Genomic DNA, 142,231 nt, shown 5'->3' with positions numbered 1-142,231 from the left:
ACAGGCATGCCCCAATGTGCCCGGTTTAATGTACTTCTAGTCTCTGCACCTCAGTGTTTTCATCTGAAAATGGGACCAATATCAGGAACCTTTCATGGAGTTTGAGAGGATTAAATGAACTGATGTATGTGGAAGTATTTAGAGTGCTTTCATATAGCAATTCCTGTTACAAGTGGCTCTTTTTCAACTTTCTTTGCTGCTTCTTCCTCTTCTTAGCTTTTAGACCTCTTCTCTTTTTTTTTATTCACACTCATTATCTTAATGATCTCATCCAGTCTCATAGCTTTAAATATCATTTTTATTTGTTAACTCCCAAATTTATATCTCTAGTCTAGACCTCTCCTCTGAACTCCAGACTCATATATCCAGCTGTATCCACATAGATGTCTAAAAAGTATTTCAAACTTAGAATGCCAGCTCCTGGTGTTTTCCCTTATCTGCTTCTTCCAACAGTCTTCTCAGTCCTTGAAATGACAGTTCTCATCTCAGTTGCTCAAATAACTATTAATTAAATTGTTTTACTCATACCCATATCCATCACATCTAAATCCTTTAAGAAATCTTGATAGCTTAGTTTCTAAAATATATCTAACTGATTCCTGCCAGTTACAAGTCTGGTACAAATCATCATCATCACTTATAGTGACCCTCTTATTGTTCCTCTAAAACATTTTCTTCACATATTCTCCACACAGGAGCCACAGTGATCCTGTGAAAATATATGACAAGTCATGATATTTCTCTACTCTGAATCTTCTAATAGCTTCCTTTTCACCACATGATCTGTGCCTCACTCCTTTCCCCTCCATTTCAGACTTCATCTCCTCACTGCTGTTCCAGCTGTATCAGCCTCCTTTTTATTTATTGAACACAGGAGACATTTCCCAGCATAAGAACATTCAAAATTATTTCTTCTGCCCAGAACCAACTTTCCCAAATATCTACATGACTCTCATCATATATTAACATTTTGATTTAGATGTCATATTTTTGGTGAGACTTTCCTTGGCCACCTTATTTTAAATTGAAATTCACTATCCAATAATACCTAGCCCTGTACTCACTCTCATTAGTACTATATCACTATTTGTTATATATATTTTTTATTTGTTTTGCTTATTGTTCTCTTCTCCCACTAGAAGGAAAATACAAATGTCATAAGAAAAGGCTATTGTCATTTTGTTCATTTTTGTATTCCTAGCTACTGTAATACTACCTACTATATATTAGATAAATAAATGAAGAAAAGAAGAGATGAATAAATGGACAATCTGATATATAAAAATACAGATATAGATACCTATTTTTTCCTAGTAGTTGAAACTTGCTCATTGAACAAACAATTATTGAGTACCTACTGCATGCCAGGTAATAGGTTGGGTGATGGAACTTAAATGCCACTATAAACTTGATCCCTGCCTCACAAAATTGGAACAGTATACTGGGGGCTGCAAATAAATAAGCAAGCAGTTTGATAATTGTGGTGCTATTACTAAATAGCAAAGGTGACTGTGGAATGCAGAGGGCCCTAACTTGGACTTTCAGGACCAGGGAGTGGTCATATGATGAAGTGATACCTGAACTGAGACCTTGCAAAGAATCAAAAGAAGAGTGCTTCAGACAGTTGGAACAGTACATACAAAATTCTTGAGGTAACAAATAGCATAGAGCTTTAAATTTTTTTATCATAAGAATTTTCAACACTGGAAATGGAGTGTAGCTTAGTATTAGAGCACATGCCCAGCATGCAAAACCCTAGATTCAATTCCTAGCACCAAAACAAACAAACAAACAAACAAAAAACAGCATACATAAAAGTAGAAAGAGGGGCTGAGGGTATAGCTCAGTTGGTAGAGTGCTTGCCTTGCATGCACAAGGCCCTGGGTTCAATCCCTAGCACTGCAAACAAATAAAAAAGTAGAAAAAATTTGTAATGAATGTCCTTTTTCCTCTTATCCAGTTTTAACAATTACCAAATTAGGGCCACTCTTTTTTCATTTAAAACATGCTCCAACCCCTCTCATTCTTTATTTTGAATAGTCAGACACTATATAATTTAATCCATAATTAATATAATTTAATACATAGATACTTTAATTAACTTTTTTGAAAGGTACCTTTTTTCTTTTAATATAACCACAATACAGGGCTGCGGTTGTGGTTCAGCGGTAGAGTGCTCACCTAGCATGTGCAGGAGCCCTGGATTCGATCCTCAGCACCACATAAAAATTAATAAATAAAGGTATTGTGTCCACTTACAACTAAAGAATAAATATTTTAAAAAATATATAACCACAATACCAAAATCACACCTAAAAATTAACAAAGACTCTTAAATATCCATTATTCAATAATTCTAATTGCCTTGTAATTTTAATTAAAATCATTTTTATTATTATGGATATTTCATAAATTCAAAAGAATGTGATATATATACACACACACACACACACACACACACACACACAACAGTTCTACTCAGCCATAAATAAGAATGAAATAATGTCATTTTCAGGTAAATGGATAGAACCAGGGGACATCATGCTAAGTGGGATAAACCAGATTTGAAAAGTCAAGGTTGAAAGTTTTCTCTCCTATGGGGAAGACAAAAAGAAAAAAAGAAATTTTTAAAGAAGGCAATATCATGAAAATAGAAGGGAGATCAGTAGAGTAGAGGTAGAAGATGTAGGGGCAGGCACTCAGTAAGGAGAAGCGGGGAAGGAAAATGAAATGTACTAGAGAATGTACTGGAGCATATGTGAATATGTCACAATGAAATCTACCACTATGTATAGTTATAATGCATAATAAATATATAAAATAATAAATACATATTATAAAATCTTGTATTATTATGAATATTTTTGTGCATATGTAAAACCCAAAAGAATAGTATAATAAATATCTATGTACCTTTTACCCAGTTTCAACAATTATCAAATCATGGCCACTCTAGTTTCATCTGCTGCCCTCCTCCCAAACATTGAACTTTTTCTTTTCTTTGTAGTTCCAGGGATTAAACTCAGGACCACAACCAAAGCTAGGCCAGGGCTCTAAGACAGAGTTACACCCCTGGCCCCTGCAGTTTTTTTTTTTTAAGGGGACATTCAATATGAAAACCAAAGACTGTTTTTATTGACTCATCAATAAACCAACTCACAATTAAGAGGGATAATAACATTGATATAATAACCATCATTAAAGCAAATTAAAATACAAAGTATCTGAAATGATTTTACAGTGACATAGTTCTTTCATAGATTAAGGAAATAGAGTGTTTATTAATTGCTTTCTCATTTCAAGTTTTTTCTATTTTTTTTTCCTTTTTAAAAAATGTTCTTTTCTTAGTTGTTAATAGAAGTTTATTTTATTTATTTATACATGGTGCTGAGAATCAAACCCAGTGCCTCACACATAACAGTGCTACTGCTGAGCCCCAGCCTCAGCCCCATTTTTTTTTCCTTTCTTTATTTGTTTGGTTTTGTTTTGGGTGGGGACTTGCCCTGGGGATTGAGCCCGGCACCTTGAGCATGCTAAGCAAGCACTCTACCATTGAGATACACCCCCAATCCAAATACTATTATTTTTATGAGTGCTAGGGAAATAGATCTAAGAGATGTAATGGAAATTATTGATTAAAAAAATAGGAGGTTGTGGTGAGTAAATAACATTTTTCTGTTTTTTTCTCCTCACTTTATTTTAACTATTATTTTAATTGTATAAATTTATGAGATACAATGTGATAATTTAACACATGTATACAGTCTGACAGTCTGTCATAAGTAAGATTCTCCCCCCCACCCCGCCCCCTCGTCCCCCCACCCCTTTGGTGCTATGAATCAAACCCAGGGCCTTAGGCATGTTAAGCAGGCACTGAGCTACATCCCCAGCCCATGAATAAGATTTTGTTTTCTTTTGGTATTAGGGATTTAACCCTAGGGTGCTTTACCACTGAGCTTCATCCTCAGCCTTCTTTCTGCCTTATTCTGAGACAGGGTATTGCTAAATTACTTAGGGCCTCACTAAATTGCTGACTCTGGCTTCAAACTTGCATTCCTCCTGTCTCACCCTCTCAAAATTCCTGGGGTAACAGGCATATGCCACTGAACCCAGCTAAAATTTCTGAATTCATAATTTCAAAGGTAAGATAGTTATTACTCCATATTGGATATTTGTGTTTATTTCTCACCATCCCTAATGGACTAGAGCAGAGGTCTGCTACCTATATCCCTGAAGCTAAAATCCAGCCTATAATCTGTACAGCTCCTGAGGTAAGAATGGTTTATAAATTTTTAAAGAGTTGTAAAACTGAATACTATGTAATAGAAACTTTATGTGACCTGCAAAGCCTAAACTATTTCCTGTCTGACTTTTTACAGAAATATTTTATGAAATTCTTGGCTGGAGCTATTATGATCAATAAGGTTTCCCATAGCCTTATGTGATTATTTAAATTTAAATTAATCAGACAGGCATTGTGACCTGTAATCCCAACTACTCAAGGAGGCTGAGGCTGAAAGATCACAAAATCAAGGTAGTCTGGGTAATTTAGCAATACCCTCTCTCAAAATAAAAAGAGATGATGGTATAGCTCAGTGATAGAACACCCCTGATTTCAATCCCCAGTAATACAAACAATAAATTTAAGTGTTGAGAGTGATGGCACTTACCTGTAATCTCAGCAACTCTGGAGGTTGAGGCAAGAGGATCACATGTTCAAGGCCAGCCTCAGCAATTTAGCAAAGCCCTAAGCAATTTTGTGAGATCCTGTCTCAAAATTTAAAAAAAAAAGAACTGGGTATGTTGCTCAATGGCTAAGCATCACTGGGTTCAATCCCCAGTGTCAAAAAATAAATTTAATGAGTGAATTATAAGTAATAATAAATGTTTGGTTTCTCAGTTTTACATACCACATTTCAAGTGCTCAAAAGCCATACATTGCTACTGGCTATTGTACTGCACAGCATCGGATTACAAGCTGTTTGCCAATAGGCAGGATGTATTTTTAATTTATCCCTCACCAGAATTGTGCTTTTGCAAATGGATTCTCTTTCAGTATAGGTGGCTGGATGACCACAACACAGTTTTAGTACTGAGCATTTTGTTATGTTAGCGTACATAAAGTGCTTAGAATTGCCCCCTGGAACATCCTAAATGTTTATTACAGGTTAAGAACTATTATAAATATGAAAAAATTAAGAAAAAAAGAACTATTATTATTGTTATAATTATTACTATTGTTATTATTTGAAAGGTGTGGTAAGCAATGGGGCCTATTGGAAGAAATTAATAACATCTTTCTCAAGGCACTAAAATTGAAGTGAAGAACTGAAGGTCAGTTGTCCAACTGGCTTCCTGTGGTTGAGGGTAACTCGTGACCCAAGTATACTCTTAAGGATAAAGGAGACCATTGCTGGATACAAATTTTGCTTCTGTTGGGAAGAATTTTCTGACACTGAGCATGTTGGTGCACTCCTGTGATCCTAGCAATTCAGGAGGCTCAGTCAGGAGGATTTCAAGTTTGAGGCCTGCCTCAATAACTTAGTAAGATTCTGTTTCAAAAAATAAAAAAGGGTAGGGCTGTAGCTCAGGGGTAAAATACCCCTGGGTTCAGTCCCCAGTACCACAAACTGATTGTTTGGTTTAACAAAAATTAGTAATTTGTTTATTATCTAAACTGGAACTAATGAAAACCTCTAAAATCTAATTTAGAGCTACTTGTTGTTGGTACTGAAACCAGGAAAGGAAAATTGTCTATTTAGAGCATTTTTACTTATTTTTCTGTGATCAAAGCCAAATGCTAATATGATTATGATTATGATATCTGAAAATAGCTGATATTTTTGATATGATATTTTTATGTCATTTAATGGTCCTATGAGGTATATATTAGTATTAGATGAAACAACTGAAGAACAGAGAAGATAAATAATTTGACCAAAGGTCAACAGCTAATTAGTAGAAGCATCAGTCTTTAAACCCAACCCATATTCCACAACCCATATTCTTAGCCACTTCACCATAATGCTATATACTATAAATATGTCTGCCTTAGTTAAAATCAGTAGTGTCCCCTTGAATAAATGATAATGAACTTGAATTTTCATAGTTCATTTAAAAAACATGTATTGAAAACCTTCTATGTAATAAGTACTAGTCTCAGCCCAAAAGATAACAGCAGCATAAGGCTTGCCTCCTGCTTCTAAAAAGATTATAAATGAGAAAAGAGATGTAAATGTACAAACTTACAAAACAATGAAATGAGATAAGTGCTAAAAGGCAAGTGTGACAAAGGGCATTAAAATATTTGCAGGGACACAGCAGTGCAAATGCCAATTGATTACATGAGCTGAATCAGAGAGAGTCTCAGATTTACATTTCAGCTAGTTCTTGAAGGATGTTCAGGCTTGGAGAAATACGTAAATTGCATTCCAGGCAAAAGGCATGAGAGAAGCAAAAGTGTAGAAGGATGGCTTGGTGAAGGAGAATGGGTGAGTGAAAAGAAATGAGGCTGAGAATGTATGAAATGATCTCATTTTTCACCCTTTTTCATGTGAGGAAAAGGGAAGAAAATGGTCTTTACAAAACAAAAGCCGCTTTTACCAGATTGAGACCTTGATCTTGGACTTCCCAGTCTCTGGAATCCTAACAAATAAATGTTTGATGTTAAACCACACAGTGTATCTATTTTGTTATAGCAGCATGAGACAAGAAGCAAGAAATGAGGCTGATAATATGAATATGTCTAACTAGGCCATCTTCATTAGTTTGTCAACTATTACTTATTAGAAATTGATTGTGTTCTTCTTTTTTAATAAGAAGTTCATGATCTTGGTCAATAGTTCAGAAAGATAGAAAGTTGAAAGAAAGGTTCTCTCCCTCCCAAACCAAGTCCCTATTAACTCTAGTAAATTTTAAACTATATCTTATGTTTACTTCTGTATATTTTTCTGTTTGTTAAAACATATGTGCCTGAGTCTGTGCATAGATGTGTTTGGGTGAACCTGGGTATTTTAAACAAAAATTAGATCATACTAAATATAAGCTCTTCAAGTTATTTTCCTCACTTAGTAAGTTCTATAAACTTTCTAAGGCTCAGGATATAGCTCAGTAATACAGTGCTTGATTTGCATGCTCAAAGACCTGGCTTCCATCCTTAGCACCACTGCATAGGTATGTGTGTGTGTGTGTGTGTGTGTGTACACACACACACACACACAAGCATAATTATATAATTATTTTTAAAATATATATTTTTTAGAGATGGACACAATGCCTTTATTTTATTTATTTGTTTTTATATGGTACTAAGGATCAAGCCCAATGCCTCACAGGTGCTAGGCAAGTGCTCTACCACGGAGCCATATTATTAATAGATATTTGGTTGTTAGTTCTTCTAGTGATTACTAACTATGCAATGATTATGTTATGTGTGTTTCTATACATATTCATATTTGTGGGAATATTTACAGGATAAAGTGGAATTGATGGGTTATTGAGTTCATGTATTTAAGTTTTAATAGATAATTATAAATTTTCTCTGAAAATTTGTACAAGTTTCTACTTACATCAGTCCATTTTTTTGAGAATGAATGTTTTCTAATACTCTTGTTAACATTAACAATCTTTTTAATCTTTGTCAATCTTATAGATGAAATATATTCCCCGTATATCACTTCTTTATTTTGTGTTCATTAGTCATTTATTGCTTTTTTATGTGAATTGCCTGTTTATGTCCTTTGCAATACTTTCCTATTAGAATTGTTTCTCTTGGGCTGGGGTTGTGGCTCAGTGGTAGAGTACTTGCCTAGTATGCATGAGGCACTGGGTTTTATCCTCAGCACCACATAAAAGTAAAATAAAATAAAGATATTGTGTCCACCTAGAACTAAAAAATAAATATTTTTAAAAATATTTTTTTTCTTTTTTTCTTGTGGCGATATAAAAATCATTTTATATAAAATGTATTAAAATTCCTTTGTGGTTTCTAGATTTTCTCTTCCCCAAGAATTCTTGAACATTTCACATGTTTTCTTTTTGTATCCTGATTTGCATTCATTTTTTAAAAACTGATCCAAAAAATAAAATAAAATAAATAAACAAACAAACAAACAAACAAACTGATTCTTTGGTCCATAAAAAATCTACTTTAGCTTAAGTACAGAGGTAGGAATTTAATTTAATGTTTTATATATTTTTGTCAAAATTGTTAATAAGTTGTCACAACAACTTTTTTATTGTTTGGTTTTATTTGTTTGTTTCTTCTTGTTTTTTTGTGGTGTTAGGGATCAGATCCATGGCACATGCTAGGTAAATATCCAATAAATGACATTTGATGAATAATTTATAATTTTCCTATATGTTAGGTCTATTTCTGGGTCCTGTTCTATTGATTTTTGTCTAATTCCTGACAGCTACAAATTTTCTGTAACTGCTGCAAATTTATAACATATTATAATGTCTGCTTTAATCAGTATCTCATCAATACTTTTATTTTTCAAAACTTTTCTGCCTCTTCTCATGTTTCATTTTCCAAGAGAACTTTAGAATAATTTTGTTAAGTTCTTTTTAAAAAATTATGTCTTTTGAGCTTGCTTCAGCAGAGCATATATTAAAATTGGAATGAAACAGAGAAGATTAGCATGGCCCCTGCACAAGAATAACACACAAATTTATGAAGTGTACCATATTTTTTAAAAATCATGTCTTTTAACTCAAAAAACATAACAGCAAAAACATGGGCAAATGAATTAAATAAACACTTTTCAAAAGAAGAAATATAAATGGCAAACGAATATATGAAAAAAATGTTCAACATCTCTGGTAATCCAGGAAATGAAAATCAAAACATCACTGAAATTTCACCTCACACCTGTCAGAATGGTGGTTATCAAGAACATAAACAATAATAAATGCTGGGGGGGGGATGTGGAAAAAAAGGAACACTTTTACACTCTTGGTTGGATTGTAAATTAGTACAACCACTACGGAAATTAGTATGGAAGTTCTTATAAAGACTAGGCATGGAACCACCATAGGACCCAGCTGTACCACTCTTGGTATTTATCCTAAGAATTTAAGTCATCTTACTACAGTGATACATGCATATTCATGTTAATAGCAGCAGAATTCACAGTAGCCAAACTATGGAACCAGCCTAGGCATTCATCAACAGATGAAAGGATAAAGAAAATGTGAATTTTTATTCAACTGTAAAGAAAAATGAAATTGTGTCATTTACAGGAAAATGTATGGGATTTAAGACCATTTTGTTAAGGGAAATAAGTCAAACTCAGAAAATTATGGGGTGTATGTTTTATCTCATATGTGAAAGCTGAAGAGGAAAAAGGAAAAGAAAGAGGGGGCAAGGATCTCATGAAAGGCAAAAGGAGATCAGTAGAGGAAATGGATTAAGGGATGATGAGTGGTAAGGGAGGGGGGAAGTGCTGGGATGTGATATAGGCCAGATTACATTGTTATGTTGTGTGCATGTATTAATATTTAACAACAAATTCCTTCATTACCTACAAACATAATACACCAATAAAGATGTGGAAGAAAAAAAATCACATCTTTTTAGAGAATAATATCAATGAATATACAGAAGAGTTTAGCAAGAAATACAATTCTGAGACTTGTATCTTAGGATAAGTTGTGTCTTTTCAATTTTTCAAGTCTTCATTTCTACTCCCTTGCTTGATTTTAAAAGTTTTCTTCATATAGGTACAAATGTTTATCTTTATATATCATAGAAAAAAGATATGTAAAGAGGCTCAAATCCTGAAATCTTTAATTATTCTTATCTGGTCCAGACAGCTCTGTCATAAGCTGTCTGTAACAGTGATACCATCCTTGTGTGACTGAAATAAATGACTAGTGTGTGATGAAATTTTTTTCTAGGTTACATACACATAAAGACTTGCCTTTGGTTTGCAGCTACAATTATTTGAAGAGGCTGTTGTTATTCATACCTTTTCTTATTAGTTTCACATTCTGTCATTCTTTCCTGTTATCCATGTTTGCATGGACCCATTCCTAACATGATATACGGATAAAGCATTTATTAACAGTGGGCTTTGGGGGAAATCTCTCGGGGCTCTAGCTTCTTCATCCATAAAGTGTTCTGTTTTATATCTAGGGATGTTGTGAAGATCCCATGAGTTAATATGGATAAGTGAATTTGATAAACAAAAGCATGATATCAAATTCCAGGAATTCTAATAAATTAAATTAACTGCATGCATGCATGCTCTCTCTGTAGCTGTCAATTTCCAGAAATTCATAACTATTCTGAGTCATTTGAAGTTATACTTCAATGTGTCTTTGAAATGTTTTCTTCTTTTCAAACTGTTCTCATCACTCCCACTTCCCCTCGGCACTCTGCTGCTGATTGCTCCACTTGCTTCCACCCACTGTTTCAACACCTACTCACAGTTTAACCCCTGCATCCAGATTTTATTTCTTCCATTTCGTGGAAATGGCTCTCTCTGGGCTCACCACTGGCATGCTAATAACCAAATCCAACCTCCTCTTTTGTTGTCTTCATTTTGCTTGCTATCTGTTGCATCTGATTTTTCTGATCAACCCCTCCCTCTTCAAACTTTCTTCTGCCTGGCTTCATGATGCTGAAACTTTGTAGCTCTACCACTTTCCTTAGTGCTCTGTATCTCCTTCTCTGAGACAGGTGTGTTTGCTATTTTGTTTTTTTTCCCCCATGATTCTTGACACCCCATCATTACTTAAAATTCAGCCTATGATCAGTCCCACAGCACTATCTGGACTGTCTCACTTAGTAACTTTATTCTTTGGATAACCAATTACTCAGATTTATAATTTTTCTTAGGGGAGTATGGGGGATTGAACTCAGGGGCACTCGACTTCTAAGCCACATCCCCAGTCCTGTTTTGTATGTTTTTAAAAAATATTAATTTTTTTTGTTTTAGGTGAACACAATATCTTTATTTTGTTTCAATATGCTGCTGAGAATCAAACCCAGTGCCTCATGCATGCTAGGCAAGCATGCTACCACTTGAGCCACATCCCCAGCCCCTCTATTTTGTATTTCATTTAGAGACAGAATCTCACTGAATTGCTTAGCACCTCACTTTTGCTGAGGCTAGCTTTGAATTCTTGAACTTCCTCCCTCAGCCTCCAGAGCTGCTGGAATTACAGGTGTGCACCACCACACCCACTTCAGATTTGTAATTTTGAAGTTAAACCCTCCTTTCTTTTCCAATCATTTAGCTCTGTCAATTGTTTCTTTCTTTTTTTATTTACATATGACAGCAGAATGCATTACAATTCTTATTACACATATAGAGCACAATTTTTCATATCTTTGGTTGTATACAGAGTATATCCACAACAATTCGTGTCTTCATACATGTACCTTGGATAATAATGATCACCACATTCCACCATCATTCAAAACCCCATGTCCCCTCCCTTCCCCTCTAACCCCTCTGCCCTATCTAGAGTTCCTCTATTCCTTCCATGCTCCCTCTCCTTATCTCACTGTGAATCGGCCTCCTTATATCAAAGAAAACATTCTGCATTTGGTTTTTTGGGATTGGGTAATTTCACTTAGCATTATCTTCTCTAACTCCATCCATTTACCTGCAAATGCCATGATTTTATTCTCTTTTTAGTGCTGAGTAATATTCCATTGTGTATATATGCCACATTTTTTTTATCCATTCATCTATTGAAGGGCATCTAGGTTGGTTCCACAGTTTCACTATTGTAAATTGTGCTGCTATAAACTGTCAATTGTTTCTTTAAAATATTTTTTCTTAAAAAATTTTGTTACATGGGGCTGGGAGTGTGACTCAGTGCCAAAGCACTTGCCTAGCATTGGGAGACCATGGGTTTGATCCCCAGCAAAGAAAAAAAATGTATTATATGATCTGTACAATATACAAAGAAGTACCAAGAACAGCTGGACATAGTGGAGCACACCTGTAATCCCAGCAGTTTGGGAGGCTGAGGCAGGAGGATTGTGAGTTCCAACCCAGCCTTAGCGCTAATCAACTCAATGAGACCCTGTGTCCAAATAAAATACAGAATAGTGTTGGGGATGTGGCTCTGTGGTCAAGTGCACCTGAGTTCAATCCTTGGTACTCCCAGCAAAAAGTTCCAAAAACAATCAAGGAACACTTACCTCCCAGTTTAAGAAGTGTAACATAACTAGAACTGTTAAAAATAGCTAAAATTTAAAAAAATCATTCTGATTTTATCTCTTTTCCTCACTAGAGGCAAATGTTATCCAGAATTTGATGCATATCATCTCCATGAGTTTATTTATTCCTTTACTATCTAGAAATATGTGTGTAGTATTGCCTTACATGTCAGTAAATTTTAAATAAGTGATATCATACTATATGAATTCTTCTTCAACTTGCTTTAAATAAACAAAATATCATGTTTTTAAAGTTTCATTTATATTGATATGATTATATATGTATATAAATACAAATAAAATTATAATTATTTCATTTCATTAATATATGAGATTCCATTATGCTGTTCCATAGTCTAGTCTCCTATTCGTAGTAATTTGGGTTGTCTCTATTTTTTGCTATTACAACATTGCTTGTATATGGGCAAGAGATTCTTTGGAGTCTATATCTAATAACTGAATTGCCAGATTGTACAATATGTGCACATGCAACCTGACTAGAATTTGCCAAACATTCTACAATGTTTATGCCAATTATCATACCACCAGCAGTGAAGAAGAGTTTTCTATTGTTTTGCATACTTGCCAATACTTATTATCGTCTGTTTTTTATTGTTTCCTTTTGACTTTAAAAAATATACAAAAGTGTATATGTAACATCGTGTTAAACTTCTATGTAGAAATTACACTATTTTAGGGCTGGGGTTGTGGCTCAGTGGCAGAGCACTCATCTAGCACATTTGAGGCACTGGGTTCGATCCTCAGCACCACATGAAAATAAACAAATAAAATAAAGTTAAAAAAAGAAATTATACTATTTTACCAATTATCAATACATCTATATGCCTTACCTACCACACCAGTGACATTTATTTGTTTGTTTGTTTGTTTATTTATTTGTATTGCTGTGGATTGAACCCAGAACCTTATGCATGCCTGGCAAGCACTCTACTACTCAGACAGTCACATGTATTTAAAAGCAAATCTTAGATGTCATATCAATTCATCTATAAATATTTCTATAAGCATCTTTAAATAATAAGGAATTTTATCTATTTATATAGAATTTTTTAAAAAATATTATTATAGTTTCTTAAAATAAGCAGCACCCAGCCACTGAGCCCCCTCTCCAGCACTATTCTTCATTTTATTTAGAGACAGGGTCTCACTGACTTGCTTAGTGCCTCACTGTTGTTGAGGCTGGCTTTGAACTCAAAATCCTCCTGCTTCAGACTCCTGAGCCGCTGGGATTACAGACATGCACCACCGCACCTCATACAACATTTTAATTATAATTTTTATATCACAAAATATCTAGTCAGTATTCAGAATTCTGGATTTTTCAATTTTAAAGTACATTTTATGATCAAATCAAAGTCAAAACAAAGTACAGTAGGTTGAATTGTCCCCTTTTAGTCTTAAATCTATAACCTCCTTTCTGTATTCCTTTTCCAGTAATATATTTTTTGAGTCTAGGTCTCACTATATATTAGGCAGGTTGGTCTTCAACTCTTGGTGATTCTTCAACTTCAGTCTCTCTATGACTCTTGCTACCATCAGGATTGTTTTTGTTGTTGTTGTTGGTTGTTTTTCTGTACTGGGGATTGAATCCAGACTTTACCACCAAGCTACATCCCTGGCCTTTTTTAAAATTTTGAGACAGGGTCTCCTTAATTTGCTTAGGGCTTCCCATAGTTGCTGAGGCTGAAGTCAAACTTGAAATCCTGTCTCAGCCTCTCAAGTCATTTCGATTACAAGTGTGAGCCACCATGCCAGGTTCCACGATGTTTTTAAAAACCGAGTCTTGTAAAATTTTACATATCATGTATTTTATCATTTGCAGTGTGTGTGTGTGTGTGTGTGTGTGTGTGTGTGTGTGTGTTGCTGGGGAATGAACCCAGGGGCCTGCCACTTGCTAGGCAAATACTCTACTACTGAGTTATACCACCATCCCCTACTTAATGCTATTTTACATATTCATTTTTCTTCTGCCTTGCCACTGAACTGATTATTTAGGTCTAGAGGCTTATCTTTTTGAAACAAACAAGTCATACAATATTTGATTGCTTTTCTTTTGGTGATTAGAAGGTTCTTGTGTTTTGACAGACTTGAATATTTTTGCCAGACTGCTGGGTGTGAAATAAAATATCATTGTGTTCTTTTTTTTTAATGGTGCTGGGGGATGGAATCCAGGGATCTGTGCATGCTAAGCACATACTTTACCACTCAGCTACATCCCTAGGCCACCTCAGTCTTTTTTTCTCTTTTCTAAGTGTACTTTTAAATGCAATATTTCTTGAATCCTTTTTGTCCATAATCACCTCTCATTAGATTTATAATTTTAATATTAGTCTGTGGCTGTGGCATTATAAATCATTGTAAGACATCCAATATATCTGATTAAAATTATGTGATTATGACATAAAAATATTAAAGGTTACCACATGCAATGGCACATGCCTGCAATCCCAGATATTCAGGAGACTGAGAAGTTTAAGGCCAATCTTGGCAATTTAGGGAGAACCTCTCTCAAAAAATAAAAAGGGCAGGGGATGTAGCTCAGTGCTAGAGCAATCCCCAGTAGCACAAAAGTAAATAAAGACATGCTAAAGATATAGCAATTATATACTTTTTAAACTAAAAGTAAATTTTATTATATTTATTTTCTGCTATAATATTTAGAGACTCACAACTTTGAACCAACTGACAAAGTTGAAATATTTAATATTTAATATATTTTAATATTCAAAGCCATTCAAAATTGTCCTCAATCTCACATGTCAAACTCACTTTCCGTCTTCTCCACCAAATCCCTTGGCCATTGGAATTCTCTGCATGTGTTAATTTCATCTCCTAATGCCTTCCTTCCCTTCACCATTTCCTTTACTAAACCCTAGTCCAAAATTTAGCCATAGTTTTTGTTGTTGTTGTTTTACAGTACTGAAAATGGAACCTAGGGGCACTTTACAACTAAGTCATGTTCCCAGTTCTTTTTATTACTATTATTATTTTGGTAGTAGGGATTGAATTGAGGGGCTTTCAACACCGGAGCCACATCTCCAGGCATTTTTATTTATTTATTTTTTGTTTTGAGGCAGAGTGACCCTAAATTTCTGAAGATCATGCTATATTGCTGAATTTGACGTTGAACTTGTGATCTGCCTGTCTCAGCCTCTCAAGTCTCTGGGATTAGAGGCATATGACATCATGCCAGTCCTTACCACATATTTTAAACGTTCTCTAACAGTGATATACCACAGTCTTCTGATTCACTTATGTGGTCCCTGTTTACTAATTTTAGTCAGGAAATGTTCATGAAACTGGGTGTGAGTTCCCACTGTCTTTCTTTTTTTTTTAATATTTATTTTTCAGTTTGCGGTGAACACAACATCTTTATTTTATGTGGTGCTGAGGATTGAACCCAGCGCCCCGCGCATGTCAGGCGAGCGCATTACGGCTTGAGCCACATCCCCAGCCCCACTGTCTTTCCTTTTAGAGGATTTTTTGTTAATTATTTGTTAAACAAGGTATTTTTTACTAAACCATCACCATTTTTCAAAGGATATGCTTAAGTCTTAGTTAACAATCAATATAAAAGGCAATTTATTAGGTCATTATAAAACATTTGGTGAGTGTTTTGAAAACGAATGTAACCCATCAATGAATCATAACCAGAGCATAAACTTGGGGAATCTATAAAGATGAGAGAATCCCATGAACTCTCATATAAGGGCCAACAATTTTTAATGTGATATGAAGTTTATAGCAACTCAATTCACAATAGTTAAACTATGGAACCAACCTAGATGCCCTTCAACAGATGAATGAATAAAGAAAATGTGGTATATGTACACAATGGAATATTACTCAGCCTTAAAGAAGAATGAAATTATGGCATTTGCTGGTAAATGGATAAAGTTGGAGAATATCATGCTAAGTGAAATAAGCCAATCCCCAAAAAACAAAGACTGAATGTTTTCTCTTATATGCAGATGCTAATCCATAATGGGGAAGTGGCTAGTGAAGAATGGAGGAATTTTGGATTGGGCAGAGGGTAGAAAGGGGAGGGGAGGGGTATGGGGGTGGGAAAGATCGTGGAATGAGTGGGACATTATTACCCTATGAACATATATGATTGCATGACTGGTGTGATTGTGAATCATATACATCCAGAGGAATGAGAAGTTGTGGTCCATTTGTGTACAATATGTCAAAATGTATTTTGCTGGCAGATATAACTAATTAGAACAAAATTTTTAAAAAAAGAATAAAAAACAACAAATTTTAGTGTGAGAAGCTTAGGGATTGGTGTTAGACCAGGACACAAGAAAAGACTACTGACTCCAATCAAAATCAAATTAAAGCAAGCTTATTATTTTGACCGGCCAGGCTGCCTCTCCCACCCAAAACCGCGGGAAACAAGACAGCAGCAGCAGCTTTCCTGCAGCCCAGCTTTAGAGCCCAGAAAGTTACACAAAGGGGGGTTACAGATAACAGAACTCTCACAAGCATCACACTAATGGTAGCTTACATTTTTTGCTGGCCCCAACATCAGAATTTATGAGGACCATTAGAGCCTCAGAGAGGGTCATTATCTGGCCAGGGAAGGCCAAGATTTGTGAGGCATCACAAAAGTTTCAGAGAGGGCTGCTATCTGGTCAGAGAGCCAGGCATGGGTGAGTTCAAGGCACGGGCAGGCATTCCAAGCAGGTTCAGAATTTGCAGTAATTTATAGTAAAGCCAAAATCAGCTTTTCATGGCTTTGAGGCAAGACGGCTCCCAATTTTAAGAAAAGATCAGGTTGAGTCTATCAATTGGAATTAGCCTAGGACTTTTATCCTGGCTGACTCCTTCTGAGCTGTATGACTTTGGGAAAGTCACTTGACTTTTCTGTCCCTAGTTCCTCAGCTCTTTAACTGGAGCATTAATACATGCATGACTGGAATCTTCTGAGGATTCAAAATGCTGGCAATTGTGTGAGCTCTTGGCACAGGGTTCAGCATGTTGGGGACCCTCAAGAAATATTCTTTCCTTTCTCACCTTCCTTGCAGGGAAATTGTGTGACAGTATCAGGCATATGGTGTAAAGCAAAAAAGTCAGAGGCAGTGCCCTGGCATAGCTGGTGCCCTGCTTTATCTCAGGACCCTTGGATGAGCTTGTGCTTAGCAGATCTTGAAAAGAAGGCCTCTGGGGAAAGGTGGAGGGGCATGGGGAAGGGGCTGTGCCCCAGAAACCTCACCTCAGACTCCACTTGTCTGAAGCCACAGCCCTCCCTTTTCACTCCCCACCACCACTCCTGGCCAGCAACTCCACCACACTCTGAAGAGGTTGCTCTCCATGGCTGTGATGTGTGACTCTCCTGGGCTCCTCTGGGGACCCTGGGAACACTGTGTGGTGCTTGAATTCCACTTGCAGCTTCCTCCAGACCTCTAAGGCAGTGGGTCTCAAACTTGAGGGTGCATCAGATTCCCTCCAGGCTTGTGAACTCTCCATGCTCTGCTTCAGTGGATCCTGGGTGGGGCCAAGAAATTGCATTCCTCACAAATTCCCAGGGGCTGCCTCAGCTGCTGTCTGAGGACCTTGCTTGAAAGGCCACTGCTCTAAGGGCCCCTGGCTCTCAAGCTGCTCACTGCATCTGCAGACTGACCCTTGAGCTCCACTCTTCTGGCCTTCAGGTGTCCGTTCTTTGGGCTTGGGTCAAAAACACATTTTCTTCAGTCTCCTGGTTCTTCATTCATGTGGAGTCTCCCTGAGACTCCCCAGGAGTCCTCCCTACCCCCGTTGGCCCAGCCCTTCCAGCCTGCCTGGGTGAACCCCCCTTCGCCCTGCCTGTTCAGTGGCCATGTCTTCCTTCCCAGCTGCCTGCCTCTGGCAGCTCTCTGAATCCCTTCAGCTCCTCTTTCCAGCTCGCCTCTGCTTTTTTATTTGGCTTTCTGATGGTGGGTTCTGGCCATGGCAAGCCTGCTTTGGAACTTGGCTCTGCCTCCCCCCAAAATGTGTGAAGTAGGGTTCTCTGAGCTTCTGTTTTGTCATCTGTTGAATCCAGCTGTGAACATAAAATGGAAGAATGTCTGTAAATGGCCTGGTATGGCACATGTCACACAGTATGTGCTCAACAAGTGCTGGTGGTTTTTTTTCTCTTCTTCCTCTAGTTCCCTTCCACCTGCCTACCCTCTGTCTGCCACACCACTGAAGAGTTCACAGCATGCAAACATGATAAACAATGCACATTACAGGGTTTAATTAGTATATGTAGACATGGAGGAAGAAGTCATTTAAAATGTATGTTAGAATAAGTTTTTGGATGACTGAATAACATCAATATCACTCTAACTCCCATTTCAGAAACCTGTTACCTGAGATTACTGCCTTCTCTCACTCTCTCTCCATTTTATTGGCAAATCCTATCATATTTTATTCTAAATATCTTTTGAATCTACCTACTTCTCTCTGTCTCTGCTGCCATACCTTTGTTCCATCCACCATCATCTGTTAATTGGAGCTCCATAATAACCTCTTCACAGTTCTTTGTGAATCTACCCTTATTTCCTCCCATAATGTCTTTTTTTTTTTTTTTTAAATAATGACCAAAGCTATTTTCCCCAAAACACAGATGTAGTTGCAAATCCTTCTGGCTGAAATTCTCCAGCAGGACTTACCTTATTGACTGGAACTACAGTAACATTTTCTAGCAGGGTCCTTGGGTTAAGATAACATTCAAATTGGTAAGATATTCCTTTTGTGTGTACATGAGCACAAACATGGTAATATCAAGAAGTATTAATAAATGGGGGTGTTGCTCAGTGATAGAGAACTTTTGCCTTACATGCTTAATGCCCTTGGTTCTGTTACTGACAGCCTAACCCAGGGACCCTTCCTGAATTCACCCTAGTTGTTATTTTGTTTTCCACTGGCATAGCAAATAGATAATGTATGGTAAAAAGAAAAATGAATATTTCTGCATATTTCATTGGTGAATTATAATTGTACCCAATGGTGGGATTTATTGTTAAAATTTGTACATGTACACATATATCAATAGCATTTGGCCCATTTCATTCCTCAGTATTTCCCCTTTCCCTACCCTTCCTCCTCCCTCAGGTGTGTTTCTCCTACTTTACTGATCTGCCTTTGATGAGAAACAGTTAGGTTTTTTCTGTATAGGTTCCATAAAATTTATCAAAACAAAAGTCAGGTGATATACATATGCAGATTTAACTAAACTGGGCTACCCACCCTGGCACAGAGCAACATGCACAGCCCTCCCCTAGGGGATGGGGGTGGAGGTTGGGGGGAGGGGGTGCAGAGAGGGCTTTTGTTCTTTACTCTGAGAAAGTTGCTCTCAATTTCAGAGGGGTTCTTAATTCCTGCCTGTTTGAGTTCCATCCCTAACCCTATAAATAAATAAATACATACATACATACATACATAAAGGCTTGTCATTTCGCTAAAATAAAGATCAAACTTCTTAACATGATGTACATAACCCATTGTGACCCTGTCCCTTCTGTTTTTCTAGATTTCTACTTGCCCTTTGCCCCACACTCTAATTTTTGCTCATACTAGAGGGTTGTCAATTTATTGGTTTCCAATGTGCTATGTGCTTTCTCTTACCACTACACCTTCTTACGTGTTCTTCCTTCTGGCCCATTTATTCCCTAGTCCTCTTTCCACTCAGCTAATAGGTGTCAGTTTAGAAATCTCTTCTTCCATATTCCCTGATTTCCTGTGCTTCTGAGGTAGGTACTCTTTCTCTGTGCTCCTGAGGCACTCTATATCTAGAACCACAATTTTTAAAACTTGCTTTTTAGCTACCTCTAGCCATAAATTCTAATCAAAGCTCTGTGGGATCAGAGGTCATGACTTTCTTGCTTCCCACTGTAACCTCAGAACCTATCACAGCATTTGATACAGAGATGTGCTCGTTAAGTATTTATCTGATGAATGAGTACATGCATGATGCATGAAAAAAATGAATCAGACTTTGAGCTGGGCTTCATGATTTGAAAAATCATACTAGAAAAGAAGCTGCATTTTTAGCTGTCACCTTTGTAAAGATGGCTTAGGTGAGGTTTTTTTTGTTTTTGTTTTTGTTTTCATTTTCAAGATTCACTTCATTGTAACTGATAGTTTTACTATTTTACCAAGTCCATTTCTAAAAAGCCACTATGTATGTTACAAGGAGCCCCTGAATTGTTGAAATCAATCCATTATAACTGACCCAGTCTCTTTCTCTAAGCATCTAATCCCTGAAATCTTGTAGGCCATGTTGTTTAGAAGAATAGAGAGCAAGACTAGCCATGAGCATGGAGGCATTTCCTTTTAGATTAAGTTGCCTCACAGAGGCTGGATTTACCCATATTGCATTCTGGGTCAGGCAACCATGTAGTAAATTTTCATGTGAAGAAAGAGTTATTAACAAAGAAAATCTAAAAACTACCAAATGTAGGGCGCTGGTGTAGCTCAGTGGAAGCATACTTTCTTAGCATACAGGAGGCCCCGATTTGTTCCCCTAAAATAGAAATGACATTAATTTTCATGTACCTACATTGTTATAGTTACTGTTGTTGTCCCTGAGGCACTGGGGATTGAGCCCACTGAATTACATTCCAGGCCTTCTTAAAATTTTGAGATGGTCTTGCTAAATTGCCCAGGCTGGTCTTAAAATTATAATCCTCCTCACATTACAGCATTTTCAAATGACTCTACAAATTCTGCTTGTATATCTCTAGTAACTGAGACTTAATTATCTCCCAAAGCAACTCATTTCACTTTCAGATGATTTTTCCTTATAGTAAGTATCCTAACATATGCCTTCTCTTACATTTTGTTCATTATACCTCCCTTTTTTTCAAGTTAACACTCCTCTGCAAAAATGCCAAGCAGTGTCACCTCACTCCTCCCTATTTCTTTTTCTTTTGGTATCAGGGATTGAACCCAGAGTACTTTTCCACTGAGCCACATTCCCAGCCCTTTTTATTTTGACACAGGTTTGCTTAGGCCCTTGCTAAATTGCTGAGGCTGGTCTTGAACTTTTGATCCTCCTGCCTCAGCCTGAGTTGCTGGGATTACAGGTGTGCACCACCATGAGATTTTTTAAAATTGTTCTTTTTTATTTGTTTTAATTAGTTATACATGACAGTACAATGACCTTGACATATCATACATTTGAATCAGATGGGATATAATTTTTCATTTTTCTGAGTACAAAGGTTGCAGAATCACATTGGTCATGCAGTCACATATATACACACAGCAATAATAATGTCTGTTTCATTCTACTATCCTTCCTATCTCCCCAACCCGTCCCATCACTTCTCTCTACCTAATCTAACACTATTCTTTCTGTTCTTTTTTTCTCACATGTTCATAAATGTATTTTGTATAACAATAAGGGTCTCCTTCCACCATCCATGCAATTCCCCTTCTCCCTCCCTTTCCCGCCCACCTCTCTTCCCTATCTAGAGGTAAGATTTTTAACAGCAAAAGGAACAACTCTTTTGAGAAGTGTGTGTCTTCTTTGGGGCACCTACATTTTAGTGCTGGTTCCCAAACTTTTATCGGTAACCAAGCCCAGGAACCCTGCTAGGATCCCAGCTGGCTGGATCCAGACATCTGCCTGCATAAAAAATAAGCAAAAGATGGAAAAAGTAAAAAAAGGAATTTTACAGTTTAACCAAAATGGAGAGAAGCAGCTAGATTGCCCCCCCCCCCCCCCCCCCCCGCCCCAGCATTCTCAATTTACAGAAACAAAAGCCAGGTTATGTACATATGTAGATGGAGTTAGCCAGTGTCAGACAGGCCTGCCAAGGGCTGTTTCCGTTCTCATCTTCCCTGTTGTTCCCCAGGCCATGGGGGTAGGTCTTTAGCCTTTGCTCTCAGCATGAGGTGGTTGTCTTCAATTTCAGAGGGGTGCTTAATTTCAGTCTGTTTCAAAGCCTCTTCATTGTTTTGTGTTCAAGCCCAATTCTTTTTTCATTCCCAGAGAGATGTAGTAGAAAACACCATTATAGTGGCTAGCCTAACCACAGCATGGAGGAAGTGGTCATAGAGGAAGTGGCTATGATTTAAGAGGCAAACAACAACATCAAAAACCCCACAAACACACACCCACTTTCCTGCCAAACTGATAGTTTGCTTTGATAAAATTGGATCCAGTAGTGAGAAATTCATTCCAGTCAAACTTCTGGCACAAATCCATGTGTGACCTGAGGTGGGCTGTATCTTTTTTTTTGGGGGGGGGGGGGGCATGGGTCAGTCTTCCCACTGGTGAAATGAGATCCTTATATTAGCAGATCTTTGAGGCCCCTTCTAGCTCTACCACCCCATGATTCTATGACTCAGGCTTTTGGATTAGAGCCCACAAACATCCAGAAGGCATAGGCAGGTGTCTGAACAGAATTACAGGCTTCCTATATTGCATGAGTGAATTTATGGCATGTTTACCATTTGAGAAATGAATTGTGCTGGATTTCAAACTCTGACTTTCTTTTTCATGTGCAGAAAACAGATAGTCTTACAACTGCTCTTCCATGAAATGTGAATACAATGAAAGCTCAGGACATGCCCCAGGCAGTGGAAGGTGTGTATCTTCTTAGCTTTATTTTCCAAACCAATTGATCTTAACTCTACTACTACTCTGGTAATTAGTCTGTTAAATGGAAAAAGAGAATGGGTTGGAGAGTTAACTAGGCAGAATAATGCCTCCCCCAAAGATTTTATGTCCTAATATCTGAAAGCTTTGAATATATTACATTACATGGCAAGGGAGAATTAAGACACAGATGGAATCAAGATTGTTAATTAGCTGGCAGTAAAACAGGGAGAATACCCTAGATTAAATGGGAGAGTCCAATGCCATCACAAGGGTCCTTTAAAGTGGAAGAGGGACACATGGGAGAAAATCAGTGAGGAATTGAGAAGGAATCAACCGAATATTGCTGCTTTTAAGATAAAGGAAGGGGCTGTGGTCGTGGTTCAGTGGTAGAGCACTTGCCTAGCACGTGTGAAGCACTGGGTTAGATCTCAGCACCACGTAAAAATACAAATAAAGTAAAAGTATTGTGTTCATCTATAACTAAAAATATTTTTTAAAGAAGGTAAAGGAGAAGGGCTATGAACCAGAGAATTTAGATCTCCAAATTGCAAACAAACAAATAAATAAATAATTTTCTAGAGCTTCTAGAAGAAATAGACCCCTAATGACACATTGACATTAGACTGGTGAGACTCATTTAGATTTCTAACCTATTAAAATTGTAAAATGAGTGGGGGGGGGCTGTGGTGCACCCCTGTAATCCTAGCTGCTCAGTAGGCTAAAGTGGGAGGATCCTGAGTTCAAAGCCAGCTTCAGCAAAATCAAGGCATTAAGTAACTGAGTGAGAACCTGTCTACATAAAATACAAAATACAGCTGGGGATGTGGCTCAGTGGTCTAGTACCCCTGAGTTCAATCCCAGTAACCCCCCCCCCCCGAAATAGTAAGATGATAAATATGTGTTTTTTAAATTACTAAATTTTTTGCTAATTTGTGATAGCAGCAATAAGAAAATAATCAGGGTCAATAGCCCTGATTCTACCTGCTGTGTGTGTGTGTGTGTGTGTGTTTCTACCCAATAGGTTTCTTTACCTTTCTTAGATTTAGAGTCCTAATCTGTAAAATGGGCATAAAACCACCTTGTTTGCCAATATTACAGGTAGCTGGGAGGATTAACTAAAATAAAAGTGCCATATAAATGCAATATGGAATAGTTATCTATGACAAACATAACTAAAGTGGAAGAGTAGCAATAGACCAGGAAAACTATCTCCCATATAAATTACAGACAAGGAACTGGCTCTGGTGGCACACACATGTAATCTCAATGACTTGGAGACTTAAACAGGAGGTTTGCAAGTTTGAGCTCAGCATTGTAGCAATATCTTGTCACAAAATAAAAAAAAAAGAGCTAAAAAGAGACAGAGCTGGGAATATAACTCAGTGGTAAAATACCGTTGGAGGTCAAACCCCAGTACAAAAAAAAAAAAAAACAAAAAAACAAACCAAAACAAAACAAAAAACATCATTATGAAGTCTTAGAATAATGAGGGGGGTGATGACATAGTCTATACCAATGGAAAATATTCAATATAAAATATTTTTGCTCTTTGCATTTGATGGTAGGTTTAGAATAAAACTTTAACCTGTTGAAGGTAAAATTTTAACACTTCACAGATATCATGTGAAGAAAATTCGGACAGATCTACTAAATGCCTTCCGTTTTCCAGAGCTTGACACAGTATTGCGATTTTTGCCTTGTTGCCACTAACTCGATAAATTCCCTTGAAGAGAAAAGAAAAACAGAATGCAATATTTTACTTTAGTACAAAGGGCTAAATGCAGACATCTAGACAGAGTTGATGTATCTACTTCAATTTTTATTAGTATTTAAAAAATACAAGTTGAAGTCAAATAAATTAACATTTTCCAAATAAATGTGAATAAATTTAGTTATTACAAAAAAAAAAAACAATATTATGGGTTGGGTGCCATGGCGCATGCCTGTAATCCCAGTGGCTCTGGAGGCAGAGGCAGGAGGATCATGAGTTAAGAGCCATCCTTAGCAATTTAGCTAGGCGCTAAGCAACTCAGTGAGACCCTGTCTCTAACAAAATAACAAAATAGGGCTATGGGGATGTGGCTCAGTGGTTGAGTGCTCCTGAATTCAATCCCTGCTACCCCAAAACAAAAATTTTTTAAAAACCAAAATTATGCATTTTCTTTAAGCAAAACATATATACATACTTGTTCAATTACAAAATAATAACTAAAACTGTATAATTACATATTCTATCACAAAAGACAAATTGTTTATGTAATACACACAAGCACACAGAGACAATGTAATAAAATCATAACAAGACCCTAAAGGGTATGGGACAGTGTATATATACTAGGATTGAGGTGGTAGTCAAAGAGGACATTGTCTCATCTGCAATGCTTTGATATTTTTTTTTTCCAAAAATAATGTTGTCAGAGATTACTTTAAAATAAAAATTAAAGGCTGGAGATGTATTCAGTGGTAGAGTGCTCACTTAGCATACAGGAAACCATGAGTTCTATCCCCTATACTACAAATAAATTAAATGAATTAAATAAAAATTTAAAATATATTAAAATTATATTTATAAACATCATTCTCCCCTTTAAGAACCCACACTATCTGTGGCTGGTGTAATCTATGAATACTTGTTGCTCCCTAACACTGAGCCTTCCCTCAAGTATCCCTCTCCTTCTGAAGCCTAACACATGGTCTCTAGCCCTTAAAGATGAAACCTATGTGCCTTGGTTAAGAGACACCAACCTGGAACTGAATCTTTTAATTTCACTTTGATGTTCTGCCACTTCCTAGGTGTGGACTTTATACAGGTTTTTTACACCTCATTTTGTGCTTCAGTTTCTTCATCTATAAAATGGACATAATAGTATTACCTATCTCAGAGGATTGTTGTGAGGATTACATGAAGAAATACTTAGAAGGGACATGTAATGTGTGCTAGCACACAGAAATTTCTCAACAATGTTAGCTGACATTATCTGTGAAATCTGCCATAATTTTGACTACTAGTTCTGACTGCTGTGTTTTAGTCAAAAGAAGCCATTGTTATTCATATGATTCATTTTAGTTTTATGAGAAATTTTAGCCAGGTGAGGTAGCACATGCCTGTACTCCTAGTGGCTTGGGAGGCTGAGGTAGGAGGACTGAAAGTTCAGGGCCAGCCTCAGCAACTTGAGGAGGCCCTAAAAGACTTAGTGAGAACCTGTCTCAAAAAAAAAAAAAAAAAAAAAAAAAAAATTAAAAAGGGCTGGGAATGTGACATAGAGGTTAAGCGCCCCCTAGGTTTAATCCCAGGAACCGAAGGAAGGAAGGAAGGAAGGAAGGAAGGAAGGAAGGAAGGAAAAAAGGAAGGAAATTTTAGAACACTTTCTTTCTTAGACAATGTTTATACATAAAAATAGTGTAAGTGGTTCTGGGTGTAGCTCCGTGGTAGAGTGCTTCCCCTGCATATGTGAGGCCTTGGGTTTAATTCCTAGTATCAAACACATATTAAAAAGTATAAGAGGGGTGGGGATGTGGCTCAAGCGGTAGCGCGCTCGCCTGGCATGTGTGCGGCCCAGGTTTGATCCTCAGCACCACATACAAACAAAGATGTTGTGTCTGCCAAAAACTAATAAATAAATAAATAAATAAATAAATAAATAAATATTTTTTAAAAAGTATAAGAAAATTTTATATATAAAATATAATTTTAATACCCAGATCTTAACTTAGTGGTGTAAATATCTTTGCCCTACTATATCCATCCCACCTGAAATGCTTTTCCCCTCAATTTCTACTAATCCAAATCCTTCTTTTTTTTCAAGAATAAATTGAAGTCCCACTTTTGTTCAGAAAATCTGATTCCAGTTTTCATTACATGTTTCCTTTGCCAAATTCCTAGAACATTGTGTTTTGTTTTGTTTTGATATGGGGTCTCACTATGTTGCCCATTCTGGTCTCGAACTTCTGGGGTCCTCTGACTTTGACTCCCAAGTAACTGGTACTACAGGTCCAGGCCACTGGTCGCTTCCTAGAGTATATTTATTTATTTATCTATCTTTTGGGTGCTGGGGATGAAACCCCAGGTCTTGAATGCAAGGCAAGTGCTCTACCTCTGAGCCACATACTTAAACCTTTTTATTTTTATTTTGAGACAGGGTCTTGCTAAGTTGCTGAGACTGGTTTCAACTTGGAATCCTCATGCCTCAGTACATGTCTCTGTGATTACAGACATGTACTCCTGTGCCTGGTGCTTCAAGTCTTTAAAATAACAACTTTTTAGTAGGGCATGGTGGTGCACACCTATAATCCCAGCAGCTGGGGAGACTGAGGTGGGAGGAGTGAGAGTTCAAAGCCAGCTTCAGCAACATAGTGAGGTCCTAAGCAAAAGACCCTGTCTCTAAATAAAATACAAAAAAAGGGCTGGGGATGTTGCTTAGTGGTTAGGTGTCCCTGGGTCCAACCCCTGGTACTAAAAAAGCAAACAAACCACCACCAACAACAACACCAACAAAAATACTTTTTAGTAAATAAATATTTATATAGAGAAGTTTTTGATCGATAGAGTGAAATTTCTACAAGTAAGGCTGAATCTCTGCTATGTTATAGTTTTGATCAACACAAGGAACTTTCTGGAATGAAAGGACTTTTATATGAAATAGGAAGGATTATCAGTGTAAAATAGAGAATCCAAATTCTCATCATACACAGAAATGAAAATACTTAACGAAACAGTTCATTTCATTAGAAGACTGGAGAGAAAAACACTGATGTAATGTTTAAATACATATAACAATGACTTGCATTTTTATACTAGTTTTCTTACAAATCCTCTGTGAATTCACTTTTTCTTTAAGAGCTTTCAACTGAAAATAACAAAAGGAAAAGGTTATAAACTCTCGGCACTTGAAGTAAGTAATTTCTATGAGATAATGTGTTTGCGGGACTTTGTAAATTTAAAAGTGATAACTTATAGTGATATATAGACTCAAGGGACTTTTGTTAGTATTTTTCCACTGTTCACTACCCCTAGTCACCTATATGTCCTTTTGTGGCCATGGTTATAAAACAATAATTCAGTGCCTGATTACATAGCTCTATGTCTGAAATGCATTAAAAGATAAAAATAAAAAGGACCAAGATGACCTCCTTTTTAGTGTTTCATTTAATTAAAAAAAAAACTAGTAAGTAGTTCTCTTACTTAAAAAAATATTTTCTTTTTTGGTACTGGAGATTGAACCCAGGGTCACTCACTTAACCACTGAGCCATACCCCTAACACTTTTTATTTTTTATTTCGAGACAGTGTCTCCCTAAGTTGCTTAGGGTCTCGCTAAGTTGCTGAGGCTGGCTTTGAACCTGTGATCCTCCTGCCTTAGCCTCCCAAATCACTGGGATTATAGGTGTGTGCCATCACACCTGTCCCCATCTTCCTCTCTGTTTCCCCCCACTCATTCCTCTTTCTTACTTTTATTCCCTACACCATTTTCTTTCTTTATTTGCTTTGGTACTGCAGATTACCAGTACAAAACCCTGGGGCATTTTACCACTGAGCTACATCCCCAATCCTTTTTGTTTATTTATTTTTTTAATTTTGAGGCAGTCTTTCTAAGTTACTAAGGCCAGCCTTGAATTTATAATCTTCCTATCTCATTGTCCTGAGTTGCTGAAATTGCAGGCATTTGCTACTGTGCCTATATCCCTGTACCACTTTCTATGTACTTTTTCTTTTTTCTCTGTTTTCTCTTTCTTTTCTCCCTGGATTCTTTTTGTGTGTATGTGTGTGGGGGGGTGGGGATACAGGGGATTGAACTCAGGGGCAGTCAACCACTGAGCCACATCCCCAGCCCTATTTTGTATTTTACTTAGAGACAAAGTCTCCCTGAGTTGCTCAGGGCCTCGCTAAATTGCTGAGACTGGCTTTGAATTAGAGATCCTCCTTTCTCAGCCTCCCAAGATGCTGGGAATACAGGCATGTGCCACTGCAACTGGATCTCCCCAGACTCTTTTTTAAAAATATTTATTCTTAACTTTTAGATGGACACAATATTTTTATTTTACATTTATGTGGTGCTGAGGATCAAACCCAGTGCCTTGTGCATGCTAAGCGAGCACTCTACCATTGAGCCACAACCCCAGCCCCTCCCCGGACTCTTAATTCTCATTTTCTCTTTCTTCAACCTTGTTTGCTATCTCATTTCACGCTATTCTGTCATCACACAACTCTCTTCTTTTTCTGTCAATTTCTCTTTAACCAAACCAGTATTAATATCTCAAATACTAGAATACTTACTATGAAGTATGTACTGTTCAAGACTTTTAAAATTGTAAATTTTTTTCTAATATTCCACAGCAATGTCCACACCTTAGTAGCCTACTTACTTTTACTTATGGTGATTTCAAAAGGATTTCTCTCTAAAAAATTAGCTCTATATTTTTGCAAAGTTTGTGACACTAAATGGACTTGCTCTGGGCGTTGACATGGGAGGAAAACAAATAGCTGCCCAAGATGCAACAAATCATTCGGGAAGGCTGCTTCAGGTGACTAAGCAAACTTGTTTCAGTGGTGCAAGCCTGTAATTCCAGTGACTCTGGAGGCTGAGGCAGGAGGATTGCAAGTTCAAGGCCAGCCTCAGCAAGTTGATGAGACCCTGTATCAAAATTAAAAGGGCTGGGCATATAGCTCAGTGGTAAAGCACCCCTATGCTCAATCCCCAGTACTCTATCCCCCGCCCCCCCCCCCCCCCCCGCCAAGAACAAACACAACGAAACAATGATTTAAGGCATTTCTGCTTCATTTTCCATCTTTTGTGACATCACACTGAAGTAGAATGTTGTGGGTCTGTATTCACTTCCTGACTTTGGCATTCTTTTTTCTCTTTCATTTATTTATTTTTTTTAGTGGTGCTGGGGTTTGAACCCAGTGCCTTGTGCTGCAAGACAAGCACTCTACCAACTGAGTTATGTCCCCAGCCCATGACTTTAGATTTGAATAGCAAGAGCCAATGAGGAATAACAAACCCTGGCTACCAGACACACATTCTAGGATGTCTTAAAGTCAAATGAAATGATGGATATGAAAGCCTTATGAGAAAACAGACTTTTATATAAAATTTCAAGATTCTTGTGAACTCGAACAATTTATAAAACTTAGAAAGTTCCTAGGATTCTTACCTAAAAACTTGAAGTTTAGAATGGAAATTTAGCTCAATGGTAGAGTGCTTGTCAGGCATGCGTGAGGCACTGGGTTTGATTCTCAGCACCACAAAAATAGAAAAGAAAAAATGAATGTTCACCATCTGTGAGACTATATGAAAGAATTTTGAAATAGAGAGAATGGTGAACTCTGAGCTGAGCATATTTCCAATCCTGAATCCACACCCAAGGCTGGAATGCTGAAAGTCTCCCTGGTGACTGTGACTTTGATGAATTGGCTGATGGTTAGCAAATGGCTTTCTTAAATAGATACTTGGAAAGTAAATAAGCCTTTGCTCTTTTTCCTTCATTTCCCTGAATGTGTGTCACCATCATCATCATTTAAAGGTAGCAATTGTATTACCTTGTTCTTCCTGGTGCTATATCAAGCCTGGTACAAATGAAAGTGTCCTTTGATTACTTATAACCTAAGAAAAAATGAGTTTTTGAAATTAATATATTTGCATTTTGAGATAATAAAGGGCAAAGATGAGAGAGGCAGAATATTAGTGTAAAAGGGCTAGGAGTTCAAATGCCTGGGTTCTAATCACAGGGATTGGGGAGGCAGCTCAGTACCACTCCTCTGGCATAGACAAGAGATTGATCCCCAGCACTGAAAAAAAAAACAAAGAAATAATAATAATAATAGAAGGGATCTCTGGAGAGTAGAGCAAATGAGCATATGTGGATCACAGGGATAGAAGACAGGAGAGAAAGGCATGGTATATTGGCAATGAGATTGAGCAATTATGTTATATACATGTATGAATATGGCATAATGAATATCACTATTATTTATACTTTTAATGTACCAATAAAAATTAATGGCTTGATATTCTTTTTTTTTACAATACTGGGGACTGAACCTAGGAGAATTTATTACTGAGCAACATTCACAACTTTTTTAAAAATATATATAGCTGTCAATGAACATTTATTTATTTATTTATATGTGGTGCTGAGAATCAAACCCAATGCCAAGCAAGTGCTCTACCACTGAGCCACAACCCCAGCCCTCCACAACTGTTTTTAATTTTTATTTTGAGAAAGGATCACACTAAATTCCCCAGGCTGGCCTTGAACTTGCCATATCAGGCCTCAGCCTCCAAAGTCTCTGGAAATTTGGGCCTTTTGTGGAGGGGAATCTGGGGATTGAATCCAGGGTCACTTCACCACTGAGCCACATCCTCAGTCTTTTCTATTTATTTATATTTTAAAATTTCAGACAAGGTCTGGCTAAGTTGCTTAGGGCCCCACTAAAATTGCGGAGGCTGGTTTCAAACCTGAATTCTTCTTACCTCATGTTCCTAAGTCTCTGGAATTATGAGGGTGCACTACCACATCAGGGTAGTTTATTATTCTTTAAAAAAAAAGGAAAGGGAGATCTTGAGTCAGACCTTGACCCAGATAAAGGATATTAATGAGACAGTTGACAAAATTTGAATATGATCTATTTATAGAATTATATCATTGTTAATTCCTGGTTGGATAACTGTACTATGGTTATGCAAGATAATACCCTTAGGGAAAACTGGGTGGAAGGTACAGGTACATAGAAACTTCACTTAGTATTTTTGCAAATCTAAAAGTATTCTAAAATTAAAATAAAAAAGAAGAAAAAACAATTGAAGAGATGAGGCATCTATGAGCCAAACAATACCAAAGACTGCCAGCAACCACCTGAAGCTTAAACACACAAAGGAGGATTATTCCCTGGAGCCTTCAGAGACTATATGGCCCTGTTAACACTTTATTTTCAGGTATCTAGCCTCCAGAACTGTGAAAAATATATTTATATTATCTTAGGTCAACGATTTTGTGATACTTTGTTATGACATCCCTAGAAAACTAATATACTCCACTTTCTCAACCAACAACAGCGTGGAAAACAAATTTACTTAGTGTCCTTGGTAGTCTTTGTGTTGACAATGATTTACTTCTTCACAATAGAATATTCAGTCAATTTTTCTTGCACTGGAAAGAGAGAGAGAGAGAGAGAGAGAGAGAGAGAGAGAGAGAGAGAGAGAGAGAACACACATTTGTGTGGCTGTTTGTTACCTCAATCACTATTATGAAGAAATATTTGAAAAATGATGATTAAATGCCTGAGAAATATTTTTGTGGTACTGGGGTTGAATGTAGGGCCTCCCACATAGTAGTCAATTGCTCTAGCACTAAGTCATATCCCCAGCTTAAGTACCTGAAAAAAATTCAGACTATTATAAAAATGATTCTTAATTTTTGTCGTTATAGATGGACAGATAGCATACCTTTTAAAAAAAATATTTTTGTTTAATGTGGTGCTAAGGATCAGACCCAGTGCCTCACATGTTCTGCCAAGTGCTCTGCCACTGAGCAAGTGCTCTGCCACTGAGCCACATCCCCAACCCATAAAAGTGATTCTTAAAAGATTTTTTTTAATATTTTTTTTAGTTGTAGACAGACACAGTACCTTTATTTATTTATCTGTTTTATGTGGTGCTGAGGAAAGAACCCAGTTCCTCCCACATGCAAGACAAATGCTCTACCAACTGAGCTACAAGCCCAGCCCTATAAAAGTGATTCTTGATCATTACAGATGATCTGTATGAATGGTTCTACACATGTTCATGGGCTGAAATTTTATTGTTTAGCTATTCATTGCTTTTGCCAATAAAAATTAGGAAAACACGAATATTACAGGTGAAATTTGGGAAACTTTAGGCCAAATCTGAATGAAAGCTATTAGTTCATCTTGTTCCTCCTCCTCCACTTGCAAGTCCTGCTCTGACTTAAATCAGGGATGAAAGAAAGGACTGAGGGCCTCCTGGGACAGCTCTATGGTAGATGAGTTATTGTAAGAAATATCCAACTAAGGGACTCAATGATGACAAGTCAATTAAAATACTGATATAAAGACTTATTTATGTTTACTCTACAATAAATGTAAAAGGGAAGATCTCTAGACAAAAAGCAGGATGAGGAAAATAAAGTGAGAAAAAACACCCTGTAATGTAAAGTTAGAGGAACTGTATCTAGCATACAGGAGGTCCTGGGTTAAAACCCCAGTAGGGGGTAGGGGAAGGAAGTGGAATTTTGTTTAGTTTTTGTGTTTGCAAGGAATTGAACCCAGGGATTTATGTATGCAAGGAAAGCACTCTACCAACTGAGCTATATCCCCCACCAGACAGTGGAATTTTTAAATCTTTGTTTTTGTTTTCAGTGCTGCTGATGAAACTCAGTGCTTGAGGCATGTGAAGCAAGTGCTCTACCACTAAGCACTACCCCCATCCAGAAGTGGGATTAACATAAATAGAATGGGACACTTCTTTACTAAGGACCCAACAATAGGCAGTTGGCTTATCTGGAAATCAAAATATTTAGACATTAAAAGGACTTTTCTGAGAACTAAATACTGATAGATATTTGCAAATAGCAAATATATATACTGAATGTGTAAGATGAATGGATGGAAGGGTTATTGTACTAAAAGTGAATGAAAAAGTTCACTGGAGAATTTTATGAGGAAACAGGAGGAGCACCTATGAAATGATTACATAAAGCTTACTAAAAAAGAGGAATGGAGGTGTAGCTCAGTGGTACAGGACCAGACTAGTGCTCAAGCATGCCCTGGGTTTGATCTCCAGCAATAAACAAACAAAAAATGGATCCCTGGCTGGGTGATGTGGCACAGGCCTGTAATCCCAGCAACTCAGGTGGCTAAGGCAGAAAGATCACAAATTCCAGGCCAGCCTCTGCAATTTAGTGAGACCCTGTCTCAAAACAATAATAAAAAGCGCTAGGGATGTAGTTCAGTGGTAAAACACCCCTGGGTTCCATCCCCAGTAGTGGAGTTTGTGTGTGGCAGGGAATCTATAGGGAGAGTCCTTAACAGATTAGCCAATCTGGGATCCAGGCTCTATGCCTGTAATTTCAGGGGACACAGGTGCCTAAGGCAGGAAAATCACAAGTTCCAAGCCAGCTTCATCAGTTTAGCTAGGCCCCTAAACAATGTAGTGAGTCAGGAGACCCTGTCTCAAAATAGAATATAAAAAAGGATACGCCAGGTATGGTGCTGCATGCCTGTAATTCCAGAGGCTCTGGAGGCTGAGGCAGGAGGATAAAGAGTTCAAAACCAGCCTCAGCAATTTAGCAAGGTCCTAAGAAATTTAGCAAGACTCTCTCTCTAAATAAAATCCAAAAATGGTCTGAGGATGTGGGTCAGTGGCTAAGCACCCCTGGTTCAATCCCTGTTACCAAAAAAAAAAAAAAAAAAAAAAAAAAAAAAAAGTATCAGGGAGCTCAGTGGTAAAATGCCCCGGGTTTAATCTCTAATACCAAAACAAAACAATACAACCAAAACCATCTAAATGTAGGTTACCTATTGATCACAAACTCTTTGTACTTGGAAAAAAAAACAAGCCCCCACCAAAGGAAAAGAAGTTGATCTCTATAGAATGAGAAGTAACCATAGGCTCTGGGTTTCCCATCCACTCTTTTTCACTCTGTATTCTGCCTCTCTCTGAAAAAAGTAATTGCCAAATCAAGTTGTTCTTATTTAAAAAGTCTTTTAATATGTCACATCTGTATTAAAGCATCCATTTAAAAATCAATTACCTACTTTTCTTTTTTATTTTTACAATTTTTATTGGTACATTATAATTATACATACCAGTGGGATTCATTATGCCTTATTTGTACATTCATATATTTTTGTTTCTTTTTAGTTATACATAACATTAGGATTCATTTTTACATACTTAAAAACATGAAAAATAATTTGATCAAATTCAGTCCCCTAGCCACACATGGTGGCACAAGTCTATAATCCAAGCAACTTGGTAGGCTGAGGCAGGAGGATCCCAAGTTCAAAACCAGCCTCAGCAACCTAGTGAGTTCCTAAGTAACTCAGCTAGACCCTGTCCCAAAATAAAAATAAAAAGCGTTGGGGATGTGGCTCAGTGGTTATGTGCCCTGGGTTTCATCCCTGGTACCCTCCCCCCAAAATTTAGTTCCCAGTACTTCCCCTTTCCTACTCCTCTCCCTCTGTCTGTTCCCTTTCCTCTATTCTACTGATCTTTCTGCTATTTGCTTTAAGATTTTTTTGTTTAGTGTCTTGTGTATGTACATGATGGTAAGATTAACTGTGGTATATTCATATATGTATACAAGAAAGTTAGATCAGATTCATTCCTCTGTTCTTTCCTTTTCCCATCCCTTCTCTCTCTCTCCCTCGTTCCCCTTTATCTAGTCCACCAGTCTTTTTTCTCTTTTGATAGTTTCTCCTTTCCTTTTTGTCATTATTCCTTACTTATTTTGGACTAGCATTCGCAAATCAGAGAGAACACCCAGCCTTTGATATTTTGAGATTGGCTTATTTCACTCAGCATGATACTCTCCAGTTGTATACATATACCAACAAATGCCATAATTCCATTCTTTCTTAAGGAGGAGTAATACTTCATTAGTATATATACCATATTTTAAAATATTCTGCATCATTTAAAAATTTTTGTAGTTGTAGATGGACAACATCCTTTATTTTATTTTTTATGTTGTGCTGAGGATCCCAGTACCTCACAAGTGCTAAGCAAGTGCTCTACAAACTAAGTTATAGCCCCAGCCCTTTCTGCATCAATTAATTGCCTTGAAAACAGGTATCCTTCTTGATGATATTTTTGTCTGCCTATAATTCACATACAACTTGAAAGTATCTATTGAAAGCAGTAAGGAATTATAAATTGGCTATAACAATGCCAGTTGTTTGTCAAAAGGAACAGAATCCCAAAACACATATCTGACTTAGTAACCTTACTGTTATCCTTGCAATTTAAGTATTCAGCGTACACAAGAGATGTTTATATAAGGTAAAAGACCACCAGCACTTGTTGAGCACATACTGTGTGACATGTGCCATACCAGGCCATTTACAGACATTCTTCCATTTTATGTTCACAGCTGGATTCAACAGATGACAAAACAGAAGCTCAGAGAACCCTACTTCACACATTTTGGGGGGAGGCAGAGCCAAGTTCCAAAGCAGGCTTGCCATGGCCAGAACCCACCATCAGAAAGCCAAATAAAAAAGCAGAGGCGAGCTGGAAAGAGGAGCTGAAGGGATTCAGAGAGCTGCCAGAGGCAGGCAGCTGGGAAGGAAGACATGGCCACTGAACAGGCAGGGCGAAGGGGGGTTCACCCAGGCAGGCTGGAAGGGCTGGGCCAACGGGGGTAGGGAGGACTCCTGGGGAGTCTCAGGGAGACTCCACATGAATGAAGAACCAGGAGACTGAAGAAAATGTGTTTTTGACCCAAGCCCAAAGAACGGACACCTGAAGGCCAGAAGAGTGGAGCTCAAGGGTCAGTCTGCAGATGCAGTGAGCAGCTTGAGAGCCAGGGGCCCTTAGAGCAGTGGCCTTTCAAGCAAGGTCCTCAGACAGCAGCTGAGGCAGCCCCTGGGAATTTGTGAGGAATGCAATTTCTTGGCCCCACCCAGGATCCACTGAAGCAGAGCATGGAGAGTTCACAAGCCTGGAGGGAATCTGATGCACCCTCAAGTTTGAGACCCACTGCCTTAGAGGTCTGGAGGAAGCTGCAAGTGGAATTCAAGCACCACACAGTGTTCCCAGGGTCCCCAGAGGAGCCCAGGAGAGTCACACATCACAGCCATGGAGAGCAACCTCTTCAGAGTGTGGTGGAGTTGCTGGCCAGGAGTGGTGGTGGGGAGTGAAAAGGGAGGGCTGTGGCTTCAGACAAGTGGAGTCTGAGGTGAGGTTTCTGGGGCACAGCCCCTTCCCCATGCCCCTCCACCTTTCCCCAGAGGCCTTCTTTTCAAGATCTGCTAAGCACAAGCTCATCCAAGGGTCCTGAGATAAAGCAGGGCACCAGCTATGCCAGGGCACTGCCTCTGACTTTTTTGCTTTACACCATATGCCTGATACTGTCACACAATTTCCCTGCAAGGAAGGTGAGAAAGGAAAGAATATTTCTTGAGGGTCCCCAACATGCTGAACCCTGTGCCAAGAGCTCACACAATTGCCAGCATTTTGAATCCTCAGAAGATTCCAGTCATGCATGTATTAATGCTCCAGTTAAAGAGCTGAGGAACTAGGGACAGAAAAGTCAAGTGACTTTCCCAAAGTCACAGTTCAGGACACAGTCAGGATATAACCCTTGATTTTTCTCTCTCTGTCTGTGTGTGTGTATGTGTGTGTGTGTGTGTGTGTGTGTGTATATATATATATATATATATATATATTTACACATAATAATATTTGTACATAAAATGTGGTATGTGGTATAATATGATATTTGATACATTTATACAATGAGTAATTACCAAATAATGGTAATAAGCAATTTCCTCACTTTCAACATTAATCATTTTTACATGTTGTCATTTTCTTATATCTACTTTTTAGTTTTAGGTGGACAGAATATATTCATTTTTTTATGTGGTGCTGAGGATGAAATCCAGTGCTTCATACTTGGCGAACTCTACCACTGAGCCACAACCCCCCCTCTTATCTTTTTTGATCCTTCTCCTTCTCCTTTTTCTTCTTCCCAGAAATTGAACCCAGGGGGCGCTAAAATACTGAGATACATTCCTTCCCCATGCCTTTTTAAAAAATTGAGACAGGATACCTCTAAGTCTCTCAGGGTCTTACTAATTTGCTAGGCTAGCTTTGAACTTGTGATTCTCCTGCCTCAGACTCCCAAATTGCTGGGATTACAGGAGTGTGCCCCTTTGTCCAATTTCCCCTGGTTATCTTGAAATAAATTACAAAAGGCCAGGCTTGGTGTTCCATGACTGTAATTCCAGCTACTTGTGAAACTGAGGCAAGAGGTTCACAAGTTCATCTGTCTCAAAAGAAAATATATTTAAATGACATTGAGATGTATTATAGATTGTTGTAACCAATAGTTACCTTACTATGCTATAGAAAATTAGAATTAATTCCTCTTCTCTGTGGTTTGATGCTCTTTATCTAACTTCTTTCTGTTCCATCTCCCCCTTGCCTTTTGCAGTCTCTAATGACTATTATTGCTCTCTATTCTAACTCCAAACCCCATACTTTTCTCACCAGACAGTGTTGCCCTAATTATGAAGTTTCTGGGATCATCTTGTCTTTGAAGTTACCCTAGGGCCATGCCCTTCTGATGGTCCATACTGGAGTAACCTGGAAATGTTGATTAAATAGATGAATAAATGAAGGCATTGATTAGTGACAGACTTAAGACTTGAAGCCCCGTTAAGAACCCTCTGATCTTGTGCTTCTCATAATGTGCTTTCAGTGTCCTGGAGGTTTATTTTTGGTGCATCAAATTTAACCACATTGCCTGGGAGTGCAGGCCTACCAAGTATGCTGCTTACCTGGGTCCCTTTGGTCATACCCATTTCCTCTCTCCCTCCCAGGTTACTAGAATAACCCTAATTTCATCTATTTTATTTGTTTATTTACTTTACTTTTAATTTTTTTTTTAGTAGTGGAGATTGAACCCAGGGGCTATTTACCACTGAGCTGCATCTCTAGTCCTTTTTAATTTATATTTTGAGAAAGGATCTTTCTAAGTCACTGAGAGGCTTGCTAGTTTGTTGAGTCTGGCCTTGAATTTGTCATCTTCTTGCCTCAGCCTCTCTAGTTGTGGGGATTGCAGGCCTGTGCCATCATGTTCAGCTACTGTGGGCTCTTTAGTAGCATAAGTAGAATGCAAAGCCAACATTCTTAAATCATTCTTCCTTTTAGTCATAAATTACAATAACTTGCATTAATAAGGAAATGATAATTTAGATTTATTTATTTATCATCAAAAATTAAGGTGGGTTTGGTGGTGCACACCTGTAATCTCAGTGGCTCTGGGGGTTGAGGAGGAGGATCACAAACTCAAACCCAGCCTCCGCAACTTAGTGAGGCCCTCAGCAACTTAGTAAGACCCCATCTCCAAATAAAAAATAAAAAGGCTGAGAATGTGGCTCAGTGTTTAAGTACCCCTAGGCTCAATCCCTAGCAAACCCCCACAATATTAAAACAACTCCAATTTTTATCTCTTTGTTGTGCCAGTCACTGTGTTAATATGTAATAGTATATGTATAATTTTATTTGTTTCCTCAAAATATTCATATGAAATAGTTATTTTTATCCCCATTTTACAGAAGTTAAAACTGAATTTAGAGAGATAAACTACTTTTCTAAGGTTGTAGATTCAGGAAATGCCAGAATTGGATTGCAATCCAAGATGTCTCATTCCATTTTATTTATTTATTTTAAAAAATATTTTTAGTTGTAGATTGACAAAATCCTTTTATTTTGTTTATTTATTTTTATGTGGTGCTGGGGATTGAACCCAGGGCCTCACATGTGCTAGGCAAGCGCTCTGCCACTGAGCCACAACCACAGCCCCCTCATTCCATTTTAGTGATAGTGATGTCATATTTCAAATGGCTATATTATAAAAGAAGTCTTTGAGGAGCTGTCAATTCTTGCCTGATGCTTGTTTTTTGTAGTGAATTTATTATTATTATTATACATATATACTTTATGGGTTACACTGCAGATTTGAGTAATTATGACATATAGAAACTTTATGTTCTCCAAATAAAATATTTACTAAACTACCTTCTACAAGAAAAATTTGCCAACCCCTCATCTACTTAAAAATGCTTTTCAAGTGACTCCTGAGATCAGGCAACAGACATGTGCCTGGGATTTTCAGAAGAGGTGGGCACCATGTGTCCTTTCAATGAAATTGGTGAATAAATAATACAAGTCCGGAAATCTGGCCTAGCTGGCCTTCCGCAGTCTTCACTGTGTTGACTCAAGAGCGTCTATAATGACCTGTTTCTTGTTGTCTTTCATGAGTCAGAGGAGAGGCCTTATCCCTTCCCCTCCCTGTCATAAATGCCTTAGAGCCTGGACTTGGATCCCAGGTTAATGGGTTTGGTTCTCTCCTTCCCTCTTCAGCTTCAAGGTCCACATCTGTGCCAGGCAGAGATAATCCTAGGTGCTGTCGTGGCCTGATTCAGCTTCCTTTGACTGACCACTGAGCTTTTCTGAGGGCTGAGGCTAGTGGCTCCTCCCTTTTCTTTACTGGAGTGTTCACTTTGTTTAGCCTGGGCTGCAATCCATGGGGCAGCTCCTAAGTGTCTGAACACTCTTAAGAACTTCTAGAGTTTTATTACCCAGACTTTGCCCCACCAGCTCAGTCTTCTTTCTGAAAGTCCTTTTTCCCTGGACCCTGCTCCAGACTGTTTAAATCTGGGAGACGAAAATGTGTCGGCTTATCTGAAGAACAGCATCTGTTCCTAGCCAAGATCTCTTCATCACAAAGTAAGGATACCAGGTGGTAGAACTACCATTATACCTGTCATCTTCCTAGACCTGTGTCTGGTGAGTAAATGCTGTTCTTTCCGAAGAATGGGGTATCCCGGCTTATCTCCATGAATTATTCCCCACCCATTCTTTCCTTATAACCCTTGCATCTTTGTACAATGCTTTCTCTTCTACTCTTAATATTTAGAATGTGCCTTCTTTATGGAATCTGGGATATTTAATTTTACAGATCTGGGAGTCTCCATATCTAATTCAAGGCCTTCTTTATATAAATAGAAATAGGCTCAGAGAAGAGAAGGTCCTGGGCCAAAACCACATAGCAGTACTGCCAAAGCAAGATCCCAAAGCAAGCTGGGACCCAGGTCATTTTATTCAGGCCAGTCATTTTTCACTAACTTTTCTTTCTAGCAGAAAGAGGGATGACCTCGGAGTTTAAACAAATCCAGATTTCAGTTTCACCCTAAAGTTTTAAGGCCTATTTTCTTTATAAAATTATTTCTAATTTTATTGGGATGTCTTAGTTTTCAGGCTGTTGGCAAACCTATTAATCTGGGATATCTTCTAGTTCCATCTGATTCCATAAGACAGAAAATGTTATTAAACAAATCCAGTGATGACTAGTGGTCACTCAATAATTAAGTAAGCCACCTCAATGGAGCTATTTCTCTCCCTAGTAGCACAGTATGGTGGTGCCAAACCTAAGAGTCTAGTCAGATTCAGTACAAGTTCCCCCTTTTACTTCTTAAATGTGTGACCTTCAACAGGTTACCTTTCCTCTACAAGCTTCATTTACCTCAGTTGTAAAACATGGAGACTTACAATACCTAGTTCACAAGATAATTGTGAGACTTAAATGAGACAATGCACATAAATTGGACCAGCTGTTTGTTTTCTTGCTAGTTTTATTTGTATCTATTACTAACCAGCCATGACTATGGATAATAGACAGTGCTGTTAGTTGTACTTCTGAGCAAAAGGGAGTTGAAGCTGATGGAGATTCTTCCCATATCTAGTAATTCTTATAAAGGACCCATTTCTCTTTTTCTGTCTCTTCTTGTGTTAGCTGGGGTTTGAACCGAGGGCCTCAAGAATGCTAGGAAAGCACTCTATCATTGAACTATATCCCCAGCACAGCCTACTTCTTAAATGGGACTGTTGGAATCTGCCTGCGGGCTTGGCTGTCCCCTCTGACTGTGCATTCCCTTCCTGGCTCAGTAAAAACCAACTAGTAAGCTGCGATAACAGAATGCAGCCCACCTCCTTGTAATTCCTCTTGTTCAGATCCTAACCAGGATTTGGAAAACACCCGGATATGGTCAAAGAACCATCCCGGGTTTTGTACCAAACCAGGCCCCGGAACAGGACATTCCTGTAGTTTAGTTTCTGGAAAAGAGGGCACCCAGCTCTGTCCCCTCCCCCATTCCACACACCCCAGTAATCCCCGCCAAACTGGAGTCCCGGACTTAATTTATGAGAAAGGCCCTGTAACCCAGGATACTGAGTGAACAGGGCTGGCAGGCTCAGGCTGGGGTCTGCAGTTCAGCATCAATGGGCCGCTGACATGAATATGGAAGGGTTTTCTCTAGCAAAGGTAAGCTTTCTTTCCTCTTTCCAAACAACCTCATCCGTCTTCCTATGCAAAAATCCTTATTCAGCTGGGGTTAGGGAAGTCCTGGGCTGGTGGAAGAGAAAGTCAGTTGGATAGAAGTTAGAGGAAGTTTGGCTGGGTGCAGAGGGAAGTTACAGGAGACAATAGGCTCCTTTTGTCTCTCCAAAATGGCCAGGATCACACTGGTTTGACTGTTTCTGGGACAAGTCTGGAGTCATACAAAAGAGATCATTTTCCTGTCGAAACAGCTTGCTCATCTTCTGTCTCCTAGGTTGGGGAGACTTTTTTTTTAGGGAAAGAACCTAAAGACTACGCAAATGGGAGGTGCAAACCCTTGAAAGCATTCATACTTGGTTTCATATTTTAAGACCAGTTAGTCACAGAGTAAGCCAATAACTGATAGTTGAACTAAATTAAAAGTCTGAATTAATTTTTCACTCTTACTGTCTAAATAGCAGGGATCTTTTAGTAAACATGGGTTCAAATTCTGGCTTTGCTAGTAACTGGCTGTGTGACTTTGAACAAACCCCTTTATCACTCAGTTTTCTATATATATCACCAAAAAGATGGTTTCTAAAGATTTATTTGAATGTTTGGATCTATAATGCATTCAGTTTCTCATCACTGAGCATCTATTATATGTCAAACAAGTCCTTTGTTGGGGGTTCAAATATCCATTATTTTATTTGAGCCTCAAAACTACCATTTTTGGGGATGAGAAAACTGAGCCTCAGATAGATGAAAATAATTTATTGAAAGATCATATATCTCTTATACACAAGAGATGGTATTTGAATTAAGGTCTTTAAATTCAGTATATTTTTTATCACAGGGTGAAGAAAGAGCAACAAAGAGTTAAGAAAGCAGAGAACCAAAAGGTGAAACTTATATTTAACTTCTTTAGTTGTAGATGGACACAATACCTTTATTTATTTATTTTTATGTGGTGCTGAGGATCAATCCTAGGGCCTCACACATGCTAGGCAAGTGCTCTACCACTGAACCACAGCCCCAGCCCCCCAAAATAAATCTTGATGGAGAGTGTTATTAGGAAGACTTCTGAGAAATTGGAGACAGGGTCCCAAGGGTACCTCAGCCTTCTTATTTAGTTGAGTGGTCTTTTGTCTGAGATGAGCCTGTTCAGTCGAGTGTACCCACCTTAGAAAGGGAAATGTAGAGAGAGGGAAAAGAGAATTGTCACATTAAAGGAACAACTTGCAAATTCTAGGGAAAACAGTGATGCAAATCATGATGAATGATGATGACCAGGCCCAGGTGACACTGGGGATGGATGACAGGAAGGAAAAGCTGGGAAAGGCTTGACTTAATTGTGGTTGACCTTCTCTCCAGGTTGAAATAAGGTCTCAGTACACATTATTTAAACTTATGTCCTATTCCCAGAAGCCCAGAAATTCTCTTTAGCTTTTCCTTTCTTTGAATGTCTCTTCTTTCTGCCTTCCTTTTGAGTTTAAAATTTTTCCTTTTACTTTTTCTGAGGATTCTTGCTCACCTTACCTATTTCATTTTTCCTTTTCTCTTGCCCTTTTCCTTTTCTAGGGGTTTAGAAAAGAAAAATATGCTTGCCCAAGTGAAAAGTTTGGACACAAATTTCTTTTTTTAAGTATTTATTTTTTTATTTGTAGTTGGACACAATACCTTTATTTACTTATTTATTTATTTTTATGTGGTGCTGAGGATTGAATCCAGGGTCTTGCACATGCAAGGTGAGTGCTCTACTGCTGAGCCACAACCCCAGCCTGAGGAATTTCGCATCTTTCATCTCATTTGAACTTCATAACCTTTTAATGAGGGGCCTAAGGTAGATATTATCCCCATTTAAGAGATGAGGAAACTTAAGCTCAGAAAGTTAGATGACTTGCTCAAGGTCATATAATGAATAAACAGTGAATCCAGAACTGGCACCAATATATTTTCTGGTGCCTGAACTCTTTCCACTTTACTATGAAATAACCAAGTATTTCTCAAGGGGTTTATGTATTCTTTTTTTTCTGTTCTTAAAGTGTATGATTGAACCAAATTAAACAATAACAACAGCAGCAGCAGCAGCAGCACCAGCAGCAGCAGCAACTATGACAAATTCAGCCTTGGGGAGAAAGAAAGGAAGTCAGTAATTAGAAGGAAGAAAAACTAATATTTATCAGGTACCTACTAAGTCCTGGTTACTGTATAAAGTTACCACATCTAAATACAACTGAAAACAGTACTCAAACCTAAGTTTGTCTGAATCAAAAGTTCTGGTTTTCCTCCTCTTCCATACTGAGGATTGAACCCAGGGGTGTTCTACCACCAAGCTACTTCCCCAGCTCTTTTATTTTATTTTTGGTACCAGGGATTTAACCCACAGGCACTTTAATCACTGAACCACATCGCCAGCCTTTTTTATTTTGAAGACAGGGTCTCAGTAAGTTGCTTGGGGCCTTGCTAAATGGCTGAGGCTGGCTTTGAACTTGCGATCCTCCTTTCTCAGCCTCTGGAGCCTCTGGGATTACAGGAGTTCATCACTGCACCTGGATTATTTATTTTTTTTTTTTAATTTTGAGACAGGATCTTTCTAAGTTGCTGAGGCTTGCCTGGAACTTGTGGTCTCCTGCCTCAGCCTGACGAGGCACTGGAATTACAGGTATGAACCACAGTGCTCAGCTTGATTGTATTTTTATACCCATATTCATGTGTCTGTATGGTTAGAATGTTTCACTGTATATCATAAATTTAAGACTATATACATATTTGTGACTGTTCATGAAATGGCAAAGCTCTGGGCTAGGGTATATAGTTCATTGTTAGAATGCTTGCCTAGCATGCACAGACCTTGAGATTGATTCCTAGCACTACAAACCGAACCAAAGCAAAACAAACAAAAGAGGTAGTTTTTTTTTTTTTTTTTTTTTTAGCTGTGACAGGTTCCATTTCTATATCTGCTCTGTCTCTCTCTTCCTCTGTTTCCCTCTCTCCCTTTCCCCCACTCAACCCCATACTGGAGAGTGAATCTAGGGATGCTTTACCACTGGCTACATCCCTGTCTTTTTATTTTATTTTTTTAATTTTAAGACAAGGTCTCTCTAGTAGCACAAACTGGCCTCAAACTTCTCCTGTCCCAGACTCCTGAGTAACTGAAATTATAGGCATGTGCCACTGTGCCTGGCTATTTTCTTATTTGTAATAGTAACAGCCACTAAAAATTTTTGGCCACTTGTGCACTTAAGCATTTATTTGTGTTTTGTGCCCTTAGAGGTATTAATTCATTTTATCCATACAACCTTATGAAACAGCTAATAGTATTAAAGATGAAGACTTCTATGGCTAGAGTCATAAAGCATAACTAGGTCACAGTGCTAGGTAGTGTGATTTTTAAGCCTGTGTCCAGGATACAAATGTGGACTCCTTATCTCACAAGATTTTGAGAATTAAATAAGATGGCAAATATGAGGAACATTGTTAAGTGGAAACTTCTAGGTGAATGCTAGGTAGCATTTTTTCCCAGGTTCTATTGCCTAAGCCCTTTGGACCCTTAGTCACCACCTATGAATGCTTGTTCATTGTATGCTGCAGGTCTGTACTAGTTTCTCCTGGGAATATTTCCAAGCTTACCATGTGCTTCTCCAATTGTGGAACTCTTACCTGGGCCAGTTTTCTCTCTAGATAAGTAAGTTCAATGCACAACTGTCTTGCTGATACCTTTCTGAAAAGGAAGCTTAAATATGGTCATGTTGCATTCAGATTTGTAATGAACAAAGAACACTCCTTCCTGTTGAAGGTTCCAAGGAATGGCTATTTGTGTGACCATATATGGTCCTGTATGTAGATGCATGTGAGTATATCTGTATTTTATTATGAATATGTGTATTGGTATCATGTGAGAGCTGGAATAACTCTGAGAACTCATTATTATATTATTTTTGTACTAGAGGTTATACCAGGGGTGCTTAATCACTGAGCCACATTGCCAGCCCTTTAAACATTTTTTTTCTAATTTTGAGACAGGGCCCCAAAAGTTGATGAGGCTGGCCTCAGACTTGTAATACTCCTGCCTCAGCTTTCCTAGCCACTGGGATTACAGGCATGTGCCACTGTGCCTGACTAGACTACATTTTTTATATTTCTATATTTGTGCATTTTTTTTTGTTTGTGTGTGTGTGGCGGGGCTACTCGGGATTGAACCCAGGGCCTTGTGCATGTGAGGCAAGCACTCTACCAACTGAGCTATATCCCCAGACCTCATTTGTGTATTTTTTTAGATTGTAAAATTTTGATGACTCTCAAAAAATAAGAACTATGTCATTTAGCTATATATATTCCATTATTTATTTATTTAAATTTTGAGTCAGTATCTTACTAAGTTGCTGAGTCTGGACTCAGATTTATGAACTTCTTGCCTCAATCTCCTGAGTTTCTGGGATTATGGGCATACACCATCACACTTCGCTATTGTATTATTATTATTATTAGTTTTGGTACCAGGGATTGACCTCAGGGGCACTTGACAACTGAGTCACATCCCCAACTCTGTTTTGTGTTTTATTTAGACAGTGTCTCACTAAGTTGCTTAGGTCCTCACTTTTGCTGAAGCTGGTTTTGAACTCGTGATCCTCCTGCCTCAACCTGCTGAGCTGCTGGGATTACAGGTGTGCACCACTGCACCTGGCTATTGTATTATTTTATAGATGGGAAACTTAGCTTCATTAAGGTGAAAAAACTTGCCTAAACTCACTCTTTAAACCAGTGGCAGAACTTGGACTAGAGCCAACTAGAGCCAACATTAGCAATAGTTGTTATGGCCCACTACTGGGCCTTCATCACCACATCTGGCAATAAATACACAGAGATCTCTATGACATGACATCCACTCTCAAAGAGTTTGTAGGCCAATCTAGGAGATGAAGATATTTATCAGGCAGCTCAGAAATGTAATGATACAAAGTCTGGTTTAATTCAGTTGAGTGCTATACAGAGTAAGTAGCTTTTCAAAGGGCAGTGATATGGAGAAGCTGGAGATGACCTTCTGGAATAGTTGGAAAATAAGTTAGCTCTTGAAGTAGAAATACAGAAATTATGGTTTGTGGGAGACAATAAGGAAAAATTAACAGACTGTATCCAGGATTGAGAAGGTACAGAAGGAAACTAGTAGTGACTATCTACCACATTCCAAACTGATTTCACCAGGGGCCTTTCATGTAAGTTTTCTGATTTGTTTCTCCAAGGTTGATATTATTATACCAACTTTACAGATGAGAGAATAGTTTCAGAGTTGTAAAATAATACCCAAGGCTAGAAAAACAATCAGTGCAAGAGCCAGATTTTAGAAAGAAGAACCCCAAAACAGATCCTCCCTTACATTAAGGGCTCTCCTCCTCCTCCGCCTCCTCTTCCTCCTCCTCCCCCCCTCCCCTCTCCCTCCCCCTCCTCCTCCTTCTTCTTCTTTTTTTGGTACTGGAAATTGAACTGGGGGGGGCACTTTTCCACTGAGCTACATTCCTGGCACTTTTTACTTTTTATTTTGAGAAAAGGTCTTGCTAAGTTGTTTATGGCCTTGGGAAGTTGCTGAAGCTGGCCTTGAACTTGCAATCCTCATATCTTAGCTTCCTGAGTTGCTGGGATTACAGGTGTGTGCTACTGTGTCTCCTTCATCAAGGACTTTCTGAAAAATATAATTTGGAGACTATGGAGTAATACTTGTATGATTGCTGTGTATGGAGAGACCTGAGAGTTTGTAAGGAAGTCTATTGTTTTTTTTTTTAATCAGGGTAAATAAATGGGCCTATCTGGGGTATATTTCTGGGACTTTCCTATCCATATGTAAATCAGTGCATAGCTTTTAATTTCTTATGGTGTGTGTGTGGTGTTGGGGATTTAATTTCTATTTAATAGTCACTATTTCTGGGCTGGGCAGGTAGCTCACTCTCATGTATAAGGTCCTGAGTTCCATTCCCAGAGCCAGAAAAAAAAAGTCCCTCTTTCATGTGCTTGTGTTGAAGATTTAGTGAAATAATTTTTATAATCCACTGAACATGGTATTTTGTATGTGGCAATCTTGCAGTGAATGGTAACTATCATCATCATCATTATTATTATCTCTATGTATGTATGTCTATTTCTAATGTGATTCCAATCACATGTAATTGTGTATTTTAGAGGGTGTGTATTTTTTCCTAGATATAACTTGGATTTGGGCATATGCATGTTTTCTGTGCATATACATGAGTGTCCAACTATGTTTTCATGGAAGGTAGTATGGCATGGCAATTAAGATCATAGGTGCTGGAGTCATACTCCCTGGGATCAAATCCCAACTCTACTGATTGTTAACTAGATGGCCTTGGGCAAATAACTTTACACCTCTGTTCTGCAGTTCCTCCACTGTAATATGGGGATAATAATAGGCATCTATTTCATAGAGTGGTTGTGAGGATTAAGTGATTTAATCTATGCAAAACACCTAGAATTGTTGTACCATGAACACACAAAAAATACTGATTTTTTATTATTATTATTATTATTATTCTAAAGGTGACTAAGTCTCTGTGTGACTGTGGTTCTATATGTGTATGCAAATGTCTTTATCTCTACCTTTAAGTAATACCACACATGCCTGTGTATGCAAATATGTGTATATGTGTGTTTATGTGATGTTGTTTTTGTTTCTGAGTTTGACTAGCTGTGTAATGATATGAAAGCTTTATTCCCAGCCCCCAAAATATAATTTTCTGGTTTATAATGCTGAAATAAGGGGTTAGGAAGCTTGGGTCTACTTCTGAGTCTGAATTGGACCTGTGAAATGGGTTTATACATAGCCTTTGGGATCAGCAAAGAACATTTCTTATGAAAAATTCAATATATTTCCTGCATATACTCTTACTTTTTTGTACTGGGGATTGAGCCCAGGATTGCTCAACTGCTGAACCATATCCCTAGCCCTTTTCATTTTTTAATTTCAAGACAGGATCTCACTAAATTGCTTCAGGGCTCACTAAATTGATGAGGCTAGTCTTAACTTTCAATCCTTTTGCTACAGCCTCCAAAGTTGCTGGGATTACAGGTGCCACCATGCTGAGCTCTCTCTTTTGTTTTTTATTTCATTTTAAACTTTTAAAAATAACTTTATTTATTTTAATATTTAGAATATTTTCTTTTATTATTTTTATTAATTAATTAATTTTAATTAGGTACATATGACAGCAGAATGCATTTTGATTAATTGTACAATTGCAGAACAACTTTTAATTTCTCTGGTTGTATACCATGTAGCATCACACAATATATGTAGTCATTACCTAGGGTAATGATGTCCATCTCATTCCACCATCTTTCCTGCCCCCATAACCTCACCCCTCTTTCCCCCCCTTTGCCCCATCAAAGTTCCTCCATTTTCCCCTTGTCCCTCCCATTATTGAATCAGCATCCATTTATCAGAAAGAATATTTGGCCTTTGTTTTTTTGGGATATGCTTACTTTGCTTAGCATGATATTCTCCAACTTCATTCATTTACCTGCAAATGCCATAATTTTATTCTCTTTTAATGCTGAGTAACATTCTATTGTGTATATATACCACCATTTCTTTATCCATCATCTATTGAAGGGCATCTAGGTTGGTTCCACAGTTTAGCTATTGTGAATTGAGCTGCTATAAACATTGATGTGGCTGCGTTACTATAGTGTGCTAAGTCTTTTGAATATAGACTAAGGAGAGGGATAGCTGGGTCAAATGGTGGTTCCATTTCAGGTTTTCTTTTTTAAAATATATTTTTAGTTGTTGATGGACCTTTATTTTATTCATTTGTTTATATGCAGTGCTGAGGATTGAACTCAGTGCCTCACACATGTGAGGCAAGCACTCTACCACTGAGCCACCACTTCAGCCCCCCCATTTCAGGTTTTCTAAGGAATCTCCATACTGCTTTCCATATTGGCTGCAGCAATTTGCAGTCCCACCAGCAATGTATGACTGTGCCTTTTCCCCCACATTCTCACCAACATTTATTGTTGTCTGTATTATTGATAACTGACATTCTGACTGGAGTAAGATGAAATCTTAGAGTAGTTCTGATTTGCATTTCTGTAATTACTAGAGATGTTGAACACTTTTTTCATATATTTGTTGATCAAATGTGTATCTTCTTCTGAGAAGTGTGTGTTTAGCTCCTTAGCCCATTTATTGATTGGGTTGTTTGTTTTTTTGGTGTTACATTTTTTGAGACCTTTATATACCCTGGAGTTTAGTGTTCTATCTGACTTGTGTGTGGCAAAAATTTGCTCCCAAAATGTAGGCTCTCTCTTTACCTCATTGATTGATTCTTTTGTTAAGAAGGTTTTTAGTTTGAGTCCATCCCATTTATTAGTTCTTGATTTTATTTTTTGAGCTTTAGGAGACTTTTTAAGGAAGTCAGGGAAATCAATGAAATTTAAACAAAAGAAACAATTCAAAAAACTGACAAAACAAAAAGCTGGTTCTTTGAAAAAATATATTTATTTATTTTTATGGGGTGCTGAGGATCAAACCCAGTGCCTCACATGTGCTAGGCAAGTTCTCTACCACTGAGCCACAACTGCAGCCCTCATTTTAAACTTTTTTGAAGTTTTGCATGTTAATGCATGCAAAATATGCACAAATCCTAACTTTATAGGTTAATATATTTTTACCAAATTAATATACAATTTAACTGGCATATAGTTCAAGAAACCAGATATTGGAAGCATTTACCCTCTTCCCTGATGCTACCTCCTCTTCTTCCTCCTCCTCCTTTTTCTTTTGTGGTGCTGGGAATGGAACTCCAGGCCTCACATATGCTAGGCAAGTGCTCTGTCACTGAACTACCCTCCCCCTCTACCCCCGTCCTTAATTCTAATAGCATAAATTACTTTTATGTGATTTTGTATTTTATATCAAATAAACAATACAGTATTTATGCTTTTGTGTCTCATTTCTTTCTGCAACATTACATTTGTGAGAATTATCCATATTTCAAGCAGTTGTACTTTTGTTTATTATTATTGCCATATAGAATTCCATTGTATGAATAAAATGCAATTTACTCATCATTTTAGTATTCTTGGACATTTTGGCTGTTTCTATTTTGGGTCTTGTAAATGTCTTTTGATGAATTTTTATTTGTTTCTCAACACAATTTACAAAGGATGAGAAGTGGCAGCAATGAGTCTTCCATTTTTGCCTATGGGAAACAGGCAAAAGAAGAATTAGTGACTTGATATAAGTACCAAGTGAGTGTATGTGACTTAATCAGACATTTGGTGCCTCTTTCCTGATCCCTGGGCCAGAGCATATTTTTCCTTCTATACTTTGAAGGAACAAAATCAAGATTTCTGTTCTGAAGGAAGTGATACGTGACTTGCAGTACAGGTGACTTTTTAACTTTGTCCTCCAATATCCCATCTTTAGAGATCACTGAACATTTGTTGAATTGAAAGGAATCAGGTAAGATCAAGAAACTGGGCTAATTGGGATTTGCTCTTTTAGTTACTCCATCTGGCTTTTGTCTCTTCAGTTTTCCAGACACATGCAAAACCCTTTTCTTCTCTTTCTTTCATACCAGCAGCTTTCATTTGCCAGAATAATGTGGCCCATGGAGCCAGGTCACCTCCTTTGGGCTCTGTTGTTTATGCAATCCTTGTGGCCTCTACTGACGGATGGGGCCACTCGAGTCTACTACCTGGGCATCCACGATGTACAGTGGAACTATGCTCCCAAGGGAAGGAATGTTATTACAAACCAGACTCTGGACAGTGACTCGTAAGTTTAATCTCTTATGGTATTAGAGTTGGAGTTGTAGATGGAGGGGGACTCCACTGATGTTAGGAAATGGCCTATTGTTTGTTTGTTTGTTTTTGCTGTGTGTGTGCACAAGCGCGGTGCTGGGAATCAAATCCAGGGCCTAACACTTGCTAGGCAGGTACTCTACCAGTGAGCTACATCCCCAGCCCTTTTTATTTGTTATTTTATGACAGGGTCTCCCTAAGTTGTTCAGCTGGTCTTGAATTTGTGATCCTGCTGCCTCAGCTTCCTGAGTAGCTGGGATTACAGATGTGTAATACCATACCTGGCTAAAAGGTACCCTTTGTCTTTTTTTTTTTTTTTTTTTTTTTGTAGTACTGTGGATTAAACCCAAGAGGGGATTAACTACTGAGCCATATCCCCAACCCTTTTTATTTTATTTTTTATTTTGAAACAAGTTCTCAATAAGTTGCTTAGGACCTCATTAACTTTCTGAGGCTGGTTTTGAACTTTTGAGCCTTCTGCCTCAGCTTCCTGAGTTGCTGGGATTATAGGTGCGTGCCACTACACCCAGCAGAGATGCCCTTTTGAGGATCCTTTCCCAGGATGTGGTAACAGCCAGCTCCCAATTTCTCTAGGCCATACACAAAGAAGCTGGCTTCCTGGGAAAAGAGCTACTTAACTCAGGATCCAGCATGTCATTTGAAGTCTAGTTTTCCATACCAAGGTGCCTCAGCATTTTTAGACTCCTAAAGATAATTCCATATTTCCTTGATTCTAATAGACTTATTAAAAACATGGAATACATATAGTTTTTGAGAGATGTGTGTGGTGGAGTAATCCTCCCATAGTTTGGTGAAATTATTCTGATTTTAGATATGTGAAAATATGAAAAAATAAGGTAAGTCTTTTTTTATGGTACTGGGGATTCTAAGGTAAGTCTTATAAGGAAGGAAATGATAGTAATAGTTATTACTAATCTAACACTCTGTGGCAGGTACCATACTAGACATTTACAAACTCTGCCTCTTAATTTCTACAACTACTCTAGAAAGTAAGTATGCAAAAAGTATATATATATATATATATATATATATATATATATATATATATATATATTTATACACACACACACATACCCACCCACACCCACACATACATACATATGTAAGTATGATATGTGTATAGGTATATGTATGTATATACATTTATTGCAGTGTTAGGGATTGAATCTGGGGCTTTTCATATGCTAAGCATGTACTATATCACTGAGCCATATCCTCAACCCCAGTGTCCTCATTTTATAGATAAGAAAACTGAGGCTCATTGGGGTCAAGTGATTTGTCCAAGTCTTACAATAATAAGGACTTAGAATTTGAAACTAGGTAATGTAGTTTCAAGGCTGGTATTCTTCTCACTGTTCTGCCTCTCACAGGATTAATGACAGATCAACCTTTCTTTTACTTTTATTTTATGGTACTGGAGATTGAGCCCAGGGATGTTTTACCAATGAGCTACATCCCCATCCCAACACTTTTTTTAAAAAAAATTGAGACAGGGTCTTTTCGAGTTGCTTAGGTCCTCACTAATCATGGCTGGACTTGAACTTGCATTACTTCTGCCTCAGTCTCCTGAGTCATTGGAATTACAGGCATGTGCCACCAAACCCAGCCCTGGCTATTTTTTTTTTTTTTTTTTTTGTGCAGGGGATCAAACCCAGGGCCTTGTGTCTACTAGGCAAACACTCTACCACTGAGCCATATCTCCAGCTCTTTGGCTAACTTTTCTTGATCTTAGAAACTTGCTGGTTTTCCACAAATATCTGTTGGAAAGTATTAATGAATGTTTTAAAGAATGTTTTGTTATCGTGACTCACTTTATTTCTCCAAAGCCTCAGAGTTTTTTAAACTTCACTATAACTTTTCTGAGCTCTCTTGAAGAATTATAGCGGGAATAGCAGCTCTGCATTTTTTTTTTTCTTTTCTTACTTTACTTCTTTTTTATGATGCTGGTGACTGAACCCAGGATCTCATGCATGGTAGGCAAGCACTCTGTGGTAACACCTGACTCAAGCATTGTCTTTTTTGACACAATCCACCCATTTAATTTTGGAGTCACAGTCATTGTATTAAAATTTTCCTTGAGGGAATAACTTTGCTGTCCTCATCCCTGAGGCAATAGAGTTTATTGAGCTTTTGCAGTTTTCCAAGGACTGTCTGACTCTCTTTAGTATTTGTTGTTGTTATTATTATTATTATTATTATTATTATTATTATTATTATTTTGTGATACTGCCAATGCCAGGCAAATACTCTATCAATCACTGAGCTACATCCCAGCCCTTTATTTTGTGAAGGGTCTGTCTAAATTTACCAAAGATAGCCTTGAACTTGTGATCCTCCTGCCTCAGGCTCCTGAGTGGCTGAGATTACAGATTTGCCACCATGTCCTGCTCCTAAATTCTTAGTTTTTAAAATATATTTTTAATACCAGGGATTGAATCCAAGGGAATGCAATCATTCAGTCACATCTCCAGCCCTTTTAAATTTTTTAAAAAAATTTGAGACAGAGTCTCACTAAATTGCTGAGGCTGGCCTTGAACTTGTAATCCTCCTGCCTCGGCCTTAGGAGTCACTAGGATTAACAAGTGCGCCATCATGCCCTGCTCCATAAATTCTTTATGTATTTTAATTCTTTTTTTTCTTGTTGGGCTAGGAATCAAATCCAGGGGTGAAAAGCATGCATTCAGCCACTGAGCTACACCCTCGGCCCTATATTTTAATCCTTTTGTCACCAATAACAATTATCTGACTTAGATACAGTGATAATCTTCATTTTACTGATGGGGAAATTGAACACAGACAAATAACTTGTTCCACATCCCACAAATTTGGAAGTGGTAGAACTGGGATTTGATCCAAGTGGCCTGGCTCTAGAATTTGTGGTCATAACCACTATGCTCTAAGGCTCTCCAAATATAGCAAGATGATGCTAAAACCACATCAATGGTAAATTGATCACTCAAAAAGAGTCAGTGCAATAGTCTCCATGACTATATATCAGGTTGAACCATATGAAATTGCAATTTGAGGTGGTTAGAAAATGGTCAAATATCATTAATTTCATATGCTTCAACTTACAACTTCGCATTTTTTCTCACAGTTAAACCTAAAGGTTTCCTCTTGTTTGTCCTAAACAAAGTTGGAAACATTTTTGTCAGCCTTCTCTGCAAATGAAACCTCCAGCAGTTTGAAGATGGTGAAAAAAATTGTAATTCTCTTTTCTTCTTTCCCAGAGTGGCTTCCAGTTTTCTCAAGTCAGATAAGAACCGGATTGGGAGCACTTACAAGAAGACCATCTATAGAGAATACAAGGATGACTCATACATGGAAGAAGTAGCCCAGCCTGACTGGTTGGGCTTCTTGGGGCCAGTGTTACATGGTGAGGTGGGGGATGTCATCCTTATCCACCTGAAGAATTTTGCAGCTCGTCCTTATACTATCCATCCCCATGGTGTTTTCTATGAGAAAGATTCAGAAGGTAAACCAGTTCATCCTTTGTTTCTCCCACTAGCAACAAATATTTTTCCTTTATTGCCATGTGAGAAGGAAGAGCTAGGAACAAGAATGAACTTTTCTTATTTATTTATCTGAAGTGGCAAAGACTTTGCTCATAGTAAACATTGCTGGAAACTGGCATCAGTTCTGTTATTCATACATTGTGTGACTTCAGCAAGTCACTGCTCCTCTCTAGGCTTCAGATTCCTTATCAGCAATGTGAAGATACAATCTGAAGACTGAACCCAGAGGTGCTTTACCAGGAAGCTATATCCCCAAATCGTTTTCATTTTTTCTGTTGAGACAGTATCACTAAATTGCCCACTAGTCTTAAAAGGTATGATCTACCTGCCTCAGCCTGCTGAGCTTCTGGGAGTACAGGTGTGTGCCAAATGCCCAGCTACAGTTTGTTTTGTTTTGTTTTTAATCACAAATAGGTGCTTGAATAGCATTTCAGTAGAATATTTGAGTATACTTTGAAAAGTGAAGTGTGCTGTGAATATAGGGAGTGTTATTTTAATTAAATAGTTTTCTAAAAGGTCCAGATTCTTTTTTTCATAAGTATTTTTAGTTGTAGCTGACACAGTATATTTATTTATTTATTTATTTATTTATTATTTTAAAAAATTATATATTTATTTTAGTTGTAAATGGACCTATATTTCATTTATATGCGGTACTGAGACTCGAACCCAGAGCCTCACACATTCTAGGCAAGTGCTCTACCACTGAGCTACAACCCCAGCCCCTATTTATTTATTTTTATGTGCTGCTGAGGATTGAACCCAGGGCCTCACATGTGCTAGGTGAGCGATTTACCGCTGAGCCACAACCGCAGCCCCAAGGTCCAGATTCTTTAAAGAGGGAATTTGGCTTATTTTTTGGCATAGTTTTTAATTTTTAAAATTATTTTTATTTATTTTTTGTTGTTTGTTACTAGGGATTGAACCCTGGGGTACTTCACCACTGAGCTGCCCCACCAGCCCTTTTTATTTTGAGATATGGGCTGCTTGTTAAGTTTCTGAGGCTGGCCTTGTTTGAACTTGAAATCCTCCTACCTCAGTCAAATTAATGGGATTATAGGCATGCACAACTGTACCCTGATGGTTTATTCTTCTGCTTCTCCCACTATTTAAGGCCTAGAGGCCTATAATACAGAAGTGAGTGAGGAGAATAAAAAGGTAAGTCAGAAGACCCTACTTACTTTGTGGTGAGGATGCAGAGAAGGGGAAACACATGTTCACTGTCAGTGAGAGTGTAAATTAATACAGGTATTATGTAAAAGTATGAAAGGCCCTCAAAAACTAAAAATAGACCAGGTGTGGTAGGGCTCATGTGTAAAATCCCAGCAACTTGGGAGGCTGAGGCAGGAGGAATGCAATTTCAAGGTCAGCCTCAGCAACTTAATGACCCTCAGCAATTTAGCAATACTCTGTCTCAAAAATAAAAAAAAAAAAGGGTTGGGGATGTGGCTCAGTGATAAAGCACTCCTAGATTCAATTCCAGTAACAAAAAACCAACCAACCGAAAAAAAAAAAAAACCCACAAAAAATAAACCCTAAAAATAGAACTATCCTACTATCTAGCAATCCCATTATTGGGTATGTGCTTAAAGGAAATTAAATCAGCAGGATGTAGAGACACCTGCACTTCTATTTTTATAGCAGTACTTGTCACAATAGCCAGGGTATGAAATCATCGTAAATGGCTATCAGCAGATGAATTTTTAAAGAAAATGTGGTATAGGGCTGTGGATGTGTCTAAGTGATAGAACGGTTACCCAGCAGGTATAAGGCCATAAGTTTCATTGTCAGCAACATACACACACACAAATTGTAGTATGTATATACAATGGAATACTATTTGCCCCTAAAAAGGAGATCATGTCTTTTGTAACAACATGAATGGAACGAGTCATGCACAGAATTAGACCAGGCACAGAAAGACAAGTACCTCATGATTTTACTCATGTGGAATCTAAAACAGTTGATGTCATAGAAGTTGAGAGTAGACTATTAGTCACCATAGAATGGAAAGAGCAGCCAGCTAGGGGAGTTCAGGAGAGGTTGCTAAATGGATACAATGTTATAGTTAGGAGAAAAAAGTTCTGGTTTTCTATGGTACAGCAGGGTGACTATGCTAACAATAATGAATTGTATATTTCAAGAGTTGCAAAGGAGAATTTTGAATGTTCTCTCTATAAAGAACTGATAAGAATTTAAAGTAATTGATATGGAACAAAGACAGAAGATCCTAATTTGGCCATTAAATCTTTAGACTAAAATTCTGTTTATCTGCATTTTGTTTTCCAAAGTGAGTGCTAGAAGGGAGGGAATTCTGATTTCTCTCTTGCTTCCATGCTGGCCTCTGCTTTGTACTAGAGCACTACTAGAGTAGGCCACGTAACACTTTGTCCTGCCACAGCTTCTTCCCCAATGGCTATCTCATCATGCATCCAGGATATGAAGACTGCTGTACTGGACCTTAGAATCTAATGTTCCTCAAGACTGGACCTATATGCCCTATATGTCTGCCTTCTCTTGGTTTCTGTATTTGCCATGCTCCCTCTCACTCACCTTGATACTAGGCATGTACACTTTCATTCTTTAGGTTCCTTGTATCCAGATGGTTCTTCTGGGCTGCTGAAAGCTGATGACTCTGTTCCCCCGGGAGGCAGCCATACCTACAACTGGACCATTCCAGAAGGTCATGCACCCACCAGTGCTGACCCAGCATGCCTCACTTGGATCTACCATTCTCATGTAGATGCTCCACGAGACATTGCCACTGGCCTCATTGGACCCCTTGTCACCTGTAAAAAAGGTACAGGCCCCTAGGATAAACTATGAGATACAGTTTGCGACATCTGAGAGAAGCAATGATGTGGTTGAACTACCTTCATGTTGGGCAGTGGCTTGAGGGGTATTATGTCATCATCCTTGTTTATTTATAGAAACAACCCTGCCAAACTCGTTTTCCATTATTTTTTTCTATCCATTATGTTTTTAAATTGACTTATTTTTGTACCAGCAATTGAGCCCAGGGGGGCTTAAACTCTGAGCAACATCCTCAGGCCTTTTTATGTTTTAATTTGAAACAAGATCTTGCTAAGTTTCTTAGGGCCTTGCTGAGTTGCTGAGACTGACTTTGAACTTGTAATCCTCCTGCCTCAGCCTTCTAGGAGCTGGGATTATAGGTGTGCACCACTACAACTGGATTTAAATTGATTTTTTTAAATTGGTGAATTATAATTATGCACAATACTAGGATTCATTATGCCATATTTGCATGTAATATAATTTGATCAATTTTGTTCCCCAGTACCTTATTTTTCCCTTCCTGCCTCCCTCCCCTGATCAATAGCTATACTCCTATTATTTTTAATTAATGAATTATAATTATGTACACAAGTGGAAGTCATTGTGGTATATTTGTACATGAACATAGTGTAATTTGGAATATTTGGTTCTCCATTACTCCCTCATGAACTCTCTTCCTCCCTCTCTAAAACAAAACCAAAACTAAAACCAAACCCCCCCAAACAAAAACAAGAACACAAATTTGTTTCTTATTTCATTTTTTTTGATATTTATTTTTTAGAAGTAGTTGGACATAATACCTTAATTTTCTTTTTTTTTTTTTTAAAGAGAGAGTGAGAGAGGAAGAGAGAGAGAGAGGATTTTTAATATTTATTTTTTAGTTTTCGGCGGACACAACATCTTTGTTTGTATGTGGTGCTGAGGATCGAACCCAGGCCGCATGCATGCCAGGCGAGCGCACTACCGCTTGAGCCACATCCCCAGCCCTTCTTTATTTATTTTTATGCGGTGCTGAGGATCGAACCCAGCGCCTCACATGTGCTAGGCAAGCGCTCTACCACTGAGCCACAATCCCAGCCCCTCTTATTTCACTTTTAAAACTCAAATTAGTGATGATGGGAGTCTAGTCACTTTGAAGTAAGAAATATGGTAAGAGTATAGGTGAGGACAGGATTGAAAGTGTGCCCATCAGGGTCTGCTAAGGATTAAAAACTTGATTGGGCATAGGATATGCTGAAGGAATAGTCAGGCCTGGAGATTAGGGTATGGCAGGGTGTGGTCAGGCTCAAGCCTTGAGTTGAAAACATAGGCAAGGATGGTGGGAGGGAGTTTGGAAATGAAAATTAGCATTGGAATGATTTATTTTTGCTTTTCTGTTGCTAACAGAATTTGAAAGCCCCATTTCTTCTTATTCTTTTCTTCTGAATACTTTTTGGAGCTTACTTTTGCTAAGGAAAGGAGGTTCTTTTTTCTTTTTTCTTTGTAGTGCTGGGAATTGAACCCAGGGCCTTATGCATGCAAGGCAAGCATTCTACCGACTGAGCTATATCCCCTGGCCCTGAAGAGGAGGTTCTTTTATTTTATTTTTTTTTGTAGTACTGAGGATCAAACCCAGGGCCTTGTGCATGCAAGGCAGGCACTCTACCAACTGAGCTATATCCCCAGCCTAAGGAGGTTTTTAAGAGCACCTTTCATACTTGCCCTAGGAACCCTGGTTGGGAATGCCCCTCCTCGGCGGCAGGATGTGGACCATAGTTTCTTCCTGCTCTTCAGTGTGGTGGATGAGAACCTTAGCTGGCACCTTGATGAGAACATTGCCACTTACTGCTCAGACCCAGCCTCAGTGGACAAAGAAGATGAGGCCTTTCAAGACAGCAACAGGATGCATGGTGAGCACCAGTGAAGTGGCTACCTTGTGACAGTAGACACTGATGGAGAGTCTCCATTGGGGGTTACACATACTTGGTTCTTCTTAATGCTCACAAGGACCAGGAGTAGATGGCTTCTCTGTTTTGCCTGGAAGACAGTGAGGTTTCCAGTATTATGAATCAGATCAAGGGCACAGCTAAAATTCCATCCCTGATCTCTGTGTGGACTATCTTCCTGCTGTTAGGCTACCCTGCCTCATAATGTGGAATAGCCAAAGGTATTGATTCCAAAGTCATATTCTGTGCCCTTATTTACTTTAGTGACTGTTGCTCACTAATACAATTAATTAATATCACTGTTTTTTTAGAAAATATAAGCTGGAAGAATTTTCCACTTGGACAAAAATGGTTGCTTTCAAGATACTTGCTTATATTCCCCATCCTATTCTGGGCTTATGTTTATAAAGGAAGTGGCTGTATTAATTAAATTAAAAACAAAGTAAGGACACGAAAGCCCAGAGGCATGAGAAGAGAACTGATTTTAAGAATAGAAACAAGTTGACTTTGCTTTTGTTAATTAAAGAAGTGTGTGTGTGTGTGTGTGTGTGTGTGTGTGTTTTACCTTTGGTGACAGGGGTGGGCTCAAAGCCAGACAGCCTCAAGAGGAACTGAAAGCTCAGAGGAAAGATGTAAAGGATGGCTTAGGTAGTTCAGATTTCTCTTGGGCTTTATAAAAATTGATTATAATAGCCACGATAATTAGTCAGCTAATGTGACACTTGTCCTGTGGAAATTTCAAAAGGGTTGAAAGGAAAACCTGAAAGGAAAGAACAGCCAGGAAAATGACCCCATTCCCCAGAGAGCTTCCTCAGATTGCTGGTTTGGAATATTGGCTTTCCCACTTAATAGCTCTGTGGTCTTCAGAGAAAAATAACTTCAACCTTTTTTGAGTTTTGGGTTTCTCACTATTTTGAATGACACTAATGATATTTGTGTACTTCCCGGAGCTCTTTGTAATATTTAAATTATATAATGCATGTATGGTCAGTACAGTGTGTTCTTCAAAACCTCATTTAAATGTTACCAATTGTTGTCAAATGGAAAGGCTTCTCCATTGGTTTGTCCTTTTCTAATACTGGTATTTCCTTTGGGTTTTCGTTTGCAGCAATCAATGGCTTTGTCTTTGGGAACTTACCAGAGCTGAGCATGTGTGCACAGAAGCATGTAGCCTGGCATTTATTTGGCATGGGCAATGAAGTGGATGTCCACACAGCTTTCTTCCATGGACAGATGCTGACCACCCGTGGACACCGTACTGATGTGGCTCACATCTTTCCAGCTACTTTTGTGACTGCTGAGATGGTTCCTCAGAAGCTTGGCACTTGGTTAATTAGCTGTCAAGTGAACAGTCACTTGCAAAGTGAGATCCACCATTTCCAATTCTTGGCATACAGGAATGAGGAGTCAATACTTGTTGATAGAAGGTTGGGCTTCTGGGTTGGGGCCATGAGATAGGTCTTCCAGGAGAGGCATTTTGGTATAAATGGTGAAACATTAAACTAGAAGTCAGGGTCCCTAGGTTCTTTCTTGGCTCTGCCATTAGCTTGCCAAGTAACCTGGACATATATCTCTTTGGGTTTAAGCTCCCCCTTCTTGAACAGAAGATGGCCCATGGTTGGATAGGTAGGCTTTCAAGCTGCTTTTATTTTTTGCTAAGCATTGTAAAGGAACTAAGGCCTGGAATTTTTTTCAGTTGATTAAATGTGCTCAGAATGGCAGATTAAAGGAGAGTAAGGATTCTGCAGGTCATCATGGAGTATTGAAATGAAGTTTCAGAGAGAAAGTAATGAATGGCACTCTAGTTTGGACCTAACAGCAAGAGGGCTATAAGGTTTTGTGTCAGAGGAAAATAGTTAAAGTAATGTTATTGTGCATCAAGGATCATCAGAGGGGAGAAAATCACATGAGGCAATGTAAAGAGTACTAGATAAGTGATTAGAAATTTTGAGTTGTAAACTCATTCTTTTTTTTTTAAAGAGAGAGAGAATTTTAATATTTATTTTTTAGTTTTCGGCGGACACAACATCTTTGTTTGTATGTGGTGCTGAGGATTGAACCTGGGCCGCACTCATGCCAGGCGAGCGCGCTACCGCTTGAGCCACATCCCCAGCCCTGTAAACTCATTCTTATGAAAAATTTACTGTAATGATTTTGGTCAAGTTCCTTCCCATTTCTAGTACTCATTTGCCCCTTTGTAAAATGGGGGAGTTGGTCTAAATAGCCTCTAAAACATTTTGCTATTACTCTCTAGAATTATTTGATGTATGATGAATTAGGAGGTTACTGGGAAAGTTCTATGTGAATATGTGAAATATTTGAGAAGGTGAGGAGTTACAGAGTGGTAGAATAATGAAATCCTGGGTGTAACTTTGAGAAAATAGAGGACAGTTACATGTGCTCCATATATCTAGGATCTGTCCTTGGTCCAAAACGTACCTGGGTAAGAGGGCAAATATGGATTTGGGTTAGGAATGCAGCATAATAGAGGAACAGCATGGACCTAGGAATGAGAGATCTGGATTCAAATCCTAGTGACACCACTTGCTTACTCACCTTGATAAGTTTGGAAGATGGTAATAATGATTCATTCCATCCTCATAGAGCTGTAATTAGGTTACAGATATTAATATGATTTTAAATCTGACAGACTAGGGAAATTATGTGATGAAGATAGTGGATATAAGAGAAGAAAAGGAGCACCTAGGATCTGTATTTAAAAGATGGGAGCTTAAGTCTAAACACTTTCCACTGACTAGCTATACAGTTTGGGAAAGTTAATTAGCCTCTCTAATGCTTAGCTTTATTCATGTGTAAAAGGAGACCATTAAAAGTATACAAAAAGTGGTTAAAAAGATTAATAGCAATAACATGTAAAGCACTTGACAGAGAACCTGATATATGTAGTCAACAAAAATGAATATCCTTTCCTTCTCTTTCTTCATATCTCAGATTTCTTTCTTTCCTTGCTTTCTTACTTCCTGGTACTGTGGATTGAACCCAGGGATACACTACCACTGGGCTACATTCCAAGCTCTTTTTAATTATTTTATTTTATTTTTAAAACTATTTTTAGTTGTTCATGGACACAATACCTTTATTTTATTTCTTTATTTTTTAATGTGATGCTGAGGTTCAAACCCAGTGCCTCTTACATGCTAGGCAAGTGCTCTACCATTGAGCTACAACTCCAGCCCCCTATTTTTTTTTTTTTTTAATTTAAGACAGGGTCTTGCTTGGCCTTGAACTTATGATCCTTTGGACTCAGCCTCTGGAACAGCCACTGAGCAGAGCCATATGTTATATTTCTTTCTTTTTTTTTTTCTTTGCTTTCTTTTTGGTAGTATGTGGGTTTGAACCTAGTGGGCATTCTACCATTGAGCTATATCCCCATTCTATTTTATTTTTTACTCTGAGATAGGGCCTAATTAAGTTGCCCAGGCTAGCCATGATCTTGTGACCCTGTTGCTTCAGCCTTCCTAGAAGGTGGGACTACAGTGTGTTCCATTGTACCTGGCTACATCTCAGAATTCTAATGTACATTTAAAAAATATTTTTACTTGAGGATGGACACAATACCTTTATTTTGTTTATTTGTTTTTATGTGGTTCTGAGGATCAAACCCAGTGCCTCACACATTCTGGCAAGCACTGTACCCCTGAACTACAACCCTAGCCCCCATTTTTTTTTTTTTTTGGTACTAGGAATTAAACCCAAGGGCACTTAACCACTGAATCACATCCAAGCCCTTTTTATTTATTTATTTATTTTTAATTTCAAGACAGGGTCTTACTAAGTTTCTTAGGACTTCACTGAGTTGCTGAGGCTGGCCTTGAATTTATAATCTTTCTGCCTCAGCCTCCTCAGTCCCTGGGAGTACATGCATGAGCACGCACACCTGGTTCCCAGTCCCCCTTTTTTATTTATCCACTTATTGAATTTTATACCAGGTATGTTTCAATGTAGTTAAAAAATGGATCTGTTTTTCTTCTTTCACTTTATTCATATCATACTTGCATGTTTTTAAATTTTTTGAATTATAAAATTGAGTTTACATATTCCCCAGACTTTTAAAATTTTTTTTATTTTGAGACAGGGTCTCACTAAGTTGCGGAGGCTCTCCTTGGACTTGTGATCCTTGTGACTCGGCCTCCAGAGTAGCTGGGATTACAGGCATCAACCACCATGCTCAGTTTACCTCTCTTTTAAATTTGATGTGCCCAGGAGAGAAAGTGGCCCATTTTGATGTTGGGTAAAAAGATTAGTGCAGGGTGGGAGGAAAAAACAATTAGAGGAGCAAGCTGAGTGCTCTGGGTAGAAATCCTGGTAGAATGGGATCAGCCATGATGTTCTTCCTCCAGATGGCATGCAGGCACTCTACAAGGTCAACTCTTGCTCCACGGCTCCTCCTGTGGACCATCTTACAGGCAAAGTCCGGCGGTACTTCATTGAGGCCCATGAGATTCGATGGGACTATGGCCCAATGGGGCGTGATGGCAGTACTGGGAAAAGTTTGAGAGAGCCAGGAAGGTAAGAGGCAGAGGGCTTTCTCTTCCTATTCCTGCCTGAACATCTATTGTCTCCCTTCCAGAAATATCTCACTTCACTTGGGGATCACAGTGATTGTCTGGCTAGGGTTACTGTTAGCCAATTTCTTTTTGGCCCCTGGGAGAGCTTGCTTTTGGGGAAGCTATAGGTAGCAAAGCTTTTGGTAAGGTTATGTCATATCTGCAGCAAAGGGTTTAAACATATTTTGAGACCATTCCTGCTGTAATCCCTGGAAATGTTCAGAAAGGAAAGCCCAGGTGGGACCAGTTCCTGCATGAGTTGAAATGACTTTTCTCTAGATCTTCTTTACTTTATCCATTACTTATTTCCTTGTTCCTTCCTTTTTTTGCATAATCCAAAGGAAGCATTTGAGGAGGGTTATAAAAATCACTCTATGATTTTGGGTATAGCTATTCCATACCCATCCTTTTGGAGGGATTTCTCCAGGTTTTCTTGCCTCATCCATGACACAGATGTGGACAAATAGAGCAGGAATTAGTGTCCTATTTTATAGCCAGGATGTCAGTTATACCAATTTACTAGGTAATTGGCGATGCCAGGTTTTTTTTTTTTTTTTTTTTTTTTGTGGTACTGGGGATTGAGCCCAGGACCTCACTCATGCTAGACAAGCACATTATCAGTAACTACATCCCCAGCCCTTTTTATATTTTATTTTGAGCCAGGGTCTTACTACTCTGCTTGGTGTCTTGCTAAGTTACTGAAGCTGGCTTTGAATTTGTGATCCTCTTACCTCAGTTACATGAGTATCTGGAATTATAAGTGTATGCCACCACATTTGGTGACACCAGTTCTTTCACAGAACAGGCACATAGTAGATTACTAGGAGAGGACATAGGGGAAACTCCTCGGGCATCCATTGTGTTTATTCTTTTTTTTTTTCATTTTAAATATTTTTTTAGTTGTCAATGGACGTTTATTTTATTTATTTATATGTGGTGCTGAGAATCGAACTCAGTGCCTCACACATGCTAGGTAAGTGCTCCACCACTGAGCCACAATCCCAGCCCTAGTGTTTATTCTTTCAGGAGGAAATAATGAAGTGAGTCTGAAGAAAAGTAAGGCAAGTTGGCACTTGAGTTTCAGAATGTTATCTAGTCACCACCTGGGCTTGCCCACTTAGTGGGCTTTCATTTTGGTGTGAAAGCCTATTAAAAATTTTGAGATGGGATCTCACTATATTGTGCAGGCTCATCTTGAGCTCATGGGTAGAATTGATCCTGCCTCACATCTTCTTAGGTGCTGGTATGATAGGCACATGCCACCATTCCTGCCTAATTTTTGTGGTGCTAGGGAATTGAACTCAGGACCTCATGCATGCTAAGTAAACCCTTTTACCACTGAATCACATCCCCAGACCCTGGACAGTGCTATTCTTGATTAAGGAGAGAAAGTATTCGGAGTACCTGAGGATAATTAAGGACATTGATATAGGCTATGTAATTTGGGAGGGCAGAACTGATTCTAGTACTTACAAGGAATAATATCCCAGCTCCTGATAAAGAATAACTTCCATAATTAAAATTATCTAATAGTAAAGGGTATTATATTTTCTGAAAATGAATTCTTTGTCTTTGGAAAGGTTAAAACAGAAGCCATATATCACTTATTGGTGGAGATACCTTCAATGGTGGGAATTAATCTGGAAGATCTCTGAGGTCCTTCTAATCATAAAGGTCCATAACTTGATAAGATTAAGGGTGAGGTGGGATCTATTTGATGGTCAGTGAAGTTGTGAGACATTTACCTCCTTATATGCCAGTGGTTCAGATAAGTTCTTCCAGAAGAACTCCACTCGAATTGGAGGTACTTACTGGAAAGTTCGATATGAAGCCTTCCAAGATGAGACATTCCAAGAGAAGTTGCAACTGGAAGAAGATAAGCATCTTGGAATCCTTGGTGAGCAATATTTTATTTATTTTTGTGAGCAAGATTTTAATTAATAAAATTTATTGCCTAGGCCAGAGAAGTAGTAAGGATATAGGAACTAGAACCTGAGAGTGGTGAAAAAGGATTATGGATCTGAATTTGTTTGAAAAACACTAGGTTAAGCATAGTCAAATTGTGATCTTTGCTGTAGGATTTCCAAGAGCCTTGAATTTATTTTTGTTCATCATGAATCTCCAAGATAGACATAGAGTATATAGAATTTCTCATACTTACTTTACTACTGATCGTTTCTTGGTAATATATTCTAGTACCACTTTTGTACAGACCATACTTTTAGAATTGCTTCTCTAGGGTCATTCCTGAAAGGTATAAGGCAGTAAGCTTGTTCAGATATTTGGCAATCTTGGACCAGGAGCAGATTGGTATGACATATAGACGTGCTTGCTGTGGTGAAGGTTGCAGAAATAAGCTTAGAGTCTGACCTTGAAGAAAATATTCAGAAGGTTGATAGCACAGTATTGAAAGAGTTTATAGCAAGGTTATATGTGGTTTAGTCACTTGGTGGGACCAGGAAATAGAATAGGTCAGATGGGACAAAACTTTGGAAATGAAAATACTGTAATGAGCCATACTCTGGAGACAAGCATGTGTCAAGTTGATTCTAGATCCTTAGGGTGGATAATAGTCCATATACCGGAAAGATAGAATAATATAAGGAAGAGAAATTCACCCTAAGGAAGAGAAGTAAGTAGAGTATGAGGTGTTGTCTTGACTTGGGCTCAGGATGGGTCCCCAGTTTTTGAGCAGAGGTAGAGCTTCAGGTATGGAAATTGAGTAGAAAACCAAGCCAGAGACTCTGACCTTGGGTTAGAGCCAGCATAAATGCTTACATGATTTCTTGGTACTTTTCATTGGCTTTAAAAGTGACCCAAATATGTTAGAGGTGGGGTGAGTAGTGAAGCATAGAAAAGTTCAGAAGCTGTGACTAGATTAGCTAGTCCAGGACCTGGATACAGAATATAATAATTATCTTAACTCAGAATTGGTTTAAGACTGAGATAACCCACTTGGATAATAAAATTAGGGGAAACAGGTTTGGATTTGACAGTGATTGGGAGAAAGACCTGGCATTAGATCCTGGCTCTGCAACTAACGTGCCATTTGAATTTGTGTAGGTCAATTCCATCTCTCTGAGCTGAAGTTTCCTCATCTGTAAAATGGAGATAATAACCTGTGCCCTGTATGTCTTAGAATGATATTTGAGGATAAAAATGAGATAGTGGATTGTAAATTGCAGTATACTTGGAATGGATTATTCTTATTCTTTCTTGTCAAGACTAGAGTTCTTTCTGCTTTCACTTACCTTTTCTTTTCTTTCATCTCTTTCAGTTTCTTTCCTTCATCTTTGTCTTCTTTCTCATTGTCTCCCCCTTCCTATTTTCCAGGGCCAGTGATCCGGGCTGAGGTGGGTGACATCATCCAGGTGGTCTTCTACAACCGTGCCTCCCAGCCATTCAGCATGCAGCCCCATGGGGTCTTTTATGAGAAAAAATATGAAGGCACTGTGTATAATGATGGTGAGCTAGCAAGGTTTTCAATAAATGTGGGCTGGCTGGTGGTAGCTGGTGGTTGTAGAGAGCGAATCAATGTCTCTTTTCCCATGCCATTATTTTGTTATAAACATTTTAATGAGTATATAATACTTTATCACATAGATATATTATAATTTATTTAACTAATCTTCCATTGTTTCAACATACAGTTTTTTTTTGTATTTTTGAACATTGTAAGTCAGATTACAATGTATGAATATATACACTCTAGCTTAGATTTCTGAGAATCTATTAGATTCTTAGGAAAGAATCCTAGAAGTGGAATTATTGGGTAACTATTTTTTTTTGGTTTTATTTTGTTTTCATTTTTCTTTTTTGTAATACATTTTTTTAAAAAAATATTTTTTTAGTTGTAGGTGGACACAATACCGTTTTATTTTACTTTTGTGGTGCTGAGGATTGAATCCAGGGCCTCACACATGCGAGACGAGTACTCCACTGCTGAGCCACAGCCTCTTTTTGTAGATTTTATTTGATACCAGGGATTAAACCCAAAGGCTCTCTACAACTTAGATATACCCCCAACCCCTTTTTCAAATTTCAAGACAGGGTTCTGACATGTTGCTAAGGCTGGCCTTAAACTTGACATTCTCCTTCCTCAGTCTCCTGAGTCATTGGTATTATAAGTATATGCCACCATGTCTGGATTAATTTCTTTTTTTCTCTGAGAATATTAGCACATTGCTGATTCTAACCCAAAATGCAAAAAGAGACACTGAAAGCATAAAGGGCAAATTTTCAGACAAGTCTAAAGTAAAAGAACATCCTGCAAGGGAAATTTTCTAATCTTAAAGAAGGAAATACTGAGTGGGGCCACAATTAGGTATATGACAACGGAATGTGACCTACAAACCTTGCCTGGTCCTGGTTATAAAAATAGATTTAAGAGACATTTTGGTGATAATTGAAAAATTTTTATATAGACTAGATATTAGATATTATTAGGAAATTTTCTTAGGTTTGGTTAAGATATTATAGGAACATAGGAGATACTTGCTTTGAGAATAAAATGTTGTGACATTTGCATTTGCTTCAAAATGATGCAACAAGCTGGGCACAGTGGCACATGCCTGTAATTCCAGCAGTTTGGGAAGCTGAGGCAGGAGGATCACAAGTTTGAGGCCAATCTCAGCAAATTAGCAAGGCTCTAAGAAACTGAGTGAAACCATATCTCAAAATAAAAATTAAAAAGGCTGGGGATGTGGCTCTTTGATTAAGTGCCCTTTGGGTTTAATCCCTGTATCCAACAACAACAAAACAAAACAAAACAAAAACTCAACAAAAGCAAACAAACAAAAACCATGTTTGTGTATGGATTTTTGTACGTAGATAAATTAGGATGGCAAAACATTAATAATAGACTTTAGGTGGTAAGCTGATCATTGTACCATTCTTTATATATATTTTTAGTTGTAGTTGGACACAATACCTTTATTTTGTTTATTTATTTTTATGTGGTGCTGAGGATCAAACCCAGGGCCTCGCACATGCTAGGTGAGTGCTCTACTGCTGAGCCACAACCCCAGCCCCATTGTACCATTCTTTAAAGTGTCCTAAGCTTAGAAAATTTAAAGAATGAGGAACAATGGATGAATATGAAAAGTTGAAAATATACCAAATTATAATCCCTTGTTATAAGCTATGCTACAAATATTGTTGTATATGCTTTTATGCCCACTTTTATGATCATTTTTCAGCATATTGTGTGTGTGTATATTATATATATATTATTTTTAGCATGGGGTCTCACTCTGTTCCCTAGCCTTTTTTTCCAGCTTGGGACCTCAAGAGATCCTCTAGTTTCAGCCTCCTGAGAAACTGATACACTAAGACATTCAGCTCCATGCCTGGCCCAGATATATTTCTAAGATTTAGACTTGATGAATTAGAGGATGCATATTAAAATATTGCACCTATATCCAAATTGCTCTCTGAAGAGATTTGTAGTCTCATCAATTTGGAGTTCCATCAATGGTACTTGAGAGGGACCCATTGTTTACAACCTTATTAACACTGGGGCAGTTTTGTTGTTGTTTGTTTGTTTTGGGGGGATTGAGCCCAGGGGTGCTTTACAACTGAGCTACATCCACAGCACTTTTTATTTTTTGAGACAGGGTCTAATTTACTGAGCTTCTTGCTAAGTTGCTGAGGCTGGACTGGAACTTATAATCTTCTCTGAGTCACTAGGTTTACAGGCATGCACCTGTAATCTTTGGCAAAATAACAGCATTGTAGGCAGATAATTCAACAAAATAATTTTTTGGCAGGCGGATTAAACCCAGTGGTACTTTACCCCTGAGCTACATCCCCAGGTTTTATTTTTATTTTTTAAATTTTGAGACAGGATCTCACTCACTATGTTGTTCAGGGTCTTGCTAAATTGAAGTCACTATTGTTTTGATTTTTTGATTTACATTTTTTGATTATGTTGACATTCTTGTTAGTATTTAATACATATCTCTTGTTCTTTTTTAATTACTACTATGGATTGAACCCAGGGGCGCTTAACCACTGAGCCACATCCCTAGCCCTTATACATATCTTATTTATTTCTGAGCATGAAACTTTTTAAGGCTCTTTCTTTGTGTCTGTCTGTCTGTCTGTCTCTCTCTCTCTCTCTCTCTCTCTCTCTTTTCCTCAATACTGGGGATTGAACCTGGGGGTGGTGTACCACTGAGCTATATCCCCAGCCCTTTTTATTTTTTATTTTGAGAAAAGGTCTTGCTTAATTGTCCAGACTTGTTTGGAATTTGTGATCCTCCTGCTTCAGCCTCCAAAATTGCTGGGATTACTGTTATGTACTACCATGCCTGGCTTTTAAGGCTCTTAATGCATTTTGTTAGCATATTTTCCAAAAGGGTTATTTACATTTACACCTTAAAAATTTTTTTTTAGTTGTCAATGTGCCTTTATTTTATTTATATGTGGTGCTGAGAATTGAACCCAGTGCCTCACATATGCCAGGCAAGTACTCTACCACTGAGCCATAACCCCAGCCCTGAATTTACACTTATCCATTTTATAGGTGGGTGAGAAGGATAGGTGCCAACATTGATTATAATTTATAAAATATTTACTAATCTGACAAGCAAAAAAGTTATCTAGGCACTTTTCATTTGTACTTCTTTTATTATTTATTTATTTTGGTGCCAGGGATTGAATCCAGAGGCACTTTACCACTGAGCCACATCACTAGCCTTTTTAATTTTGTTTTGTTTTGTTTTGAAATGGGCATCTCAGTAAGTTCCTGAGGCTGGCTTTGAACTTGCAATCTTTCTGCTTCATCCTCCTGAGCTGCTGGGATTAAAGGCATGTTCCACCTGTGGTGATTCTTTGATTAAATTTGATTTTTTTTAAAAAATTTCAACCTGAGGGTATAGTTCTATGGTAGAACTATGCTTAGCATGTGGGTGGCCCTGGGCTTAGTCTCTAGCACCACTAAAAGAAAAAAAAAATTCTGTGTGTTGCTTGATCATGTCCTGTGTTCACTGAAGGAATTATAGCCTCAGTGTTTTTTGTATATATACACATATACATATATAACTTATACATGCCCACACATGCATATCTGCATATTGAAAGGAAAAAGATATTCAACAATTAGAGTTGTTTAAAGAAGAAATGAGCTATGATGATAGGTAGTGAGTCTCCTATAACTGGAGAGTTTGAAGCAGAAGTAGGAATATAAGAGTAGATAAATGTATATTTTCTAGTATGGGGTATTCAGAGGAGTCTTAAAGTCTCTTTTACAATATTCTATTTTGCTGCTATTGCTGCTGCTGCTCCAAAATGCCTTTGTTTATGATCTTTATCTCTCTGTTTGGAACTGATGATCCTCACACTAATCAATGTGATTAATGAGTTCACGATTTCTCTGCAGGCTCATCTCATCCTGGCTTGGTGGCTAAACCTTTTGAGAAAGTAATATACCGCTGGACAGTGCCTCCCCATGCTGGTCCCACTGCTCAGGATCCTGCCTGTCTCACCTGGATGTACTTTTCTGCCGCAGATCCCATAAGAGATACAAATTCTGGCCTGGTGGGCCCCCTGCTGGTGTGCAAGGCTGGTGCCTTGGGTGCAGATGGCAAGCAGGTATTGCCAGAGATGTCTGGCTGGGAAGCCTGGTGGGAGGAGGATGAAGCTGAATTGTTAATAGGAGTCCTACATGAAAGTAGGTTTTAGAGGTAATGGAATAGAAAAAAAATTACCAAGCTGTTGCATCAGAAATTAATAATTGGAGACTTCATGCTATCCTTGCATGTTATTTTTTTTTATCACAAACATACATCTTAACCTGTTTTTTCCTATTTCATATCCTCTCATCATCATTTCCTTTTTTTTCTGCTCCTCCTCCCCCTTCACCTCATGCTCCCTCTCTTTATTCTGTCCTCTTTCCCTCACCTTTTCTTTCCCTATCCTTTCTCCTCCACCCTGTCCCTTTCCCTATCCCTTTCTCACTTCAGTGGCCCCTAAAATTTGTCCCTAACCCCTAAATGTGCTGTAGTATTTGACAGTCTTCTTTGGTATCTAGCCAATCATTTTTAGCTATGCAACCTTAGATAAATTACTTAACCTCTCTGATTCACTTTCCTGTTCTCCAAAAACATAGGCTTAACAGTGGAGGAATCTCAAGATTCTGTAAGGATTAATTCAAATAATCCATATAAAGTCCTTAGCATAGTGTCTGGCACATAGTAAACACTTAGCAAATGTGAACTATAACAATTATTATTACTACTTTTATTTTCAAATTTCCCTCCAGAGCCTTCGTCTGCTCTCCTAGCCACTATCTGTCATTCCTCTCCCCAGGTGTCTCCAGGTTCTCGGCTATCACACTCTGTAATGCTGCTCCCTATGCCTCTTCCCAGCTCCTTTCATGCATTTCTCCCCTCAAGGCTTTTTATTCTGATCTTATTCTCCCATCTACAATTTGAAGTTAACCTGCGGAATAACTGCCTAGCAATAATTGCAGCTCTGGGCAGGAGTTGTGGGTTTGACTCATCTGGAACAGGAAATGGGAAAAATGAGGGATTCTTGGATCTCCAGCTGCAAAGTACATACCTGCTGAAACCATTGCTATTCTTCCCTCTGCCTTCTTCCACTGGGCCTCAAGAAAGGGGTGGATAAAGAATTCTTTCTTCTCTTCACTGTGTTGGATGAGAATAAGAGCTGGTACAACAAAACCAATCAAGTAGCTGCTCTGTTGGATACTCGACTGCTCTCAGAAGATGTCAGCTTCCAGGACTCCAATCGGATGCATGGTATGGGGAGTACTTTTGACTTAGGCTACAACTGAGAAGTCCCAAGTAAAATCGAATCAGACCAGTTCCCAAAATACTCACTCCATTGGTTAGATCCATCAAAGACACAAGTTGTATTGAGGGATTCAGTCTACAATAGGAGATCTTATTCTTAGTGCCTTCTTTTACTGTGCCCTGTGTTACACAGTATGGGGATATTTAAAGTCAGGTGAGGTGAGGATTATGTATAAGGAATACTCTAGAGAGTGTGAACTATATGCTGGGATGATACCCTTACAGTTTTGATTTTCTTTTTATTTTTTTAAAGTCTTTGGTACTGGGGATGGAATCAGAGACATTTTACCATGGAGCTATAAGCCCAATTCCCACCCCCCCCCTTTTTTTAATTTTGAGACAGGGCCTCACTAAGTTGCTGAGACTGGCTTTGAACCTGCAATCTTCCTGACTCAGCCTCCTGCATTGCTGGGACTACAGGCATGCACCACCATGCCTGGCTTGTTTTTATTTTTACTTTTTGTGATGCTTGGGCTCAAACTCAGGGCTTTGTGTGTTAGAGGGATGCTCTACCACGGAGTTATTCCCCAGTTCCCTTTCCCATCTTATCCCTCTCCCTTTTCTCTCATACCCTTGCTCCCATTTCCCATGCTGCAGCCCAGCTGGGTGTTTTTCTCCCCTTAAGCATCCTTTGTATCTTGCCGATTTCATGCCTTTGCAATGCTGTGCTCTGCATTTAAAAATTTTTTTCATTCCTCACATATTTGCCTGCAGCCTATAGAAATTCTGTCCATTCTTTGAAGCCATTCTTTTTGTGCTAAAAAAAAAAATATGTCTTCCACGTAACCACTTTTTTTGGGGGGGTGGGGAGGGAGCTGCAATTCTGGACATTGTACCCAGGGACACTTTAACAATGAGCTACACCCCCAGCTCTTTTTATTTTTATTTTCAGAAAGAATCTCTCTAAGTTGCTGAGGGTTTCATTAAGTTGATAAGGCTGACTTTGAACTTTTGACCGTTTTGCTTCAATCCCCCCCCCCCCAGTTGTTGGGATTACAGGCCTATGGCACTACATCCAGCTCATGTAACTGCTTCTTAGCACTCAAGTCAAGTGATGACACCCTCTTCTGATTAGATAATTTTAATATAAAGTTCCACACACTTCTCATTATTATAGTTATTTGTTACATGACTTTGACTTCTGCTAGAGTATAGTCTTTAAAGGTGAGTATTGTATGTTGCTTATCTCTGCATACTCTATGTTATCTAACACATAGCAAATGTTAACTGAAATTAGTGAACTACCAAATGAAAGGGTGGGTGGCTGGGTGGGCTGGTGAGGGAATGAATGGGAAAACATGGTACCATTTTCCACGGAGCTCCCAGCAATTTGTAATGAGATGAGAATAATAACACCCATGAAACAATTATAGAACAATCCAAGACAGACTATAATTAAGTGCTAAATTGTGTAGAACAGCTTTTAAGTTCAGAGGAGGAGAACATTAATGAGGAACAATCAAGTTAAAGGATTCCTGGAAGAAGGGAGCACTTGAGCTGGGTCTTGAAGACTGAATAGGTTTGCAATCAGAACATTACAGGCAAGGAATCAGGGGGTTAGCAATGTTCCCATCAGCATCCCAGGGGATTATCAAATAAGATGACTCATTAAGGCTGATTCCAGTGGAGGTGGTGATATAGAAAAGGGGTCAGCTTTAGGCAGGTCTTACTGTATTTTGTGTGTGTCTTGGGGGTGGGGAGAGTGTACATGGTGGGAAGAGAATGAGCATGATTGTATTATCTTTTGGCTCTGTCTCTTGGTTCCCATTTCCGGTTATTTCCATCATCTGGCAAAAGCAAGTCGATTTTATAAGCCAAGTGCATTCCAGTTTGAATTTCCTGAGCACCTAATTGATATAAACAACATGCCAGATGCTTATGCAGTTATATAGATTCAGAAAATGTGCTAGGTCAATCTAGTACAGGAGATAGATTTTCAAGTAAATCATTGGACTCTGTAGTAATTGGTATTATGCAAATTTTATGTTAAAATTTATGGAAATTAGGGGGAGGGAGAATAAACTCTTCTTCACAGAGGAGATGATATTTGAGGTAGACTATGATAGATGAGTAGTAGATTGCCATAGAACAACACTGGAAGGTGCAGTCTGTTCCAGGCAGAGGTCACAGTATGTGAAAAGTCAACCATTGTTTTCTAAACACCTACTATGTCTAATGTCTTGGGGATGTAGAGACTAACAGAGCTCACAAGACAATGGTGTGTGTGCGAGAGGGTAGGAGGACAGAACTCAAGTAAAGGTGTAGGAGGAGGCTCTCACAAGAGTTTGGGTCAGAGAGGATAAGGGCCAGAACTTTGGCAATAGCAGTGAAGATACAGAAAAGAGGACATTTGGAGCTGCAGATGGAACCTTGGAGGACATAAACACTCTGGAGGAGTGGGGAATCGGAAGAAGATGGAGAAGAAACAGTCAGAGAGGTGTCAGAGAACCAGAAAGCATAGTGCCACAGAAATTAAGGGAGGAGGGTTCCAGAGAGTGGGAGTAAGAGAGGTTAGGGTGTATATGTGTATGTGTGTGTGGTTGTTGTTCAGAGTAGCTCAGTGTTGCCAGTGTGTGGTGGTGAAGGAGGAGGGTTGGGAGGTGAGGCCAAAAAGTCCAACTGAGCTCCCATCCAATGACAGATATTCATGAGTAGAACTAAAGTGGTTTAGAGAAGAAGGCAAAGGAATTGAGGGTGATCTGAAAGTTTCAAGCTGTAGGAAGCCATAGTACAGAACTGATATCATACTTCTGGCCAGTGTTCAACTAGTCTGATCTCATCTCCCCATCTTGTCTTGTGTTTTTGTTTTCCAGCCATTAATGGGTTTCTGTTCTCTAACCTGCCCAGGCTGGACATGTGCAAGGGTGACACAGTGGCCTGGCACCTGCTTGGCCTGGGCACAGAGACTGATGTGCACGGGGTCATGTTCCAGGGCAACACCGTGCAGCTTCAGGGCATGAGGAAAGGTGCAGCCATGCTATTTCCTCACTCTTTTGTTATGGCCATCATGCAGCCTGATAACCCTGGTAAGTACCTTAAGAGGGGGCCCTAGGCTTATAGGCTTTATTAAGTTGAGGACCTACCTGGGGATGCAAGGTGGGATGGTTTTTGATGATAAAAGAAGTAGCATATTGAAGGTAGTATTTTCAGAATACTTTTCTGTTTTCCTTCTTCAGTGGGTCCTCCGTGTTTTAGTTATTTGGCTTCTCTTCTCAGCTGCAAGCAGAATACAGTGAGAAGGTTGAGGAAGGTCTTTCCTGGAATAGTGGGAGAGAAGTGAGGGTTCTGCCCAGCTTCAGGGCAGTTTCTTACATGGAAGAAGGTGAAGTGACCACATAGAAATTTTACAGATAAAGTCCTTGCAGTGGGAGAAAGGCCAATGACATATACCTGTAAGTGCTTTTATCCCTTCCGATATTCTGTGAGGATTTCTGCAAATTTTCCTATTTCTGGTGTGTATGTGAAAGAGAGAGAGAGAGAGAGAGAGAGAGAGAGAGAGAGAGAGAGAGAGAGAGAGAGAGAGAGAGAGAGAGAGAGAGAGAGGAGAGAGAGAGAGAGAGAGAGAGAGAGAGAGAGAGAGAGAAGGGAGAGAGAGAGGTGAGAGAGAGAGATGTGTGTGTGTTGTAAACAGTTTCAGCTCAGAAATCAGAACACAGAGACTCTTAGATTCCTTCCTTACTTATTTTTTCTTAATTCCTTCCCACACTCCCCTTATCTATCCTTTCCTCCTTTTATCCATTTCTTCTTTAATGAAGAAATGTGACTAGAATGTTCCACCAGCTTCCATTTATTTCTGGCATTTCATAATGCCGCAGTATTTTTTCAGTCCCTAGGGTGTATTCTTTTTACAGCCAGTAGGTGGTGATAGTGTTTGTAAGAAAAAGCTGTCAGTTCTACGCAGTTCCTACTGAACTTATTTTAGTCATATGAATTCTATTCATGTTTGGAATAACAATTCTTAAAGAAAATAATTCCCTTCAACAATTTAATAATTACAGCCTGGCTCTGAGTTTGACAAAAACATAAAGCTTTTTCTTGAGTCCTCATTGGTTCTCATCTACTGGGATATTTTCTTAGTTACGGAGAGTTGTTAGAAAATTAGAAATAGCATTAATGGAGCAGAAGAGAACAAGAGGAACACATCATTTTAGTGAGGTAGGGGTAGGGAGCTTCTGAATAAGAAAGCCAAATCCCAGATTTAATTGCCTTCCTGCAAAACCAGTCAAGCTCCCTAGTCAGGTCTACATGCTTTCTCAGGGCTCACTCTTACTTTAAATGAATGAAATTATTTTGGTGCCCTACTGTAGCCCAAGGAGGGTGGCAGAGTACCTATAGCTACAGCTACTTGGAGGCTTATGTGGGAGAATCACTTGAACCCTCAAATTTGGGGCCAACCTGGGCAACATAGCAAGACTCCTTCTCAGTTAAACAACAACAACAACAACAAACCCCATTATAGTGGATAGTCTAGAGGGAAAGGAAGAAGATGAGTTTACAAGAGTAAAGGCTTGAAATGTTACTTTTGGTTAAGATCCCTGGATTTTGTTATTAGCAAAAGCACAAAACCTTTTATACCTTTCTTTATATTTTCAGACCTTTAAAACAGTTTCCTTTTTTTTCACAGAGATTCCAGGTCATAGAATATTGGAACTAGTAGAGTATCTTCTAGATCATCTTAATTCATTTATTTTACTAATAGGTGCAAAGGACAGAGACCTAGAGGGGGAAAATTACTTGCTTAGATAAGAAATGTTGGCTATATTTTTTCCTGCTTCTCCTCTCACTCCTCTTCCTTCAAATCTTGTTGATTCTTACTCCTAGTTGATTTCTTGCATCAGAACTCTCCATTCATCTCATGGGAACTTGCTCTGTGATTAAGATGGAGACCATAGTGACTAGTTCTCCAAAAACAGGGCAAAAGAATCCAGTTTAATGGATGAGCCAGGACCAGAATCTGACATTGGGATTTTGGAGAGACAGGTAGTAATAGGCAATGGCAAATGTACATATGTGCCGAGGTGGTTTAAAAAACATGACTGTGACCAGATGTGGTGGTGCGTGCTTGTAGTCACTACTGGGAAGGCTGAGGTCAGAGGATGGCTTGAATCTAGGAGTTCTAAACCAGCCTGTGCAAAATAGTGAGACCCAGCCTAAAAAAAAAATAGTCACTTTGGAGATTCAACCTGTTATGGGTTGAATGCTAATGAATATGTTTAAAAAACTAGAAAAATAAATGTCTTTCAAAATTCAGCAAAGTATTAAGAGTTTGAGTTATGTGGGTTTGTTGGTGATTTCTTAATCATATTTTTTGCTTAAATTTTAATAAGCTTATACTACCTTTAATAAAAATGACATATTGTTTTTTAAAAATATCACCCTGCATACAATGCCTCAGCTCTTCCTATACTGATAACTAGAGCTTTAATAGTCAGGGAAAGTGGCAGATAAAAAGGTCAAAACTTGTAATATATTATTTTCCACTAAATTCTTGTTAGATTTCTCAGCAGAAAGAGACTATTTATTACTGCACAGGACCCTCATTAGAGTTTCTTTTTCTCTCTTTTGCTACTGGAGCTCTATTGCTTTCTTTCTTCTTTCTTTCACAGTGCTGAGGATTGAACCAGGGCCTGCTCACTTGCCAAGCAAGGGCTCTGCCACTGAGCTATATCTCCAACCCCTGGAACTCCTTCCTTATTCATTTTTTCTCTGCTTTACCACCCTCTTTTTTTCCCTATTCCTTTTAACTCTCTTCTCTTGTTTTCCCTTTCTTTTATCCATCTTTTTTCCTTTTTATTTTTCTTTTCCTTTTAAAACCTTCTTCTTCTCTCCTCCTCTTTATTTCTTTTTCTGCACTCATTTGTCTCCCATGTTGTCTTTTGTTTCTCCTTCTTTTTTATTTTGTCCTTCACTTCTTTTAATCTCTTTTCTCTTTCCTTTCTTATTTTTCCCAATTCCTTCTTCCCATATCTCACCTCTCTTTTATTTTCTTCCTTTGATTTCTCTCTCCTTCCTCTTTATATCCCTTCTCCGTTCTTCTCCCTTGTCTCTTTTTGTTCTTTTGCCTTCTTTTCTCCATTTTCTTTGTATCTTTATTTCTTTCACATTTGCCTACCTCTTTATTTTCTTTTCCTTTGCCTTCATTCTGTGTCTTTTCTTTCCTCTCCACTTGAATTTCTCTGTATTTTCTCTGTTTTTCTTTCTCACTTCTTTTTATTTTCTCTTTCTTTTTCTGTTACATTTTCCCAAAGCACTGTAAGCAAATATTCACTCAATGGCTTATGTACTAAGGATGTGAGGATGAATTGGGCAGCTCACAGTTAATGTGAAAGGGAGATAGGAATGTAAACATTATTATTCAGAAGGCTACGATGATGCTATCTGCTAAGAGTTATGGTAACACACAGGGAGCTGTGACAAATTTTTCTTGCAGAGTGAAGCTCTGCTTGGTAGGCAGATATTCAGACTGAGCTTTTTGTTTTCTTTCTGTTTTTGTGGTGCTGGGGATCCAACCCAGGGCCTTGCTGCCTGCTGGGTAGGCACTCTACCACTGAGCTACTCCCCCAGTCCCAGATTAAGCTCTTGAGGTTGAATAAACAGTTATCAGACAAAGAAAAGCGGGTGGTTGATGATGAGGACCTTACAGGCAGTAGGAAACTTATGGGCAATAGTTTGTAAGCATTACCTGTCTAGAGAAGATTGAATCAAGTGATTTGATTCGGTGAGGTTCAACTTGAGATAGTATGCTAAATAATATTTGTAAATGTGGAGGTACTTTTAGTTATCGCAGTGACTGGAAATGTGTAGGGGTGATATTGGTATATAGAGGGTAGGAGTCTAAAAGTTGTCCTAAATGTAGAATAGTGATTAGTATAGGTTTGGGAAAATGGGGAAGGGTGGATAAAGAGAGGCTGGATTTATTTATTTATTTTTGGTACCAGGGATTGAACCCAGGGGTGCTTTATCACTGAGCCACATCCCCAGACGTATTTTATTTAGACACAGGGTCTCATGGAATTGCTTAGGGCCTTGCTAAATTGCTGAGGCTGGCTTTGAACTCGCAATCCTCCTGCCTCAGCCTCCCAAGCTGCTGGGATTACAGGTATGTTGCACCATACCCAGAAGGAGACTGGATTTAATCAGTGCATGCTGTATGCATGTATAGAAATACTGCACCAATCCCCATTAATATATACAATTAATACACGTTAATCAAAATTAAAATAAAAAATGTTGAAAAAAAAAGCCTGAAATGTGTAAGACAGTCCTAAATAATGAAGAATAAATCCCACCCAAAATGCTAATAGCACCCCTGTTGAACATGTAGGCTATAAGAGAGATAGGAAGTGACTAAGGATGCAGTTAGAAAGAGGAAAGGCCTTGCTAAAGGAGCTAGGACTTAATCTTCTACGCTATGTGAACCCATCAAAGATTTTATTTCTTTTATCAAGATAATGACTGACAGGATGTGATTTTCATTTTTGTAAGTTTACTATAGAATACTATGTGTAATGGCTCTGAGTCAGAAGGAATCAGAACCAGTGCAGCATAGCAGAAGGCTCTTGAAAGAGATGATGACAGTCTGCCAACAGTCAGGGCCAATGGAAATGGAGAGAAGGGCAGAGTTAAGGGATATTTGGGAGCAAAATGACAGGACTGAGGGGATGTGCAAGACAAAAGAATGGCTGAGGTTTTCAGCTTCTGCATCAAGTCGATGGTGATGGTAGCTAGATGAACAAATGCAGGAGCAGAGGAGGGGTAATAAGGTGGTAAGATTTGGGTAAAAAGTATTCATCTGGGGGAATGTTAAATTTTAAGTTCTTGGTAAAAATCTATATTAGGTATTTGTGGATTGGAATCTAAAGGTAGAAGTGAAGCCTGGAGGGAGAGATTTGGGTGTTCTAATTGTTCAATTAGAACAATTCTCCTAGCATGGAGAATGATAGGAAAGGAAACTTAAGGCAGAAATCTACATTTGAGAGGAATGTAGGAAAACAGAAGCCAGAAAAAAGGAAAGGCAAAGATTTGATTAACAGTAGGAGAACATTCAGAACTAAGAGCTCAAGAGTGTTGGGGGAAAAAATGGCTTCAAGGAGTCAGCGTGGTGGCACATGACTATAATCCCAGTGACTTGGGTAACTGTGACAGGAGGATCACAGGTTCAAGTTTAGTGAGACTGTGGTTGAGTGCCTGTGAGTTGATCCCCAGTACCACACAAAAAAAGTGGTTTAGACAGAAATACTTACATGAGAAAATTCAGATAATGTGTCTAACCCAAGTCTTATGACTTCCTCAGAATGTCCTCTACTTGTTTTTATCCTCTCAGGTGATTATCAGACTTTCTTTTCACACTAGACCCTGACCTATAATGTTTGGATCATGTATATAATCACCTTTTGGCACACACATTGATTCACTCAGTATATATTTATGAGTAAACAAGATACATGATCTTTGCTCTTAGGAGATGGCCTCAGTAAACACAGAAGTAAAATAAGATAGTTTCAGATAGTGATATATGTCATGAAGGCAATAAAATACAGTGAGGTGATAAAATAATGAAAGCCTTACTTTAGAGAACGGTGTTCAAGCCAGGCATGTTGGCACATGCCCATAATCCCAGTGACTTGGGAGGCTGAGGCAGGAGGGTTGCAAGTTCAGGTCCAGCCTCAGAAATTTACCGAGGCCTTAAGCAACTTAGAGATTTCCTATCTCAAAATAAAATTAAAAAGGGCTGGAGATATGGCTCAGTGGTAAATCAACTCTGGGTTTAATACTCAGTACCAAAAAGAAAAAAAAAATCTGAGAAAAGCATTTTAAGCAAAGGGACCAGCAATTGCAAATATCCTACAGTGGGGACAATCATGGCTTGTTCAGGGCCAGTATGATTGGAGAGTAGTGAGCCAGGGGAAGACTGATGTGATGGAAGGTTATAAAGGTTGATGAAAGTCATACTATGTAAGGCCTTCTAAACACAGTCAGAAGCTTGGATTTTATCCTGAGTATGAGTAGAGCACTTAAAGCAAAGATGCAGTGTACTCTGAATTAAAGGAAAGATGCAATGTGCTCTGGATGATATTGTTAAAGAGCACCTGTGTGGATAATGGTTGTAGATGGCAGAAGAAGCAAAGATGATATTGAGAGGTTATTGCAAATTTTCAGGTAAGACATAATGGTAGCTTGGACTATATATATCTCCTATATATATATACATACATACACATATTTATTTATTTGTTTATTTTTTTGGTACTGGGTATTGAATCCAGGGGTGGTTAACCAATGAGCCACATTCCCAACCTTCTTTATTTGTATTTTTTCAAATTTTGAGACTGGGTCTCACCAAGTTACTTAGGGCCTCACTAGCTACAGCTGGCTTGCTGGCTTTTAACTTGTGATCCCCCTGACTCAGCTAGCCAAGTCATTGGGATTACAGGCATGCCCCACTGCATCCGACTGAAAGGATTATTATTATTATTAATTATTATTATCATTATTATTATGTACTGAAGATTGAACTCAGTGGTACTCAACCACTGAGCCACATCCCCAGCCCTATTTTTTTGTATTTTATTTAGAGTCAGGGTCTCACTGAGTTGCTTAGTGTTTCACCATTGGTGAGGCTGGCTTTGAACTCGCTATCCTCCTGCCTCAGCCTCCTGAGCTGCTCGGATTACAGGTGTGTGCCACCATGCCAAGCTTGAAAGGAAAATTTTTGATGGAATAACTTATAGGATTTAGTGATGGAACAGATGGGAAAGGTCAAAATAAAAATAGAGTTTGAAAGTAAGTATGGAAACAAAAGTGGGCACTCTTTTTCTTTCAAGGTGTATATAAAATAGTGTAATTGACTATTTTTTTCTAGTACTGGGGATGAAAGCCAGGGCCTCACACATATACCACTGAGAAACATCCATAGCCCTTTTATTTTATTTTTATTTTTTAAATTTTTTTTGGTACCAAGGGTTGAATTCAGAGATACTTAACCACTGAGCCACATCCCTAGCCCCTTTTTAATGTTTTATTTAGAGACAGGATCTCTCTAAGTTGCTTTAGAGCTTCACTAAATTGCTGAGGCTGGTTTAGACTCATGACCCTCTACTCTCAGCCCTCCCAAGCTTCTAGGATTACAGGCATGTGCCACTGCTCCTGGACATAGGCCTTTTTAAAAATATATTTTATTTTGAAGCAGAGTTTTGCTAAGTTTCCCAGACTGGCCTCCAACTTGTGATCCTCATCCCTCATCCTCCTGAGTAGGTGGGATTATAGAATTTTATCACTATTCCTGGTATAAGGAAACATTTTAAAAAACAGGATGACTGAGTCCTTAACTATGTTTTTTAGATATAAAGTATATTAGGAATGGAGAGGCCAGTAATGTAGAGTCAGTTTGGGATGGAATAGTCAGGGAAGGCTTTCTGGAAGAGATGAAACATGAATTGGGTCTTAGAGAATAAATGAGTCCTCATAGCTTTTGAGGGTAGGGTGAACATATAGATGCCTTCCAGAAAGAGGGTAACAGCTTGAGTGAAAATTCCCAGATAGGAATGAGATATGGCAGAGGAACAGTCAGAGATTGATTTAACTGGAGCAATAGTTGACTTTGGAGCAGTGTTTGAAAAGTTGTACTGGGTCAATAGTTTGGGGGCAGCTAATAAGAAACCTTTGAAAGCCAGGAAGAAGAGTTTGTCATGATGGGATAGGCAATGGGCAGCAATATAAAGGAACAATGTGAATAATGTTCTAAGAAAGTTAGCTTCTTTTGATCAACATTGTCTGAGCCCAAGTGTGTCCTTGACATAAAAATCTTGAGATCAGGTCCAGACAACTCCACAACACAGACATTAAGACCAATATCTCAAAATTCTATTATAAAAACCTAGGGAAGGGCCTTCCAAAGCTCTCTTATGTAATCATACTTGTGGTTAAAAAGTTCCTTTATTAAATAGCTATTCAGACCCACCTTTATTTCTTTGGTACTTGGTAGAAAAAGGAGACAACCTGTGGTCAATGCCATCCTTGGAATCATAAGTATAAAACTTTGTTTACTTATTTGTAACTTTGCTTATTAAACATTTACTATACACTGTGCTAAGAACTGTACATACATTAATGTATTAATTTAATTTTTTTGAGAGAGAGAAAGAGAATGAATTTTAATATTTATTTTTTAGTTATCGGCGTACACAACATCTTTGTTTGTATGTGGTGCTGAGGATCGAACCCGGGCCACACGCACGCCAGGCGAGTGCGCTAACACTTGAGCCACATCCCCAGCCCTGTATTAATTTTATTTCTAAACAATCACATGAAATAAGCAAATTTATCCTATTGAAGGTGTTGAAACACACATTTAGAAATTGCTGCAAGGTTATATAGATAATAAGTGACAGATAGGGTTATTAATCACCCCACTTTGCCCAGAACTGAGGGGTTTACAGGGATATGGATATTTAAGTGCTAAAACTAGGGAAAGCCCTCAGCAAACAGTGAGGAATTGGTCTATCTAATGGCAGACTTTAGATTCTAACCCAGACAGTGTAGATTTGGAGCTGGAGTTAATTAATATATGTGCTCATTTTTCTCAACAAACTTGTAATACACTTTTATCTAATGCATAGAAGATCTTTATCCTGCACTTCCCATTCTCTGCAGAACACCCAGGGAGAGGCAGGACCCCCCCTCCCCCAGGTACTTCTCAGGTGTCAGATTTTTCTCTCTGATCTTCCTTTAGGGACATTTGAAATTTACTGCCAGGCAGGCAGCCACCGAGAAGCAGGGATGAGGGCGATTTACAATGTCTCCCAGTGTCCTGGCCACCATGTCAGCCCTCGTCAACGCTACCAAGCTGCAAGAATCTACTACATCATGGCAGAAGAGGTGGAGTGGGACTATTGCCCTGACAGGAGTTGGGAACTGGAATGGTATAACAAATCTGAGAAGGAAAGGTAAGGTGTCAGAAAAGGAGAGATCGTACTTTCTTAGTTTTTTTGTTTGTTGTTTTTGTTGTAGATGCACACAATACCTTTATTTTATTGATTTATTCTTATGTGGTGCTCAGAATCAAACCCCATGCCACACACATGATAAACAAGCATTCTATCACTGAGCTACAACCCCAACCCCCATAATTTATTGAGAAACATTTTTTTTCAGGTGAGGGTACTGAAGCTGAGAGGAAGAGGCACTTATCCAAGGTTACTAAAACAATAGCAATACAATTGTGACTAGGGTGTAAAATGCAGGTTTTTTGAATTCCAGCTCAGTGCTTTTTTAAAAAAAAATCTTGGCTTATTATGGAGCTGAAGAGTAAAAGACCTTGCCCACACTCTCCCCCTCTAAGTCTTTGCCTCCATTCTTCTAGTTAGCTGTAAATACTTACTCTGGGACTTGAATTAGATTTTATGGAGAATTTCTTTGAGAAGTAAAATATCTCAAGCTCCTTCATTAAGGTAAAATCTAAGCTGTGTAGCAAAAAATGTCTAAAACAGAGCACGGTGGCACAGCCTGTAATCTCAGTGGCTTGGGAGGCTGAGATAGGAGGATTGTGAGTTCAAACCAGCCTCAGCAAAAGCGAGGCACTAAGCAACTCAGTGAGACCATGTCTCAAAATAAAATACAAAAGGGACTGGGTATGTGGCTCAGTGGTTGAGTGTCCCTGAATTTAATCCCTGGTACCCCCCCAAAAATACCCAGTATTTTATTTCTTGTTTATATAATAGTATTGATATGAGCAGTCCAGGGCTGGTAGGCAAACTGTGTCACCCTTAGTCTTTGAGTTCAACTCTAGGACTAAGGTGTCTCTTCTGCTTATAGACATTCCTAACTATCAAGTCAGGGCAAGTAGCATTGTCTGTAAGTAGATGACCTAGAAGTTACATAATTTTATTTCATGCCCCATTGTCTTGAACTTATTCCTAAGGCCATACTTGTAAGAAAGCAATGTGCTCAGCTAGAACCTAGATGATTCTATTACTAAAATGGAAGGAGGAGAGACTAGAAACTGAGGTACATATTAGCAATCTCTACTCATTGGTTTTTGTCACTCTTATTGCCCTTTGACAATTCTTGTCCATTATGTTGGTTGTTTAAAATTTAAGTCTTCTTGCTAACCTGCTGTGGGAGTTAGAAAAAGTAAATTACCTTCTCTGAACCTTGGTTTTCTCATCTATAATTTATAGTTAAAAGAACATGATGAGAAGTGGTGAGAGAAGGGGCAGCAGGCTTGATTCTAAGTCCTGGCTTTCTTTCTGGCTGACATTGTCTCTAGATATATCCTGTCACTTCCATACTACTAGTGCACCTTTGAGACCACCTATTTCATAGGCCTATTTGGAATGTCAAATGATGACATGAATAATAAAACTATTTATAAACTGGAAAGCATCCCATAAGGAGAAATATGTTAATATTTCATTTCCTTCCTATCTCTTCTCATTCTTTATCATTACCAGCAGCAGTAGCAGTAGTTAATTCTCTCCTGCCACCTTGTACCTTGTCCTTTGTCAAATTAATTCTATCTAAGACCTCATTAAGGCTGGAGCTAGAGCCCAGGGCTTCTGATTCTTAGTCCAGTGTTTTTTGCCATATTAATTGTACTACAGATTTTTATCTGAATGATGGAAAACAAGGAACATAAATGATTCTGAAGCCTGCCATCTGTAATTTTGGTTATGCAGCCAATGTGGGGAACAATCTGATATTAGAAAGAATAGATCCACATCTTTCATTTGTGATATGAGAATGGTTCTGATGTAACTTCCCCATATCTGGCAATGAAGGATTGAAGGTCAGGTGCTGATAGCTGTCTTTGGATTCCTGTAGTTATGGTCACATTTTCCTGAGCAACAAGGATGGACTTCTGGGTTCCAGATACAAGAAAGCTGTATTCAGGGAATATACTGATGGCACATTCAGGATCCCTCGGCCAAGGTCTGGATCAGAGGAGCACTTAGGAATTTTGGGTAAGGAAATTGCATTTCCCTCCTAGTGTCTAGAAGCCTGAGCTCCTTCTAGGGGAGCTATGTCATATCAGAAAGATATTCCTATTCTTCATTCTCAATTTTTCTTGGTAATATAAAAAAGTATGATAATATTTTATGATGTAGCCATGAAAACAAGCACTAAAGGTAAAGGGGAAGTATGAACTCTGCAGCAACTAGAACCAAGTTTTTCCAGGTTTTCTACAACTTTGAGGTATAGTGTGTCTCTGAGGGTGGTAGATTTTTAAAGATGCAATGGTGAGGGGAATTTAGGTATATTAAAAATGGAAAAATGGTATAGGGAACAGTTATTCCCACTCATGCCATTTTAATTATCACAGTAGTTTTTCTTATTCCACTTTTTTAGGGTCTAATGGGTTTCCTCATTCTTATCTTGGAACAGAAGGGGACCCACTGGCCTCTGAAGAGATCCCAGCTATTCAGCATTCTGTGCCTAACTCTAAATCCTTATTATCAACTATTCCATAGAGTTCTGATTATCTAGAGCCTTGAGCTATTATTAGGTAGAGACATGGGGTGGGAAAAATGGGGGTAAATAGAAGCATAATCTTGGCATTGAAGTATCCTTATGCTGTGGGTAGCAGTATCAGTTAAAGGGCTCTTAATTGAAGAATGGAGCCAACCATGACTTAAAGTCTCAGAAGATCCTTGCTCAGGGACTCCCAGATATGTTCCTTTTCTTAACATTTCCTATTCTACTTCCCACTAATGAAAATTTATTTCTTTTGCATGTACTAGGTCCACTTATCAGAGGAGAGGTTGGTGATATCCTGACTGTGGTGTTCAAGAATAATGCCAGCCGCCCTTACTCTATGCATGCTCATGGAGTGCTAGAATCTGGTACTGGCTGGCCACGGGCTGCTGAGCCTGGTGAGTGAGAACACTTAGTGAAGGGACAAAGGATATATAACACATATGCTTAAGTCTTTGGGCTTGCTCCTTTAAAAAAATGACACTCTTGCAGGCTGGGGGTATATCTGAGTGGTACAATACTTGCTCAGTAATCATAAGGCTCTGGGTCTAATCCCTAGCACCACATAATCACACACACCAATACTGGGGATATAGCTTAGTGGTAGAATACATACTTCCCATGCATAAGGCATTGGGTTTGAACCCTAGCACTGAAAAAGAAAATACTCTTAGAGACCTGATCCAGGAATATTAACTGAGACTAGGCCATAGGCTGAATTTTTCTCTATGAAATACTCAGTACAATACCAGAACAGGGTGTGGTATGGTTTTGGTTAATATTCTTATTTCAGGTCTCTAACAGCATAGCTTTGGCTCCAGTGTGAGCTCCTGATCTTATCTAGAGAGTGACCTGGCCCCAACCACTGATTTATACTTAAACCCAACAACAGATAAAGTTCATGCCCCCTTAAAGATTTAATTCTAACCCCAGTCACATACTAAACTCCTAATCTTGTAGAGTGACCATAATCATGGCCACATTCTCTTCATGAATTCATTCATTGAATAAATACTTACTGGAGTCCTACCAGATGATGTGAGCACCTTTAGAAGCTATGAATATAGTGGAAAGTATTATTTTTCCTACCTTAAAGAACTTAGGCTATTATGAGAGAAACAACTAAGCAGGTAATTATAATAGAGTGTAATAAGTGAAAGATAGGAGGTTTTACATTGTGATAGTTAGGTGGAGAAAAGGGTATTTAATAGAATATTTGTATGATCAAGCATGGTTTCCCAATCAATCATGGTGGTGTATAACTATGTAATCCTGATGACTCAGGAGGCTGTGGCAGGAGGATTGCAGGTTTGAGGCCAGCTTATGTAACTTAGGGAGAACTTGTCTCAAGATAAATAAAAAATGGTGGGGATATAGCTCAGTGATATCAGCAGTTGTTTTAAATGTATTAGGCCCTGGATTCAATCCCAATACAAAAAATATGTTTCCCAGAATAGATGGTATCACAGCTGAAATCTAAATTTCTAAATTGATATTTTTAAACTTACTGTGTATCAGAATCATGCACTTGTTAAAACACATATTGCTGGAATCAATCCCCAAATTATTTGATTAGGTAGGTCTGTGATGAGACTCAAGAATTTGCTAGTTTAAACAAGTTTTCAGGTGATGCTCATGCTGCTAGTTCACTAACTGGACTTTGAAAACTGCTGACGTAAAGAATAAGAGGCATATGGGTGAAGGGTACTGTGGAAGAAAATCAAGGTAAAGGAAATTGTAGTTGTAGGCTATGTAATGTGTAAAATTCCAATGGTAAGAGAGAGGAAAGTTGGAGTAGGGGAAAAGAGAGAAATTCTGGTGAAAAGATAGATTAAAAAGATCAATGAGGTAAATTAAACAGGATTTGTGATTATTTAGATATTGAAAGTAAGAAAGATAAGACTTCTTAAGGGCTGGGGTTGTGACTCAGTGGTAGAGCATTTGCCTTGCACGTGTGAGGCACTGGGTTCAATTTTCCACCCCGAACATACATAAGTAAATAGATAAATAAATAAAATAAAAGTCCATCAATAAGTAAAACAAAGACTCCTTAAACAACACCCACATTTTGGAGGAAACCTTTTGAGTAATGTCCCAATTTTTTTTGTGTGGACAGCAGGTATGCAGTGATATCATTCATCAAGGCAGGGAATCTGGGACCAAGCTGACTTGAGTTTACTTTTGAGTTTGTTGAATCTGAGATGTCTGTACTATGACCAAATACAGATACCAGACATAAAGATCTGGAGCTCAGGAGAATGGTATGCTCTTCAGGAATAGATGTGGGAGTCATTAATATTTAGGTAGTTGGAGTCATAGAATGAATATAGTCACTGGAAAGACATGAGACAATAAGAATTCTAAGATGAGATCCTGAGGAAAACCAATTTTAAAGCAAAGTACTGATTGAAAAGTAAGCAAGATGCTAAGAGAAAAACCAGGAGAAAATAGTAACCATAGACATTAAAATGACTGTCATTTTAAGGAGGAAGTGGTCCAAAGATTTCAGCTGCTTCAGGGAGGTTGTATTGTAAAACCAGAAAATATCCCATTTGATTTGGCAACCAGGGAGTAATTGGTAATTTTTTTAAGTGGTAGAGAAAGAAGCTTTATTAGATTAGAGGAAAAGGTGATTGGGAGATGTGGGATTGAAAACAGTGAGTGTGGTTTAATGTTAAGACTTAGGCTGTTTAAGATTTACAAGTTAAGGTGATGAGAAGATCAGGAGTGTGATCAAGGCCTAAAGTGGAGGTGAAGCACACTGGACTTGAGATCAAGTGACTGATAGATTGGATTGTTGATTGAAGGCATCTACAGGAACCTTGAAGCCACTCAGAAGAATGGTAGGAATTTAGGTGCAAAGGAAGATAGAGATTCAGGTACAAAAATCAACAACAAATGACTAAAACAAGAGAAAGGATACATTAGAAGCTAGGAAACCAGTTGGAATGTTGTTGTAGTAATCCATAAAAATGATGAAAATGGGGCTGGGGTGGTGGTTCAGTGGTAGAGCACTTGCCTAGCATGTCAGAGGCACTTGGGTTCAATTCTCAGCACCACATAAATATAAATAAAAAGGTATTGTCCATCTATACCTAAAAAATAAATATATTAATAAAAGAAATGATGAACATGGCTTTAATAGAAGTGGTAGAAAAAGAGGATGGAGAGAATTAGATGGATTTGAGAAGATGTTATGATAAAATCAATAGGATAAGATGATTGAACAGTGTTAAGGGAATAAAGGTGACAGTGGAGCCAAGGATAATGAGCAGGTTTTGGATTAAGCCCTTGGATAGGGGAAACTCCTGCAAAGATAAACAAATAAGGAAGCAGGGAGCAGTTTTCTGTCTGTTTGGTATTTTGAGGGGGTTATTTGAAGTTATATTTGAATGGCTTAATATGAGGGATGTGTTAAAATATTCTGGTGGGATTGAGAGAGCCAGAAGAACAGGACGTTATACTCAGTTGCAGAAATGAGCACATAACTTCAGAGACATCTTGAGTAGATCTGGAGATTACTAGACATTAGTAACTATAATGGATGACAGTTGAAATGATGAAAATGTATGTGATCAACCAGTGAGGAGTGTGTAGAGGAAAATAACATTAAGCTGAGAGTGAAACTTTGAGAAATACCATTATCTAGGAGGAGGTAATCTATGCTAAATAATTTATAGATTTAAAGCAGTTATAATCACAGTCATAATTGGATACTTTTGCACTGAAATGCAATGACTGTATGTAAAATTCATTTGAAAAAATAAAGAATATCTTGGCAAGAAGAACCAAAACTTTTAAAAAAACTTATTTATGAGAGAAGACTAGCACATCCCGATCGTTTAGCGTTATTATAAAAGTACAATAATTAAAGCAGCATGGTTCTGTAAAATAAATCAATAGAACAAAATAAAAATCCCTGAAACAGAACCAAGCTTCTGCCTTTGTCAATAGCAGTGGGAGTACTTCTGTTCCATGACTAGCCCTTACTTTTGCTTCTGCCTCTTTCTGCACTAGCTCCTCACTGGGAGAGGTTATTAATCAGAACCCAGGATATTTGCTGGACAGTGCCTCTGTTTCTTTTATCTTACTACTTCCGATTCTGCCTACTTCCATATGGTAGGTTTATCTGAGTCTGCAACTGGGTGAGCTGGATATGTGAATTAGGGCAGCACTTGCATTGCAGATCTTAGCAATGCAGCTAGAAAAAGGAAGCCTTGCTCAGACCTTTAAGTCAAAGCCTTATTCTTCAATTCATGGCTTCTCAGAGTTCTACAATAGGGGTTAGTGGACACTGACTAAGCTGTTATATAAGTGATACTTCAATTTTCATTTCACTACTATTCTTTTTTGTTGTTCACTACTATTCTTTATAGTTTTCTCAGTTAACACCCAAATGGAAGGAATGAGTAAGGAAAACCAGGTTTCCTATAGTCCTGGATTAATACCCACATGATAGCATTGAAATCTTGACTCTTACCTTTAACACTGAGTATATATAAAAGAATCATATTAGAAAAAGCTAGTACTTCAGTGGAAGAAAGGAAAAGTTGATGAATAAATGGTTTTAGGATGAGTCATTATCATTTGGGGAAAAATAAAATTAGATTGCTGTCTATTACCACATGCTAAAGTAAATTACAGGTGGATTAAAGGTAAGAAAACTAAAAGAAAACGTAAGTGAACATTTATCTGGACTCAGGGTGAGATAGCCTTTTTGACTTTAAAGGCAAAAGAGCAGATATACATTTTTTTTCCTTTTTGTTACCAGGGATTTAACTCAGGGGCATTCAACCACTGAGCCACATCCCCAGACCTATTTTGTATTTTATTGAGAGATAGGGACTCACTGAGTTGCTTCCTGCCTCACTGTTGCTAAGGCTGGTTTTGAACTTCTGATCCTCCAGCCTCAGCCTCCTGAGCTGTTGGGATAATAGGTGTGCACTATCATGCCCGGTGAAATACATAAAATATTGTTACTATATGAAATGTTCTTACAAAATAAGTGACTATTGTAAAAGTGAAAATAAGTGAAGTATGTAGGCAGGAAATGTATAAAAGGATAAATATAAATATCGAATAGAACATGAAGGAATTTGGGGGTCACTAATAATTTATTGCGCTGGGGATGTGGCTCAAGTGGTAGTGCGCTCACCTGACATGCGCGGGGTGCTGGGTTCGATCCTCAGCACCACATAAAAATAAAATAAAGATGTAAATAAAAATAAACAAAGATGTAAAATAAAATAAATAGAGAACTAAAAAATAAATATTAAAAATTCTCTCTCTAAAAAAATAATATATTGAAAATCGGTGAATAAAACCAATGTAGTCCCTGTCCTCATATACAGTCATTATACAGTCTATGTTGTAAAGGCAGGTAATAAGCATGAAAACAAGTACAGATATGTATACTTTGGGAATAAGTGTGGCAGAAGGGAATAATGGGTCTCTCTCTCTCTCTCTCTCTCTCTCTCTCTCTCTCTCTCTCTATATATATATATATATATATATATATATATTTTTTTTTTTTTTTTTTGAGGTAGTGCCATTTAATATGTGACCTGAGGCCTGAGAGTGAGCTAGTGCAGCATCAGTGAGAAAAGTATCAGAGGAAGGAGTGAACATTTCAAGGAAAAGGAATAGCAAGGCTAAACACCCTGAAGCAAGAATGTATTTAGCCATATCAAAGGAGAGAGGCATCCAGGTAAGGCAGTATAAGCCTGTAATCCCAGAGGCTTTGGAGGCTGAGGCAGGAGGATCATGAGTTCAAAGCCAGCCTCAGTAATTTAGTGAGGCCCTAAGCAACTTAGCAAGACCCTGTCTCAAAATAAAATAGGGTGGGGATGTGGCTCAGGGGTTAAGTACCCTTGGGTTCAATCCCTGGTACCAAAAAACAACCAACCAACCGACTGACCAACCAAACAAACAAAACAAAACTCTAAAACAAACAAAATCAACCTAAAACAAACAAACAAAAACCAGTGAGGTAGTTAGTATGGCTTGACAGAAAAAAAGGTTGGAAATTAAAAGTGGAATGACAGAGGGGAGTAGATTATGTTGGGCTTTATAGACAATTGTAGGGGTTTCAAGTGGATTGGCAAGATATCAAGGATTGTGACATGATGATCTGACTTACATTTTAGTGTGATCAATCTGTTTGTTTTTGATGGTGCTGATGCTTGAACCTAGGGTCTCAGCCATGGCAAATACTTTATCACTTAGCCCCAGCTCTAGCCCCTAACATTATCAGCCTAGTTTTTGTGTTGAGAAGAGACTAAGAAAGCATGGAGGTATGTATAAATAATGCAGTAATCCTGTGAGAAATGATGGTAGCTTGGACCAGGATGGGATGATTAGAAGTGGTGAACAGTGGTTAGATTCTGGATATATTTTAAAGATCCAGTAGGACTGGTGGATGGTCAAGATGTAGGTAGAAAAACAAAGAACAGTGAAAGATAGTTTCAAGGTTTTGGTCTAAACCCGTAGAAAAATAGTTGGCATTTAATGAAATGGAAAGATTTAAAGCAGCAGGTCATGCATGGAAGATAGAGTTTCACTTTGGGGCATGTGAAGTTTCAGGTATCAGATATTCAGATGCACATATCCAGAAGGTAGTTGGCTATTCAAGTGTAGAAATTAAAGGAGACATGTGGACTGAGTATAAATATTTGAGAGTCATCACCATGTAATTGATCTTTAAAGTCATATTACATATGAAATCAATCAAGGAGTGAGTTCTACAGTAAAGAGCAACGAAGAGGATTGTATTAATCTAGGTAAGAGATGACAGCCACTCAGATCAGCCTCATAGAGTGAAAAGAGTAAGAAATACTCTAATTCTGGATGTATTTTACAAGAAGAGGCAATTGGCTTCTTTAGTTTGTTTGTTTTTGTTGCAGTCCTAGGGATAGAACCCAGGCAGTTAGACGTTGAATTGAGATTTCTAGGTAGCTTTTTGTTTATTTTTTCCTTTTTAGTAGTTTCTATATTTTAGTAATTAATACTTGTATGTTTTACACATTGCAGATATCTTTTCTGAGTTTATTAACCACCTGTTAACTTTAATTGCAGTATCATTTCTTGAATAGAAGTCCTTGATTTGATGTGATCAAATCCATGAATTTTTAGGCCTTATGGTTTGTGCTTTCAGAGGTTTGTTTATGAGGTCCTTCCCCACACTTGGCCACAAAAATATTGTGTTGCATTATTTTTTATTAACTTTGTAATTTTCTTTTTTCAAATTCAGATCTTTAATCAGGCCAGAGTTTATTTTTCTATGTTCAGTTAGCTGAGGATCTGTTTTACATTTTTTTTAGCAAATTTTCTCAATACCATCTTTTAAACAATTCAGCTCTTTCCCCTTAGAATTGTTTTGCCACATTTATTGTTTGCTTAGTTTCTCTAAATATATGGATCAGACTTTAAGCTGTTTATTCTGTAGCATTTGTCTATTATTCTATTCTTGCAATAATATACTAATTTTATTGTAGTTTTGAAATTTGCCTTAATGTTTAAGGATAGGTCTCCTATATTGAATTTAGGTTTTTGCTCTTGTTCCATATAAATTTTAGAGTAAGTTTATCAATTTGCTTAGTTGAGCCCAACTATAATTTTTTTTTTTTGGTACCAGGGATTGAATGTAGTTGAACGTAGGGATACTCGACCACTGAACCACCTCCTCAGCCCCATTTTCTATTTTATTTAGAGATAAGGTCTCACTGAGTTGTTTAGCATCTCGCCAATGTTGAGGCTGGCTTTGAACTCATGATTCTCCTGCCTCAACCTCCTGAGCTGCTAGGATTACTGGCGTGCACCACTGTGCCTGGCTCTAACTATAATTTTGATGAACATTGTTTTGAATGTCTCATAATAATAAAATATGACACATTAAAAATTGGGCATTCCTCATTCTACCACATGTTAACCAATCCTGTAACTCACAATACAGACAACAAAGTAAGATTTAATAAGGGCTCTAATACACAAACTGCTCATGTCAGAATTCTGAAGTAATTATTCCAACTTTTCAAAAGTAGTATGGTTAACCTCATAACTAGGTCTTTTTTTTCTAGTTCAAGGAAGCTGTATTGAATATAGGAGAAATTCTATACCTCCTGGAGTATGCACTATAATACTCTTAGAATAAATTATCTTTGGCCCGGCATGGTAGCACATGCCTATAATCCCAGCAGCTCGGGAGGCTGAGGCAAGAGGATCGCAAGTTCAAAGCCAGCATCAACAAATTAGTAAGGCCCTATGTAACTTAGCAAGACCCTGTCTCAAAATTAAACAAATAAATAAAAAGGGCTGGCAGTGTGGCTCAGTGGTTAAGTGCCTCTGGGATCAATCCCTGTTTTTTTTTTTTTTTAAAGAATAAATTATCTTGGAAGTACAAGAAGGTACAAATTCCAAACTTACTAGAACCTATGTCATTTAAGATGCTTGTTGATTAGGATATGCCTGGTATCATTATCTTGGAAAAATCACTTTATAGAGTTAGTCTTCAAAGTGGTTTTAGAATTTTCCTTCCACTGGAGGACTATTTCTGTTAGTTATGATGACTAAATATTTAAACAGATTTATCTCCCTCTTCCAAAAAGTACCCATAGCAAACAGAAAAAAAATTTAGATGCATTCCCTTAGACTTAGGATTAAGTCAAGAATGACCACCACCATAACTAGTATTAGAGATAATGGAAAACACAAATGGTGAGGGAGAAAAAAAGAGTCTTGAAAAAGAAAAAAAACAAAAGAAGTTCTAACACTTACTAGCGTAATTATCAAGAGACAACATATGCTGTGGTGGGGGTGGATCTTGCCTGTAATCCCAGTGATTTTGGATGCTGAGACAGCAGGATTGCAAGTTCTAGGCCAGCCTTGGCAATTTAGTGAGACCTTGCCTCAAAAAATAACGAAAGGGTTGTGGGTGTAACTTGGTGGTGGAGTGCCCCAGGTTTAATTCCCAGTATCAAAGCAAACAATCAAATCTATACATCCTTAAATATACAATATAACATTACTGACCCCCCCCCAAATGCTGAAAATAGCCAGAAAAAATCACCTATAAAGGAACAGAGATAAAAATTAGAACAGATTTCTTATCAGAAAACAGAAGCCAGAAGACAATTGTATATTTTTAAAGTTCTGAAATAAAAACACTGAATTCTAGGGGCTGGGGTTGTGGCTCAGTGGTAGAGCACTTGCCTAGCATGCTTGAGGCACTGGGTTCGATCCTCAGCACCACGTAAAGTAAAATAAGGATATTGTCTTCAGTTAAAATTAAAAACATAAGTATTTTTTAAAAAACACTGAATTCTGTGCACAGAGTTCTATACATAGGAAAAATAAGAATAAACACATTCTCAGAAAAAAAATCTATGAGAATACATTTCCCCCAGACCGATATTAAAAGCAATGTCAAAAGTGTTTTAGGGGGGCAGCTGGGATTGTGGCTCAGTGATAGAGCGCTCACCTAGCACGGGCGGGACCCGGGTTTGATCCTCAGCACCACATAAAAATAAATGCATTGTGTTGTGTCCATCTACACCTAAAAAATAAATACTAAAAAAAAGTGTTTTAGGAAGAAGTGACACAACAAAGCAGGATGCATACAATGAAATGATGAGAGTTGGAAATAGAATAAACAAAGGTAAAACTCAAATTAATTGTATTGATTGTTCTAAAAGAAAATAATAAATATCAGCAATGTATATTCAAAAGTAAAGCGTATGACCAAAAATAGAATAGATGAAAGGGATATGATTGTATACAGTATAATATGAATTGAAACTGGATTCTTGGGCTGGGGATGTGGCTCAAGCGGTAGCGCACTCACCTGGCATGCGTGAGGCCTGGGTTCGATCCTCAGCACCATATACAAACAAAGATGTTGTGTCCGCCGAAAACTAAAAAATAAATGTTAAAAAAAATAAAAGAAACTGAATTCTTACTAATAGATGTTGTAATATATTGTTAACTGTAGAGCAACTTGTAAATTTTTTTGAAAGATCTATGAAGAATAAATCAGTGGTAGAAATAAAATTGAATCATCTAAAATGATCATTTAATGCAAAAATATGCTGAAAAAGAGGGTAACAAAGAACAAATGGAAAAATAGAAAAAAAATGAATTGCTATGATTGATTTTGTTCGAACCACAAAAATTATCATATAAACTTTAGACAATCTAAACACACCAATGAAAAGACATTGCCATATTGAATTAAAAGACCCGACTATATATTATTTAAAAGGAAATTGCTTTAAATATAAAAACATAAGAATTTAAAAATATGAAATATGTAAACATTAACACAGCTATACTACTATTAGGAAAGTAGATTTCAGATTAAGGAAATTCCTGTGTCTAGAGTTATCAGATAATAAATCAATTGGTTTTCAAAAAGAAAACAAAACAAAATCACAAAATTTTTGGTACTGGGGTTTGAACCCAGGGTGCTTAACCACTGAGTCACATCTCTAGCCCTTTTTATTTTTTATTTAGAAATAGAGTCTCACTAAGTTGCTTAGGGCTTTGCTGAGGCTATCCTCTAACTTGTGATCCACATGCCTCAGCCTCCCATGTCTCTGGGATTATAGGCATGCTTGTACTTACCATTAATAGAAGTCTTTATTTCTTTATATGACTTCAAGTTAGTAATGTTCTTTCAACCTCAGGATCTCCCTGTAACATTTCTTGTAGGACAGATCTAATGGTAAGGAACTTCCTCAGCTTTTAAATGTGTAAGCTATTGATTTTCCTTCTTACTGATCTTCATGGTCTTGGATGGAAAATTAATGGTTAATCTTGGGCTGGAGATGTAGCTCAGTAGTAGAATACTTGTCTAAAATGTGTAAGACTCTGGGTTAGATCCCTAGTACAGTAAAACAAGCAGACACAAAGCAACTGTTAATTTTATTTGAGGATCTCCTTCATGGGATAGATCTTTTGTCACTTTCAAGATTCTCCCTTTTTATTTTTCTACAGTTTGATTGTAATTAGCCTTGGTGTAGGTGTCTTTTAGTTTATCCTACTTGGACTTAGTTGATTTAGATTTTTTTATCAAATTTGGGGAAATTCTAGCCATTATATCTTCAGATATTTTTCCCCTTTTGTTTTTTTGACTCTTATAATGTATACATTAATCTGGCTAATGTCCCACAGATTCCTTATTTTCTATTCACTTCTTTTTATTAATTTTTCCTTCTTGCTCCTTACACAGAACACTTTTTTTCCATTTTATTCTCATCAAATTCACACAATTCTGTTTTTTGCCTATTCAAATCTGCCATTGAACCCCTGCAGTGAAATTTTAATTTTATTTGTTCTGTTCCCTCCCTCCCTCTCTTCTTTGCTTCCTTCCTTCCTTCTTTTTTTTTTTTTTTGTGTGTGTGTGTGAGAGAGAGAGAGAGAGAGAGAGAGAGAGAGAGAGAGAGAGAGAGAGATTTTTTTAATATTTATTTTATTTTTCGGCGGACACAACATCTTTGTATGTGATGCTGAGGATCAAACCCGGGCTGCACGCATGCCAGGCGAGCGCGCCACCGCTTGAGCCACATCCCCAGCCCCCTTCTTTTTTTTTTTTTTACTTTCTTCTTTTTATGGTACTAGGGAACTCAGAGGCACTTAACCAGTGAGGCACATCCCCAGCCCTTTTTAATTGTTTTTATTTTGATACAGAGTCTCATTAAATTACTGAGGCTGGCTTTGAAATTTTGATCCTCCTGCCTTAGCCTTCAGAGTAGCTGGAATTACAGGAGTGTCATGACCCCTGGCTCATTTATAATTTTCAATTCTGGAAATTCATTTTTATCTCTATATTTCCTTATTGATGTTATAATTTTGCACATTCATAGCTTTTAAAAAGTTTTAAAATTGTTTTTAGCCAACCTGTAATCCCAGTGGCTCAGGGGGTTGAGGCAAGAGGATTGCAAGTTTGAGGCTAGCCTCAGCAATTTAGGAAGGCCCTGTCTTAAAATAAAAATGGTCTAGGGATGTGATTCAATGGTTAAGCATTCCTGGGTTCAATCCCTGGTACCTGGTGCCTTTACTTTTATCCATATTTTGCTTTACCTGTGTGTGTGTGTGTGTGTGTGTGTGTGTGTGTGTGTGTGTAACTTATATACTGTATATATTAATGTGTGTGTGTATATATATATATTTTTTTGGTACCAAGAACTGAACCCAGGGTACTTGTGAGCCACATCCCCAGACCTCTTTCTTTCTTTCTTTCTTTCTTCCTTCCTTCCTTCCTTCCTTCCTTCCTTCCTTTCTTCTTTCTTTCTTTCTTCTTTCTTTCTTTCTTTCTTTCTTTCTTTCTTTCTTTCTTTCTTTCTTTCTTTCTTTCTTTTTTGGTGGTGGTTCTGGGGATTGAACTCAGGGCCTTGTTAATGCTAAACAAGCACTCTACCAAATAAGCTATATCCCCAGCTCCAGCCCTTTTTATATTTTATTTTGAGACAGGGTCTCTTTAAGTTGCTTAGGGCCTTACTAAGCTGCTGAGGCTGACTTATGATTTACAATCTCCTGCCTCAGCCTTCCAATCCAATGGGATTACAGGCATTCACCAGTATACCTGGCTCTTTGTATTTATTTAAACAGCTGAAGCATTTATTTCAGTGGACTGGTGGGAACAGAAGTCAGATTAAATGGATGAAAGAGTAAAAAGGAGGTGTGGACATGAAAATTGGGAGTTTCAACAGCTTTTATGGGAGCCTTATCTTTGAATGCTCTGAAGAAAATGGGATTTTGTAGTTGGAGAGGAATGTGGGATCCAGGGAAGATTTTTAAATAGGATATTCTAGTGCTGAATTATTCAATACCATAGCCATTAGTCACATGGGACTATTCAAATCTAAATTAATTAAAATTAAACTAAATTAAAAAATCAGGTTCTTAATTGCACTAACCACACATGGCTATTATATTTTATAGCACTGCAAGCCTCTCTGATTGGCACCAAACTTCTATTTATTTTCTCTGGTTGCAAATGATAAGACATCTCTGCTCTCATCAAATATTAATTCCTCTCATTCATGCTCTGGATGCCATACCCTCTCCATTTTTTAATTACTTTAATCTTTTTGCTATTGTGTATGTGTGTGTGTGTCTGTCTCTAACTCCCCTAATAGTCAGTCTTTCTCTCTTGGCTGGATCATTGCCATTAGCATACAAACATGCCTGGTACAGTGAGAGAGGTTTGCATATTTTTACAGTTGATAAAAGTTCTCTTCTGGTGGCTTCAGTTTTCTGATTCATGTCTGAGGCAAGGCCATCAGTGCTGTGGCTATGGCTATATTGGGGTGGGAGGAATGAAGCAAAAGAAAAATATATAAAATTACTGACTTAGAGTGTAGAAAAGCAAGCTTTTATTTTTTTATTATTTATTGACACAATAATTGTACATATTTATGGGGTACAATGTGTTACTTTGATACATATAGATATTATGTGATGGTTGAATCAGTGTAATTAGCATATACATCACTTCAAATATTCATAATTTCTTTGTGATGAGAGCATTCAAAATCCACTCTTCTAGCTATTTTGAACTGTTTGTTACATTATTATGCGAAGTTACAATTAGATAGGAGGAATAAATTCTGATGTTCTATTACACAGTAGAGTGACCATAATTAAAACAAGCTTTTAGGGCTTGGGGTGTAGCTCAGCAGCAGAACCCTTGCCTGGCATGCTCAAGGGTGACCATAATTAAAACAAGCTTTTTTGAGAAACAGAATAAGACTGCCAAACAGTGTAGAGGACCCATTTGAGGTTTCATATAATGAATTCCAAGTCAAACCAATCTTCTTGTTTATTTTTTGTATCTTTGTTTTTTATGTTTTAATTTTTGAAATGGCAAAGATTTTTAAAAAGTATACTACTAAGTGTTACTGGGGATTCAGTATAATGTATATTACTGTGAGGATTTAAATTGTGTAACCTTTCAGAAGAGAAATTTGGCAATGTAAATCAAGATTGCTACACGTTTTTATTCTTTTTGACTCATTAATTCCACATTTAGAAATTAATTCTAAGGAAATAGTCATAGATATTTTTAAAGTCTCATGTGCAAGGCTGTGTCTTATAGCATTATCCATAATAACAAAAAAGTGGATGTACACCAAATGCCCAGGAAGATACAAATATCTTTAATGGGCAGGGTTATATAGTCATTAAAATCATGTTTTGATATAGTTTAATAATATTGAAAGTGCTAATGATATAAAGTTAAATAAAAGTCATGCTGTGTATTAAAATGATTCTAATTTTCTAAAATGAGAGAATGTAAATATGTATCCATACATATGTATATCCCCACATACATTTATTTATTTATTTTTTTACTTTTTTACTTTTTTGTGGTGCTGAGGATTAAACCCAGGGCCTTGTGCATGTGAGGCAAGCACTCTACCAACCGAGCTATATCCCCAGCCCCATATATTTATTCATATGTAGCAAAATGCAGTTTAATCTAAGAGAGTACTGATTTCTAAATAATTGGATTATAGTGATTTTAATGTTCTTTTTATACATTTCATAGATTCTGCAATATTCAGCATTGAACATGTTTTATTTGTATATATTTTTAAAAATTTATTTTTAATCATAGAAGTAATACATGAATGCATTCTCATTATAAAATATTCAGATAGCACAGATAAACAAAATTCCCCATGGCTGTACTGTCAACCTCAGCTCTCTTCCTAGAGGTAGCCCATATTACTAGTTTTGTTTGTTTCCTTGTAAATATTTTTTCTCTGTATTTATACACACTTATATTTACATGTATTACTTAACAACAATAGTTATTTGTTACTATTATTTTAGACAAAAAGAGATGGGTAGAGAAAGATACATTAGTGAAAGGGACCACAGGGGCATGTCCAATTAATAAGTGGTATACAGATGGTCAAAATAGAAGGGAGTGATCTAAGATGTCAGCTACTTCAAAGGATAAAGATAATGTATGAATGCCACCCTTATCTTCACCCCAACCCCTCACCCTTGGGAAGCCAGTCAGTATTCATCTAGGGGGCCAACTTGACAGGTTGGCTTTGAAAATTATTTTAAGATAATGAATCTAGAAGGTCCTGTTGTAGACTGGGAGGCAGTCCAGTGTGGTAAATGTCAGAAGGAACTGTGTTGGAATTCACTATCTCTAATTCTTTCAAGTACTAACAAAACAGTAATTTGATCTACAAGAACACCATAGCTGTAGCAGTTACTCTAATATAGTCAGACCCACAGTATCTCATTGGCTCACACGTTTTAGACATATTTTCTTGAGAAGGATGCTTGACATTACTGCAAGTGGATCATAAGTATCATATGGTTATTTTTCTCAACATTTTACACATTAAATGAAAAAGTAACTCAGGGCAGAAAAAGGGATGATGTCAGTTTTGGGAACTTCAGTGAAGATGAGAGATGTCAGACATTGCCAATTTCATTCATTCAGCTGTCAAAGCTGTATTCCAAGAGCAGGTCCCTAACAGCAATGGGAGACAAATTTAATAGGCAGAAGTGAAGAAGAAAAAGAGCCTGGTTTAGGATAAGAGGGTATCAGGAAATAAGTAAGGAAGTTAACTTCTGAGATGCTTCTGGGGATACCATCAGGGTGTGAAACCTTTGCATTTTTGAGGGTTTTTGTTAGCATATTGGTTTGGCTTAAGCTTTGAGGCATGAGGTCAGGACAGACATATAGGCCTCTAAATTATTTATTGACTCTTCTAGTATGGAAGTTGTTGGAGATTGTGTTTGCTACTGCTGCTATAAGGAAATATTACAAAATGGGTGATATAAATAAAATGGATTTACTGTCTGAATGTTTTGGAAGCTAGAAAATCAAAATCAAGGTATTGGTGGTTTTGTTTCCTTTGGGGCTGTGAGGGAAAGCTGTATTTCAGTCCTCTCTGGATTTTTGCAGAAGATCATTTTTCCCGTGTCCCTTCACATTATTTCCTTCTATTGGTCTCTGTATGCAAAGTTCCTCTTTTTTTTTTTTTTTTTGTAAAGACATTAGTCTTATAGGACTAGGACCTACCCTAATGACCTCATTTAAAATAAATTACTCCTTTAAAGACTCTTTTCCAAATGAGGTCAAATTCTGAGCTACTAGGAGTTAAGACTTCAACATTTTTTTTTTTTTGATGGGGACTCAATTCAACCCACACCAGTTATGACAAGAACAATTCTGATGGAGTGGTACAAAAAGAAGCTAGATTGTAGAGGATTAAGGAATGAACAGGAAATGAGAATAATAAATATTGACAAAACTTTAAAAAAGCTTAGCTGTGAAGGAAGATAGGGTGGAGAAAGGGGTCACAGAAGAAAAGGGGGTCACAGTAGAAAAGGGGGTCACAGAAGAAAGATGAGACTTGAGCATGGTTTAAGTGGGGAGAGGAACCTGCAAAGTAGAGGTTGAAGATCCAGGTGGGAGAGGGAATCTGAGTGTGAAAAGTGAGATTAAGAACTCTCATGGAGTTGGAGGAGGGCATTTCTCTCCTTGAGCCTGGAGAGCTTGATGGATATGAATATAGATATGTTGGGGATGGGAAATGGGAGTATGAGGCAATAGAGCCTTTATAGAGTGGTGGTTAAGGGCAGGTTTCAGGAACCACACTGAATAATTTCAAATTTCAGCTATGATGTCTGATCTTTGGAAATTGATTAATAGCCACAAGCTTCAATTATTTCACCAAAACAATGGAATTAATAATCATATTTAGGCTGGGCTTGGTGGTACATGACTGTAATCTCAGCAGCTTGAGAGGTTGAGGCAGGAGGATCCCAAGTTCAAAACCAGTCTCAGCAATTTAGCAAGGTCCTAAGCAACTTAGTGAGACTGTCTTAAAACATAAAAAAGACTGGCAGTGGGTCTTTCTAACCTACATGTGCCTCAATTGTTCTTGTGGTTTTTGCCTTTATAAACTCTGCACTTTCAAAATTCAGGTGCTGGGGAGTTCTTTGAGGCACTAGCTTGCTCCCAGCTGCTTGCCTGGCATGCTCATAAAAGACCTTTTTTTCCATTAAAAAAAAAAAAAAAAGATTGGGATCTGACTCAGTGGGTAAGTGCCCTTAGGTTCAAACCCCAATACCAAAATCATCATCATCATCATCATCATCATCATCATCATCATCATCATCTCAGGGATTTTGTGAAGATTGAGTTGTTATGTTTCAACTTTGTCAGTTGTTTTCTTTAAAACAAGTCCATTATTCAATCAGTCATGTGGCACATGCCTGTAATCCCAGACACTCAGGAGGCTGAAATAGGAGGTTCACAGTTTAAAGGCCAGCCTTGGCAATTTACCAAGGCCCAAAACAACTTAGAGAGACCCTAGTTAAAAAAAATAAAAAGGGCTGGGGATGTGGTTCAGTGGTTAAGCACCCCTTAGTTCAATCCCTGGTACCAAAATAATTAGCTAACTAACTAAATATCCATTATTAATAGTTCTTTACTGAGGACCAAATCCTATCTACCAATGGTTCACTGTGTCCAGTAGTATTTTTGAGTGTTTCAACTTACTTACCCTTCCCTTTCCTGTGCCAGAAGGGTGATTTTGATTTGTATTTTCTTAATGGTTGATGGTGATGAATACCATTCATATGCCTTTCATATGCATATTTGTCTTTTTTTTTTCTTTTGGTATGAGAATTGAATCCAGGGGCATTTAACCACTGAGCCACATTCCTAGTCCTTTTTTCAAACTTTATTTAGAGTCTGGGTCTTGCTAAGTTGCTGAAGCTGACTTTGATCTTGCAATCCTCCTGCTTCAGCCTCCAGAACCACTGGGATTATAGTCATGAACTACTGCACCTGGCATATTTGTCATTCTTACGTTATCTTTTTTTTTTTTTTTTTGTGGTACTGGTTGTTGCAAAAACCCAGGGCCTTGCATGTGCAAGGTAAGCACTCTATCACTGAGCTACATTCCTAGGCCTTATATCATCTATAATGAAGTGTCTGTTTAAATTTTTGCTCATTTTAAATTGGGTGGTTTGTTTTCATTCTGTTAAGTTTTAAGTTACTTATCATTTTATTGTCTAAAAACAAATAACCCAATTAAGAGTGAGGAAAGGATTTGAATAGACATTTCTCCAAAGAAGATAATAAAAATGGCCAATAAGCACAAGAGACAATGCTCAACATCATTAGCTGTCAGAAAAAAGAAAATCAAAATTGCAATAAGATAACATTTCTCATTTACCAGGATGGCTAAAGTAAAATTATGAAAAAAAGACAATAATTATTTTTTAATGAGGATGTAGAGAAATTGGCACCATAATAGTGCTGTTTGTTGGAATATAAAATGATGCAGCTGCTTTGGAAAGCAGTTTGGCAATTCCTCAAATGGTTAAGCATATTGTTACTATATAAGTCAGTAATTTTGCCACAAGGTTTTCATCCAAGAGAAATGAAATTACAGGTTCACTCAAAAAATGTACACAAATGGTGATAGCAGTATTATTTATGGGGGTGCTGAGGGTTGAATCCAGGGCTTCCTGTATGCTAGGCATGTCTTCTACTAATGAGTTACAACTGCAGTCATTTTTACTTTTTATTTTGAGACAGGGTCTCACTGAATTGCTGAGGCTGCCCTCAAACATATATTCCTCCTGTCTCAGCCTCTTGAGAAGCTGGGATTATAGGTGTGCAATATCAGGGCCAGCTTGTTATTTTAATTATACATATTTATGTGTTACACTATGATAATTCACTGTATGTATTAATCTATAATGATCAAATTAGAGTAATTAGCAATGGGTGAATTATATGGCATGCAAATTCAATAAAGCTGTTAAAAACATTAATATAGGAGCAATTGGAAGTTGGGTTGGTGAAAGCGAGACTAGAAGCAAAGAGACTTGTTAGGTTTTGTAATAGTCAAATTGAGAAAATAGGGCAGGAAATGGAAAGAAGAGAGGTGGCTATAACACATTGCAGAGGCAGACTCAATAAGACATGCTATTTGGTTGGTATTTTGTTAGATGTTGAATGTATGAAGGTTTAAGTAGGAGGCAAGGAAGACTAAAGTTTTTTTTTTTCTGGTTAACTAAGAAAGTTATGATGTTATTTCTAGACATTGGAGGTGCAATTTGCAGAAAAAAGGTTGTAAGATCATATGAGTTCATAACATTTTTTTTTTGGTGCTGGGGATTATGGTAAGCAACTGCTTTTACTACTGAGCTACACTACCAGCACTTTTTTTTTTTTTTTTTTGTACTGGGGATCAAACTCAGGGAAACTTTACCATTGATGTACATTCCCAGTCCTTTTTAGTTTAGTTTTGTTTTGTTTTAAATTTTGAAACAAGGTCTCTCTTAATTGCCCAGACAGACTTTAAACTTGTGGTTCTCCTGCCTCAGATTCCTGAATATTTGAGACTACAGATGTGCAGCACTGCACCTGGTTCATTTTCAGTTTTTGACATGATATCAATACAATCATCAAATCATTACCAGTATTTCTTTGAGAAATTGGGGTTGGAGCTTGGTAATAAGAAAGGTCTAGCTAGTTGTAGAATTTAAATTTTATGAAAACATAGATCACAGTTTATGTCAGAAATTTATCTGAAAGCATCCATAGAGATTATGGGGGGAAAAAAGGGAGAAGAGGGATAGAGTTGGAGTTTCATGGAAACAGGTGCATTTAGGAGGTAGCAGCAGGAAGAATAGACCTAAACAGAACCCAAAAAGCAGGTATACTACAAGCATAGAGATAAAGTAAGGATATTTTATAAGAGAATTAGACTAGGGCCTTTAAAGAAATGGAGAGTTGAAGAGAACTGTTGAGGGTTTCCAACAAGGAAGAAAAATAAAGTCATGAAAAAATGGATATTGTTATGGAAATGATGGAGAAATATTTTAAAAGGTCCTGTGACTCATCCACAACAGCCTTTTGGGGAGACATTAAAATTGAGAGAAATTTCTGATCTGGTCCCCTATTTATTCTTCCTAGGTGAGGTGCTTACTTACCAGTGGAACGTTCCAGAGAGATCTGGCCCTGGACCCAATGATTCTGCTTGTGTTTCCTGGATATATTATTCTGCAGTAGATCCCATAAAGGTAAAAACAAGATTGGCTGACTAGAGGTGGGTCTTAGAAATGGGGAATTGCCTTTGAAAATGAAGTCACTTGGCTGGGGTTGTAGCTCAGTGGCAGAGCATTCACCTAGCAAGACATGAATTCAGTCCCCAGTTACTGCAAAAGCAACTTCAAAAGAAGCTGTTAAATAGGTGTAGTAATAAGCCCAGGCCTAAAATTCTAGAGCCTAGGATTTTGGATTTTCCTCAAATGTTGGGTTTACTTTAAAAATCAGGTGAAGGGAAAAGGCAGTTCCAGCTATTTGTCCTGAGGAATTTCTTCTTGCCTTTTCTTTTGGATCCTGTAAGGCAATATGCTCTCATTCACAAAACCTGACGATGCTTGCCAGGAGATTCTAGTCAAATATTTAGCTCTAGCTTTCTTTGAAGTTACTTTTAGAAAAGTCATTCTGTCTCTATTTCCTCATCTGGAAAATGGGTTTTTCTGTCTACCCACTCACTCATAGCAAGCCATCAGCAATCATTTATTGTCTGCTACATTTTGGACGTTTTACTTGGTGCTTTGGATGATAAAAAAATGTAAGATATAATTCCCCACCTTCGAAGAACATGGCCTAGCTGAGCAAGAGGAAGTGAAGAAGGCATTACAATAGAGGTACTTGTGCTCTGGCCCTTGAAAGCTGAATAAAATCATGTCATCAGACAAGGAATGTGTTGGAGGGGAAGGCATTGCAGGCAGAGGAAACAGCATGTAAAGGCATTGGGTTGTGAAAGTTGCTTGGTGGATTTGAAGACCTACAAATAGGTAAAGCATAGGTTAGAGAAATAAAATAGGGTGCTTATAAATATAAGACATTATGATGAAGTTTTGAGTACAATGGGCTCACATGTAAGCCATCTCCCTGCAGAGTATGGCCACACAGGAATAACCAATAACCTGATTTTTTCTCTCTTTCCCTCTTATTCCCTTATCAGGACATGTACAGTGGCTTGGTGGGGCCTTTAGCCATCTGCCGGAAGGGTACCCTGGAGCCCAATGGAGGACGAAATGACATGGACCGTGAATTTGCCTTGTTATTTTTGATCTTTGATGAAAATCAGTCTTGGTATTTGAAGGAGAATGTGGCAACCTATGGGCCCCAAGAGCCAGGCCACATTAACCTACAGGATGAGACTTTCTTGGAGAGCAATAAAATGCATGGTCTGTAGAAAAGAGGCTACTTCTATTCCAAAGAAGTTTCCATTAATTGCTTGAGGGTATCTGATAGTCCCATCATTAAATAAGAGAGCATAATTCCAGAAGAAATGGGAAGGTTAGAAGGCAGAATGGGGATGAATTAGAAGAAATATTTCCTATTATTGTACATTTATATGCACAGAGAAGATATGTGATCTAGATGAGCTCAGGTGCCCAGAAAACAGCAAGCTAATGCTATAAGGTTGCCATGGTGACACAAGCAAATTTTAACATATTAAAGAAGGCAAGATGGACATTTGTGACCCTCTGTGTACCTTGTGAGCTAACTGCCTGGGGCCTCTTTGTTTCAAAATTCTGACTTAAGTCTCTCAATATCATGTTATTTCATTAGGTTTCTGATTTTGGAATCTGCTTTCTCAATATAGATAGATGAAGGATAGTTTGTCTTTTAGTATGTTTATTTTTTAATTTGTATTTTTGGTACTGGGAATTAAACCCAGCAGGCCTCTACCTCTGAGCTATATCCCCACCCCTTTTTATTTATTTATTTTTTTAAATTTTGAGACAGGGTCTTTATAAATTTTGTGATCTTCCTGCTTCAGCCTCCCAAGTCGCTGGAATTATAGGGGTGCACCACCATGCCTGGCTGGTCTGTTTTTAAAACAAAGTTTCAATCTACAGATGAAACAATTGGGACTGGGGGTGTAGCTCACTGCTTGCTTGGCATGCACCAGGCCCTGAGTTCAATTTCCAGCACCACAAATAAACATATAGATGAAATAATTGGAGAGAAATAATTGAGGAGAGCCTCAGGGAGTAGTGTACTGGGTTTATAATAGATATAGGAAGAACTTTTTGATTCTTGAATGGATTTGGTGAGAAAATTGTGCATCAAAGCTTTCCCTTTCTCTAGAGATAGGGGTAGCTTTTCAAAAACAGGAGAAAGTCTCAAATAAGAAGGAAAGCTTAAGTGCAGTGGAATGTATGAAGTGATCTCTCACCACCCCATCTAGCCCAAGATTTCTTTGATCTGAGAATGAGGTGCAGCTTTAATAACGACTCTAATGGAACTCAAAAGGAGTATCTCATTGTCCCACAGATTTTAGCTATTTCCTCTTGATGGAGAGATGAGTGATTCACATTAGATCAGATGATTCACAAACTTCACAAAGTGAACTTTTTAGTTCTCTCAAATCAGAGAAATAAATGGTCCAGGGCAAAAAGTGAATGAGGGCAAGTTTAGGTCCTGCTAATAGCAGGAGTTTGTCTAATGCCCACTTTCATCTGTTTGTTTATATGTCAATTCATCTAAACTCTTCAGATCAATCTACCTAGCAGGTATTTTTGAGCAATTTCTGAGTGCTGGCATTAGAAATATAAAGATAAATGGTGTTGGGGTCCAAGGACACAAATACATAATATTCTTCCCTTCCATTCTGGATTTTTGAACTGAGAAAGAGAGATATTGAAGATTGCATGTAAGCTTTATTACTGAGAAGGTTAATTAGAAAAATGAATTTAGTTCTACACTTAAGTGTGCCTGCTGATACTCCTCTTGCAATAGACAGATTTTTCTACCTTGTCATTGGCATAGATGGACAACAATAGCTCTCCCTCTTGACAGAGGCAGAATCTTACCAACAATGAGACAGTGAATCAATTTGCACCCTTTTCTGTGATCAGACTGATCAGAGAAAGAAAAGATCTAGAAGGGTCCTACTTGAGCTTGCTTAGTCCCTTCTGCCAAATTCAGTTTGGTGGGGGTATACAAAGAGATAGACTATAAATAATCCTTCCATTATTTTCCCTCTTGAGGAGTAAAATAGAAATTACCTTCCCTCAGTGAGAACATAAGAAGTGGGAGGAAATTGTTCTGGGCAAAGTCCTGCCAGTGTGAATTATATAGCAATGAGTAGTTTGTGAGTGCAGCGTAGGACATGGCCTGGGAAGAAAGAGATGATAAGGCCCATGTATTAATATCATTACTAATTACATGAAAATGACAAATTAAAAAATCGTTTGTTGTAGGCCAAGGTAGCTTGCTGGTTGTTCTGAAAAAAAAATATGTATATATAAGGAACCTATAATACTAGTTAGTATATGCAATTATTTCTTGCTTACTGGTAACCTAAGTCTAGTTGAAAATGTAAGCTTCTATAATTTAAAAGATTGGCAAACCTAGAAGACAGCTTTTATCAAGTTCCAATGAGATTAAAAATAGTACTGGTGGAGTTTGGAGGTGGAAAGAATGAACAGTATGGAGAGAAGTTAGGAGGTCAGGAAAGTTTTCTTGAGGGAAAACATGGAGGTTGAGCTTATGGGAGGGAAGTTCAGAAATATAAAATCACAAAGCACATACATCGATCATATGGGGGATGGAGAAGAAATGACCCTAATTGGAAAAAATGTGTTGAGTAGTGGTAGATAAGTCTGGCAAGGTACTCTGAAGTTGGACTTTGAAAGATCTTTTAGCTGGACTATGGAGCAATAGGCTTGCTTTTTTGGGAAAGGGGGAACTACTAAAATATTTTACATAGCAGAATGACATGAACAAATTAACTATTTAGAGAGATAACAACAATGTGGAAAATAAATTAAGGGGAGGTATATGGGATAGAAATGAGGAAAGCAAGGAGCCTGTTGCTATTATCTGAGATGATAAGGACCAGACCTAGGACAATGGCAAAGGAGAATCAAGATGAGGAATATAAGAGACATTTTCTTATTTTATAGCCATCAATGGGAAACTATATGCCAACCTCAGGGGTCTTACCATGTACCAAGGAGAACGGGTGGCGTGGTACATGCTGGCCATGGGCCAAGATATTGACCTACACACAGTCCACTTCCATGCTGAGAGCTTCCTTTATCAGGTGAGCTGGAAAGAGGGCTGAGAACCTCAGGAGTGATCAAAGGAGTTTCTTGACAGCCATTGAGGAAGAAGGGAATAGCAAGGAATAAGGTATTAATCAGTTGAAAGATCAGAGGTCTAATATGTGGAGAATATTAAGCTAGGAATTACCATTCAACTGTTAGTCTGAGGATCTGATACTTCCATTTAGACCTTAACTTCCCTTTGGAAATGGAAGAGAATGGCTCACTTATTGGGTAAGGAGATTGAAGGAAGCCATGTCACTGAGTCTCAGTCAATGACTTGAAAGTAAGCAAGGATTCTAAGAGCAAGTAATTTCAGAGTAGCATCTCAGAGTCTATGGAAGTCAGCAATCCATTAAAAGGAAAGTTTCAATTTAGTAACTACATGGAACAATATATAGATTTTTGAATATTTAGCCTAGGGAAAGAGCAGAGATTTGAAGATTTGATCCAGACTTAGAAATCTAGAAGTACAGATACAGGTGATAAGGAGGAGAAATTAAGTTGAATTTATTTCTAAGGAAAACATGGCTCCTTTCTAGGTGTCAAGGCTTAATATAAGTTTTCCAGATTTCAGCGTGCTAAAAGACATGAGGATACTAGTTTTGAGTCTTTTAAAGGAATCTAGAAGATCTTTTACATTGGTACACTTTAAGAAAGAGTAGGAGGAGAGAGTCCTTTGTTGATTTAGTTTGTGTGAGTGGATTCAAGAAAGATGAGTAAAGTGGACTTTTAAAGCAGCTTTCTGGTCTAGGAATTTTGGAGTCTCATGTCACTGATGTGAACATCATACACTTTATTTTGTATCTTTTAATTTGTTCATTTAGTTATACGTGACAGCAGAGTGCATTTCAACTCATTGTACACAAATGGTGCAGAACTTTTCATTTCTCTGGTTGTACATGATGTAATGTTGTATCATATATGCAACATCATAGACTTCATTCCTGTAAGCTCTGAGATGGTTCCTTTACCCTTCATTTTCTCTCCTTCACCCCCAATCTCTCTTTCAGAATGGACAGAGCTACAGGGCAGATGTGGTGGATCTGTTCCCAGGGACCTTTGAGGTTGTGGAGATGGTGGCCAGCAACCCTGGGACATGGCTGATGCACTGCCATGTGGCTGACCATGTCCATGCTGGCATGGAGACCCTCTTTACTGTCTTGTCCCCAAAAGGTAAAGCCTAAGTCCATAAGATGTATCATTTTCTAACACTTTAGCCTACAAAACTTCATCCCCTACAAAACTCTTTGTATCTCCACTTTTGATCCCAGAAGAAACACATTTTTTTAAGAACCACGTCTCAACAGAACATTCTCCCCCTCTAGGCTATTCCTTAATCAATATACTCACCCTCCACTGAAACCTTGAAACCTACATCTCTTCTAATTACTTTGACACCTTTTGAACTCACATGGGTTGGCCCAGCTTGAATCTTGTTGAGCTCTAGGCTTAGTGCAAGTTTGCATCCTTTGAAATTAATTTATATGTAACCTTATTAATTAGAGTGCACTAGAAGCACTGGCAGTTAACAAGGAATATTACTAATGGTTACTTTTTTTGTCATACTGGGGATTGAATGCAGGGCTTTGCACATGCTAAGCATGCACTTTACCACTGAGTCACACCTCCAGCCCTGTGAATCTGTTTTTAATGAAAAGAAAAAGAATTCTAATCTCACTTCTTAGTTTATTTGTTTTGTGAGGATTGTGAAAGGCAGTTCTTTCTATCCTGTCAAAAGGTAGAAATATAGATATTGACCTTCAATTCTGCTTATTCCAGACAGAATTGCTACTAAGGATGGAAGAAAACTTTTTTCCTCAGGCTGGGAATGCAGCTTAGTGGTAGTGTACTTGTCTGGCATGTGTGCCTGGTTTTGATCCTCAGCACTGTCAACAAAACAAAACAAATCAAAAACAAAACAATCCCCCCCCAAAAAAACTAAAACAAAGCATGTTTTTCTTTTTTTAAAAAAAAATTTTGTAGTTGTAGATGTAGTTATAGATGCCTTTATTTTATTTATTTTCATGTGTGAGGATCAAACCCAGTGCCTCACACATGCTAGGCAAGTACTCTGCCACTGAACTACAGCTCCAGCCCCTGAAGCACATTTTTCTCATATTTTTTTTGTTATATTGAGAGGGACTAGCTTGGCAATTTCTTTTCCAATCACTCTTGTTCTTCACTAAGGATATAGAAGGAAGGATAGGCTTTGTTGGCTTTTTTGTTGTTAGAGCATTTGAAAGTTCAGGATTTCAGTTCTGTTTTTGAGGAGAGAGGTTACTGGAAATTGAACTCTAGGTGCCTTACCATTGAGCCACATCTCTACTCCTTTTTTCTTTTATATTGAGACAGGGTCTTGCTAAGTTGCTGAGGTTGGGCTTGAACTTGTGATACTCCTCCCTCAGCCTCCAGAATCGCTGGGATTATAGGTGTGTGTCACTGTACTTGGTAATGTCTCACTTCCTGACTATTTGACTTGAGTCCAACCACCAGCATTATCCCCCTTGCAAGAAGTCCTATAGAGCCTTCTGGGGATAAGAGAACAAAGTTGTTTTAAAAACAATGCCATACTGCTTTGAAAAAGGATGATATTGAAGTGAATATTCTAAGGTTGTCAGCCACTGACACTTTATCAGAAGGATTAGAGAGTGGGAAAATGCCTTTGGAAATTCAAACAGACTTAGCAAACCAGAGTAGAGAATTTAACTCTGCTCTTTACCCCAGGGAGAGAGACAAATTACAGTACATTGTGATTTCTGGAATCATTAAAATACTTTGTTTTCTGCAAGCCATAATGCTGGAATGTGACTTCCAATTATTAACTCTAATACTATTCCCTAGGACCCAAATGTTGTTGTTGTGTTCTTTTAGTTCCTAGAACAATAATAGTACAGTGGTCAGTTGATTTGTCATCAAGGTGCTATGGTTCGAGGACAACAGGGTGTGTGTGTGTGTGTGTGTGTGTGTGTGTGTGTGTGTGTGTTTGTGTGTGTTTATGTAAAATATATTTGTTATACATAAATATTTACATATACATATGTAAATATTTATGTATATATATATAGATGTAACCCTCTCAGGCACATTATCACTGAGCAACATCCCTAGTCCTTTTTAATTTTTATTTTGAGACAGTGTCTTGCTAAATTGATAAGGGCCTTGCTAACTTGTTGAGGCTGGCCTCAAACTTGTGATTCTCCTATCTTAGCCTCCTGAGATGCTGAAATTATAAAGAGTGATGTCTGAAGTCTTTATATATTATAATATGTCATCCCAAATGAGACCAATTCTAAATGTAAGAGAGCATCTTAATATATTGTTACTGGGGTGCTTTTATTTTTTTAAAAAAAATTTATGTGGATATAAAACAATATATTTATTTATTTATCTATTTTTTATGATGCTGAGGATTAAACCCAGTGCCTTATGCATGCTAGGCAAGCAATCTACCACTGAGCCACAACTCCAGCCCCCTCACTGGGGTACTTTTATGAAGAGAGTTCATATCTCCCTATGACAATCAGCCAGCCTCATTATGGTCTAATTCAATATTGCTCTAATCTCATATACGCTAACAGGACAATCAGAAGGAAGAGTTGAAGTTAGATAGGGAGAAAAGGACTAATTGTTGAAATAAAGTTCCTGATGAGGCAGCAGGGAATGAGAGCCAGAGATAAAATGAAAGATTAGTGCAAGGCTGGAAGATAATCATTTTTGTACTGTAAAAAGACAGAAGGCTTTAAATTAAGGATCAATGAATAGGTTGGGAGGAGGGTCTTGACAGACATGTAGAGGATTTTTACTGTAAGATCTTTATTTCCACTGTAATGGAGTACATAGAATCATCTGCTGAGAGTGAAGGGAAGATGTCCAAATAAAGGACTTTACAGAAGTGGACAAAGGTTTGGAATCTCTAGGGGATTGGAAATAAAATAATTATTGCCAGGAAGCTTTGGAGGCAGTTGGACATAAATAATACTATTCTTTATAATTGTGTAACTTTTTTCTGGCAGCATTTAGCATATCAGACAAAATATAAGGAGGGTGTAGTTATTGTGGTTTCACTCGATTATTATAACACTCTTTTTTTTAAGTTAGCATTTGGAATGATAGACTATGGAGTCTAAACTGACCAGGAATGGAAAGGAAGAGAGGATGAAGCTGGTAGGTTGGGAAGAAATGGAAGGGTTCAGTAAGTAGAGGTCTAATGAGGGGAGAATAACAGAGTTTTTAAATAAAAGATAATAGAGCACTGAAAAATAGCAAATTATTGTTAGATTTTGAATTTCTGAGGTGGAACAAGTCTGGATAACAAGATCAGGTGACCATGTGAATGGTTGGTAAAATTGGAATGGAAATGAAAGTCATTAGAGTTCAGAGGTCCAGCCAGGTGCAGTGGCACATGCCTGTGATCAGCCCAGCAGGCTGAGGCAGGAGAATCATGAATTCAAACCCAGCACCAGCAAAAATGGGTGCCAAGCAACTCAGTAAGACCCTGTCTCTAATTAAAATACATAGGGCTGGCAATGTGGCTCAGTGGTCGAGTGCCCCTGAGTTCAATCTCTGGTAACCTCCACTCCAAAAAAAACAAAAAAACAAAAAACAAAAAGGTCCAGAAACTATGAGGGTTCAGTGTTGGATGGAAACTGAGGAAAACTGACAAGGTCCCAAAGACTTCCATGAATGAAGAGAACTTCTGGGTAATAGTAACAAGAAGTGCTTGTGGTTTTTTTTTTTCTAGTCAAATAATATGAGCCTCAGAAAAGATAAATCTTTACTAAAAGGAGAGGAATAATGGTTGCCAAGCAGTATTGTGAGAATGTAAATGAAGCACATACCTTAGAGAAGAGCTCACCTTCACAAGATCAAAAGGAAAAACAAGTTTTCTGAGAAAAGATTGAATGTGTAGGGAAGTACATTTGGCAAGGGGCAGGAGCTTCCCAAAGGGAGGGTGGGAAATTGTGGAAAAGAAAGAAAGAATGGGAACAGAGGAGTTACCAAGAAATGTGAATAATGCCAGAGGAGTCACTTAGATTTTAGACTTTAGATTTTAGAATTTAGATTTTAGTCTTAGTCTCCTAAGTCTGTGTACTCACCCATATTTTTTCACCACTCATAATCAAATTGACATACCAATATTGATTTTGACTATGAAGTAGTTGATTTTACCTTTCTCTTACTTAGTATATATCACATAGAAATTCCCTCAACCAATGCCAGACTCCCACAGGAAACCTATACATTGATAGAAAGAATAACAGGACTAACCTTTTGTCTTTTTTCCTTTAGATCATTTAAGCACCATCACTGCTATCACCAGAGAGATTGGAAAAGGTACGTAGAAGGGTTCATAGACTGGGTAGATACATGTGGGAAGCGGGGAGAGGGAAAGAGGGTGTGTGTGGAGGGGTACCTCTGACACTGGGAATTACATGACAGAAAGTTGGGTACCAACAAGTGTCCTGAGATCTAAGATTTCAGAAGCCAGGGAACCAAGGTTTGTCTTCCCTCAACATGTTGATTCTCTCTGTCTCCCATCCCCAACTTATGGAGTCAGGGAAAATAACCTCATTCCCAGTTGGAGGCTGCTGTCTTAGCTTCCTACTTAATGTGTGAAGGAGAAGAAAATTGTAAGTCCTGCTGGGTTAGGCATGAAAGAGTTGTAGCACAGACATGGATTCCCACAGGGACAATGTAAGACTAGAACAAACACCAGACGGTCTTCAATAACTATTTTAATTCTTGCCTCTTTACCCTTCATCTGTGAAATACCAAGCAGTTGAACTTTTGGAACTAGTCATTTCTGTTCTTTGAGAAAGTAGAGATTGTTGACTGTACAGTATATATCCAAATATTGCTCTCATTCTCTATCCCATTGGTCGCTGGGCTAGGAAATATTCAGAGAAGTTATGTGAGTTAAAAGGGACATTGTAGAACATCAGTTTACTCAGGAGGTTTTTAGCTGTGCTTGGAGAATTCCTAATGATCTGACTAAATATCTCATGAACTATTAACCAAGGAACTAGGGTATGTCCTGGAGGGGTTGGAGAGAGGGAAGGTAAGGTTGAGTGGAGGGGGCTTAGAAACCACATCTTCCAATTGAGCACTCATATATTTTATATACCTACATTTTTACCTATATATAAACATGCTTGTGTACATGCATATTTGTTTTTATTTATTTATTTATTTATTTATTTATTTGTGATACTCAGAATTGAACCCAGGGACACTCAACCACTGAGCTATATCCCTAGCCCTTTTTATATATATATATATATATATATATATATATATATATATATATATATATATATATTTAAATTAGAATCTCACTAAGTTGTTTAGAATGACTTTTTACAGTATTAGGGATTGAACCCAGGGATATTCTACCACTGAGCCACATACCCAGACTTTTTTCTGTTTTCTTTTTTTTATTTTTGAGATAACTTCTCCCTAAGTTCCAAAACTGCCCTCTAATTTGTGATACTCCTGCCTCAGCCTCCTGAATCAATGGGAGTACAGGTGTGCACCATGCACAGTCTGGCTTTGAATTTGCAATCTTCCTGCTTCAGCTGCCCAAAGTCATGAGGATTATAAGTGTGCCCCACCACAGCCAACTACATAGATATTTGAAGTTTATATTTGTATATACATACATACATATTTTATATGTATACACATATTCCTCATAAGGTCTCACTTGTTAAAAATATTCTACAATGGGGGAAAAACCTCAAAAATGTTGGTCTAATAAAACTCAATAATTTTCTACATGAGAAGCTGAGAAATGGAAAGTGATTTATCCAAGGTTACAAAATAAAAATAAGTGGTAGAGGACTGGGGATACAGCTCAATTGGTAGAGTGCTTGCCTCATATGCAATCCTCCAGAGAGGGAGGGAGGGAGGGAGGGAGGGAGGGAGGGAGGGAGAGAGAGAGAGAGAGAGAGAGAGAGAGAGAGAGAGAGAGAAATGGTAGAATGTTAACTCAGAACCAGGATGTTCTTCAGCATCTGTTTGAACTCTTTACATTTCATCTTCTTTCCGTTCTGTTAGAACATTCATTCATCTAATTATACATTCATCAAACAGGTGTCAAGTATCAGGGATACTAAAATAAATAACACATAGTTGCTACTTTCCAGTGTCTAAAAATGGAATGAAACATAGAAACAATAATTGCAATGCTGGATGCTAAGCACAAAAAGGGCAAGTGAAGATAACACCTAACATTTATTGTACACTTGCTATCTCCAAGGTGCCAAGCTAAATATGTTTTAAGTATTAACTCAGTTAAACCTAAGAACAATCTCTGTTAGATGTGACCATTGTCCCCATTTTATAAAAGAGGAAACTGAGATCCTTATGGGAAGGGGGGATTAGGTTTCTTTTCCCAGGGTCACACAGTAAGTATATTGTGGTAGTATAGACTACAGGTACTATGAGAACATAGCACAGGAAATTGTTACTTATTTAGCTGAATTTAAAACTTTCAGAGACATGTAACATTAAAGCTATGTCTAGAAGAATGAAAGGAAAGAGGAAAGGGTGTTCAGGTAAAGGGAGTGTTATGAGCAAGAAAGATCACTTGTTATTGGGAATGAAGATTGAGTTGCTGTGGCTGATAGAAGCATGCAAGAATAGAAAAGTAGGTGAGAGCCTGATTGTGAGGGTAAGAATGTCTGGCTTAAGATTGTGAGCTTTACTTTGTTGGTCAATTGAGGAGCATCACAAGTTTGTTTGTTAGGAACTAATACAATCAAGTATTTTGCTTGTAAAGATCTAAGTGACATTAGTCTTAGTGCTACCCACATAGGTGAAAGATTGGATAGCATAGTGGCATTCTGTTGTCATATTCTAATGGTCAAATTGAACATTGATAAACTAGATTATTGAGTTGGTCTTCTTTCTGGAGTTTCCTCTATTGCCCCTAATTTTACACTCAGGAACCATGCAGATCAAGTCTAATCTTTTTTTCTCTAAAAGGAAATGTATTAAGGACTTCGCATTCTCAGTCTTAGCTCTTTGCCTGGGTGGACTATGGTCTCAGTGATTCTAAAGGACCCTTCCAGCTGTGACATGTTGTATCTGTGATTCTTTGTAACCTTCGAATCTGTCTTTATCAGCTAGTATTCCGAAGGATAGGGACAGGTGTGCTGACCTATTTGGACTTGTTTCTCCAAGACATGACAACCAAAGGTGACCCTTTAGAGTACTCCCCATCCTTGGGTACCCATTTTCTCTTCCTCCATTTCAGCAGTGAGCCTAAAAGATATCGGAGAAGGCAATGTGAGGATGCTGGGCATGCAGATACCCATAAAGGATGTCGAGATATTGGCTTCTGTTTTGATTATCATGGGCATCATCCTCCTGCTTGCTTCTCTGGCTCTTGGTGGTGTGGTCTGGTACCAGCATCGACAAAGAAAGCTACGCCGCAATAGGAGGTCCATCCTGGATGATAGCTTCAAGCTTCTGTCTCTCAAACAGTAATAATTGGAGCCTGGGGATATCCTCAGGAAGAACATCTGGTTTGTACTCCCAGAACCCCAGGAGGCCACGGACTAACAGCTAACTGTACTGTCAAATGGGCATGGGTGGTGAAGGAGGAGAGGAGGAGATCAAAATTACCTGCATATTTCTTCATTTATTTATTTACATGGAAATGATATGCACTCAACTTTTTTGAGTTTCTTTTCTATACTTTGGCACCCAGGACTAGGTAAGTCCACTCGAATCTTACAGCATAAATTGCAACAACTAATCAACCTCCAGCTTTTGGAAGGCCTGGAAATTCCTAAAAAGTAATCCTCTTCAGAAAGTAGATATCAAAAGAAAAACTCATCAATTGGGTTTCTGTTGCTTTCTACGATGCAGGCAAGTTCACTTTGAACTGAGCTATGAAGAAAACCCACAATTAAACTAAGAACTAAGAAACATAGGCATGATGGGGAATTGGAGGTAGGGTGGTAGGGATTGGGGATCCAAATTATATTTTTATTCTCCTTGGCAGTGGACTATTTTGGAGAAATGAGTGGATGGTTGGTTGTTGCCATGATTACCAAGAAATGCTGGAGTCAGAAGCACCCTAGAAAGCCAGTCCTTCAAGTTTCTACACAGTGGAACTGAAAGGAATATTGAGGGGCTTCTTTGTGTTTTAGGCCACATATTATGTCCATTAAAGTACTTGTTAGAACACTAACAGATTGAATTTGATTGTTTTGATGGTCCCTGTGGATTCTGGGAGGTGACTAGGGATGTATAAAATGGGTCTGTCCATCTTATGTGGATCCTATAGGTTTGTATTTTGGAAGCTGCTCCAGAAGAAGCCTCAAGTCAGAATGTTGGGCAACATTCTAGAAATGGAAAAATCCCATTGATGACAATATTTAAAAGGCCAATAAAAAACTTTAAATGTTAGTGGTAGATTCAAGACTGAAACCAGACTCCAACTTGGACACTAGGCAAGGAGAGGTGGGCATATTACTGCAGGGTCTTTGTGGATAAGGTACCATGAGAAGTCAACTTGCATTTTGGGGGGTCTCTATTTTTTTAATTTTTATTTGTTCTTTTTAGTTATACATGATAGTGGAGTCTATTTTGGAATATTTAAATAAACATGGTATATCTTAGGATCCCAGTCTTGTAGAATGTTAATTAGAATTAGGATTTTAATCATAGAGTCTCAATAAAATGTTGAGATTCACTGTGGTGTATTTATATATGTACATAGGAAATTTTGTCAGATTCATTTCATTGTCTTTCCTATTCCTGTCTTCCTCCTTTCCATTTATTCAACTTTGTCTAATCCACTGAACTTCCCCTTCACTCCTTTGTTGTGTGCTAGCACTCACATATCAGAGAGAACATTCGACCTTTGGTTTTTTTTTTTTTTTTTTTGGGAGGGGGGATTGGCTTATTTCATTTAGCATAATAGTCTTTAGTTCTAGCCATTTACTGGAAAATGTCATAAAATCATTCTTCTTTATGGCTGCATAATATTCTATTATGTATGCAAATAGTATTTTCTTTATTCATCTGTTAATGTGCACCTATGTTGGTTCCATAGGTTAGCTATTGTGAACTGTGTTGCTATAAACATTGATATGGCTGAATGTTGTGATGCACATGTGTAATTACAGAGGCTTGGGAGGCTGAGGCAGGAGGATTGTAAGTTCAAAGCCAGCCTCAGCAACTTAGTGAGGTCCTAAGCAACTCAGTGAGACTGTGTCTCTAAATAAAATATAGATAAAAAGGGCTAAGTATGTGCCTCACTGGTTAAGCACCTATGGGTTCAATCCCTGGTACAAAGAACATAAATCAAAAAATTGAAACATTGATGTGACTTCGTCACTGTAATATGTTGATTTTAAGTTCTTTGAATATATACTGAGGAGTGGGATAACTGGGTGAAAGAGTGGTCGTACTAATTTGCAGTCCCAGTAGCTATGTATGAGTGTATCCTTTTCCCCACATCCTTGCCAACATTTATTGTTTATATATATATATATATATATATATATATATATATATATATATATATATATATATTGGTACCAAGGATTGAACTCAGAGGCAATTTACCACTGAGCCACATCCCCAGCTCTATTGTGTATTTTATTTAGAGACAGGGTCTCACTGATTTGCTTAGAGCCTCACCATTTCTGAGGCTGGCTTTGAACTCTCGATCCTCCTGTCTCAGCCTCCTGAACTCCTGGGATTACAGGTGTGCACCACCACACTTGGCTTTATTACTTGTATTCCCAATAATTGATATTCTGACTGGAATGACATGAAATCTCATTTTAGTATTTTTTGGTGCTATTTTATTTTTCATTTTAGTTTTAATTTGCATTTCTCTAATTGCTAGAGATGTTGAACATTTTTTCATATGTTTGTTGACCATTCATATGTTTGTGGGTGGCAAAGATTTTCTCCCATTCTGTAGGCTCTGTCTTCACACTCTTGTTTTCTTTACTGTGAAATGGGGGGTCTCTTTATAGGACAAAATCATTTATAGTGCAACATTCCCTTTTTACCTGCAGGTTTTTATTATCTGTGAAATTTTGGTCAGAGAGCACATACAAGAGAGACTGGGGAAAGTGTGAAATGGCCCACCCCAATGTTGTATCCATAATACTGTACATAGCAAATGCAAAACAGAAGAGGCATCAAAGAAAATAATGTTTTACACATGACAAAACATTCTAATACCTGATGGAAATTGACTTACCTCTGCTCTATTTGGGTGCTTTCCCATTTTATATTTGAGTAAACAAAGCTCATGGAGATGATCACTCAGAAGCTGAGCTGAGATTCAAGTAATCATCTATTTAATTCCAAACACCTGTTCCATTCTTCTTTATCACAGAAAAAATCATGAATCTTCATCCTTCTTATCAATATTGATTTCAACTTTCCTGTCTGGCCAGCAAATTGTATGCCTACTTAGCAACCCCATTGCAGATCAATTGTAGAAACATACAGGATTGGTGTTTAGTTGCCATGTGATGTTGAAGGTTGGAGGGGGGAACACAGGCCAGAACCTATCATTCATCTTGAATCATCATAGTTGATGGCTTTCTGGAAATCTTTTTTTTTTTAAGAGAGAGAGAGAAAAAAATTTTTAATATTTATTTTTCAGCTTTCGGTGGACACAACATCTTTATTTTATTTTTATGTGGTGCTGAGGATCGAACCCAGTGCCCCGCACATGCCAGGCGAGCGCAGTACCGCTTGAGCCACATCCCCAGCCCTCTGGAAATCTTTACTAGAAATTTTAGAAACATAGTTGGGGTGGCAGGACATTTAAATTGCTAATTACTCAAGTGTTAGACTATTTAAGCCTTTGTAGAATCAATATATTTAGCAACAGCAGAACCCTTTTAGCCTGTTGTTAATTGTGGAGGTTAATGATATTCTGATGTTCTCTGGAGACTTCAGTCACTTCGTGGTTATCATTTACTTGCAACTGGAAGATCCTTAGCTTGGTCCCATTTATGAATCTGAGAGAATAGGAGTGGTAGATGGGATGGGATGCATTTTATTTCTGATTGTGTAATTATGATTCACATCAAGGAATGGAAATTCAGAGCCCATGTATTTCATAAAGGAATGCATTTGTGTGTGTGTGTGTGTGTGTATGGGGGGGGTTGGTCAAACTGTGGATGTAAAGGGTTACAGTTAAGTGACATGTTTATTCAGTTACTCAATTTGAAAATTCCCAGGATAAATGCATCAGTGAGTCTTGTTTATTTTATCCCCTAAATATCTTTAATCTATTTGTTTCCATCTCCATTACTACAACCCCTGTTTACAATGCAACCATTTAGTAGTCTCCTGCTTATTTTCCTCATATTCTCTCTAGCTCCTTACAACTGTTTTTTACATAGAAAAGTGATGTTTGGAACAATAGAGGAACATCAATTTGAATGACAGTGGGTGTCCATCTGAAACCCTTAAAAGCCAGAAGAGAGTGGCATGATATTTTTCAAGTGATGAAAGAAACGGACTAAGAATCACAAATTCTATATCCAGTGAAAGTATCCATCAAGAATGAAAGAGAAATAAAAACATCCTTAGACTAAGGAATTCTCAGATAATTTTTTTGTTGTTGTTGTTATCAGACCTAGCCCTAAAGAATGGCTTATAAAAGTAAGTTATCCAAAAAGAAAGCACATAATAAAATAAGGAATATTGAAATGTCTGAAAGAATGAGGTAAATCAGGTAAAGCAAAAAATAAAGGGTAGGGGCTAGGATTGTGGCTCAGTGGTAGAGCACTCACATAGCATGTGTGAGGCCTTCAGTTCGATCTTCAGCACCACATATAAATAAATAAGATAAAGGTATTGTGTCTATCTACAACTAAAAAAATTTTTAAAAGGGTAAATTAGGATATGGAAACATTCAAACAGTACAGCCAATCAACAGGAATCAAATGACATAAGAACAGCAGATCCTATATTTTCAAACAACCCTGGAGCATCAATATAGATAATATTATGATCCATAAAACAAACATCAGCAAATTTAAAAGAATTGAAATTATACAGTATATGTTCTCTAGCTGTCACAGTACAAAAGTAAATATCAGCAACAGAAAGACAGCAGAAATTCAAAAATACTTTATTTTTTATTTTATTTTTGAAGTATAATTTGTTTAATTCCATTCATTTAAAAGATTTTATTTAAAAAAATGGTACCAGTGATTGAAGCGAGGGGTGCTTAACCACTGAGCCATATCCTCACCTTTTTTTTTTTTAATTTTTCATTTTGAGACAGGGCCTTGGTAAGTTGTTGAGGCTGGCCTTGAACTTGAAATTCTCCTGCTTCAGCCTTCTGAGCTGCTGAGATTACAGGCATGTTCCACTGTGCCTGGCTTAAAAACATATTAAGATAATTCATTTTACAAGAGGAAGTCTCAAGGAAATTTAAAAAAATACATGGAACTTGTTGAAAATGAAAATATGACATACCAAAATTTGTGGGATTCAGCTATATGAGGAAATTTATTTTGTAGTTATAGATGGACACAATACCTTTATTTTATTTATTTTTGTATGGTGCTAAGGATAGAACCCAGTGCCTCACATGTGCTAATCAAGCACTCTACCACTGAGCTACAACCTCAACCTTAATGAGGAATTTTTTTTTTTTTTTTTGTAGTGGGGATTGAAGTCAGGAGGGTGCTTGAGCCCCAGCCCTAGCCCTATTTTGTATTTTACTTAGAGACAGGTTCTCTCTGAATTGCTTAGTGCCTTGCTTTTGCTAAAGCTGGCTTTGAAATCTTGATATTCCTGCCCCAGCCTCCCAAGTCGCTGAAATTACAGGTGTGTGGTGGAGCGCCTGGTCCTAATAAGAAAAATTTATAAAACAAAAAATGTTTACATTTAAAAAGACCAAGCAGGGAGCATTAGTGGATACCCATAATCCCAGTTAATTGGGAGACTGTCACAGAAGTTCCAGGCCAGCCTGGGCAACTTAGTAAAACCCTATTTAGCAAAGTAAATAAATAAACAAACAAACAAATAAATAAATAAAAGAAAAAGGGAAAGACCAAGACAGTGCTGTCCCCTCCATACCCTCCATAAAGCCATCATGACCATTCCACAGTGGTGGAAACTATCTAAAAGTAGGTAGTAGGTATTAATCATTCATGATTCACTTATTGGGATTATGTAAATACTAACAGATTTCATTTTGCCTGATGGGGAAAGAGACTCAAAGAGATTAAAAATCTGCCTCAGGCCACAAAGCCAGAATGGGTTTTAAATTGAGGTCTTTTGGCACTGTTGAGTGTTCTTTCTACACACTACATTGCTTTTGATAAGGCCAAATATAAATCTATTGCTTGATGTGACACAGGAAAAGCAGTACTTACTTATAGCACTAAACAGATATATTAGAAAATTTTTAAAAAAAATACTTATCAAACTCTCCACTCTAGGGAACTAGAAAAATTAAAAAAATTAAATCAAAGGTAAGCCATAGAAAATAAATAATAAAATTAGAGCAGAGATCAATGAAATTGAAAACAGAAAATCAATAGAGAAAATCAACAAAACCACAATTAAAATAGCCAGGCTAAGAATAGAAAGAATATACAAAGCACCAATATCAGAAAGGAATGAGGAGATATCACTGCAGATAAGAAGGGTAATAAATGAATATTGTGAATCATTGTCCATAAAGTTGATAACATAAATGAAATGGACTAATTCCTCAAATGCAAAATCTGGCAAAATTTACAAAGGAAGAAATCCACAAGCCGGGCATGGCTTATGCATGCCTATAATTCCATAAAGAGAAGATCTCAAGTTCAAAGCCAGCCTCAGGAATTTAGTGAGACCCAAACAACTTAGCAAGACCCTGTCTTAAAATAAAAGATAAAATGGGCTGGGGATGTAGCTCAGTGGTTAAGCACCCTGGGTTCAATCCCTGGTACCAAATAAATAAGTAGAAATAAAGGAAGAAATAAAAATCTGAATAGTCCTATACTTATTAAACTAATCAATAATTAGTAACCTTTTAAAATAGGCCCAGGTAGCTTCACTAGTGAATTCTATCAAATATTTAAGAAAGAAATTATACCTATTTACCACACTCTCTTTGATTTACTCATTCTATATTGCTAGCATTACCCTAGTACCAAAACCAGATAAAGATATTGCAAGGAAAGAAAACTGCTGACCATGCTCTCTCATGAATATAGATTTAAAAATCCTCAACAAAATATTAGCAAATCAAATCTAATAATGCATTACGAGGAAACACTATGACTAAATGGGATTTGTTCTAGATACATAAGTCTGATTCAAAATTTGAAAGTCTGTCCATGTAATCCATCACATTACTATTCTAAGAAGAAAATTCAAACAATTGTGTTAATAGATGAAGAAAAACATTTGAACAATAATTAAAATTCATGATAAATATTTAATCAAACTAGGAATAGAGGGATCATCTTTAACTTCATTAACATCTACAAAAACACGAAGCTAACATCACACTTGATGAGATACTAGAACTGTTTCCACTAAGATCACAAATAAGGCAAGAATGTCTCCTCTCACCACTCCTTTCATGCAATAAGATGCAATAAGACAAGAAAAAAATAGTGATATAGACTTGGAAGGAAGAAACAAAACTGTATGTTCACACATGGCATAATTGTCTCTAGGATCTGAAAGTATATACCAAAAATCAAACAAAAAACCCAAATCAATCCTAGAACTAATAAGTGATTATAGCAAGGTTGCAGGATAAAAGAATAATAGTCGATTACTTTCCTATTACCAGCAATAAAGAAGTGAATTTTGAAATTAAAACACACATGCCCATGTACATTAGCATACCTTCGTATGAAATGCTTAGCTACAAATCTAACAAAACATGAACAAAGTCTATATTGTAAAAACTATAAAACTCTGATGAAAGCAATTAAAGAACTAAATAAATTGAGAGACAGATAAGAATAATGATACTGTCAAGGTGTCAGTTCTTAAAATTTGATATATAGAGTAAGTACAATCCAGTCCAAATCCCAACAACTAGGGGCTGGGATCATAGAGCACTCAGTGGTAGAGTGCTTGCCTAGCATATGTGAGGCACTGGGTTTGATCCTCAGCACTGCATAAAAATAAATAAAATAAAGTTATTTTGTCCATCTAAAAGTTAAAAAATATCCAATTATTTTGTTGATATCAACAGACTGATTCTAAATTTTAAATGGAAAGGAAAAGGATGCAATAGATAGTATGGCATTGATGGGATAGAACAAAATAGGAGATTGATAGTAGCTGACTTAAAGACTTACTATAAAGTTATGTTAATCAAGGCAGTATGTTATCAGAAAGAATAGACAAATAGATAAATGGAGCAGAATAGAAAGATCATGAATAGACTCACATGAATATATCAGATTATCTCTGACAAAGGAGCAAAGAAAATACATAAATGGTGCTTAAACAAATACTGAAAAAAATGAAAAATAACATTTCCTATCAAAGAATCAGGGAGATGAATTCTTACTGCAATGCAGGTTTCTTCTGCATGATTGTTCTTGCTCTTAGCAAATGGGAGCCCAAAGATGCAATAATGTTTCCCTTTCTTTGCCTTGTTGGTATACGCAAGGATTATTAAGTCTTTTTGTTTTCTTCCTGCTGCATCTACTCTCAGGAGCATCCTGGCCCTATAGGAGAAATGCCTGATACCTGAGTGTCTTCTTCCTGGACCTGGACCAGCCCTGGATCAGACATGTTTCTTTTTTCTTGCTAGGGGAAAGCCCAACCATATTTGACTGACATTCAGAAAATCCTGTCCATGAACATCTGTGACACATTAACAAAGGCCAGGGTTTTCAGGATCCAGGTTTTCAGGATCAGATTATAAATTGTACTTAAAAGGCCTCCTTGGCAGAAGAGAGCCCTACTTTGAGTCTGGGTGACACCTGGAACCTTTGTAAAGGAAAGGGATTACTCAGAGTCACTATGCAATTCATCTGGCCTTTATGAGATGTATCTAGAGGATGGTATTGAAAATAACTAACAGGATACAAAATCAATGCCCATAAAGTAATTGTGTTCCTATATTCCAATGATGAATCTACTGAGAGAGAAATTAGGAAAACTATCCCATTCACAATAATCTAAAGCAGCAGCAGCAGCAACAACAACAACAACAACAGCAAACTTTGGGAATCAATCTAACCAAAGAGGTAAAGGAAGTCTACAATGAAAACTATAGAACTCTAAAGAAAGAAATTAAAGAAGACTGTAGAAGATGGAAAGATCCCCCATGTTCTTGGATAGGCAGAATTAATATTTTCAAAATGACCATACTACCCAAAGTGCTATGCATATTCAATGAAATTCTCATCAAAATTTCAATGACATTTTCACAGAAATACAAAAGGCATTCATAAAATTAATTTGGAAAAATAGGAGGCCAAGAATAGCCAAAGCAATCCTTAGTGAGAAAAGTGAAGCAAGATCCTCTCAATAGCAGACCTCAAATTCTACTATTGAGCTATAGTAACAAAAACAGCATGGTACTGGCACCAAAACAGGCATGAAGACCAATGTAATAGAATAGAAGACACGATGACAAACTCACATAAATACACTTATCTCATACTAGAAAAAGGTGACACAATGGAGAAAAGATTGTCTTTAAAAAAAAGGGAGGCTGGGGATGTGGCTCAAGCGGTAGCACACTTGCCTGGCATGCATGCGGCCTGGGTTCGATCCTCAGCACCACATATAACCCCCCCCCCCAAAAAAAACAAAACAACAACAACAAAAAAAACAAAGATGTTGTGTCTGCTGAAAACTAAATAATAATAATAATAATAATAATAATAATAATAAAACAAAAAACAGCAAAATGTGCTGGGAAAACTGGAAACCCATATATAGCAGAATCAGATTTAACCCTTATCTCTCACCGTGCAAATAAGTCAACTATAAATGGATTAAACACCTGGAAAATAGAACAGAATCCCTGCACTGGCTAGAAAAAAATGTAACATTCAAACATGTTGGCTCAGGAACTGACTTCCTTAACAAGAAGTAAAATTTAAAAAAATCAATAAATGGAATGACATCAAATTATTAAAAGCTTCCCAGCAAAGGAAACAATCAAAAGCATGAAGAAAAAGCCTGCCCAGAATAGGAGAAAATCTTTGCCACTTGCTCCTCAGATATGACATTGATATCCAGGATATACAAAGAACTCAAAAACCTTGACATAAAACAACAACAACAAATAACCCAATCAATAAATGGGCAAAGGAATTAAACAGACACTTCTCAAAAGAAGAAATATGGTCAACAAACATGCAAAAATGTCCAACATCTCTAGCAATTAGAGAAATGCAAATTAAAACTATATTTAGATTTCATGTCACGCCAATCAGAATGGTAATTATAAAAAATACAAGTAACAATAAATGTTGGCAAGGAAGTGGGGAAAAGGGTACACTCAAACATTGTTGGTGGGACTGCAAATTGATGCAACAACTCTGGAAAGCAGTAGGGGGATTCCTCAAAAAAACTAGGAATGGGCTGGACATGGTGGCACACTTTCATAATCCCAGCAGCTCAGGAGGCTGAGGCAGGAGGATTATAAGTTCAAAGTCAGCCTCAGCAAAAGCAAGGTGCTAAGAAACTCAGTTAGATTCTGTCTGTAAATCAAATAAAAAATAGGACTGGGGATGTGGCTCAATGGTTTAGTGCCCATGAGTTCAATCTCCTGTACCAAACAAACAAACAAACAAAAACACCAAAACTAGGAATGGAACTGCCATTTGACCTAGTTACCCCACTTCTCCATATATATTCAAAGGATTTCAAATCAGCACACTATAGTCACACAACCACATCAGTGTTTGTAGCAGATCAATTCACAATATCAAATCTATGGAGTGAATCTAGTTGCCCTTCAACAGGTGAATGGATAAAAAAATGTGGCATATATACACAATGAAGTATTACTCAGCAGTCATGAGAAATGAGTTTATGACATTTGCCAGTAAATGGATGGAACTGGAGACTATCATGCTAAGTGAAATAAGCCAGTCACGAAAAGTCAAAGTTTGAATATTTTCTCTAAGATGGGGGAAGCTAATCCAAAATGGGAGTGGGTTAAAAAAAGAATAAAAGAAAAATCAGTGAAGTGGACTAAGTGGAATGAAGGGAAGAGGGGAGGAATGGGATAGGATTAGGCAGTGGATCTACTATGTACATATATGAATATACATCATAATGAATCTCAACATCATGTCCATCCCACAAGACACTATGTAAAGAAAAACTAAATATATAGCAGAAAGATCAGTAGATTAGTGGGAAGGGAATAAGCACAAGGAAAAAAGGAGGGGAAGGGGAAGTAATGCAGACTGAAATGGAAAAAAATATTCCATGCTTTTATAATCATGTCAAAATGAACTCTATTGTCATGTATAACTAAAAAGAACCAATAAAAAAGAAAAGCAAGGGCTGGGGTTGTGGCTCAGTGGTAAAGTGCTTGCCTAGAACATGCAGGACACTGGGTTTGATCCCTGGCGCCACATAAAAAAGCTAAATAAAAAATAAAGTTGTTTGTCCATCTACAACTGAAAATATTTTTTAAAAAAGCAAAGCAAAAAAAATCTAACAAAAATACTTCTAGGTGCAAGCTAGAAGCTGTTCAGAATGATGGAGGATACTGGCCAGACTAGGTATTAAGCTGTTAGCTGCCAATCCTGTTGAACCTGGGGAGGATCCTTGGATGAGCTGAAGGCAGTGATTGTTTACCACCAAGATTGGATACACTTCGGTATTTAATTGATAAGGTTGTGTTCATGTCCATGTACTGACAGTCTTGTTAGCATCCCACTGCAACTCCCTTGTCACATCTTTCAATACTCCCCATAGGAAAGGTTCAAACCACCCCAGTCATAACCAAAGCACAAACCTGGATAGAGATCACAGCTGCTTGTGGTGAGGGGCCTGCATCCTCTAACACCTAAGGTCCTAATTACCCTTTAGAACAAATCAGTACCAATCCAGTTGTGTCTATAAGCTAGTGATTGTCCTAGACTTTGGACTTTAGAAACACATGACCCTGAACTTCACCTTGGCCAGTAAGGAAGAACATGAGAGGCCCTGTGCTGGTAAATTATAGTAATTTTATCCTGACAAACTAAATCTGACCCTGGATTCATTAGACTTTAGCCCGGAAGGAGTTGTCATGATGTGCCTGAAAGAAGCTGGGGACATTCTAAGTCATTTCTAGGTTAAAATATTTGTGCAAGGAATTTCAGGGGTGCTCTAAATCCTATTTCAAAAGTAGCAGGAAAGCAAAAGGAATGAGGCCCAATTTTAGCCATAAATGGTCAGGACAAACTCTTCCTCTGGACAGAAAGCATAAGGGAAAGAAATGGTGAGATCAAAAAGAAAGCTTTCAGGAAGATTCAAATATAAGGTAAAGGGTTAGCCCCTTAAGAGGAATATTGGGGAAGTAAATTTCTGCCTCACCTTAATTTACTGGCCAGTAATTTTCCTTAGTTTTTCCTTTCCCCATGTTATGTTTGATGTTCACAGTTTTTCCCTACTAGGTGCTGATGGAATTCCATAGGTTGACCTTGAAATATACAGGTTCCTAACTGGTAGTCAAGAAAAAACTTCAGCAAGGTAAGTAGAAACAGTTTCTCTTCCTTTAAAATTGTAAAAATGCATCCATCATCCTGGGACAGAAAATGGTTCTTGATTGTTAGAATTCAAGACATTCAAACTTCAGAGGTTGCTGTTATATTCTATGAAAACTCCACCAACCTCAATCCCTTAAGTCCCAAGTTTTCATTTCTGTGAATGTTTCAATGAAATTGACACAGTGTATTAAAATAGATTTGAAATCATGATCTAGAGCTTCTATAGCTTTTATAAATTTATATATGTATATGAAATATATATTCATACATGTATATATGTATATGTGTATATATATTGCTCTAATTTTTACTTGCCTACAAGAATAGAACTCTGAATATAATAATTATTTTCAAGTTACCATAAGTGGTATATTTGTTGTTTAGTTTAAGTTTTTAAAATGTTTTTGTTAGTGAATTATCATTATATATAATATTGGGGCTCATCAATTTAAGTTTTTATTAGTTGTTCCATACTTGGGATGATGGGACAAGATGAGTTAATTCTTGGAATTATGAAGGACTGTCTCAGAAACTTGCCTAGGTTAAGGATACTGAAATATTCTTATGAAATTATTTAACGGTTTAAAAATATCTAAAAATCCTATTAGATTTTTTTTAAATGAATACAGATTGAGGGAGTCTGTATTTCATTTAAATTCACATAAAAAAGAACAAATCTGCTATCCCTAGGCTATAGAGAAACAGGACCTTAACATAATTTTCAAGTGTAGCCTTTCTATTTAAACAAATATATATTGCCCCTCCTTAAATGGTTTACAAACTATACATTATCAAGAAATGAGAAGTCAACTGCAGACTGGGAGAAATTATACAAATTATGCAAAGAACTCTTAAAACTCAATAAAAGAAAAAATTTAAAATGAGAACAAGAATTGAACAGACATATTATCAGAGAAGATGTGCAGATTGCAAATAAGGAAAAGAAAACATATTCAACTTCCCATGTCATTAGGAAATTAAAAATTAAAATAACAATGAGATACCAGTAGATACTTTTTGAGTGGCCAAAATCCAAAACACCAACACCACCAAGTGCTAGTGAGGATGGTCAGCAATGAGAACTTGCTAGTAGAAAATCAAAATGGCACAGCCACATGGGAAGACTGTTTGACAGATTCTTATGAAATGAAGCATACTCTGACCATATGATCCAGTGATCATGCTCCTTGGTATTTACTAAAATGAGTTGATGATTTATGTCCACACAAAAGCCTGCACATGGATGTTTATGCCAACTTTATTCATAATTGCCAAAGTTTGGAAGCAACTAAAATGTTATTAGTAGTTTAATGGGTAAATGACCCATGGTAAATTCAGAAAATGAATTATTATTCAGCACTAAAAAGAAATAACTATCAAATCATAAAAAACCATGGAGGAACCATAAGTTCATATTATTAACTAAAAGTAACCAATGTGAAAATGCTACATACTGTATGATTTCAGATATTCTGAAAGAGGCAAAACTACAGAGTCTTTGAAAATATCAGTGTTTTCCAAGAGTTAGTGGGGAAGGAGAGAAAAATAGGCAGAGCACAGAGAACTTTATTTTTTTAAAAAAATTTGTTGGTGCATTATAATTATACATATTAGAGTATGCTGCATTTCGTAAGAATCTGTCAAACAGTTTTCCCATGTGACTGTGCCATTTTTATTTTCCACTAGCAAGTTCTCATTGCTGCCCATCCTCACTAGCACTTGGTGGTGTTGATGTTTTGGATTTTGGCCACTCAAAAAGTATTATGCTATACTTGTACATGTGCATAACATTATTTGATCAGTCTCATTCTCCAATATCTTCCCTTTTCTTCCCCTTCTCTCTACCCATGATCCTCTTGCACTACTTTGCTGATTTCCCTTCTATTATTATTTTTAATACTATAATTAGTATAATATATATGCATATATGTATACACATGCACACATATATGCAGTGTACATGAAAATGTCATAATTTTGTAGATTTCATTCCCCAGTATGTTCTCCCTTCCCCCCTCCCTCTTGATCTCCTTTCTCTACTCTATTTGTCTCCATTTTATTTTCTGAGATTCTTTTTTTTTTCTTTTTTGGTACTGGGGATTGAACCCAGGGGTGCTTAATCACTGAGCCATACCCCCAGGCCTTTAAAAAATTTTATTTGGAGACAGGGTCTCACTGAGTTTCTTAGGGCTTTACTAAGTTGCTGAGCCTTGCTTTGAACTCACAATCCTCCTGCCTCAGCCTCCCAAACCACTGGGATTACAGGCGTGATCCACCACATCTGGCTATGAGATTCTTTTTTTTTTTTTTAAATTATTTCTTTTTTCCTCTCTTTCTCCAGCTTTCCCATATTAGAGAAAACATTCAACCCTTGGATTTTTGAAACTGGCTTATTCTACTTAGCATGACATTCTCTAGTTCCATCCATTTACCAGCAAATAATATAATTTAATTCTTTATGGCTGAGTTAAGACTCCATTGCAGCTATATTCCATATTTCTTTATCCATTTGTTTGTTGATGGGTTCCTAGGTTGGTTCCATAACTTGGTATTGTGAATTGTGCTACTGAAAAGATTCATATGCATGTATCTCTCTAGTATACTCATTTTTTTTGATAAATACCAAGGAGTGGGATAGCTGGGTCAAATGATGGTTCCATTCCTAGTTTTTTGAGAAATCTTTATACTGCTTGGCAAAGTGGTTGCACTAATTTGCAGTCTCACCAATAATGTGTGGGCGTACCCTTTTCCACCACATCCTCACCAGCAATTGTTATTTGAATTCTTGATGATTGCCATTCTGAGTGGGATGAAATCTCAGTGTAATTTTGTTTTGCATATCCCTGATTGCTGAAGATTTTGAACACTTGTTTATGTATTTGTTGGTCATCTGTGTTTCTTTTTTTGAGAAATGTCTGTTTCATTCATTTATCCATTTATTGATTGAAATTTTTATGCTATTAAGTTTTTTGAATTCTTTATATATTCTGGATATTAACCACTTGTTGGAAGAGTATCTGGCAAATAATTTTTTCCTATTCTATAGGATCTTTCTTCATATTCTTCTTTCCTTTGCTGTGCAGAACCCTTTTAGTTTGATGCCATCCCACTTATTCATTCTTGGTTTTATTTCTTGAGCTTTAGAAGTCTTAGTAAGGAAGTTGGTGCCAATGCCAATATGTTGGAGTGTTTATCCTGTTCTTCCAAAAGTTGCAGTGTTTCTGGTCTAATACCTAGGTCTATGATCTCCTTTGAGTTGATTTTTAGAGCACAGAGGATTTTTAATTCACTAAACTATTCTGTAAGATACTGTAACTCTGTATGTATGCATTATACATTTGTCAAAACTCACAGACTATAAAACATCGAGAATGAACCCTAGTGAAAAATATGGAATTTGGGTGATAACGATGTATCAATATAAGCTCATCAACTGTGAAAAATGCACCATGTCAGTGTGGGATATTGATAGGGTAAGAGGCTGTGCATGTGAGAAGATGGGAAGTATATTGGAACTCTCTGTACTTTGTGCTGAATTTTGCTCTGAACCTAAAACTGCTTTAAAAATAAATTCCACTGAAAAAAAGGATGTTTCCTAGAGACTTCAGAGGAAGATGTTCACTCTTGATTAGAAGAGAAATGAGCAAGGAGACATCCCATTCTAGCCTTCTTCCTCTTTGGTTTGGATATTGTTCCAAGGAAATTGTTGCTTGGAGCTGCCACTGCTATTAAGAGGAAGACCAGTTTTAAAGATGCTGACTCAGAAGCCTGACATTGTTAAGCCTCTGAACCAACTCCTGCAACCACATACTCATGGGCTTTTTGCTATGAGAGAAAAAATAAATTACAATGGTTTAAGGCCAATTTTAATTGTATATTCTGAACCATGTAACGGAAAGTGTCCCAAGTACTGTGCAGCAGACATTCTTTTTCTGGATAGTTCTAAAATGTACCACAAAACTACTGTCACACTGAGAATATTTTCTTGATTCTGAAAAAGTGTGGATTGCCTCCCATTCATTAATCAAGTTTCCCTACCATGTGCCTGTTCCATCCAAGTGGGATAATTTATTTCCTGTTTTAGCATTAATGCTTTTCTGCCCAGTGATGTTGCAAAAAGCACTGTTCATCAGTTTTTATATTCCTTTGTTCTTAGTTGCAAATAATGGAAACTTTCTCTATTTAAATTATAAGAAAGATAACTTGTTGACATGATTTGGATGGTTAAAAAGATTGATGAAAAGGGTCACTGTAGGATATGCCAAATAACTGAATGTGATTTTTGCCATCACTGGTTGAATGAATTCTAAATTGTTCCCTGTGTCTTTGGCTATCATTCCATTTTTAACATTCTGGATAAGAACATCTAATTAGCCAAGGCTTTCTACCTTCTGAGACTCACACAATGATGGACTCCCTAAACATAAGAAGGAAGTTTCAAGACTGAGCATCCCCCCTACAAAGGTAAAATAAAGACAAATACCCATTACACACTTCCTGATGCTTTCCCTACTCTCTCTCAAGATTCGCATGCTTCTTTTTTAATGGTGCCCCTAGATGGTGCTCTCCTAGAGTGATGACCCATGTTTCAAATGAATCCTTCCCTCTCCTCATCAGCATTCTTATTCCAACAGGGCACTGATCTCTGCTTTCCGATTACTAATTCACAGTTTAGAATTAATGACTGTTAGCAGCTGAAGGCATGTTCTGACTCAGAAATATTTTCCATTTTGAAAAATAAAGCTTGTTGTGATCACACTATAACCAAAGGGAATGGAACCCTAAAAATGAAAGACAAGTGACATAAAAATTTGATTATTTCCTATTGTCTCACTCCCCTTTGATTCTCTTTCCTGCCAAGGCCTAGAGTAGGATCCAAGTATCTGGAGTATAGGTCTAAGAGCTGAAATTGAGCCAGAGTGGAATGAAATTTTGAGAATGATTGTGTGGAGCTGAGCCTGAGAATTATAAAGAAGTAATGCCAGGTCCAATGATTTGACTGAGGTTCAGAGAAGGGACTTTGAGGAATTCTGGCCCCAGTAACGTTCTGAAGATTTTTAGAGAGAATCTGCAGCAGCAATCAACATAGTTCCAAGATCTCTTTTGGGGGCTGCCTATGTGCAAGATTTTGTTGTTCACTACCAGAAGGTTCTCAACAGATACCACATCCTCAGAACCCTCTGCTATAGGGAAGATACCAGGTCTATTAATTATTTAGTGTAAGTGTTGACTAGATTGTTTATTTAGTTGTGAGGTATAAGCCAGCTGCCTGATTTCATGGAGTCAGGGGACAGGACTCTTTTGGAAAGTAAGTGGGACCTAGAAAGGGAGCCTTGACCTGAGGATAGGAATCATACATTGCTGGAGGAAGAGTAATGCTCATTTTTTCCTGCACCTTCTTCCATGTGGAATGTCCTCTTGCCGTTGGCATCCTTCTGTCTATCTAGAATAACCCCAGCCTTGGAAGCAGCCCTTCCTGATTACACCAGTCTTCAGCATTTTTTTTTAAGAGAGAGAGAGAGAGAGAGAGAGAGAGAGAGAGAGAGAGAGAGAGAGAGAATGAGAATCTTTTTTGTAGATGGACATAACACAATGCCTTTATTTTTATGTGGTGCTGAGAATAGAACTCGGATCCCACCCTTGCTAGGCGAGCGCTCTACCGCTGAGCCACAATCCCAGCCCCAAAGCATTTTTTTCCTATTATCTGAGCTTCCCACACTTATATACCTAAAAAAAATCTGTGCCATGTCACTGATCATTTTGTCTCCAGTGTTGTGTGCTGCTTATGAATTCTGTCCAGTTTGGCATTAGGAGAATGGTAAAGATGAAACTTTTATTCAGGCAGACTTGTAATTAATTCCAACCCAACATTAGCAGTTTCAATTAGGGTTGCATTTGACTGTAAGTAAAATAAACTCAACTATAGTAGTTTAAACAAATAGTTTTCTCATATATCAAGAAATATGAAGTGTTACTAGTGATTCAGTAACTCAATGATTTCAGGATTGAAGTCACTGGCATTTTCCTCACAAACTCAAAATGATTTCTGCTGCTGTAGCCATCATAACTGTATTTAAAGTAGAAAGAGGGAGGAAGAGGTAGTGTTCACTCATCTGTCTGCTTTAATAAGCAAATAGATTATTAGATTTCCTAGACTCTCCAGCACCCTTTCCGTTAGGTCTCATTGTCAAGAACTGTTTTAAACATTAGCTTCAGCTGCAGGAAGTGTAGAAAGCAAATACTCAGCTTTCTAGTCCCTGTGGAAAGAAAAAGTTGTGGAGAATTAGTGTGAATTCTCTATGTTCCATTTTTGACTTTTTCCCACCAAACTCTCTGCCTATGTTTCTCCAGTTCTCCATCTTTCAGAGATACCAAGGTATGAATCGACATTATCTTTTATAAGCAGAAACTGACCCTGGAGTAAATATGTCACCCAATATCCATCTCTCAGCTTCATCCTGATAATTGAGCTAAAGAACTGCTTATTTACTATTACCTTTAATAAACTGGAGTTCCCAGAGTATACCCAGTTTTTACTATCTGCCCCCCAATGAATGTCAGGACAAAAGCTTTTCTGTTGCTAAGTGCCTTATGTCTATAGTTGTTCTAAATACCTTCAAGAACTTAACTTTATTTCTAGCAAATGAGGCAGCCACCCTCTTTTCCATTTAGGTCATTCCTCACTATTTATTTTCCAGGAAGACTGTTGCCTTTTGGTTTCAGTCTTGAGACTGATATCAATATCCAACTTTGAGAACTACTGATGATTAAACAGTACATTTTAAATTTTTGCTTTCCTATGGAGAAACTAAGGAGGTATGAGACATAAAGTGAACAGCAGAAAAGAGATTATATATGGAGAAGTGAATATTTCCACTGAACCAATATTTGCATATGCAACTTTCTACTTATTACTTCTAGTTAAAGATCTATGAGACATATCAAACTCAATAAGACCTGAGTTTTACCCATTTCCATGAAGTCTCCATTAAGCACTCGGTTTCTTAGGCCAGAAACCAAGAAGTCATCTGGGCATTTAATCTACTGGCCTTCATCAACCATTTCTAAACCAAATATATATTCAGTCACTTTTTAAAATTTCCATCACTGCTGCAATTATTTATCACTGAATTAGTACAACAATTTCCTACCTTGTCTTTTCTTTCTGCTTTTTTTGCCATCATTTAATAGCAGCAAAAGTCATCTTCTTAAATTTTAGATCAGATCATATTAACTTCTTGCTTAAAATACTCCAATGAGTTTCTGCTATATTTATTTTCATGGATTAAAGACCCTGGATGATATGATCTATGCCAATCTCTCTAACTTCATCTTCTACCTGTCTTCTTCTCATTCACTCTTCGTTCTCACTAGCCTTTCTTTTCCTCTAGCATTTCAAGATAATTGTTGCATTTGAATTTTACATTATCTATTTCTTCTGCTTGGGATGTTCTGTATTCCAATATCCATATGGCTATTCCTTTGTACCCTTCAGGTCTCAGCTCAAATATAACCTGCACAAGCTTTCTTTGTCTATCTTGATAGACTGTTTGATCTTCAAAAAGAGCGTATCACAAATTGGGTGACTTAAACAACAGAAGTCTATTTCTTATAGTCCTGGAGGTTGTGAAGTCAAAGGTCACTGTGTCTGTGTGGTAGGATTCTGGTGAAGGCTCTCTGCTTGACTTGTAGATGATCACCTTACTGCTGTGTTCTCACATGACCTTTCCTCTGTGCATGAGTGGAGAGAACAAGAGCAAGCTCTCTGGTGTCATAAGAACTTATGACACCAATTTCATTGAATGAGGGTTTCTCCCTCATGACTTAATCTTACCCAAATAACTTCCCCCAAACCTCATTTCCAAATACCATCACATTGAGGTTTTGGGCTTCAACATATGAATTTTGGAGGGGACACAAATATTGCATTCATAACACTGCCTGAAGTAGTTCCTGGAACACTAATCAACCCATTCTTAGTCACATTACCAAATTTCGTATTGTTTTTTTATTTTGTATCATTTCTGACATGATCTTTTTTTTTTTTTTTTAGAGAGAGAGAGAGAGAGAGAGAGAGAGAGAGAGAGAGAGAGAATTTTTAACATTTATTTTTTAGTTTTCGGGGGACACAACATCTTTTGTATGTAGTGCTGAGGATCAAACCCGGGCCGCACGCATGCCAGGCAAGCGCGCTACTGCTTGAGCCACAACCCCAGCCCCTGACATGATCTTGATCCTATATCTGTTTACTTATTTATTGTCTGTTTCCCTCTGCTGGAATATAAGTTCTGTTAAGATAGGGACCACGTCTCTTTTCCTTGGTCCCTGGAAATATCCTCAGTGCTTAGAATGGTGCCTGACAAATTGGTAAGGGTTTAATAAATAGTTGTTGAATTAATCAATTAATTAGTCCCGAGCATCACCTCCATCTGTTACCTGATAATCACTGTGATCATCATGACTCCAGGAAAGGAAAGTGAGTAATGTTAAAGTTGGTACTTTGTTGTGTTTGGACTTCCTGATACAACAGTTTCCTCAGAAGCTCCAGGGAGCTTTTATATAGTTATTTGGGAATTAACTTTATTCTGCTTCCTCCATGCCAAGGTTAGGCAGATGCTGTCCCTACCTCTCTTACTTCTCTCAAAAATCAGCCTACAATTGCTACCAACAAATGGCTTCATCTCCCCCCCCCCAAGGGAACACAGTGTGTCTGAAAATCCAACGTGCTAATAATCTCCCTGGAAAAAGAATTAAGTGCTTAATGTAGATAATAAGACTGGAGGTGTTTAGAGGTGGGAGGGATCATGGTGTGGACAGAAAGTTTCCTGGAATGAGGGAGATTTCATTTCAACCTTAAAAATTGATGAAAATGTAGGTAGGCTAGGAGGAGTAGGGAGAAATCTCCATTGCTGGAGAAGGGGAAATGGCATTACAAAAAGGCCTGGAATTTTGCAATACATTTGCATTTGCTGGGGATATGTTAGCAGCCGGCCCTGTGATTCAAAGTTCAGTTGGCTTCTGCAACCACAGAGCTGGCTCATGGCTATTCCACTGAGTGTCTCCTATGGTGGGGAGCTAATCACTGATCAGGGAAAAGGAATGTTTGTTTCATGTTGATGTATGGGATCACTATTTTTTCCCTCAGCTTTAGGACAAGATTTGTGTCTTTGAAGCTTCACATATGAAGGAACATTTTGGAATGTATGGTTATCTCAGCTCTGCAGCTCAGTTCAAGATTAGTAGGTGGCTGGAGCACGATGACTCACAAATGTCATCTTCAGTTGCTCCCACCCTCCTAGGCCCCCTCCAATTTGTTCTGAATGTACCTAACTCTCCTTTCTCTCTCCATCAATCTTTTTTTCTCATTTTTATAACCTGAGAGTTCCTCATTGTGTTTCCTTAGCAAACACCCAGTGTCCCTCCACCACTACCCTGAAGGAAAAAGAAGGGAGGCATCTTTCTCCCTGATGCTCTTACTGGCCTTCCCTGAGGCCTTAGGCCCTGAGGTTTATACTACTTTTCAAGGCTACCTTAAGATTATTTATGTGACATGCTTTTAAATATATCCACTTTCCTGGTGACACTAATTTATTGAATGGAACATTAAGTTAATTATTTTTGTCAAACGCTCTACAGTGTTTAGATGC

General features: G+C 37.7%; 1 protein-coding gene and 1 non-coding gene across 11 annotated transcripts; both read left to right on the top strand.

Moving 5' to 3' along the window:
• The first annotated feature begins 8,589 nt into the window (after positions 1–8,589).
• Positions 8,590–8,694, top strand: LOC143639615 (U6 spliceosomal RNA). Its single transcript, XR_013154758.1, has one exon. It is a non-coding gene; the product is annotated as a U6 spliceosomal RNA (small nuclear RNA).
• Positions 8,695–51,465: 42,771 nt separating this feature from the next.
• Positions 51,466–120,387, top strand: Heph (hephaestin). Of its 10 annotated transcripts, none has more exons than XM_077106840.1 (20): positions 51,466–51,632; positions 54,910–55,154; positions 57,782–57,994; positions 59,697–59,879; positions 61,024–61,278; positions 64,277–64,445; positions 66,244–66,380; positions 67,823–67,948; positions 71,865–72,076; positions 73,098–73,245; positions 76,113–76,325; positions 85,031–85,244; positions 87,121–87,260; positions 88,038–88,169; positions 107,738–107,844; positions 108,798–109,023; positions 111,754–111,893; positions 112,908–113,070; positions 117,187–117,231; positions 120,155–120,387. In XM_077106840.1, the coding sequence occupies exons 1-20, from the start codon at positions 51,466–51,468 to the stop codon at positions 120,385–120,387; spliced, it is 3,468 nt and encodes a 1,155-aa protein (XP_076962955.1). The 10 variants fall into 10 exon arrangements, with proteins under 10 accessions (XP_076962955.1, XP_076962954.1, XP_076962953.1 ...); XM_077106839.1 differs by having other exon boundaries at positions 67,817–67,948; positions 120,158–120,387; XM_077106838.1 differs by having other exon boundaries at positions 67,817–67,948.
• The last annotated feature ends 21,844 nt before the right edge of the window (positions 120,388–142,231 follow it).

Source organism: Callospermophilus lateralis, chromosome X (genome assembly GCF_048772815.1).
Source record: "Callospermophilus lateralis isolate mCalLat2 chromosome X, mCalLat2.hap1, whole genome shotgun sequence".
Taxonomy (NCBI): domain Eukaryota; kingdom Metazoa; phylum Chordata; class Mammalia; order Rodentia; family Sciuridae; genus Callospermophilus; species Callospermophilus lateralis.
The sequence above is the reverse complement of the archived record's forward strand: the minus strand, read 5'-3'. Positions and strand labels throughout refer to the sequence as shown.

Bases quoted from the DNA above. Each gene is read 5' to 3' on its own strand.
- Heph (XM_077106838.1), top strand. From the start codon at position 51,466: ATGGAGCCAGGTCACCTCCTTTGGGCTCTGTTGTTTATGCAATCCTTG. The intron at 85,245-87,120 runs GTAAGGTGTCAG...GGATTCCTGTAG, and splicing joins AACAAATCTGAGAAGGAAAG to TTATGGTCACATTTTCCTGA. The intron at 111,894-112,907 runs GTGAGCTGGAAA...TCTCTCTTTCAG, and splicing joins CTGAGAGCTTCCTTTATCAG to AATGGACAGAGCTACAGGGC.